We start from the raw sequence: 144,179 nt of genomic DNA on the forward strand, positions 1-144,179 counted from the left end.
TGAAATGAAAATAGAACGTTTCCAAAATCTTTAGGGCAGGAGCATTGTAACTCTTACAGCTCCTTTGTTGTCATTTCATTAGGGATTTTTTCCATTATGTGGTCCATATTTTGGAAACCCTAGCTCATTTCATTCATCACTTATTTCAATACACTGTAAAATCTTTCCAAAGCTAATTTTTATCAAGTCTGTGTCGTCTGCTTTCTTTGCTTTGGACATCTTCGGGTCTTAGTTCATATTCAAGTTTGTTGGAAAGAAAAAAAGAGATGATTGGAAAATGGAGTGAAGGAAGGAAAATTCATGGAGCAAATGTATGAAGCGTCCTTTCTCATAAGACTCCAGGAGAAGAGTAGCTTCTTCAATTAAAATTCATTCGATAAACTGAGAAAACAACAAAAGACTACAGGTTGAAAATTTCATATTATGTGGCGCAAACGTAAAAAATTAAAAAAATGTAGGAATAGTTTTTTTTTTTTGACCGAAGAGAAATACTTCAATTATCTACTGTATGCAATAGCAGATAATCCTAAATATATATATATATATATATATTTGTTTGTACTTTACGCAAAGCCACACACTCAGTTACGTCTGCCATAGATGTATGTAACATACAAACAGGTCACGGACTTTATTTACAATCCGCATTAACACACTTCACCCTTTTAACGTTCTCATGGTGTCCTCTACCACGTTCACGTTCCAACAACAACACACACAAGCAATACAAGTGTGAACGCTTAAAAAAAGAGAGGGTGTCAAAACGCGAACAGACGATGGACCCAAACGCCGTCATGTTTTCACATTAAGCTTTATTTTATGTAAACGGGGCAGTCATGCGCGGGAACACAAACGCCAGCGATTCGGCGATCGCTGGGGAGAAGAAGTGGGGCACAGAAGTCAGGCGCGGGAAAACAGGAAGCCAGTGGCATATGAGCAGGATACCGAACAGGACAGGACAGACGGGATCGATACCGGATACACAAGCAGATACCGGACAGGACAGATACAGGATGCACGAGCAAGATACCGGACAGGACGGGACAGATACCGGATGCACGAGTAAGATATCGGACAGAATAGGACAGACGGGATTGATACCGGATGCAGGATGCACGAGAAAAAATACCGGACAGGAAGGGACAGACGGGAGCGATACCGGATACTGGATACACGAGCAAGACATTCGACAGGTGGGACTGACGGGATCGATACCGGATACTGGATACACGAGCAAGATACCGGACAGGACAGGACAGACGGGATCGATACCGGATACTGGATACACAAGCGGGAAACCGGACAGAGTCAAAATTCTTGCCTTGCAAGTGCAGAGATTCGTTGACGGACTCACGAGTAATGGGCAATCGTGACAGCGGGAGCAAAACTGAATTTGGTGCTGCTTTATTTAAAAGTCCTGGCGTCATCTTCTGGCTTAAATCATAATTGCAGCCTCTCTCACGGCGGGCATGAGCATGAAATCACTATCCTGCCCCCTCCTCAATTATCCCCCCATTCCTTCTTCCTAATGTGTTGAGTGTCCCAAACAGCATTTCTAAAAGTAAGATAAAAGCAGATACGAATTATAAAGGCTCTTTGAACTCAGTTGGGCATTATTAAGACATACTTAATAGAGAAAACGTTGTGCTTTCAATTTTTTATGGACATCTCACATGGCAAACCCCAGGCTTAAGTATCGCTAAAAAAGTCCTAAAAATATAATCTGCAATCACTCATCAATCGGCAAGGCCATCGTGAAACACGCGGATAAAACAAGCACAAAAATAGAGCAGGAAAAAATCCTTTTCTTTTTATCGGTAATCGTTTGTTGTCCTGAACCATTTAAATGTTTCCCTCGACTTTTGGTGCACTGATCAGGGTGCTCGGCCCAGACCACAACGGCAAGGCCCTCTGGCTTGTTGGAACCAAAATGAAAATAGAACGTTTCCAAAAACTTTGGTGCAAGAGCGAGGATGACAAAAAAGCGAGAAAAAATATGAGCGAACGAAAAGAGGGCGAGGCCCCGTGACCTCACGCCACATGTGATGCCGATTCGGCCACTCACAGAGGGAGGAGAGCTCATGCCTTGGTTTGTGGAGGATGGCGAGGAGGATGCAGATGCATTGTGGCTTTCAGCTTTTTACAAGCGCCGACGCCTTTGTCAGGGCACACACGCAGAGACGCTGACCTCAAACTTTGGAGGGCCTCCCTTCGTTTCGAGTTCAGGTGAGCCTACATTCAATTCTTTCGCGTTGGTATTTTACACTACGGCTCGACTAACTTTCCTGCGGCTTCTAGATTCCCTTAAAATAACATTCTCACTTGCAGGCAAAGAGCTGGATGAAGCCGAGCACTGAGAAGCTCCCGGTCATGGCATCCAACAGCATCTTCGACTCCTTCTCTAACTACGCCGGAGGTCTGCTCAGAGGTGAGTGTTGTTCCGCCCCCTGCCTGCATGCCCACACCCCTAAATCTGCAAACCCCCTCCCCTGCAACACTTCCCTCCCTTTTTTTCAAAAATACTGCAAGATGAGAAACTGAATTCAAAAGTCGAATATGACTTTCCCTAGGTCTCTCCGTTTACTTTCCTTCTTGATGGAGTTTTCTCACCACAAACTATCAGTGTGAACGCAAGCTCTTTACCATTGGGCTCATTACTGGAACACAGCAATACAATAAAAGACAGAGTGGGGGAAAGAACAAATACACATCAATGCTTTACTTTTGGTCTGTGTGGTGAGGTGAGTGCACTATACTTGGCACTAACTTTAATGAACAAACCATTTGTTGTCATAGCAATGTACAGTAGCTTTCATTTTGAAACCAGATCGCTTCAGAATGGGAGTTGAAAACCAGTAGAAAAACAAATGTTGAAATATTCTTTATAATCAAAGTGATACAGTTTAAAAACCTTCATCTGTTCCGATTCAGTCAATGGGGAGGGGAAATGCAGGTACATATTTTCTTCTGAATGGCTTTCATGTTCCGCAGCACAAATGGTTCAGTCTAAAAACATATATTATGATTTTTTTTCTTATTATGTTTACCATTTGTCTCATCAGACAATTTTGCTTCTTTTGTTGTTTTGTATTTAACACATCCATAGCAACTGATAATAGAGAGCAAGCTTTATTTACAATGCCCACTGCTACACTTTACCCGTTAACATTTCTCATGGTGTCCTCTACTATATCCGCCCTTACAACAACAACACACACAATCATACAAGAGTGCATACGTAAAAACAGAGCGGGAGCAAAAATAAGTCGAGTTATTTTTAACGGAGCTGTACGGAATTTTGAACTTATTTACTCGCAGCTGCCATCTTCTGGCTCATGTCTTCATTCATGTTTCCGTCAAAAAAACTTCTTTTTTCCATCTTCCCTGGGGTTTGCGTGGGCATTTGGACTGTACTGTCAAGTCACTGTTGTTTAATTCAAGAGTAAAAAGGCGGATTGTCGGTGGTGAAGCTCTCCAATGGCGTCAGACATGAGATATGTGTACTTCTACGCCGGCAATATTTATATATTGTTTAATATTATGTAAGACTAGGACTTGATGAGGTGATACTTTTTCATACTTGTATTAACTGGATTGACAATGTTGGTTTTATTTATTTTGATTTCTCAATGCTTTTTTTTTTTTGTTTTTACCAGTGATTCGTATTCTTTTTGGTAAACAATTGAGTGGACAAAATGCGAAAATGTCCTACAAATCATGGTGACTCTAGCTTCTTATGATGCTGAAAGAAAGAAATCGTATTTCTTTCCGACACGTTTTACTTGGTTGTTGTAGAAATGAACCAAAAATATTTAAATATACATATATATATATATATATATATGGGCAGCACGGCGGCGCAGTGGTTAGCGCTTGTGCGGCACAGTTCATGTCACGGGAACCTGTCGTGGGTTTAAATCCAGCTACCGGACTTCCTGTGCGGAGTTTGTATGTTCTCCCCGTGCTTGCGTGGGTTTCCTCCGGGCACTCCGGTTTCCTCCCACATTCCAAAAACATGCATTTCAGGTGAATTGGCTGGTCCAAATTGTCCCTAGGTGTGAATGAGTGAATGAGTTGTCTGTCCCTGTGTGCCCTGCGATTGGCTGGCAACCAGTTCAGGGTGTCCCCTGCCCACTGCCCGGAGATGGCTGGGATGGGCTCCAGCCCCCCCGCGACCCTAATGAGGATAAGCGGTTAAAATATGTTGATATATATATATATATATATATATATATATATATATATATATATCAACATATTTTATTGTGAATTTGGTGGTTGAGATAGTCAGATAACAACATTGCAAAATGAGGTTTGTGAAATGATGTGATATTGCGGAAGGATTGAAAATATGTTATATTTAAAAAGCTCTACTGTAAAAAACAAGAGATTGTCACCGTTGGCCATTGCCCCCAATGGGCCCCGCCTGTTTGGCGCCAGCTGTGGCTGGTTGACTGATTGGCTTCCCTCCTCTTCAAGCTCAGTGCTCTCACTCGCCATTTGTCAGTCCGTCAATAAACTCTGCCCCCACAAGACGTGTGTTTTGACTCTGGCCGGTATCCTGTTTGTGTATCCTGTCCGGTATCGCTCCCTTCTATCTCGCCCTGTTTGATATCGGACTCCAGTCTCCAGTGTTTGGTATCGATCCCGTTTGTCTCGTCCTGTCTGATATCTTGCTACAATCTCCAATATCAGGTATCGTTCCCGTCTATCTCATCCTGTTTGATATCGAACTCCAGTCTCCAGAGTCTGGTATCGATCTGTCTCGTCCTGTCTGTTATCCATCTCCACTGTCCTGTATTTGACATCAATCCTGTCTGTCCCGTCCTGTCCGTTATCGACCCCGTCTGTCCGGTATCTGCTCGTGTAACTGGTATCAATCTCGTCGGCCTCTGGCTTCCTCTTGTTCCACGCCAGACTTCTGCCTTACTTCTTCTGCCCAGCAATTGCCGAATCCCTTGCGTTTGTGTTAACGTGCATGACTGCCCCCATTCCCGTAAATTAAAGCTTGCGGGAGAAACGTTACGCATCTGGGTTCTCCTCTTGTTCTGGTTCTGACAGAGATAGTGAAAAGATTTTTTTTTAATTGATTGATCGTATATTTTAATAAATTTTAATTAAAAGGTGTGTTTTTGTGCTTCTTATATGTACTTTCAATAATGGAATTTATTTATTTTTGAAAATTCAAACACAGGATTATTAAAACGAAAATCCTCGAAAAACAGGATCTGGGAAAAGTATAAACTTGTTTCAACTCCTACTCCATTGCATTTTCATAGATACAGATACATTACAAGTTTTATGGCAACAACAAAAAAAAAACAATAGACATTATAAATACACTTACACATTTCTAAACTTTTAACTTTCCCTTAATATCACAGTAATCACCCATCAGTTTTCTTTTCTTATTAAATGCAAACAATGACACATATTTGCTACATCATCAAGTGCACACATCTATATTTTATTCTTCGACTTACATGCTTTGAACATAGATAAAACCTTTGAATAATATTTTTCTTCTTAGTTTAAAACTTTCTGACAACCTCCGATTTTTTCGGCAATAAGCCGGCAGAGAAAGGAAAGAAAAGAAAAGCCTGTCACCTTCCCATTACGGCTGATGTTTTAATTACAGGCACCCACACAAGCTTCTTATTGTTTTCAGAGAGAAACTGACTTTTTGTGGAGCCTCACACAGTCTGTAAAACATTAACACTACATCTGAGTCCGATACTCGAATTTATCTGTGGAACTGCAGCGACAACGGATGATGTCCCGATGTGCGCTTAAGCTTTAACACAAACCTCTATCTGGCAAGCTCTTTTTATCTATAGATTTCTTACTTTCCAGACTGCATATGAGAAGTACATGTGGAGAAAGCAGGGGGCTCACATATAGTTGTAATCACCATTGGAAATCATTAGTTTGATTATGCAATATCCTTTTACAGTTCCGAATGTCAGTGAACAAAGGCAGAGAGGGGATTAAAATGTCAAGCTCAATCTGAACACAAGTTTTGGGTTGAAGAGCATGTAAGAAGAATACCCTGGCGGTTAACTTAACAATTTACACTACACTGGCAAGGGGTAATTTGGCAAAAGCTCTCGTTTTCAGGCATCCATTGAAAATCAAGAGGAATGCCAAGGCCTTTAAAAAGTGCAGCTCATGGAAATAAAGCCCTCATCCAATAAGGCAATCAGGAGATACCAGTGGCGCCTCATGGGAATCCGATGACCCTTGCACTAGCGCAGACAGAAGGGGAATATATATATATATATATATATATATATATATATATATATATATATATATATATATATATATATATATATATATATATATATATATATATATATATATATATATATATATGTATAAATTATTCTATTTTAATCTTTTAGGGGGGTTATAGGTTGGCATTTGGACTGTAATTGAAACAGTTCCCTTCTTACTTTCACCATTTTCATCCTAAAACCGCCTGTGGACTAATGCATTCCTTGGCCGGAACACTGAGGGTATAAGTAAGATAAAAGCAGATAGGCGTGGTGAAAAATATATATAAAGGCTCTTTAAACTCAGTTGGGCTTTGTTATCACATATTTGATAGAGAAAACATTTTACTTGACACTTTTTATGGACAAACTATGCTAAAACTATGCATCCCAACTTTAGGTGTATGCAGGACAAAAAAGAAACATCATTTTTATATGTTTTGTGTTTTTGGTGTAAGAGTTCACTGCTACATGTTAAAGCTCCCTTTACTGCAGTTTAAAAATGCAGAGACTATTGGGTGGGGAATGAGGGCAGACGTTTTTTCCTCCATGTGTTCGAATCAACTTCCAGGTCACAACACGAGAAGGGTCAAATCAAGCGCTTAAGTGAGCACTGTAAGGTTTTTACTATAATAAAACTGAATAAATAAATACATAAAACAGAATATTCTGGACTTGTGAGTACAGAACAAGGCTGTGCAATGGGTTCACAAGTTCCTCCAAAATAGCTGACAATTATTTATGTAAGAAAGTGGCGTAACACAGAAGTTAGTGAAAAATTCCAAGGCACCATCTTCTTACCAGTCCTTCGTCCAGAATGTATCGTGCAGGTGATTTGATCTAATTCAAAGTCACCCTCCCAACAGTACAGAACGCCACTTAGAACATTGTCGAGATTGTATAACTACAAAATAAATGGATATATTGTGGCGGCAAGCGAATGAAATAAGAAGTAAATAAGAACATTCAAAAATATGGATTATCATGTGGTACATCAATTACAAAATAAAGATTAAGAAGTTAAATAATTATGTGATTATTCAAATGAGTTAAAATAATATGACTGGAAAACTCACACACAACTTACATTGTGAGTTTATGGCGTGGCACATTTGAATACTCTAACAATCCCTCTTTTGGGCTCCAAAAGAGTCTAATGCTTAAAAATTTAGAAAATTGTTTGAGTTTGATACGTTAAAAGATTTTTTTTAATGTTTAACCTGATTAAAATATTATGATGGTAATTTAAAAGAATTAGAGCGATATAAATGGAAAACTCCCACAATTATGATTATATGCACTGGCACATTTCAATACTTTAAAAATCCCTCTTTGGGGCTCTAAGAATCCGATACTTTAAAAGAGAAAAAAGGGTAAGTCAGATAGCTTTAAAGTAAAATGTGTAATGACTAACTTGCTCAAAATCTTAATGTGATGATTTAAAAATATAAAATAGGATAGAACAGGAAAATTACACAATTATGACTTTCCAGGAGCACATTTTAATACTCCAACAGTGGGAATGGTTCTACACATTTGTCGTATAGAAGCAAAAATTCAAATGTGAGGAATGTACTGCTGTCAAGGCTATTTTTAGGGGCTTTTAAAAGGTTTGATTGCTGGAGTTTGAACCCGAATGTGACACATTATAAAATGAAAGAACATCTATCCTTCACAGAGTGGAAAAATTCCAAATAAAAATAACTCACTTATTGAATCTGCAGTGGAAAGAAGGGACACATTTTCAAGTGGATGGAGCCGGCAAAAAATATAATAACAATTTGATTAAGATTCTGTCTCTGACATAAATAAATGGGCTTGATTGGCGCCTGCTGAAAGTCTGGCCGAGTGCGAGGCCCCCGTGAGACGCCAAGCTGAGCGAGCTGAAATCCGTAACCAGATATTAACACATTCAATATTTGAAAGTGAAAGCAAATAATAAAAAACTCCTGTCAGCTCCAGAGTAGCAAAATTCTGTCTCCAATTTAGCCCGGTATAATACCTATTTATAAAAACTCTGAAGGCATATTGGATAGAAGAAACATTCTGGACTTGATTACGTCTGTAAACGTTTTGGAGGTACTTATTTACTTTCTGGTCTGTCTCGCCGTTTTCACTGTCTGTCAACACAACTTTATGGGGAGGACTTTTCGGATTTGGCCTCTACGTAGGATGGCTGCAGAGGGGCGCTCTGATTATGTGGTTGACTAATGTTGGAGCTGCCTCCGCCCTTGTGCACTTGGGGCGAGCCTCACGTGGGTCAAGGTTAGAGGCGTGCTAAGTGTAGTCGTAAATACAATTTTATGGTGGTCTGCGAGCAACCGCGGGGGCCGAATTCCTTGATGCCAATCGTATCGAGATTTACACTGTAAAGATTCTTCTGAGTGAGAAGAATGTGTTTTTGTCAAGTTGAGTCATAAGAATTTCCGCATCGGATGAAACTGAAGATCAGGTGGTCGCCACAAGCCACGGAAGGCTAAAATCCCTGCAACATTAACATGTTTACATATACAATTCACTCAACCCCAGGGCGTACAGTGTATTCAAAGAATTTGTTGTTGTGAATGAGTTGGTGGTGTAGCTATATGCAATATATCTTAAAGAGTCCAACAAAGATCGCTTTATAATCATCATCTCACATGATCATTATTATAATCATAATTCTCAACTTCAGAATTACCTTTATTATTATCATTATCAGTGATGTGCGGTGAGGTTCATATCAGATTAAGTCATTTAAGTGGCAGGGCAAGAAAGTGATAAATAAAATGTGCTATATATATATATATATATATATTTTTTTTTTTTTTTTTTTTATTATTGTCTTACCTTAACTTATAAATGAAGTCTATGCGCTGCTCCTTTTTAATAAAAGTATCAATTGAGATGAAATCTAATCATCCATTATGAAAAATGTCCATACAATGAGAAAAAAAATACTGAAATGGCTTAACTAATACTATGACTAATTACATTGTTTGTGCAGCAAATCAGAAGCCTTGGCCTCACTATCACCCTCTGACATGAGGCAAGAGAATTGCATGCCTCACTCTGCATACTCTGATGCTAAGCACAGTAATACTCTACTCAATAATTGTTTAAGTAATATATCGAATATAATGTGAATTTTCAGCTATTTTAAAAAGGAAAATCCAAAACTAGTGATACTAAATGAGAAAGGACACTGTAATGTTTTTAATTTTATCATTCCATGATGTCAGCGGAAACAATGCCTCGCCTACATCTTTTGACTGCACATCACTGAACTTTGTTATCATTAAAGTAATAATAACCATTAGTAATATAAATGTCATAATTGTTGTGATATAATTTTCATCATAATTACTTCCATCATTTTTAATATAGTTATAATCCTCATCATTATCATCATCGTCTCCACCATCATCATAATAGCAATCATATAATTAACCATTCATTTTCCATAATTATGAATAGCGTTGTAAAATTTGCAGTAAAAATCATGATCATAATCATTTTCAATAGTTATTATCAGGGTTATTACTATATTTGTCATTGTCATCATTACAGTAATAATAATAACCAGGATCCTCAATATCATCATCACATTAATAATCATCATCATCATCATCACCATCATATAATCTTTGTCGTCATCATTATACCCATATATCATTTTTCTTGTCAGCATTTTAGTGATAATAGCCTCTTTCGTTATTGTTACCATCATCTTACTACAAATGTTTTCATATTCAGCTTCATCATTATATTCATCGTCACCATAATTATCATTGTATTCATTGTTATATTGTCATAATTGAAAAGAACCATCCTAATCGTAAACAGAATCATTGTTTTCATCATCATCATGATTACGGTCATCAGAAGCAACGTCATAAACATCATCCTAAATAGGAATTTCTTTTTAATAACAGTCAATCTGATCATAATCATGATGATCAAAATCAGCATCATAATTTGACATCATTAACAATCTTTGCAAACCCCATCACTCCCACAATCATCATTATCACCTTGATTATCTTAATAATCATCGCCATCAATATTGATAATCACGCGTTTTCATCAAAAAAATTCCCACATAGCTGCAGATGCACTAGTTATTTTTAGTTCAAATTGTTATTAACATAATAAGTAGATGAACTATGTGTCTATAGTGCAGAGGTTAGCACATTCACCTGACATGCGAAACGTCCCCGGACACACTACAGGAAATGGTTAAGGGAACCAACCAACTAGAGGTGGGTAGAGTAGCCAAAATGTTACGCAAGTAAAAGTACTGTCACTAATAATATTACTGCATCAAAATAAATGTGCCTTAGCGGAGAGACAGACGCGTACTTACGTGGAGGGGATTTAATTAGTAACGAAGTAGCGACTTCAGTGTTACCTAATGTAGCGGAGTAAAAGTACTGTTTTTTCTTCGAAGATTTACTCAAGTAAAAGTATGGGGATTTAAAAATACTCCTAGAAGTACAAATGTTCCCAAAACGTAATCAAGTAAATGTAAGGGATTAAATGTACTATTACTACCCACCACTGCAACCAACTATTATCTATAACACCATTGTTATAGATTGTGGGGTATCCATACACAATGACACCAGCCTCACTTTAAAGTCCTCCGATACTCACAACAAATACCTAAAGCCTCTCTAGCATTATTTAACACTATACAATTGCAGTACAAAACACCTGAAGCCTCGTCAACAGCAGAAAAACTCTCTTTTCTGTCATAGTTTTGAATTGGCAACTTGCAAAAGAATGTAAGAATTAGCTTGTTACACAAACTTGAGATAAAGGCCAGAACAAAAAGCTGAGCGGTAAATTAAAAAAACGTATACATCATCCAAGGTGGGAATTTATTTTTGCCAAAGACAAAAAATTCACGTCCACACTTGATTAAAAATGTATCGTCACAAACTCTAATCATGCCTAAATCAGTCAGTCAAGGCAGTACTTCAGCCGCATACCGAGTTAAGAAAATATTATAATTACGATTGCAGAAAAATGCAGATAATTATAGTGTACGAATTTCAGCAGAGTGCAGACAGTGATTTAATTTCATATTTTTTTCTTCGGGTTTCCCCAGTCTTGTTTATACAATGATATTATTATACAATGCTATTCTGCAATGAAATGCCTCTGGGTTTCAGCGATAAAGAATTCAAATGATGTTTGGATACTCTTTGGAGCACTGTTTCTCAATCTTTTTTGAACTAAGGCAGTTTTTTAATTTAAAGAAATTTGGAGGCATACCGTCGATCGAAAATGTTTAATAGTTTCAGTTGTTTTTTTTAAGTTAAAATTATTATGTTGCCTCAAATGACAGTGTAACATTTTTTTTATCATTTAGAAAACATAATGAATTTAATGCTAAAGAATCTGTCTATCTATCTATCTATCCATCCATCCATCCATCCATCCATCTATCTATCTATCTATCTATTTATGGTAAATGGTAAATGGTCTGTATTTATATAGCGCTTTTCAAGTCAATGAAGACCTCCCATAGCGCTTTACCATGTGCTTCACACTTACCCATTCTCACACACACTCACATGCAGCCATGCAAGGCACCTAACTGCTTATTGGGGGCATTAGGGATTCAGTGTCTTGCCCAAGGACACTTTGACATATAACACAGAGGAGCCGGGAATCGAACCTGCAATCTCTTGATCCCAAGACGAGCGCTCTACCTCCTGAGCTAATGCCGCCCATCTATCTATCTATCTATCTATCTATCTATCTATCTATCTATCTATCTATCTATCTATCTATCTATCTATCTATCTATCTATCTATCTATCTATCTATATATCTATCTATCTCTCTATTTATCCATCTATCTATCTATCTATCTATCTATCTATCTATCTATCTATCTATCTATCTATCTATCTATCTATCTATCTATCTATTTGTCTGCCTGCCTGTCTGCCTGTCTGTCTGTCTGTCTGTCTGTCTGTCTGTCTGTCTGTCTGTCTGTCTGTCTGTCTGTCTGTCTGTCTGTCTGTCTGTCTGTCTGTCTGTCTGTCTGTCTGTCTGTCTATCTATCTATCTATCTATCTATCTATCTATCTATCTATCTATCTATCTATCTATCTATATATCTATCTATCTATCTATCTATTTATCTATCTATCTATCTATCTATCTATCTATCTATTTGTCTGCCTGCCTGTCTGCCTGTCTGTCTGTCTGTCTGTCTGTCTGTCTGTCTGTCTGTCTGTCTGTCTGTCTGTCTGTCTGTCTATCTATCTATCTATCTATCTATCTATCTATCTATCTATCTATCTTTCTATCTAGCGATCTATTTATCTAGCTATCTATCCATCCATTCAAACCTACCTACCTACCGCAGTTTGTTGGTTGGTTGGTTGGTTGGTTGGTTGGTTGGTTGGATGGATTGGTTGGTTGGATTGGTTGGTTGGTTGGTTGGTTGGTTGGTTGGTTGGATTGGTTGGTTGGTTGGTTGGTTGGTTGGTTGGTTGGTTGGTTGGTTGGTTGGTTGGTTGGTTGGTTGGTTGGTTGGTTCCCTTAACCACTAGTTACGTAGTGGCATCATTTCCTAGGGTGTATCTTTGGCAAACACAGCCTGTATCTGTATTTATGTATCTATCCTATATTGAATATTGTATGAAAATGCATAATTTCAACTCTGTTTTTGTTTTGTTTCATTAGTTGTGTTCGTCTGTGGAAAACTGGCACATTAGCAATATGTTTTAGATTGCTCCAAAACGTTTTAGCCTTATCTGTCATATTTGTACAAATTGACCAAAAGTAAAATGGTGCCATATTGCCTTTTCCCTCTTGTTTATTTATTGCCATCCAGTCAAAGAAACTGTAAAAGGGATTCCCCGTCATCAGGGCCACACGAGCATCTCTTCCTTATCTCGTCCAATGTTTCGTCCAATGTCTCATCCAATGTCTTGTCCAATGTCTGTCTGTCAAGCTGCCTTGTCTCCGGTCGCTGGTCTCGTGGCCCGAGCAGTCACAAGCACCTTGACGGTAAAGCATAAACAGCACATGTTGTCACACCCAGACTTGCGTGTATTTTCTTGCATCACGCTGAGTCAGAGAAACGCATGTCAACATGATGACTGTGGCGATTTTTGCCGCATTCTAAATACCGTCTGACCAAACCATGATGGACGGTCAAGACAAACATATGGTCTGCTCATATGTCCCTTTCAGGGACTTCCCTTCTAATGTTGTCTTCGTTTTAGATTGTTTTCTAAGCCAATTGTACTGTATGCAGTTGCCCATACACATACAGAAGTTTTTCAACAACTCAGAGCTTGTCCAAGAAGAATAGTTCATTGTTGATCATTTACACCTGGTAAGTAAGAAAATGATGAACACTTGCTTGTTTTATACTTTACTGAAGGTACAAAAACAAACAGGGTCACAGAAAATAAAGACTTTTTATAGTTTATGCAACTTGATTTAATATTACTTTACATGTTAACAAGCCCTTGACATTGATGCCCTATTTAAGATTTGTGACCAGCACAAAAAAGTACTTAAAAATACTGGATTTTGCACAACCTACAGTTATTCCTTATACTATTTCTAAAAGAACATCAACAAAAAAAAGAAAAATACTCACTTTTACCAGCTGAAAGAAGATTCTATTTCTCCAGGGTGTAGAAGTTTGTTCATATGTAATTTCGTTTTTTCAGTAACCACCTAAGGATCTTTTTTTCTTCATTTTCTAAAGACCAATAAATGTATTTAACAATTAAATTCCCACAAATACCATATGTAAATAGAATTTCAATTTTGATTCATTGCAGTTTTCCGAAGACTTACAGTATACTATGTATCAGGAAACAGCACATTTTCTTAATATTTTGAGGATTTTAATAGTGATTTTCTGTTTTCCTACTTGTTTACACAAGAAAGCTTGTAAATAACTCATCAAATTCGACAGACTGAATTCTTGAAAAATCTTGATTGGCATATGTAAGCCTTTCTGTAAGTGCCTTGATTTCCTGATAATACGGGTTACACATGACCCGAGTTTTCATTATTTTAATACAAGAGTTATAGACTCAAAATAAAAGTCAAATAGACCCCACTTCCGGCTTCTGTAGACTACAGCAAAAACGACACAGGCCGGCAGGCAAATATGCTGTTTTGTGGGAACGTTAACATAAAGTTCAGAAAATGAGAATTGACATTCCCTTTTCTCATGGGAACAAATGTAACCATACAAGCTGACAATCAATTCAAAAGGGACGACAAGTACTTTTTGTCTTATGTCTCAGAACAAGACAGCTTCTCGACCACTCTGCCAAACTGGTGGAAAGACGTTTGTGTAGGAATGACTGACAGACTCTTTAATCAGCATGATGACATAAGGGGTAGAGCAGGCCAGTCTCCCGTTCAGTGCAGGGTTTGATGGACCTTAATCACCAGGCAGCCAGGTTTGGCGCTGCTGATTGGATTTACAAACATTCCTTGTCGTCGTGGTGTCATTAGCTTGTCGTTAGCTGACGCGGAGCAGCAGGGAGCGAGTCCTAAACACTGCAATCAGGGGATTAGCGGGCAGTCACAGGCGAAGCCCCATGCAAACGCCTCGGGTTCCGAGACAGAGAGCGCAAGTCTTGCCGTAACTGTGTTGGCGCTCCATGTGGGAATGGGTGCTAAAATGGCATGCACGGAACGCCACGGCTGATTAGCGATGTGGATAGTGAGAGGAAACATTTAGTCATTCCGACCTCATGGGCGGTTTCCTGGAACCCAATCAAGTTGGGGTGCAGTTTTAGAAGGAGGTCTTCCGCTGGGTGGGTACAGTTCTGGGAATGGAGCCCAGAGTTGCGAGTTAAACTGGCGCATGCTGGGCTGTCGCTCTGCGCTCGCAGAGCAAAAGCAAAAAAATCAGTGACATGTGGAGATGGTTCGTTGTCCCTATTAGATTTCATTCGCAAGTCAATTGGAATAACCGACAATAAACATTTGCTGCCAAATATTCCTTTTTGAAAGGCACGGCAGTATCATGTGTTCAAGTAAACTCCGGAGGTTCTTGACACGAAGGTTTGGAGGCGCCACGTCGTTGTTTCCTTACATTTAAAAGCCCAGAGGGCTCGCCAAGTACTTTCCAAGAGTTGTCTTTCTCATTGTAGAAAAGTGGCATGGACGTTTGTTAGGAAACCTGCATGGGCTTTGCTGCTGGAATCTGCAGTGAGTCAGACGGCCCAAGTCCTCAGAAGAGGGAAATTCATGCAAAGTCAACTTTGGGATCCGGGGGCCTTTGAAGTGTTTTTGGACTTGAATAAGTGTGACAGAACCTGGAATGACCCGGTAACTGTAAAGGAAGTAGCTGTAAAATGCAAAATCAGGGAACAGCGCCCAATACTGCCTTGAAAATGTAAAAACAGCTATACCATCACACAAACAATTCAATTCAAAACAACTCATATTTTCATGAATGTGAGTGAATAGACCACTTCCTGAAATTAAATGTTCTTTTCTTAGTTCATTGGAACTGAGTCACACAGAATTCAACAATCTTGGCAAACTAGAATGGGAATAGAGTTAGACATCACCAGAGTTGGGTGCGTTACTGAAAAAAAAAGGTAATTAGTTACAATTACGAGTTACTGGTCATTGAAAAAATAATTCAGTTACATTCTGGATTACTGACACCCAAAAGTAACGTGTTTCCCAATAAATAGCTTCTAAGTTACAATTTACTGTATACAATCGCATTGAAGCCAACCATCTATAACTTCTTAATAATAGCTACATGATAAAAGAGATAGAACAAAGCATGTACATCAACCAGTGAGAGATTGCAAATGAACATTTAGCCTACGCCCTCAACATCAGTTTTGTCTATGGGCTTCAAACCACTCGAATATCTCCTCCTCAATTGCTAAGTACTGTCCAAGACGTTTTTTTTTTTGTTTGTTTGTTTTTTAGGCATGGTTTATTGCAAGTACATACGGTAGGGAGAATATCAATAGGGGGAAATTCGTGCACTTGAGAAAGTGCTACTGTAACTGTATTGAGTTGTACTTTTGTTGGGCCATATAAACATGAACTGCATGAACTCGGCTTCCCTGACATAAAGAATTACGTTCATGGGTGCAACTACATGGTTATTTTCAGTCTTGGGAGTAACGCTGTACATCACAGACATAGGATATTAAAACTGCAATCATATGTTTAACAAATGGGCCACATATACAAGAAAAATTCTGGTTAATTTCAGAATTATGGTTCCTCTACTCAATCACACGAGTAATTAGGAAGGTATATCCTCTCTTTTATGTCTGCTGTTAGGATTATTGTTAAAAGGAGCACTCATGGACACCGTCCTAATGAAAATAAAGGTCATTCACATTATGGAATTAGATGTCATTTCACAATTTAACCTGATCCATTGAATAATATACTTTTTATCCGATTAAATTGGAGTAGCTGTCTAATGCCGCACTCGCTCCAAAAGTATGTGGTCGTTCGTGTTTAATTCTGCTTGAGGGTATTTCTGATACAATCCTCCTCAGAGTACGGACTTACACAATGTAGATAGATAGATAGATAGATACTTATTCATCCCCGCAGGGAAATTCACATTTCCAGCAGCATCCCTGTGCTGAGAAACAATACAATAATAAAGCAAAAAGAATACAATATACAAATACCCAATGTGACGTGCTTATACCCACTGTAGCGTGTTCTATAGAGTATCTAGATAGTGCTACACAGAATACATATTGCAATAAAATTCGGTAATATGCAATGTAGGGGGTGTGGTTTAATGTGGGCCTTTACTCTGCCAGGTGGAGTTAAAGAGCCTCATGGCATGAGGAAGAAAAGATCTCTTCAGTCTGTCCGTGGTACGTGACAGCAGTCTGTCGCTGAAGCTGCTCTTCTGTCTGGATATAATGGACATAATGCATTATATCCATTCATACATTATATGTATGAATGAGTACAAGCCGTCTCATTTCCACCATAGAAAAAAGAAAATGTGATGAGAACCTGCCGAAATTAAAGTACTCAAATAAGGCAGTTGCAAAGAGTTTCAGCCAATCCTGACTACAAACACTAAGATCCCTTTAACAACAAAATTCATGGGAAAAAAGTGGAAGGATAAGCAATGACTAAGTTTAAAGGGGTGGCCTTTCACATGAACTAGAATTCTGGTTATGACGACAAATAATCAGCTGTCTTAATCAGGTAATCAAAAAAAACAGAATTTAAAACAATATACACTATTCTGCTTTCCCCTTGAGTTTAAATGACCTTAAAAAAGCAGAATACAAAAAAATGGGTTTCAAATAATATTTCGTCCGCATGTAACTTTTACGCTTAACCTGTAAAATGATATGGTGTTTTACGGAGAAGTGTTTCTTGTTCAGTTACCATCATGGCAGTACCAGGGTGCCAACAGCTTGGCATTAGTAATATCAATAAAACGTCCAAATTGTTCATTTCTAATCCTAAATGTCCAAAATATAGTTGTGTGTCTGGGACTACATATTTTTCAGATCCGTACCCAAATTTTCAGGGGTTTTCTAGTTAGATTCCACATATGAATAGCATGAGTAAATCTAAATACCATCTCTCTGCAAAAAAAGGAGAGCTATTTATAAAGAAATACCTTAAGTACAAACATAATACTGCTACTTCATATAACCACGATTAACTATACCTTTAATTTGAGGTTTCTGATTGTTAAATGACCACAAGAAAGCTGTTGATACTGGCAATAACGCAGGCTTCGGCACCAATACCGATACTGTACCAGGGATTGGCAGAATTTTGGTGTGAGCTCCACCCAAGGAATCTCAGGTCTTAATTATTTGCATATACAGGACTGTCTTTGAAAATGTAAATATTGTGACAATGTTCTGTATTTTTTTAAGGCAATTAAAAAAAAACCTCATACATTCTGGATTTAGTACAAATTAACTGAAACATTGGCAGTGTTTTATTGTTTATTAGTGTTGATTATGGCAAAAACTCAAATACATCGAAATAGTAGAATATGATGAAAAATATATATTGGTCGGCTGTCAGCCATAATCACAAATATTCAAACTATAAAAGGCTTACATTTCAATTGATTTGTAAGAAATACAGAATGTAAGACATTTTTTTTTTTTTTTGAAGAGCATTATAGAAAATGAAGATCTTTAACACAATACAGTGTTTTAATTTTGAGAGACAGTCCTATACTCTATGCGGTGAACATTTCATGTTGTCATTCTCTGATCGATCATACAATACATCAGTTCTTATTCTCTAGGACTTAAATGTCACTTTGCTTGTGTGTGTGTGTGTGTGTGTGTGTGTGTGTGTGTGTGTGTGTGTGTGTGTGTGTGTGTGTGTGTGTGTGTGTGTGTGTGTGTGTGTGTGTGTGTGTGTGTGTGTGTGTGTGTGTGTGTAAAGTTAGAGGCAAAGTATGGCAAGACCAAACAGAAAGTGTGACGTAATCATTCTCTATATTTTACTTACCAGGCAGAATTTCATGTCTCAAAAAGAAATGCAGTAAAAGATGGAATTGGCTCACATTAATCCCATTGACCAAGTATCAAATACCAACCCCTGTTTTCATTCATCCCTTATAATTTATCTTCCTTTCACTTCTGTGTTCATCTTCCTTCTCTTATCTCCCTTTTTAAAGCTTTTCCTCTAGCAAAAGGGGCAACAAGCACAAAGGGGCATTGTCAGCCATTCCAAATGTGGTTTACAGACTCCATTTTAATGGCTCGGTGGTTGCTGGAAGCCAAGCGCACTTCCTAATATTTGGCTCACATGCGACTTCATTCGAGGGAAGACTGAGCTGTGACGGCCTTGTCTTGGTACTTCCCCACCCCCTAAATTTCTCCCTTTTCTAGTGGCATAACTACATTTGCGTGGAATCTCCAGCGTTCGGAGCGCAGAGGCAGGCTGCATTGCCAGTCGAATGTGTTTGGGTTGTCAGACTGAATGGCTTCCAGCACTGCGATCTGTCTCCTCTCCTCGTCAGCAAGAGCTGTTTGATCTGACAGAAAGTCTCCATTAGAGACAGGAAAGTTGAACTGCTGGGAGCTTGGACGGGCGCAACAGCCGGGAGAGGAAAAGCTTTGCACACACAGTCTGGTTGCAATCTTGGTGTCTCTGACTTTGTGTCTATAAATGTCTTGGGACATTGCTGATCACTTTACTAGGTGTGCGTGTTTTGATTAAAGTTACAGTTTCTTTTCATACACAGTATGCTTTATTGAGAAATTGCCAAGTGGTTTCTTCTTAATTGATGAACAGTGACATTCTGGACAATTGCTCAAATGTGTTTTCAGTCTTAGTGGGAACAGTTATTTCGGCAAGCTTAGTCGCCGGCTACAAATGCGGTTGAATGAGTTGTGCATGGAAGAACTTGACAGCCATGTCGTAAACATGATCAAACATGCAGTTTTGCAATGAACGAAAATTGAAGCTTGAGGCAAGCAGCATCAGTTTCCCAACAAACCTGCTCCGTCAAAATTGTAAAACGTCCCAAAACAGTAGCAATCGTTCTAAGTTTAATTGGATTTGTACTTCCTGGTTATGTGCTGACGTCATTAGTCATTGTCAACAGCTGTATTAATTGGTGGTTTTGTTTTGTGGGAAAGGGTTATTTTCCGATGCTTGAAGTTTGGAGTGTATTTTGAAGGCTTAGCAGGATCCTCCCTGAAATGAAAATCGAACATGTTGACAAGGCAATGAAGGAAATATGTGTTTCATTGGTTGGAACTATTGAATAGCATGGCAACCACGAGTTATGTTCTTGTCCAAACAAAATGGCTTCAGCAGCTCACAGACCCATGACTCCGGATCTCATAGCAGACAAAGAATAAAAATCTTGTCAAGATCAACAAGCTTTGTAGCATTCCCATCACTGTCGGAGGTCGGTCAGTGATTTGCTTCAATATGAAAATCGCTGATACTTGCAGAAGTGGCTCGGAGGTAGGCGAAGGCTTGATGAATACATGCAACAATTTAGCCACAGACTCTCACTGCAGATGTCCCATTTCATGTGGCTTCAACTTCCACTAGTCATAAGGAACTTTGTCCAATATGACTCACATCTACTAGGAGAAAAACATTTTAAAAAATTAGTAATACATGCGTAAAACTTGTGTCTCTAAAATTGGGATTTAAAAACATTAAGCTAGTTGTTTACAATCTCATTGTGCACTGTTAAAAATGTAATAAAGTAGTACCAAAGCATTTACGTCATATGCATGTGATATAATAAAGCCAAGGAGTTACTTCACAACTAACTAACTTGTATGCCTACAAAAAATCTTTCTACTATGTTTGATACAACATTACAATTTCCAAGTCGTTTTAAATGGTTGCCACTAAACCTCCACATCTGGCTATTCAATGAGAGTACTGTGGAACAGATTTTACACTTGCAATGTGCATTTTGAGGGGATCAAGTTGAAATAACTACTGAATGTCAAACTGAATTTCAAAAAGCCAGCACTTCTGCATTTTGATCGGGGTCTTTCTTTTACAGACACACTCACCCCTGGATAACTGGCAAACTCTGCAGAAATTTGATAAATAAACTTGCTGTGATTCAACTTTTTAATGCGGGACACATCCAAAACATGCTGAGCTCTGGGCATGAAGGACTGGATTCTAAAATGTGTTGTATAAGTAATGATGCATGCATTTTGTGAGTATTTGGTCACAAATCTCATTGACTTACGAACATTTTCATTGTAATTCTGGTTATATAATGTCAACGACGCGAATCTGCTTTGACCAAGAATAAAAAGAGTGGGAAAAAGAAGAGCTATTTCATTTGTTTTAGAGTTGGCTTGATTCAATTTCTTAAGATTGCACAATATTCCCAAACATCCTACTCAATCTAGTCAATCAAATCTTTCTTTAACCTTAAATTTTGAATCAATCAAACGTAGGAGTCGTATTCTGAGATTGGTTTAAACCATACAAGATATGAATGCTCATGGAAGCAGTGCAGTCTCCGAATAAGTTGTCAAGCGAATCAGGTGGCTTCCAAAATGACATTCTAAATTTATCCCACTTTTGAAATGAAATGACTTTTTAAATCATCTTTGTTGTGCGCTCTCCCCATTCACAAATGCGGTCATCAAATTGTATCAAAACATACTCAACAGTGAGATTGATCGTCCTGGGCAGTAATTCAGAACTACTAAAAATTTTGGTTTTTAGAACCAGGCCTGGCGTTTATCAGTCGTTTCAAGTGTGAGTTGCCCTCAAAATATCTATGCCCAGATTTTAGTGTGGGGGGCAGACATCAAAGCTGTTGAACTGTCACTGCCAGGCACCAGGCAATTTTATTCAATTTTTTTAACCAAAAGGGACTACATAATAGCAGCACAGCAGGTGACTGCACGGCCTCCGGTCCCGGGATTGTCACAATAAAACTGTTATTCTTCTCTATGAATGTCTCTGGTTTGCATTCATCCCGAAAGAAAGACGTTCGAAATCTTTATTGGATGCATTTGCGGAGTCAGAGTGAGTCAGGATTCTGTGTGTCGTGAGTGTGTTTATGTGTAGGAGGGCTTTGGGGGGGCTGACACTTTGGCAACGCAACTGCACATATTGCAGTGATTACTACAGCGGAAAAATGTTTTTCTGCAACATGCAATTACTACAGATTACAGATTGCCGTCCTTGCATCAGAAGCTGTCGCCAGCTAAGGAGAAACCCTGCATGCGTTGTCACAGAAAATACACAGACAAAGAGACAAAGAAAGATGAGAAATGATTACAGCTTTGAAGGAAACCGCAGTCTAAAAAGCAGGGGACTTGATGTATTTATGGGAGTCACTTGGGTGTAAGCTAGATAGACTTAAAAACTCTCGTCGTGGCATTTAAAAAAATCCTCATCAAATCAAATGAATATTTGACTTACCATCATATATAATTAGCGCTAGCAACCTGGCGTTGATAGCTTCCATCACATGAAACAATATAGATGGAAACGCGGCAGCTGGAGTAGGGCGGGGCCTTATTTACAAAACCCACCAGATCAAAAGTCTGGCCAAAGTGTTCCTATAATAGCATGGGGGCCTTTTGGTGTGTTTCTCCTCCAGCGCTACTTTTAGTGGGTTTCCGAAGAATAAACAGGCCCAGCGACCACATCACAGACTGCCAACTGTCATCATTGGGAGAGTGCACCCAATGATGACGCGAAGGGTGGAGCCACCATGAGTGTGTACCGAGATGGGGGAAGCAGGTTTTTGTTAATGATGGCTACCGGATATCTCACTGTATGGATCCTGCTTGTTTATTCCACAACTTAATTGTGCATGAAGTGAGACTTCACCTGCACTGTGCCACTGAAGTTAACAGTGCATGCTTTGCGCTACCGTATTTATTACTGTACCGTGCATTTTTTAACCGTAAAAATAACTCAAAGTTTGGGTGTGCATTATACATGAGGTTTCAGGCTAGCAGATTACCTTATTCGACTGATCAGTCATAAAATATCGCTGACCATAAATCCCAAAACATTGGATGCAACAGGATCAATGTTGGGCACGTTACTTAAAAAAAAATAATTAGTTATAATTACTCACTACTTCTTTCAAATAGTAACTGAGTTACTCTATAGTAAAAGTAGATAGTAACCAGAGAAAGTAACTATATCTGTTACTTTAAAAACAAGTTTTATGACAAAGAATTGTCAATTGAATAGAGAAGAACAGACAGGTAGTTGTGTTATAGAACCTTGTAATATTTATTGCTCCTCACCAGCAACAGATTTATCATACGCTTGAAGTGCATCAAAAAGAAACAATATAATAAAACAACAGTCAGCAGTAAATTATATAAAGTGAGTTTAATAGATCAAATCTAACTCTAATGGTCCGTTGAAGAGATGGGAATTCCGAATCTTTTTAGTGAACAGGCTTTTTCAATTAGGCTCACTAAAAAGAGCCCTGCCCTTTCGGCTCCCAAAGGTCTCTTCAGGTTGTTTTTGTTGTTTAATCCATACATCAATAAACAATTTTAATCATGGCTGCTTGTTTTTAATGTTTGTCACTTACAATGCTAAGTGTGAGCTAAAAAAAAAAGTGAAGTAAAATCTTATACCGATTTTAAAAAATTAGAGGCGCATGTCATACACGAATTAATACAGTTTCAAAAATGTTGTAGCATATCCACATGTCTGTTACTGTAACTACTTTGAGAAGGATGATTTGGAAGATCCGAGTTTCGGCAATAAAATGCAGGCGAAAACAGAAACACATTTTAATGAAACACAGCAATGAAGTCATTGCTAAATGACTATTTAGAAATGAGGCACCGCCATCATGCCAGACAGCCTAAATCACTATTTGCCACTGTTCAATGTTGTCATCGCCGATGCAGTTCAAGCTATTATGCTACTGTTCTGCATTTTGTTTTTCTCTTGCAGGGACATTTTGTATTATTTAGCGCCTCCTAGTGGTAAAAAAAGGCTTCATTCTGGAAAAAAAAACAATACTGATACTTAGCCAAAATACATGAACTATCATGTAAGCGTGTATTTGTTTTCATACACATAGGTAAAGAAATTAGCATTTATTTGACTTAACATGAGGCTCACTTACAAGGAGCTGACATGATTGTCCACCGTCTTGCTGCTAAGGGGACCCAAAAAAAACAAACACGATGTGAAAGGCTGGGCAAAAAACTGAGGAGAAAAATTGTGCTTTTGGTCACTTTGAGTATCTGTAGCTTATCTATTTTTCTTGTGCATTGTAGCACTCATTTTTATTAGCAGTAAACATTACCACGACATCTAATATTACATATTTTCCCTCTAAGAAAAATAAAACATTTGGAATCAAACACCAGGGAATTCTCATTTCCTAGGGTTTGTAAACCTTGGACCAGTAATTCTTGATCTGTGACCATTTCGCGGAAGATGTAAAACGCTGTTATTTAAAAACAACAATTGGAGAATTTTATAAGTAAACATTCAATGCCATTCAACACATTTGCATATGTGGTCATCCCCCTTTTATCACAAGAGGTTAGGTTTCAAAATGAACCATTGATGGATGCAAAATGAGTGAAGTATAAATGCTTATTTTTGTACAATTTTGATACGTTTGAATAATTTGCAATGCATTGAAATCAAACAAACTTTTTTACAGGCCCAAGCATTCTTTAAAAAAAAGAAAAAGAAGTATTGTATACGGTATACATATATTTATTGACGATCAATAACTCATAGATCCGGGACTGGTTAGCCAACAAGAATGCGGAACACAATGCACGATGCAAATCCACGAGGTAGCGAGACCATCGAAAGTAAACCGCCTTGTACAGAAGGATGACCATACCATATATACTCACGTATAAGCCTACATTGCATATAAGCCCAACCCCCGAAATTGCTTTAAAATGCTCTCATACTAAAATTAATTAAATAAAACGTATACACAAAACGCTGAAAGCAGTTAACTCTTCATATTTATGGGCTTATGCAATCCTAAGAACTTGAAAACTAACACTTAGCTGACAAACTCCATATCAGTGTTTGTTCCTGGGCTTAAAACAACTAGAGGATCTCCTTCTCCGTTTTCAAATTTCCAGTGATGTATCCTTCTTTGAATGTACGACATTGTTAACATCTACACCGTATGTATATTTTTGCTGCTTGCAGCTATTTTTAGCAGCCTTCATCAGTTTTTGGTTGAATCCAGCAGTACCCGACAGGCGCTTTTTTTTTCTCCAGACATCGTAATTACAAAATTTATTTTATGAATAGAATTATCAAAATTCAGCACACTTTTATGTTCTGTAGTTGCGGGTTTACATTAGCACTATTGGTTTACCGTTTTTTTGTTGTTCCTTTATAAGCCACACCCCTTCCCAAGTGCTGCTTACGTATTGCTACTGTTGACACTCAATGAAATATCTGCTTATAAGTCAACCCTCTTATCAACAGTATTTTATTTGTTAATTCGGCTTTTATGTGTGTGCATATGGTATTCGTTGTTTATTTCTTTTAATCATAAGTGTGCATTATTTGAACAAAAGCACGTTTTACCCCTTCAGCGCACTTACCCCTCAGAAAATGTCTGCAATTAAGAATTTTAGAGAAATATCTCGTTCATGTATTCTATTTTTATCTTTCTTATTCAGTTAAGAATATAGTGCCAAAATTTTGTTTAAAATTAGTAAACCCATTTCGGTACTGCTCATTGTGTGTGTGCGTGTGTTCCAAGTCCATGTTCTAATGTTACGCATAATAAGCTAATGATACTGTATTCTCCCATTGACTGGCAAATAGCAGTCAAGCATCGACACAACACAACAACACGTTTGGCATGTTGGAAATGAAGCCCTTAAAAATCAATTTAGGTTGAAGACTGAAATATAAACATAGGTGGAGCTGTCCCCCAACAGCCATTATTTTTGCGCAATTGATTCAGAAGGCTTTAATAAGCCCTCGGCTCCACTCTGCACCTTTTATAGAACATAAGCAGAGTATTAAAGATGCATGAGGTCGATGCGCTCATTGTCTACTCCAGTGATTTTGGCCCAGTCCAAATTTGGACAAGCATCCAGTATGTTTGGCAAACATGTTTGGAGGCATGGGCAGAACTAGCTCATTTATAGGGGTGCTCAAGCATATGGATTATGTTGTGATTTAATATGCATACATACTCCAAACTGCTTGGATAATATTTTTTGAAAGACTCTGTTTTCTCCATTCACTAACATTTGTTGGTGAAGAAGTGGAGAGACTGTTTAACCTATCAGAATACACAATGCAAATCGGTGTTTCTGGCACCATGAGTAAAAATAGTGTGATAATGAGATAAGATCTAATGCCTTTTCATAAATTATGTCTTTAGTTACTATTTGTGATCTAGTGGTTAGGTGTTCTCACCACTATCTCGATTTGATTCCCTTTGAGTATAATGATCTTGGTCAGCAATGTTTATAGATTATTCGTTTAGCCCAAAAGCATTGAGATAATATAGTAGTATACCATAAAAGCTCATATGGTGATGCCAACCAATAAATACTGTATGGTATAACAATCCAATCTATTCTGTACCGCACAGGATAGTAAGGCTCACTTTCAAATTTTTAGCTAATTTGGTCCTTTAAGGTGCGCCTTATAGTCTAGAAAACAGGGTAGTTGCATTTAAAAATTCAGGCTCTTTCGGCTTTGCCAGTCTTTGGTGGAGCTTCTTTGTAGAAAATCTTTGACAATATCTGTGTTTCTACTTAAGCATCAAGACAGACAGAAGAGAAAATTTCACCCCAAGTTTTGTTAGTCTCTGCTTCGAGAATCCAGATCAGTTTCTCACAGGAATCTGAGTAGTCCCACCATGTGTTTACTTGAACATTCTGAGATAAAAACTGCTGTATCATAAGAATACCAAATTTCAGTGGGTACATTGTGATGGTGAAAGGCGGAGTCTCCTGAGGTTTGTCATTGTCCACAATTGAGGATCCAAAGAACACAGTAAACCTGACCTCAAACCGGGAGCATATTTGTGAAACCAGACATCCGTGCCAAAGTGACCAACTATTTGCCTGACCTGAGCCATTTATTGGTAAAGGAGTGGTGCGCAATCATGTGACTCAAATGCTGACCAGCCTGAAGCGGTGGAAAAAAAGGATAGTAAACTTTTCCTATAAATGTATACAATATAGTGAATAACAAGGCAGATTTAGCAAATATTTAAAAGCAGGGTTTATTCAAGTCTCCATATGAAGAGTATTAGAATCAGAATTGTCGTTTTTGTCATTGATTACGTTCAGTGAAAATTGTTTACAACAAGATTAGACGTGACACTCCAGTAAACATGTCATTATAAGGTAAAAAAATTGTTAGGATAAATGGGTAAAAATATTCTCGGGGCAGGGTTTAGAGACTGGGCTTAATCGTAAGTGCATTTAAACAATAGTGCAATGAGAAGAAGTGCAATGAAATTTAACAGCAAAAGAAATTAGAAAATAAGGTAAAAAATAAGATATGAGTCAAGATTTTACCATCCATCGATCCATTATCCATACCGCTTATCCTCAGTAGGGTCGCGTGGATGCTAGAGCCCATCCCAGCTATCTTCGGGCAGTGGGCAGGGGACACCCTGAATTGGTTGCCAACCAATCGCAGGGTACATAGAGACGGACAACTCACTTGCTCATTCACACCTATAGGCAATTTAGACCGGCGAATTAACCTGATGCATGATTTTGTAATGTGGGAGGAAATCGTAGAGCCCGGAGTGAACCCACGCAAGCATAGTGCAAACTCCACACAGGAAAGTTTGATCCCATGACCTCAAAACTGTGCCACGCACACGCTAACCACTGCGCCGCCATGCTGGCTAGATTTTACCATAATAAGCAAAATATATATTTTTCACAGCCTTCCGCTCTTGTTTAGGGTTGTTACTGCCTCGGGGAAGAAACTTTCTCTGAGCCAGTTAGTCCTTGTTTTAAGCGACCTTTAGCCTCTACCAGTACCAGTACCAGTATCAGTATGGAAAGAAAAAATAACAAATAAGTAAATAAATAGATGAATTTGTGAAATAAATGTAAGTTTTAGAAAAGGATATAAAGTTATAGATTAAAACAAATGTAGGTTGAACTATTTGAAACTAAATTCACACAAATTCTTGCAAACAACAACTTCCTTTCTTTTGTGTGCATGAGAAAGTCGTAAAAAACAAATAGTAAATAGTAGATTAACTAAATTACATGCCAAGACTGGTCTTTCATTTGAATAACAATTCTTGATGCATTTAATGCTAGGAGCATCTCTTTCATATTCTTTTTTGTATATACGTTGAAAACGAATCTTGTTCATTCATGTATCATTTTATATGTATTTTTTTCATTCATACTTGTATGAATGTATTAAATTATTGGCATTTCCGAGTACATTTTTGTTTCCCATTGAAAAGCAGCATTTTCTCTAATCTGAACATTCAAGTGGCGCAGGCCCGTCTTGTAATTCCACTTCTTAATCACATGACCTCTTAGTATGTCTCCTCTACTTGTCGTTGAAAGATTTATCATAATTTTGAAAACAAAAAAAAGGTGTCTCGACATAAAAGAGATGTGGCGAAACCAGTCAGAGGTGCATAGATTTACTCATAGTGACTGCTAGCCTGTGTTCCCACTGAGTTATAGTAAGCTGGACAGAAATAGATGTACAGTAGCGTTTATTTCTATTCTCTAATGGTGCCGTATATGAGTCTAGGATATTATTATTTTTATTAATCTACTGCATCGGTCTCTGTTGGACTCAAACAAATGTTGGACTTTTTTCCAAAGAACTCCACATGTTCAACATGTTCATGTTCATTCAAACCAACAGTAAATCACCAGGATCAAGGACAATTTCATCTTTCCTGTCTTAAATGTCAAAGTGTTTTTGACAGGCCCCGTGCAAATGTCTTGGGTGAATTCCATCATCTAATAACAGACCCTGCGCCCCGGTATATTGAGCAGAAAAAGTCCCGTCCTCAGCGTAGCGCCTCAAAACGAGGCCGGACGAGTAAACAAGCGCAACGTTCCAACGTGGCCGCAGAATTCATCATCGGTACCAAAAATGGGAAAAATAACAAAAAACACCCGTCGCCATGAAATGATCCGGCTTTAATCTGGCGGAATCGAACTCCATTTCAGTACCGCTCATTCGCAGCACTCGTATTTCCACAGCGCGAAAACCTCCGGATGAAATTTGAGCAGACACTTTTGGGAAGGAATGTATTCGGTGGGTTGAGGGCGAAAGCATGCCCTGTAATTTGTGAATGTACAGAAATTCGCAATGGCCGCAGCTACTCTAAAGATAGAATCTTTGTCTTAGGTCATCAGCAACCTCAAACTAGCTCTAATTGGATGCACAGCGCCCCCCTTTACAAATGAATGGCTACCCATCCAAAGGATTATGTCTCGCTTTGCTGAATATAGCCTGAACGTTACATAGGTGAATAGGTTTTCTGAAGTTTTGAAAAAAATGAAACTGGGAGAGGATTCCCGTAGCTGAGCTTTTATCAGGCTTCAAAGTGACTTTTAAGTGGCTCGGCGGCCAAGTGGGTGGCAAAAAAATGAATGATTCCAGTTCCTCTTATCAAGGTCAACTCACACAGTGCCATAGACTTATTTTCACGTCGTTTTGTGTTTTATTTTGTTTGTTTGTTTTTTTTTTAGAAAATGTTGCTTTTTTTCTGTTATGATGTATTATTACTTCAATTTATAGTTATATTGTACTTTATTCCAATTCACGGGTCACAGATCCCTTGACTGCTAGGGTTAAGCATTTACAGCCTGGTGGCGCTCATCCTTCTTCAGGACACTCACTCTCATTACAAAGATAATTAATAATTTTACACCATTGTCAGAAAATTTTACTTTTTTTTCTAATTCTAAGTCACAATTTTTATTATAGCCCTCAATCACAAGGAGTCTCAAAGGGCTGCACAGACCACAGATTATTGCAAACCACAGACTATTATTACACCATCCCCTGATCTAAAACCTGCACGAGGGAAAGGAAAAACTCAAAAACCTCAACTTGAGGAAAATGAAGAAACCTTGAAAAGTTTCCGCATATAGTTATACTATATACTATATATACTACATACTATATAGTATAACTATAGCCTTATCCTCCTTGTTTTATAACCTTATCTTCTCTGTTCCTTTATCTTATTGGCTTTTTACCTCACTGTGAATGTGTGAAACTGGAGTGTCATGCCCAATTTCGTTGTCACAATATGCTAACCCATTTTGTAACAATGACAATAAAGGTATATTCTATTCTATTCTATTCTATATGAGCTAATCCCCCTTATTGTCAACATGAAATATAGGTCATTCATAAGCTATAGAATAGAAATGTGTTTTAAGCCTAGATTTAAACAGTTCCATTGATGTTGCAGATCGAATCTCAGGGCGCAGAGCATTCCATAACATAACGTTTTCTTCTTACAATGTTTTTACTTCAATTTATTACACATTTACACTCACATTGCAAAAGATAATTAATATTCTTACCCCATTTACAGAAAATGTCACTTCTTTCACGTTTTTTTTTCATTTTTATGATATTTTTCCTAAAATTCATACCAAATACATACTGTCATTGCTAGAGAATATAATAATCCTACCCACAAAATGTTGCCTAGTTTAGTTTTTTTTCTAATGTTATATTTTTCTTAAATATATAACTGATTTATACTCATTTGGTAAAAAAATATCTTATTATTTTTTTATAATTTACGTTATTTTCAAGTAACATTCACAACTATACTTAAGGATGATTTTTTTCGGATATTTTTACTTCAATTTATGACTAAATTGTACTTCAAAAAAGGCAATTTGTTGATTCAAATATTCAATAAAAAGTTTTGAGTGTTGGCAGAAAAAATGTAAACGACGTGAAAATACGTTTATGGCACTGAATGAGTTAATAAGCTTTTTGGGTTTTTTTTTTTAATCTTGACTTTGGAAATTCTGTGGATCAAAAGGCATAGCAGTTATCTTTGGTTTTGTACGCCATCTGAAAATTTGTAGTGGAAAACCGCTTCTATTATTTGTTTAAAATGTCTAAAGCAGGGGTGTCAAACAGGCGGCCCGCGGGCCAGATCAGGCCTAAGGGATTGAATGCGGCTTGCGAGACAACGCTCAGAGAAGCGCAAGAGAAAAACGAGCTGCAGGTTGAAATATGTCCTCTTAATGTTGCCAAAGCCAGGTGCCTCTCACAAACGCTGCACTTGTATTTCTTTTTCTCTCTCCCTCTCTCACTTTCTCTCTCTTACTCTCTCTCTCTCTCGCTCGCTCTCTCTCTCTATATTTTTATCTATCTGTCTCTTCCTCCCTTTTTCTCTCCCTCTCTCTTTTACTTTCTCTGTCTCTCTTTTTCTCTTTCTTTGTTCCTCTTTGTTTATTTATCTCTGTGTCCTTTTACCTTCTTTTGCTCTCTCTTCCTTTCCTCTCTATTGTCTCTTTCTATGTTGCTTTCCCCTTCTCCCGTTCTCCCTCTTCTCGCTTTCTCTCCTTCTCTTTCTTTTTATATTTCTCTTTGGATTTCTTTCTTTCTCTCTCTTTCTTTCCCACTCTCTCACCATTTCTCTTTTATCTCTTTTGTTTATCACGCTCTCTTGTTCTCTCTCTTCTCTCTCTCTTTGTCCCTTTGTCTGTTTCACCCTCTCTACTTTTCTCTCCCTATCGTTCTCTTTTTCTTTCTCTCTAATCTACTAGTCTGGCCCCGAGAGAATGTTTGTTCTATCGTGTGGCCCCCGAGTTAAAATGAGACACCCCTGATCTAAAGCTATTTGGTTATTTTATTAATCGTGTTAATATCTATTATGTGACATTTGGTCTGTGAAGAATACATAGTGGGTTATTTGATTGTGGCTTTCTGGAGTTTTTTTTTTTTTAATTTAGGCACTCCTGCAATCGTCACACCTTTTCTGTTACAAACTGACCCCGACCTCTGATCAGAGAAGGGGAAAGTTATGTGGCCCTCACTGGAAAATGTTTGGGGACCTGTGGTTTATGGGTAAGGCTGGAAAACACACATACGCACACCGACATCCATAATACATATGCTGAGGTGAGTTTGAGGTTTTGCTCGTGAAGTCCTGCAGTTCCATTTAATCTTAAGGCCCGACTCATCCTAAATCACCAAAAAGTGTTCATGGCCTTGGTGAGCCTTATCCAAACCGACTGAAACCGTAGAAAGTGAAGTGTGATATACGCAGGCCGAAATTTGACATGGCACATTAAGGTCGTGGGACTAGAACGAGTAGTCACGCTTTAATAATGAACAATTTATCACAAGTTTTGTCATTGAGCTTCACCAAAAATAGAGGTTGTGTGTTGGCAATGTATTTTTTGGGGGGGGTTATTGAGCAAGCCTGGGGCAATGTTGGCAGGGCCTTCTGACTTCTCCTTGTATACCTACCTGCATGCTTGTGTGGTCTTCTTCTAAGTGTGGTCGGCAACTCAAATATAAAGCAGTGTGGAAATTGAATTTCCCCATGTGGGGTTTACATTACTATAACTGAAATTATATTCATACGTCATAAATAAACAGATGTGTTGACAGAGCACACCAAGGTCCATCGAGGTACAACTATCAACTACTTTTCAATTAACACACCGAGGTATACCCTTAAAGAAGATGTGTAGATGCTTAAAGGGACAATGTGTATTATGTGACCACGAGATGTTGCTGTTTTTTGTAGTGCAACTAAAAATGAATAGGAAAAAGCATAAGGGAGAATGAAAACTATGGAGACTTAAAATGATTGAAAGGGCATGGCCCTGTGCAGGGGTGTCAGACTAATTTTAGCTTAAGGACCCACATGGTAGAAAAAAAAACACTCTCATGGGTGCCGGACGAGTAAATGAATGGCTTAGATGAGGGGTGTCAAACAGGCGGCCCGCAGGCTGAATCAGGCCCGCTAAGGGATTAAATCCGGCCAGCTCGTAGAAGCGCAAGGGAAAAACGAGCTGCAGGTTTGAAATATGTCCACTTGATGTTGCCAAAGCCAGGTGCCTCACCCAAACACTGTACTTGTATCTCTCTCCCTCTCCCTCTCTCTCTCTTTCTCTCTCTATCTCTCTCTCTCTCTTTCACTATCTCTGTCTCTCTTTTTCTCTTTCTTTGTTCCTCTTTGTCTCTTCCTCTCTGTGTCTTTTTAACTTGTTTTGCTCTCTCTTCCTTTTTTCCTTCTCTCTCTCTCTCTCTCTCTCTCTCTCTCTCTCTCTGTCTCTCTTGCTTTCCCCTTATCTGTGTCTCCCTTTCTCTCTTTCTATACTTCTCTTTTCTTGCACTCTCTCTTTCTATTTCTCTTTGGATGTCTTTCTTTCACTCTCTTTCTTTCCCCCTCTTTCACTATTTCTCTTTTTATCTCTTTTGTTTCTCCTGCGCACTCTCTCTCTCTTTCTCCCTTTCTCTCTTTCTTTGTCCCACCCTCTACTTTTCTCTCCCTCTCTTTCTCTTATTTCTTTCTATCTTTCTTTCTTTCTCTCTAAATCTAATAGTCCTGCCCCGAGAGAATGTTTGTTGTATTGAGCGGAACCCGAGTTAAAATGAATTTGATACCCCTGGCTTAGCTAGCACCCAGATACTTTTTTATTATGTGTGTTCCCTCAATGTTCTCTGTTTGATAAATGATAAATGACACAGCTAAAGTGGGAGCTTCTCGAGTGGCTCCTGGCTTTGAGAGATCAAGTGGACATATTTAAAACCGTAAGCCATTTTTCTCTTGTGCTTCCCTCAGCATTGTCTTGCAGGCCACAAAAAAACGATGTGTTGGGCCACATCTGGCCCACAGGCCATGTGTTTGGCAGATATGGCTTAGGATATACTGGACTGTCTCAGAAAATTAGAATATTGTGATAAAGTTCTTTATTTTCTGTAATGCAATTAAAAAAACAAAAATGTCATACATTCTGGATTCATTACACATCAACTGAACTATTTCAAGCCTTTTATTATTTGAATATTGCTGATTTTGGCTTACAGCTGAAAAAAACTCAAAAATCCTATCTCAAAATATTAGAATACTTCCTCAGACCAAGTAAAAAAAATAATTTTATAACAGCAAAACTAAATCAAACATTTGAAAATGTCCATTGATGCACTCAGTACTTGGTTGGGAATCCTTTTGCACGGATTACTGCATCAATTCGGCGTGGCATGGAGGCAATCAGCCTGTGGCATTGCTGAGGTGTTATTGATGCCCAGGATGCTTCGATAGCGGCCTTCAGCTCATTTGCATTTGTAGGTCTGGTGTCTTTCATCTTCTTCTTAACTATACCCCACAAATTCTCGATGGGGTTCAGGTCAGGGGAATTAGCAGGCCAATCAAGGACAGTGATGCCATGGTCAGTGCACCAGTTACTGGTGGTTTTGGCACTGTGGGCAGGTGCCAGATCATGCTGGAAAATGAAATACTCATCTCCATAGAGCTTTTCAGCAGATGGAAGCATGTAGTGCTCTGAAATCTCTTGGTACACAGTTGCATTTACTCTGGACTTGATGAAACACAGTGGACCAACACCAGCAGCTGACATGGCTCCCCAAACCATTGCTGACTGTGGGAACTTCACACTGGATTTCAAGCAACTTGGATTTTGCTCTTCTCCAGCCTTTCTCCAGACTCTGGCGCCTTGACTTCCAAATTAAATGCAAAACTTGCTTTCGTCTGAAAAGAGGACTTTGGACCACTCTGCAACTGTCCAGTGCTTCTTCTCCATAGCCCAAGTCAGACGCTTCTTCCGTTGTCTTGAGTTCAGAATTGGCTTGACCATGGGAATACGGCTATTGTAGCCCATTTCCCGGACACGTCTGTGAACTGTGGCTTTTGATACCTGGACTCCAGCTTCAGCCCACTGTCTTTGAAGCTCCCTCAAATTCTGGAAGCGGCTCTTCTTCACAATTTTGTTAAGGCTGCGGTCATCTCTCTTGGTTGTGCAGCGTTTCCGGCCACATTTTTCCCTTCCAACAGACTTTTTGTGGATATGCTTTGAAACTGCACTCTGTGAACAGCCTGCTCTTTGAGAAATTTCTTTTTGTGTCCTACCCTCCTGATGGAGGGTAACAATGATGGTCCTCTGGACAGCAGTCAGATCAGCAGTGATTTAGTTTACTGAACCAAGCTGAGTGTTTTTAAGGCTCAGGAAACCCTCGCAAGGTGTTTCGAGTTAATTAGATGATTCAGGTGATTAGTTGAATAGCCTACTTGTATACTTTTTCATGATATTCTAATATTTTGAGATAGGATTTTTGAGTTTTCTTAAGCTGTAAGCCAAATTCAGCAATATTAAAATAATAAAAGGCTTGAAATAGTTCAGTTGATGTGTAATGAATCCAGAATGTATGACATTTTTGGTTTTTTAATTGCATTACAGAAAATAAAGAACTTTATCACAATATTCTAATTTTCTGAGACAGTCCAGTAAGCCTGGTTGTGGGAGCATGTGGTGTGAGTTGTGGCCCAGAGCAGCTCTATAAAAAGGTTTTTATGTTGGACTGTATTAGCTTTGTTGACTTTTTTCTATTTAATTAACAGCTGATACTTTAGCCGTTAGTATCTGTGTTTATATTGATTCTTTTTTTTTACTGTACTTTTTGCTTTTTAATTATAATGTTTTCATTTATTTATTGGGGTGTTTGTCAATGTTAAATTTGTTTCTATTTACTGGAGTACATACCGTAGTGATGTCGATGACAATACCATCCTTTTTAAAAGTATGTACACGTGACGGTAGACAACACTGGTTTCAATATTTGAACTGACACTGTGTAATATTTACCCACTAGATGTTGCTGTTTTGTGTAATTTACCCAAAAACAAGTGCTAAAATGGACAGGGAAGAATAAAAACTACAGAGACTGGAAGTGACAAGACCACACAAATTTTCCTCTATTTTCTTTTTTTTTTTTGCCCAAGTTTTTTAATTTTAAGGTACCCGTAGCAGCAAGATGGCTAACAAATATGCCAGCCCCCCTTTAGGGGTAGGATAAGTTATGTAAAATACAACCTACCAGTATGTTGAAAAAATGCACTTTTTATGATAGTTAATGTATCTTTAATTATTATTTAAATCAATATTGGTTTTTTTTTTAATAAATAAAGTTTTTTTAACACTATTAATAGCTAAATAATACAAACTGTCCCTTTAAAAATAGTTTAAACAGTTTATTTATATTTTGTGTATTACTTTTTATTTGTTTCCAGGTATTGTTTTTTGTCTGATTAGTCAACATGTATTTAGTCATTGTTGTATTATTCTGATTCCATTGATTCGGCTTGGGGTGTTGGTTATTGCCTATTATTTATGTACACCTTGTTTTTGTGTCCTTTAGTTATTGTATTGTTATTTTGAATCCTGTTTCTGAATAAGCAACATTATTTTGGAAGTCCGTTTTTTCCTCTCTTTCTCTGCTTCCCAGCACTTGGGGTTACCGCCTCAAAACGTGACATAATAATCCTTCTCAACCGTTTGCAGAACTGCGGATGATCTGAACTAAGTTTAAAAGAATGTGAATACATAAAATTAGAATTGCCTTTATTGTCACTGACAAAAACCAAGAGAAGATTGTTTTTACACTTGTCTCTCTGGGATAAAAACGTAATAATACCTTCAAGGAGAATAATACAATATAAAGAGTGCCAGGATATATAAATATTTACGAGGTAGAATTTGGAGACTGAGTTATTCGTAAGAACGGTGCAATGAAAAATAGGGCAATAACATAACATAATTTGATTACATATATTTCATTAGGTTTTGTCCATATTTGAGACTAATTAAATCAGTTAAAAGCGCAACTTTATTTGTTGCTTCGACACTGAAATTCAAGCAAAATTATTTTGATTTATAATACTTGAGGCTTACCTCCCTCGTCCCCCCCCCCCGTTAGAAAAAAACGGTCCTCTAATTTCATATTTAATAACCAATAAACCTCCAAGTACTGAAATATGCGATTTATCAATCAATTTATAAACTGGGTTAACGATCTCAAATAATAAAAGCCAATCAGAAGGAATTAAATGTGATACCAGAATCACGAATGCTGTTGTATTTCGTTACATTTTTGTTATCTAATTAAATTGCAGAAAAGGATGTTTGGTATTTGCCAAATCGAAGATTCTGTTGCTGAAATCATAGATTACTATTTTAAACATGATGCATTTAATTGTTATGCTTATGATAGATATACCACAAATATTATTTAAAATATGTATTCAACAAGTTTACCTTTAATATTATGAGTCTGTGAAGATGTGAACATAAACAAATAGGATCGAATTCAAGTTGGTTTTAAATCTCAATAAATTACGGATTTTTTTTTTTGATACAGTCACAATTCTATAAATTAATAATTGACACATAGGTTTACTGGGGTCCATGAGAAATAGCAGATATGAGTTTTCTTAATTTACGTTATCAATTCACCTTGTAACTTTTAATTTGGCTTTGAAATAAAGAAGTAATGGTTAATTTCATAATATTTTGCGAGATGTGCAACCCCGTTGTGACTTTTTGTGATTAAGGGCTGCGCGAATGAGTTTAACTTGACTTAATTTGATATATTTTAGACACGACATGAAAGTGTCTGCTCCACGCTTCTCCTTTTGAAATGAAAGGCAAATGCGCCAACTAGTGTTTGCAAGAGAACCTGCAGCCACCTTCCTGCATTTGGCTGCACTTTTCATTCTGTTTGCCTTCACTGTTTCAAGTATAATAGAGTATTATTACTCATGAAATAATACACGTATGTTTTTGTCACTTTTACAGATACGTATTTATCGATAATGGCTCCTTTCACTTGTTTAAGATCATGCACGTGTGAGGGAAGAGATTGTTTATAGTGTTCGATTGGTAATATTTATTCATTATGGAGTATGGATTTTTCTCTTCTTTTTTCACTTTTTTAGTCAGTGTTATCTTTATATCCATCCTGATTTCCAAGCATAAAAATATATAAGAGTGAGATGACTCCATAATTGAGTTTAAAGCGCTGCGGCGCTGCGTTATTTGATTGGTGCACGCCAAGCCCAACCCCGGCGCTTGATTGGCGGAGGCTGAGACGCACCAAAGACTAAAATGAGTCGCGTGTTCTCGTCTGTGGCACTCTTGAGCTCCTCGTCCAGCGTATGCGTGGATCTTATAAGAGTTAAACAAACTTTTGTCCGGGCAGTGTTTTGTTTTTTTGGGTTTGTGGGCGAGGACGCGGATCAAGTTTTACGCACGGGAGGACGCTTTTCCCGAGTGTGACTTAAAGTTGTTTAATGGAGATCTAAGCGACTTTTATCGACGATTGTTTGTCCTTTCTTGATTCATAAGCTCCCTGGACTTTCATTGACACTCTTGGTTTGGATCTATTGATTTTTTTTTTCAATCGGAAAGACTTTCTAGGTGAATCGACACCAGATGATCTGACTGACTCTCATCCTTGAGAAGACGCGTTCCACCTCCCCACCTCTCCATCTTGACCCTGATCGGAGCTGTTGTTGTGATGCATATTCCCGTAGAGCCGCCCACCACCAGACGGTTCACGCCGCCCTCCGCTTCCTTCACCTGCAGTAAGCTGGTCGACGGTAACGGGGCCATGGCGACCCCGGGCCCGCTCCGGGCTAGACCGGACACCAGGAACGTTGTGGATGTCCTGGCGGATCACGCTGGGGAACTGGTGCGCACTGACAGTCCGAATTTCCTCTGCTCGGTGCTTCCGTCTCACTGGAGGTGTAATAAAACCCTACCTGTGGCTTTTAAGGCAAGCAATTCAAAACGATTTATTTTGAATTATGTATTATTAGGGGGTAAGCAGTGGGCTGCAACATGCCTGCCAACACTACCATTTTACGCGTAAGACTACCCTTTTTTCGACCCTACCGCTTTTAAGATCTTGTTAATGTCAAATGCTTAGCATGTCTGTCGCAATATACGTTTATTTACTCACTATATTATGAATAAAAACAGAACATCATTGAAATAACACAAAAATATGATTTAATCTAAAGTAATAACAGTGATTATTTTCCCTAGAATAACATTAACGAATAAACACCGTTTTAAAGCCGCACCTCACAGGAATGTCCTTTTTTTTCCTCCTCATCCACGCATGTAGGTTGTGGCCCTTGGCGATGTCCCCGACGGCACCCTGGTGACCGTTATGGCCGGAAACGACGAAAACTATTCGGCAGAGCTTAGGAACGCTTCGGCCGTGATGAAGAACCAAGTGGCCCGCTTCAACGACCTGCGCTTCGTCGGGAGGAGCGGACGAGGTTAACACAACGCGCACATATAAAATGACCGAACTTATTTTATTGACAAACTGAGAAAATATATCGAATATATTAGTAATATATTTTTGCCTCTATTGCGTTTCTAAGGTTTTTGTTTTTAAGTCAGGGTCCTAACTGTCTACGTTTGCGTCACATTTTTGAGGTTGATTTATGTTGCATGCGATGCATAGTTCCTGCTCTTAATTGGCTCAAACAACCCCCAAAAATAGTGTTTTTAATTTTAAAATTAATTCAAAACTGATTAAATTGGGTTTCCCCCTACCAGTCCAAGTTGTTTGTGGCTTTCTATTTAGGCAAAGCACACACAAAAACAATACTTAATTGACGAACTCTGAGGAAATATAACAAATGGAAATATATTTCATATGCCTCTTGCCATTTCTAAGGATTAAAACACATATCAGGCAGGGTCTTCACTGTCAATCTCCATGAGGTTCATTTCTGTTTCGTGCGCGGCGTTGCTCCTGTCCTAAATGAGTTTGAAGCATCCCCCGAAAATTGTTTTCCACTTTGAATGTGGTTCTAAACGGACCCAACTGGGTTGTTCCACGTTTTCAACCCATATTAATTAGTCATTCTTCTATCGGAGTCTGAGGAGAAAAAACGCATATCACACAGTTTTCGCTCATTTACTACAAAATGTAAATGAAAAAAAATGTATATTTGTCTCGGGCTTTACACATGATTCTGTAGAGAGGGGGGCGGGGGGGTGGATGTAATAGAAGGAAAAAAAATGTAAATTATATAATGCGGTTCAAATAATGTGATAATTTCCGAATAGACTGGCAAATTAATGTTATAATGATGTAAAACTTGTTAATATAAGATTAAGCGTCTAAAGTTATTTTAGGGACAGGGCTCTTATAAATCCTTGGTTTCGACCTAGCATCCGTTTTTTCCTTTTAAGTGATTTGCTCATGTTGTAATTGGATGTTTGTTGCGACGATTAAGTACAAAATACAGAACATTTCGACCCGAATGGTTTCACAATTCTGCTACTCCATTTTCTTGCATGCACCACAATCTTCCTATCCGAAATGTGTGAATGTATTTATTTTTTCCGAAGCAAATGCTTAATGACAGTTTTTAAATCTTATACAAAAATATGTTTTAACCCCACCCTTTTTGCATCAGCCCGATAAAAGATTTATTGTTGGATTTCCCTGACAAGTTTTGCAGCTAATTTATTTTTAAATTATCTTTAGAAATACGTCTCTATTTGTTGGGGCCTTTTATTGTGTATTCAATTCCGATGCTCAGAAACAATACAAACATTCTTTTGTTTTTAGATTGTAAGGTGGCCCAGAGATGATTCAGGCAGTAAATTTACACCAATATAACACCGCACCCCCGCTCCCCAACACCGTCTCTTTTTAACACGAGATGTCTTTCTCATGTCTCCGTGCCAGATAACGCCCCCTCCTTCTTTTAACTCTAAGATCCCGCCTTTTTGAACAATACACCATCGCTTTGAGCATTTTCAGACAATCTGGAGCGCATTCTCAATCCAAATCATATAACTATTGACAGGCCCTCAACTGAGGTGGTCTCTTTCTTTTTTTTTTTTTTTAATTCCTCAGTCTCTGCGACATCCAAGCAGGCGCCGCCGAGAGGCTGCAGGAAACAATAAAGCGACAACAAAGACTTTCCATCAAATATTCTGACGTAGAAATGCACTTTTGCAGGGAAAAGCTTCACTCTGACCATCACTGTCTTCACCGGACCGCCCCAAGTGGCCACTTACCACCGCGCCATTAAGGTCACAGTGGATGGGCCTCGAGAACCGCGCAGTGAGTAAACAAGAACGCGCGCACACATAAACAAAGACACATGAAACGGGCAGGGTCTTTTTTGTCCCAAATTGCAACTCTTTTCGATTAAAAATGACCAGTTGACAATTTGTGATGGTCATAGATGAAATACAGTCATTGATAGGAGGGAAAAGTATGTTTGTGCTTACGTTTATCCAGGAACATATTTGTGCTTTGTGGTTCTAAAACGAGCACGGCAGCACAGTTCTGAGGTCATGAGATCGAAGCTTCTTGTGTGGAGTTTACATGTTCTCCCCGTGCTTGCGTGGGTTCCCTCCGGGCACTGCAGTTTCCTCCCACATTCTATAAACATGCATGTTAATTGGTCGGTCCAAATTGTCCTTAGGTTTGAATGAGCAAGTGAAGTTGTCTGTCCCTGTGATTGGCTGGCAACCAGTTGAGGCCCACTGCTCGAGGACAGCTGTGATGGGCTCCAGCACCCCCGTGACCCTACTGAGGATAAGCGGTGCAGATAATGGATGGGTGGGTTCTAAAACGAGAGTTTTTGCACAATGCAACCTCATTTACTGTTTAAAACTTCAAAAGTGTGCCTATTTTGAGGAAGACAATCCGCGTGGATGGGTTGGATTCAGATTCAGAATCAGAATGTTTATTTTCATTGTCAAAAAGACCAACAAAATTCGTTTGGAGCATCCATTCATCCAATAATTAAATTTGAAAATACCAATCCACAGAATAAATATCCAGAATATACATCCAGAAATAACACCAAACCCGTAAATGACCCAATTTAAACGTTAATAGTGTGGACAGGGTACCATAAAAACTTAACTGCGGTCAATAGATAAACCCAATCTGTCAAATCTTAATAATTGTTGACCCCAATTATGCTGTGTAGTAACCCAGTAGTGTAGCAAAATTAATGGATTTTTGTGAAAATCTTCAATTCAAGTGTAAAAGAAGAAAAATAGCAAAAATTACCCAGGTTGTCTATCCAATTTCTGTTACACAAAATAAGTTGTTCTTTCCCAATTGTTTGAGGACTCTAAGTGTGTGGGACGTCATTTTGTGTTTTATAATGTAAGATTTCGGAGCTCACCTAAAACAAGTTGGAGCGAAAAGTTTAATTTATAAAACTGACTACGTTTTAAATAAGCACACGTTCCCCAAAACAGCATGGATCCAATTAACCAACGTAGTGAAATAGTCGGTCCAATATTGTGTAAGACTTGAACGTTTGCTGGATGGGACAATATCTCGAGTCATAAAAAATAAAGAACGAATTATGATCTTAATGTTTCAATTGAAAATTCTTGTTTTTTTAGTTATCTTCTTTTTTTAAGAAAAAAGCATTATTAACTTTGAAAATTGTTCCTTTTTGTAACCCTTATTAATTCGTGTCAACGCATTTGAGGTCCTCCATTATGACTCAAGATTTTTTTATTTTTACATCCTTTCTTTATTCTTATGTTATTAATGTTTGCTTGTATTCAGAAGTTGCATTACTTCAAAATTAATTCGGGTTTTGCAAGAGTTTACCTCGTTGTCAGACCAAGAATCATATACATGACCAAGCATCCACTGCAAGCAAATAGTTGCTTTAACCCACAGCTTGACGCCCCCAGCCAATGCAACCCCACCCACCCCCTCTAGAGAGGGATGCTGCAACTTTGTAAAGCTCGCGATCGAATCTACCATGGGGCCGGAACCGTAGCGTGCCATTTTTTTTCATTAGCTCAATTCGGGCATAGACGGGATGGCTAGGATTTCACGACCATTCCGACGTAGGGATCCAGGTTTTAATGGACCTTCCGTGCCGGCTTTTTGAACGGTCCGAACCGGGTCGGATGGCTGAGCGCTTGCAGTCATATCTATGGGGAGGGGGGAAATATTTGGGACAGCGGGGGGATTTAGTTCAGTCAAAACACAGCGCTGCAGAGAGGTATCATGTGCAGCAATCGAGGGGGTTGTTTTGGGGGGTCTTAACGGCTGGCAGAGGGGGCGGATGGGACATTTAGAGTAGTGATGGGAATTCCAACTATTTTTAGAGAACCGGCCTTTACAGCCAGACTCACTGAAAGGAGTCGGTTTCTTCAGCTCCCAAACCGTTCCTCAGAATTTAATGTTTAGAAACACATTTTCCCAATAAAAATACCACATTATAAACCAAAATAATGTATTGTTTCCATATTCTTTGAACATTTACCCGAACATTTAAAATTTCAATATGCTTATACTATGCAAACAACAGATTTTGACCAATGATGCAAGTGAGTGAGAGAGTAAGAGAAAGAGAGAAAGAGAGAAAGACAGAATGAGAGAAATAGATGAATAGATAAAGAAAGTGAAAAAGAGAGAGAGGGAGAAAGAGAGAAAGAGAAAAGGGGAGATACAGATAGAGAGAGAGAGAAAGAAAAAGAGAAAGAGAAAAGGGGAGATATAGATAGAGAGAGAGAGAGAGAAGGAAAGAGAGAGAGAGGATAGAGCGAGAGAGAGAGAGAAGGAAAGAGAGAGAGTGGATGATAGAGAGAGAAAGCGATAGAGAGAGTTAGAAATAGAGGAAGATAGAGAGAAAATGATAGAAAGAGAAATAAAGATAAAAGATAAAATACAGAGAAATAGAGAAAGATAGATATAAATAGAGGTAGATAGAGCGTAAGAAACACAATGTGAGAGCGAGAGAGAAGAGAGAAAGACAAATCGAAAAAAGAGTGATAAAAAAGAGGGAATGTAAGAGAATGCGATAATGAGACAGAGTAGAATAACAGAGAGAGAGAGAGAGAGGGAGAGAGAGAGAGAGAGAGAGAGAGAGCGAGCGAGAGAGAGAGAGAGAGAGAGAGAGAGAGAGAGAGAGAGAGAGAGAGAGAGAGAGAGAGAGAGAGAGAGAGAGAGAGAGAGAGAGAGACACAAAAAGTTACAGAAAGGAAACGTCTCCTCATTGATGGAGAGCCGGCTCTCGTCGATCTCCCCTACGAGCCAGCTCATAGATCCTTTTCGGTCACGAACAACCCATAACCCATTTAGAGAGGACCCCTACCCCTGCAACGTTGGACGCTCTTTGCAATGGCGAGAGAAGAGGGAGTGCCAACACGCAAACAGGCAAACGAGCAAACAGGCCTGGCCCACGCCAGCCCGGATAATAATAAACAGCGAGCACGCTCTCGTGGAAGCTTTCAACCCGAGGGTGGACGCGCGTCTGCGAGCGCACCCAGGCTCCAAATAACTGCCTGTCCGTCAAAGTGCGAAGGTGCTTCTTTTACACTGGCCCATTTGGAAAAGGTGACACCTTTTAATATCAGACAGGACGGATTTAGGACCCCATCAAAGCAACACTATAGCTTGAGGAGTTCGCTTGTGAAGCCAAATTTGCTTTTATTCAAATCATAATCCCAAATGCAACAGTAAATTAGACGACTTTTTCAAACATTATCCATAAAGTCAATCTCAATCTTACTTTAGGGCAAATTGGAACTACTGCAATAATCACGTCGTTAAATTAAAACCTTCCTAATAGCATTAATTAAACATTTTGGTTCGAACAAATTTATTGACACTACTAACAGAAAACAATCATGACAATCTCAACAGCAATTAAGCACATTCACAATATTATATTCCAATAAACATACTCATTTGATTTAATTGAACATTGACATTGTGTGTATGTAATAAGGGTTTTAGTGAATTCATGTGTTATGGCTACATTCTAAACAAAGTTGGGTAAAAGATAACCCAATTTGGGTCAGGCGTGGATAAATACCTTATTTAATTCATTTTAATCCAACTTCCATTGTTATTACGGGAAAAAAACAGCCCCGAAAATTGTTTTTTTAACAATAGAACTAACTACCAATAAAAGCAGTGGATTAATTTGTTTAAAAACTCCCCCGCCCCCAAATTGGGTTGTTTTGTTAAAGAGACACTGTAATATTTGACCACCGAATGTCGATGTAACCAAAAACGAATGCTGAAAAGCACATAGCAGCATACAAACTAGGGAGACCCAAACAGTCCTTAAAGCACAATTTTTCTTGTCATTGTTTGCCCAGCCCAAGGTTTTTGGTTGTGGGGGTAGTCATAGCAGCAAGATGGCGGACAATCATGCGAGTTCCCTCTCTGTGGGCCTCATGTTATGTAATTAAATACACATTTCTTGACCTACGAGTATTTGAAAAAAATGCATGTTTGCGTGATTGTTTATGTAAATTTGCCTCTTTTTCACCGAATTAAGTTTTGTTTTTTACCACAAGGAGGCTATTAATAATACATAATGTGTCTTAAATCAAAAAACAACAAAGATACCAAAAACAATTAGATTTTAATAAAAAACGGTTGTTTGTATTTAAATAAAATTGTGCAAAATATTTGTTGCTTTCTCTGTGTAAAAGAACCCAAAAATTGAAAACTAAAATTCTGTGTCTTTTGTCAAGAAAAACCTAAAAGATTGGGTAATTTCTCCCATAACGACACAGAGAGTTGCATTATATTGATTGGATCAGTCCATTTTTTTCACCTTATTTTGGGGTATTTTTGACCCAACAGTGTGAATTCAATCATATTCACATTTTAATAATTTCAGACCCAGGAAAGGTGATATAATTGGGTCACATGGAAATGTAAATTGAGTTAAATTGGATTCATTTGGCCTGACCTCCTGGGTTGTTATGAAATGAAACAAGCCTGAAATAGGTAACTTTTTTTATTACCATTATATTTTACCATTATTACCATTTTCAAGCTAAACTAACAAAAAACGAGGGGATGAGCATTAAATCACTCTCCGCACACTCTAAACAACCCTCTATTGATTCCTAATGTATTGCGTGTCCCGAACGGCATTGTTAAAACCTGGTTCACTGCTTCACGGATTTTGTATTGATTTGGATCTTCTTTATTTTCATTTATGTCAACATATTGTGCAATGTGTCTTAGCAGCAGACAGCCGACAGCAAATGCTATCACGGGGACAGGTTAGAAGTGCTTTGTGTCTTGGGTAGACAAGACTGTCCGTGTGCGTTACTGTGATAGGCTGGTGTACGCTGTTAGTCAAACAGCGGAGCGGGGGCACAAGGCCACAAAAACAAACTGCAGAGCATGGGTACTGCTAGCGTTTAGCGGTTTATTCGATTGAAAGTGAGTCTAAAGAGTGCAAAAAAAAATGATGTTCTACAGCGGGTGCCCCATGAATTAATATCGGGTTCGGGAAGTGACAGAGAAGGTATCTGCAAGGATTTTCACTTTCGCGGGGGATTCTCGTCCCCATTAACCTTGATAACTGAAGGATTACGGTATTAAGGCTCTTTAAACTCAGTTTGGCATTGTTAACAAATACCTAGTAGAGAAAATAAGAATTTTTAACAGGAGAAAAGCAGTATTTTAATTCATAAAATGGTCGTGTTGATGAGTGTGCAGCATGTATTAATTAAGTGTGATGACTCAAAACTGCAGCAAAATATCCTCTTTTTTTAAAAAAATTGAGTCAAATCAACTTGTGAATTCACACTCTTGCAGAATAAGTGAAATGTTCAGAGTATTTTCGTCTCCCTCGCAGGCAATTTCCTCATCGCACATCCGGCATGCGTGCGTCATCCGCTGCATCTATCTGCCGTATGATTATCAAACTTCTGCTGAGTCCAAACTGGAAACACAACTCTCGCAACTGAAAGCTCCCTCTTCTTCCATTTTATGAGAAGTAGGAAAAAAATACAAGGCGCTCCGAAAAGTCGCTTGCTATCAGTTCCCTTCCAGTCCAATCCGCTAGCTATTTGTCCCCCCCTCACCCGCCCAAACAGCATTTTGCGGCTATATTTCGGGGGTGCTTCTCTCATGGCCGTCCTCCTGCATGAGATCAGCCTCTCACTATACACTCGCCAGACTGGTGGCGCTCTTTGTATTTCTGTATCGGATGAATCAGGACCTCTATGAAGTCATTTGACTTTGGTATTTTCAGCTCGTGACATCACTGGACAGTGAATGTAACATGGTTTGGAGGTTCCGTATCATGCGCAGATATTCAGTAGGTGATGCTAGAGCTCCTGCACACAAGTCCCTACTGAAAAAAAGAGTTTCTTGTGGTCAATGATGACTAACAGGGTCCTTTTAGAAGATTTGCACTACAAATTCGTATCCGATTGGCAGAGGACTTTGCTCTTTTTATCTCGTTTTGTGAAAAAAAAACTCAAAAAATCTGAAATATTTTGATTATTCTTTGCTAATATTAGGAAATATTTTCAACTGGGATTAGGAAAACTAAAAATATATGCTATGAGAGATCAGTGGTGTGCACTTGACGCTAGGTGGTGCTTGACCATCTGCCTTCTCTTAAAAAGTGCACATTTTTAGTTATTTCAACTTACTTTTCTCAAATCAATTTTGATTAAGATGATATTTTAGAAAATGTGCGTCTTATATTGTTATCCCACTGGGAAATCGATAGATCATTTTGCTCAATTTAGGAAATATTTTCAACCAGGATAGAAAAAACAAATAATTGAAATCGTCAAAAATATTGATGCATTAAAACGAAAGATCAGTGGTGTGCACAAGTGAACGCTAAGTGGTGCTGGACCATCTGCTCTCTCTTTAAAAAAGTGCATATTTTCATGTATTTTAGTTATTACAGTTTTCTCAGGTCAATGCTGACTTACATGATCTTTTAGAAAATACCCGCTGTAATCTGTTATCCCATTGGCAGAATTTGTTTTATAAAATCAGAAATAATTGGTGTTTTTTTTCTCATTTCATGAAATATTTCCTACCGGGATTGGAAAATAAATACTTTGATAGATTGAAATATTAATTACATATGATATGTAAAATCAGTGGTGTGCACTTGAGTATAGGTGTTGCTGGAGCACCTGCCCTCTTAAAAAGTGCACCTTTAAAAAAATAATCAGTTTTTTCAGGTCAATGTTGACCAACAAGATTTTTATAAAAATGTGTGCTGTAATTTCGTATCCCACTGGCAGAAAACATTGCTCATTCCATCTTGTTCACTGGAAAAAAAACATACATACAATTTTAAAAATTGTTTATTTTGCTCATTCCAGGAAATATTTTCTACAATGATTTGAAACAAATACCGAAAATGATTACGAGTATAAATAGATATATGGTGCGCATAGGTGGATGCTAGGTGGCGGTGCAGCTTCTATCCTCTCTTCAAAAAGCACCCATTTTAATTTATTTGAATAATTATAGTTTTCTCGGGTCATTTCTAAAAAAGGAAAAGAGAAAAAAATATCCAGCTTGGAGCATGGTTGGTTCAAGACAAAACATAGAAAACATCCAATCCTTTGTAGCACTCATCAAAATTTTACCTTTTGATCCTTTGTAAACATAAATGGAGTATTATTTTGAGAGTATTATTTAAATAGATGTCAAATAGCTTTTAATGGTTCTTGTATTTGGGCGTCACACTGGATGAGGAGTTAGCGCGCAGCCACCCGTTGCAGAGGTTCATGGGTTCAAGTCCAGCAATCACAGCCTCCCCGTGTGGGGTTTGCATGTTCTCCCTGTGCCTGCGTGTGTTTCCCCCGGGCACTCCAGTACCCTCCTTGTCAGGTTAATTGGCCGGTTCGACTTGTCCCTAGGTGTGAATGAGCGAGTGAGTTGTCTGTCTCTGTGTGCCCTGAGACTCGCTGGCGACCAGTTCAGGGTGTCCCCTGCCCACTGCCCGAAGAGAGCTGGGATGGGCTCCAGCAGCCCCGCGACCCTACTGAGGATAAGTGGTGCATATAAAGAATGGATGGGTTCTTTGTTTAATTTTAAATCAATATTGTTTATTTAATAATGATGGAGGTTTTATTTATACCACTGAAAAGTGCTAAATAATATACAATATCCCCTTTAACCGACAGGGTTGGGATAGATGAAATCAAACTGCTCAAACTAGCATCAGTTCAAATGACATTTGTTGGTGTCGATTATAAAGAGTGAGTTTCTTTAACATTTTAGAGTTTTAAATACCAGTGATGCTAAAAATGATAACAAAGCACATTTACCAAGTCGCCTTTATCCTGGAGTTGACGGTAGCCGCACACGCCCAGTCGAATAAATACAGCAACAAAACATGCCTTAGCGTGTGTGTGTGTGTGTGTTATGGGAGGGGGGAGCTTATTTGCATTTGGCACACATGCTGCATAAAGTATGCAAATAGCCACACAAAGACATTTGCTTCTTTTTCCTAAGATATTGCAGCGCTTCCATAAAGTCAACAAAAAGTTCAATGCCTGCTTCAGCCCACGTTTGTGAGTCTGTGCGCATGTGTTATGCACCTGCCAGGTGCTTCGCAGCTTGGTGGGCCACGCCCCTGCCCCACAAATCACATGAAAGGCCCGGCCCGGCTGCGAATTGCTCTGTCAAAGGCGACTTTGATGTTTGAAAATGGAGATGGGTGTCTTTGAAAGAAGGCCCTGCGGGCGTGACAGTGCCAAGGGAGGGCGTGTGCTGGGTGCTTTCCTGACTGCTAATGCTCGACTGCTTGATGTACTGTATAACCTGGAGACAAAGTGGCCTGCGCACACCCCCAACTAGCTTGTATCAATACAGGAGTAATTTAACAATTGTGCAGTTTTGTGAGAGAAAAGTTGTTCTTTCTTCTCTGGGCTTGTACTACATGCTCTTATTTCGAAACTTGTTGTAATGATGGGTGGCAATGATACTCATTTTGTATCCAAACTGAATATAACGCATGGAAGAATATACTGTATGAAAGAAAGGATAATTTGTTGCACTAAACACACTTTCTTCTCCTTCTTCTTCTTCTTCTTATTCTTCTTCTTCTTCGTCTTCTTCTTATTCTTCTTCTTCTTATTCTTCTTATTCTTATTTTCTTATTCTTCTTATTCTTCTTATACAGACACAACAAAATGTCCTTAAACTGTTGATCAGTGAGGAAGCACCCCTAATAAATACAAAATCGATAAACAACTGCTTTCATGTGGTCTGCGTTTGTGGTGTCTCTAACCGACCACCGACCACTCCAAGCAGCGGAATCTAATCTTCTATCGGCCCTTCTTTATACCGGTATATAAAATGAGCAAAGTGATCTGCAAATGCATTTGTTTTTATATCATTTGTCTAAAAAACAGAGGTAAAAATATTGTTATGCGAGATAAGAATCAAATACGATGTCAAAATAATATTTCTACCTATTTTTTGTGAAGATATCTAGGAAGTTTGTAAAAACGCTTTAAATAGTTTTTGGGGTTTACATTCGTATTTATTATTCAGCCACTTTTTGCATTATGTGTAACTCATATGCAAGCACTGTATAGGCATTACCACGTTATATTTTCAAAGCGGGATTTTTGTGTCTTTAAAAAGAGTGTCCTCTTCATCGACGAAGTAACCCATCTTTGACAAAGTGTAGAACCCCACAAACTAATCATTTCCCAACTGCAGACCCCCTTATTTTTCTATTAGCATCTCTTGCAAGTTGCACAAGCAAATTAGATAAAAAAAGAAGATTCCCAAAGAACTTAATGTACACTAGAAGCCAGTTGATGTCTGTGAAAGCCACAATAGCCTCAGGCTCAAATGACCTCTCTTTTTCCACTCATAAAATTTCCACCCTTTATTTGCTGACGCCAGATAGAACACCCAGACACACTATGAATTACCAAATTATTTACAGAGGCCCCAGACAACGCTGCAAATTCATCGGCGTGGTACAAGCCAAAGAATGAGCGAGACGTGCCGCCAAAGCCGGCGCTCGCTGAACGCTGCAGCCAAGCGTCCTTCCTGTTTACTTACCTACCAAGGGAAGTAAAACGCTCGCTCTGTGTGTCCTCGCTGTTTTGTATTTACTCGCACCCGCACGGGAGGGACCCATTACAAGCTTTCAGCCGTAATTCAATAAAGTTCCGATCTGAGTTTAGAAAAATAAATGGCCCGTGAGACGGGGAATATTTTCTCCTCGGCTGCATTATGACAATAAACCGATTTCTCTCAGCGAGGCATCGAGTAAAGTGCAGTGGGTGGTGGGGTTATCACCTGCTGCTGACTAGAAAATACCTTGTGTACTGCTACCTTGTGGATTGGGTGTTTTTTTCCGGGATTTCATTGGTTGGGGGACATTGTACAAAAAAATGAATAAAATGTTATTTTGGGGGGTTTTCTACACCCCAAAAAAAATCAATTCTTACCCAGTAAACCTTTCCCTCCATTTTTCAACTGCACTCCAAAAACAACATCTTACCCACATTGCCAGAGAATTTTGCCCTTGTAAGAGCAATTCCTCTTACTTTAAGTTATAACCATATATAACCAGATATAACCAATTTGCTTTTTTTGAGTATTCATTTACAAGAAGAAAATATATAAATATGTTTTAGAGTAAAAAAAAAATACTTTTCAAAAGTGTAATTCTGCACATAAACACAGAGGGAACCCCTGCATCCATCCATCCATTAGCTACACCGCTTATCATCATTAAGGTCGCGGGCGTGCTGGAGCCCATCCCAGCTATCTTTGGGCAGTGGGCAGGGGACACCCCGAACTCCCAGCCAGCCAGACAACTCATTCGCTTATTCACACCTAAGGACAATTTGGACCGGCCAATTAACCTGACATGCATGTTTTTAGAACGTGGGAGGAAACCCAAGCAAGCACGGGGAGAACATGCAAACTCCACACAGGAAGGTTTGATCCCTTGACCTCAGAACTGTGCTGCACACGCGCTAACCACTATGCTGGGAACCCCTTCATGTAAAACCAAATTGCAAATCAAATACCACTGAAGAAGACAAGGGTCCTTCTTTGCCCGCCTGGACTGCCAGTGTAAAAGTGACACATTATGTTTGCACGCCTGCATATTCACACGTTTTTCATTTCACACTAAACTTGAACTTGATTGCAACTAGCGCAGAGGGTCAAAAGCACCTGCTTATGAGATAGGAGTGACAGGCGAAAAGCGGTTTGACAGATCGAATGGTGCGATGGCGCCGGTATTTCTTTCCTTTACTACAATTCAACTGCAACACACATGTGCAAAAGAAATAATGTGTTCACAACCAAGCGAAAGAAAAAGCAGCATTGCTACAAGAGAAAATGACACCAATACCACTGGAGCCCCACGAGCGATGCAGTGGCTGTTTGAGGTGTCCTTAAAAAGCTGAAAGTAAAATATTTCCTCCATAAAGTAAATGTTAACAGTGCCCAACTGAGTTCAAAGGGCCTTTATAATGTTTTCTACCTCACCTGTTTGCTTCCATCTTACTTTTAGCAACGCTGTTCATGACGCGCAACACATTAGGTAGTGACTTTGTTCTTGTCATTGCAGTTTTTTGTTCGTGTAGCATGAAAATGGTAAAAAAAAAGAAGAAAAGGCCTGTTTCTATCACAGTCCAATTGCCAAACCAAACTCCAAATAAGAAGAAAGAAAAAGAGTTTATTGAAGCGTGTTTAAGAAATACACCTACTTGCAAACGCAACATAAGGTGCCTGACAGTGACTGCAATGATGATTTAAGCCAGAAGATGGCGTCAGCGAGTAGAAACGTTCTGAATTCCGTACAGCACCATTAATGGAAGATTGTGTATTATCTAGCACCTCTTAGTGGTTAGAAAAACGTAATTCATTAGAAAAACAATAATAATTTGGATAATAAGCAAAATTATTAACTATCATAAATTATGTTTTTCTTATACTCGTAGGTCGATAAATTTGTATTCATATCCAGAACATGTGCTGATATGATTGTCCACCATATAGCTGCTACGGGTACCCCCTAAAAAGGAAAATCTCTGTGAAAGGCTGGGGCAAAAACAGTTATCAGGAAAATGCTGCAGTTTAGTCTCACACAGTCTCCACAGTTTGTACTCTTCCTCATGCCTTGTAGCACTCTTGTTTGGTACATAGTATTAACATGATAACTTATTTTCAAAGTGCATACAAAACTATGAAATGAAATGAAATGATCTGCATTTATATAGCGCTTTTCAAGTCCATGACTTCCCAAAGCGCTTTACAATGTGCTCCACATTTCCCCAATAGCGGCCTTGCAGCCATGTAAGGCGCTAACCTGCTTATTGGGGGTATTAGGGGTTCAGTGTCTTACCCAAGGACACTTCGACATGAAACACGGACGAGCCGGGATTCGAACTGGGATCCCTTGATCCCAAGACGAGCGCTCTACCTCCTGAGCTACTGCCGCCCCAAACTAGTATCCCTTTGTGTGGTAAAAGGTAATAAAAAGTAGCTCTCAGCTTCAAAAAGGCTGGCAACCCCTGTTCTGAGTATTTAAGATATGCTTTTATAATATAGCGCTTTTTTTTATATATGAATATTCTGATTGCACGTATACTGTCCTATTTTCGTCATTGAAGCTACATCAATCAAATTTTCTACTGAACTGTGTGTTCCGCCAACCTTAATATTTTTGTTTTTAGTTGACAAAACTTAAAGCAGTGAGTGTAATTGCATCCTGAAACGCAAACCCTTCCCTTTCATTTGCTGGTCAAAGGCACAAGTTGTGCTATGGCATCACTCCCTTGAAACTCAAATTCAATTTAACTCTCCAATTACAATGTCCAATAAAAGAGCTTTCATTTTCTCTCTAGTTTAGTGAGTAGCTTTAGCATTAGCAATTTGGTGCATGTTATGAAAAAAAAAACCTTTGCCTACATACTGCAGCAGGGGTGGGCAGACTACAGCCTGTGGGCAACATACGGCCTTTTACCCTTTTTAATCTGGCTCTCCGAACCAAAACGTTATAAATGGATTACAAATAACTCTTGTCCTCAGTGTGCCTTTCTATCTGCCTCTTTCACAAAAAATATATCTTTCACGGAATACTTATGTGTACTGAGCCAATATTCCAATAATGTACATGGTATTTCAAATGTCATTTAAAAAAAATGCACATTATTACTTATTATTTTCATTTTTATTTCTTTTTTTCTATCAAGATATTTTTTTACTTTAATGTCAATTAAGTACTAAAAAAAGGGGCATGATTTTTGCTACTAGGTTTTATTTCAGAGGTTTTTAAAACCAAATTCATTAAATCTCTTTTTAAATATACAAATATACATCTAACATGCAAAGGTATCCCTCACTATAATGCGGTAGACAGTTTTGGTACTTCATATATTTGCATCATGCATTGCATTCTGCATTCTAATTGGCTTACCAAGCTCCCTGATCATTATGATTTGATGATGCAGTAATTATGTGTAAAAAACAAAACGTTTTACAATAGTGTTATTTGTTAAACAAATGCTTGAGACTTTAAAAAGGGGTTTGTTCTTTGTTTTCAGTGTATATAAGAGTATTAATCTGCATAATATTTGCGAAAAATAAAGGTTTCGATTTCACAGTTTTCACTTATGTTCTTAGGACATAACCATTGCGATAAACTATGGCTTGTGTCTGCATGTCAAATTTCTGCATGTGTATTTATTCATAAATGCATATGAGAAATGTTTTTTATATTTTCCTCAGGTATTGTCGAGGTATCGGATTAAGACCCCGTATCAGAAAATACAAAAACAATATTTTGTAACTTATTGTGGCCCGTGACTCCAAACGTTTGCCCACCTCTGTCCTACACACATAGAGCGGCATCACAAAAGGGAGCTGATTGCTGCAAAGCATGCTAGGGGCTCTATTGTGTTAGTGGGGAATCCGGGCACATTTTGCACCCCCGGGCTTTTGCTTGCCTGCCTCGACCTGCCTCCCTGCAAGCTTTGAAAGCGTGCACACACGCATGTACATACACAACGATTGCAAGCTATCTTATCTGAAAAGGAAGACTGTGCTCTCCGCTCAATCGGTCTCGTGTAGCAACTTCCGTTGACGAAAGGGGGATTTTCACACCACTGTGGCCCCCCACAGAGAACCTGAGGGGCCTGTGCATCTCAACAAGTAAAAAACGTAGAAGTTTGACAGTCTGATAATGCTTTTCTAAACGAGCTCCGCTATGGAGGGCTAATCCTACCAGATGTAGAAATGAAAGTATAGATTAATTAATACCTACAAATATATTCTATAGAAATAAATGAACTCATAAATACATTACGGGCGGCACGGTGGATGGGTGGTTAGCGCGCAGCCACACGGTGCAGTTTCAGGGTTCAAGTCCAGCTACGGCAACTTCCCAGTGTGGAGTTTGCATGTTCTCCCATTGTCTGCGCGGGTTTCCTCCGGGCACTTCGGTTTCCTCCCACATTCCCAAAAACCATGCATGTTAGGTTAAATGGCCGGTCCAAATTGTCCCTAGGTATGAATGAGTGAGTGAGTTCTGCGTCTCTGTGTGCCCTGAGACTGGCTGGCAACCATTTCAGGGTGTCCCCTGCCCACAGATAGCTGGGATGGGCTCCAGCACCGCCGCGACCCTACTGAGGATAAGCGGTGCAAATAAAGGATCAGAAGGATAAATATATTACGTCATACCTAAATATATGACGTAATATACAACCAAATACATGACAACAAAATAAGTGACGAAATACATGGCAAAATGCCTAAATAACTTAATAGATAGCATGTATATCATATATTTAGCTTTTACGTGATTTGTTTAGGTGTTTTGCTTGTGTAACACCAGCACGTGTCAAGCACGGGCTCATTCTGGCCCAGACGAGACAGCCACCATCACCTACCCTGAGTAAAAACCACATCCTTAAGGGTCAGCCTCAAAACAAGTACTTTGCTTCTCTTCGGCTGGTCTACCTCAACGTGTGATTGGTAGCTTCGGCAACACCATACTGCGGTAATCCGCTTCGAGCCGTGTTAGCGCAAAAAGAAAAAATGAAAAACCTAAAAAGCGAAAAGGGAAGTTGAAGCAAAAGAGGCAGAAAAGCGAGCTGGGTGCCAGCGAGGCTGTTAGTGGCTCAGGAGGAAGAGAAAGACAGGTGTGCATGACTTTACTCAACAGATGTTGAAAGTTTGTCAAAACGGAAGTTTGCTCACACGCTTCGACTCTTGCTACACTTTTAACAATTTTAAAACTCAGGATCGTGTTCCACCAGCTGAGCTCTCGATTCAAGCAAGACATTCCAGACATGATTTGCGTGTGAAATGCAATCACTCTGCTTATCTGGGCTTTAAACACTTATCTTACCAGACTTTTCTCAGGTAAATTAAGTGAAATGAAGATCAGGAGATGAGAAAAAAACTAAACTAAATGCTCAAGTTTTCTGCAATGATAGCAGCAAACATGCCTTGGAGATACATTGTATTTTATTTAGCACACCCTGGACGTAAAAAAGGATTTTCATTTGCAGGAATTTTTATATTACATTGAAAAAATATTTACAGAGGACAACTTCCGTCGCATTCTGCAATCAACTCACACATTCATACACCAGGGACACATAGAGAAACAAAAGCTCCAGTGACCAATTTTTCATTTATTTTCCCGTTTTTTTTTAAGTGTCACGTTTAACTATTTATGGAAAAGGAAGGTTAATAAATAAAGAAATAAAAAGCCTCTGCTGTTGACTGAAATTGACAAACAATTTCTGTTATAAAGATCGAAGTGGTTTTGATTGCAGGTTACAGAACGTCAACTCTAAATGTTAGTGACTCTTCTACTCGATATTCACTAAAATGGACATTTTGGGCCAAAACTCAAAATCAAAACATATTAAACACTTGACTTTAAGTTGAAAATGAAACACAGAAAATTAAATACATACGTACTGTCTACTTATTTTGCTGGCCTGGAGAGGCATGGGCGCCACCAGGCTGTACTTGCCCAAGACACACAACCCAGGTGGTAAAGGGATCCGCAAACCTAACCAAAGTAATAAAAAAACACAAAAAAAATTTGTTAAATAAACAATATGTCTTTGAATAATTGGCAAAAATACATAAATTATCATATAAACATACATTTTTAAATACTCATCGGTCCTAAAAAAATGTGTATGTATTTTACATAATATTAGCCTTATCTAGAGGATCTGCCATCTTGTTGCTACGGATACCCGAAAGAACCAAAACCCTATGCTTGCGTGCTGGGGAGGTCGCATAAGGCATTACACAGAAAATTTGAAGAAAAATAGTGTGGTTTGGTCACTTTGAGTATCTCTAGTTTGTATTCTTCCTTGCTTTGTAGCACTTGTTTAGGTTGCACTACACAATAAAGTTACATTCAGTGGTCAAATATTACACAACGTCCCTTTAAATAGTAACTTTGCACTTTAAAGCAACGAGTAACAGCAGCTTTCAACTGGCAACCGATTTCGAAGGCTTGTATCATACGCAAAATATGCCAGCATAGTTAACTATTGGTTTCTTATTATTCTAAATTTGGAAAGATGAACCATAAAAGAATGAAGTATTGTACGCTACAGTTCTAAAGTTCTAAATTTAAATACTGACCTACACTTTTGGTATGTTCTCTTATTTGTTTTCTATCACAAAAAAACAATGGAAAACTGCAAATTTTTATACTCATAATTTGTTTTTATATTTTGGTTTGTTGTTTATATCTATATCCATTTATTTATTTTTATATTTTTTTATCTTGTTCATTTTTTGTATTTTGGCTTTTATTATTAATATTAGCCTCTAACCTGTCAGCTGATATATAGTTTTGTTAAAATAACAAAGAGTAAACAGAGAATAACAAGATATTAACACTAGCATAATAATGAAAAAACTATAAATATAATGAAAGTAAAAACTGTTGCACTGATAGTCATATTAAATATTTGAATTGATTCATTGTAGTGTATTTTGGTATTTAATTTAAAATGTTTTGTTTTTAATGTTTTTATTTAGTATTTAAAATTATTATTTTCTATTTATAACTACTTAAGTACAGCGAACGCTCGTTCCAAAACAAACACGTGATTGCTGAAATCCGTGACGAAGAAACCTTTGTCTTGTTTTGAACAATTATTATACAATTAAAAATTCCATTATACATTGAAACCAGATCTTAACCTATTTTTACAGGCCCGAGCATTTCTGTGTACGGTACTAAATATGTATTTATTTATTGTTTCTGAAAACTTTACTCTGTTGGAGACTATTTAGCCAATCAGAACGCAGAACACAATACTTGATGAAAATCTGTTTTGCAGCGAGACCATGAAATGTGAACCATGTTATGGGATTACTTTATTTTTCTTGTAATACTTTTATGTGTAAACTCATAACTCTTGTTTCAATTGTCTTTTTTTCTTGTATTTATCTTGATCCACTTATCCATTTTTTTAAACTTGTCTATTGTTATTTTATTTAGGCTTTCCTCCCCCCTCATACTAGCCACGAGCTTGCCAGCTGACACATAGTTTTCATTTCAATGTATGATTCATACCGTCAACTTCAATTGTCGACTGTTATCTGCGGCCTATCAAGTCCATTTATAAAGCAAATACAAATATTTACACTTCAGATGTACACGGTGCTGACTTGGTTCGGTGCCAGAGCACGTATTGCCCTTTTGCTGTCCAGATAGAGTTTCAGTTTGCCACTGGAAAAAAACACAGCCCTGGACCAAGAAGAGTTTAATGTATCTCCCGCTTTAATGGGAACGCTTTTCCTCATCGAAATGGGGACAAACACATACAGTCGATCATTCTGTACTGAGAAAATAATATCTACAAGTGTCGAATCACATTTAAAAAAGTCTCAAAGGGATGCAGAGACCACCAATACAACAGCCACTGATCTGAAATCTAGAACAGGACAAGAAAAAAACCTAAAAAACCTTAACGTGAAGAAAATTGAGAAACTGTATTTTTTACTGTATATATACAGGGAGTGCAGAATTATTAGGCAAGTTGTATTTTTGAGGATTCATTTTATTATTGAACAACAACCATGTTCTTAATGAACCCAAAAGTCTCATTAATATCAAAGCTGAATATTTTGGAAGTTGGAGTGGGGCTTTTTTAGTTTTAGCTATTTTAGGAGGATATCTGTGTGTGCAGGTGACTATTACTGTGCATAATTATTAGGCAACTTAACAAAAAACAAATGTATACCCATTTCAATTATTTATTTTCATCAGGGAAACCAATATAACAGCTCAACATTCACAAATATACATTTCTGACATTCAAAAACAAAACAAAAACAAATCAGTGACCAATATAGCCACCTTTCTTTGCAAGGACACTCAAAAGCCTGCCATCCATGGATTCTGTCAGTGCTTTGATCTGTTCACAATCAACATTGCGTGCAGCAGCAACCACAGCCTCCAAGACACTGTTCAGAGAGGTGTACTGTTTTCCCTCCTTGTAAATCTCACATTTGATGAGGGACCACAGGTTCTCTATGGGGTTCAGATCAGGTGAACAAGGAGGCCATGTCATTAGTTTTTCTTCTTTTAGACCCTTTCTTGCCAGCCACGCTGTGGAGTACTTGGATGCGTGTGATGGAGCGTTGTCATGCATGAAAATCATGTTTTTCTTGAAGGATGCGGACTTCTTCCTGTACCACTGCTTGAAGAAGGTGTCTTCCAGAAACTGGCAGTAGGACTGGGAGTTGAGCTTGAGTCCATCCTCAACCCGAAAAGGCCCCACAAGCTCATCTTTGATGATACCAGCCCATACCAGTACCCCACCTCCACCTTGCTGGCGTCTGAGGCGGACTGGAGCTCTCTGCCCTTTACCGATCCAGCCACGGGCCCATCCATCTGGCCCATCAAGACTCACTCTCATTTCATCAGTCCATAAAACCTTAGAAAAATCCGTCTTGAGATTTTTCTTGGCCCAGTTTTGACGTTTCAGCTTGTGTGTCTTGTTCAGTGGTGGTCGTTTTTCAGCCTTTCTTACCTTGGCCATGTCTCTGAGTATTGCACACCTTGTGCTTTTGGGCACTCCAGTGATGTTGCAGCTCTGAAATATGGCAAAACTGGTGGCAAGTGGCATCTTGGCAGCTGTACGCTTGACTTTTCTCAGTTCACCGTCAGTTATTTTGCGCCTTGGTTTTTCTACACGCTTCTTGCGACCCTGTTGACTATTTTGAATGTAACGCTTGATTGTTCGATGATCACGCTTCAGAAGCTTGGCAATTTTAAGAGTGCTGCATCCCTCTGCAAGATATCTCACTATTTTTGACTTTTCAGAGCCTGTCAAGTCCCTCTTCTGACCCATTTTGCCAAAGGAAAGGAAGTTGCCTAATAATTATGCACACCTGATATAGGGTGTTGATGTCATTAGACCACACCCCTTCTCATTACAGAGATGCACATCACCTGTTATGCTTAATTGGTAGTAGGCTTTCGAGCCTATACAGCTTGGAGTAAGACAACATGCATAAAGAGGATGATGTGGTCAAAATACTCATTTGCCTAATAATTCTGCACTCCCTGTATATGTTTGATCAATATTTGAATGAGTTTTAGAAAAATGTGTTTCATAGCTATTTAGGTTTCACTTGGATGCCTTTGAAAGGCCGGGAATAAATTAAGTTGTTTTCAGTAATCTTGTATCAAGAAAATTTGCTCGAGATATAAGCAGTTCTAGATACACCGGAACAAATTACTCTCATATCTAGAGGTATAATTGTATAACAATATAAAATCTTTTGGACGTTTATGGGAGCATATATTTCTCCTATCCACTCATTGGAATTGATATGAAATACAGTGGCATCTCTGAACACGAGAATATCGGTGTATATGTTTTATTTGCAACAAACCTTTTGCTTGCTATACAAAGGAAAATCCAGGTCATGAGCAATCCTAGAGGCTACCACTATAGGACGCTTAAGATGCCTCACTGCGCGTGACCACTCACTGCTGTGATCAGCTGGTTCCAGTTTGCGCGTGCAAAGTACTTCTACAGGAAAAAAATGTGCAGTAAAATATTTTTATGAGTATGTTCATTTGAAGTTACACTAACTTTGATTTTACGTTTACAGTAGGTTTCATTAACAGTCTCTGGATCTCATACCTCTCAACCTCAGCTAACTGCTCCCCGTGTAAATGGTTGCAATTCCAGTTACTAAGCGATAATAAACCTTATAACCACAACAAGGCAACTATTTACTCACAGCAAGACAGATATTAGACAATATTAGAAATCTACTATAGCATTGTTGTCTGGTACCAGTGACTGATATGATCTGCATTAGAGGCAAAATGGGCAAGACGTGATCAGTAAGATGGGCTTTATAGCTTGTTATGGGTCACTTGGATGATTTTGAGAGGGCCATAACAGACCAATTAGTTTTTAATTATGTTACATCGGGGAAATGTCCTCCTTACATTAGCAATTCAAGCTATGTCCATGATTTTGGAACAAATTAATCTCATATAAAGAGGTACTGTCCTGGCGTTTGGTGGCGAAGAGATGTCACTGATATCATAGTCGAAAGGCATCTTTAGAAAAGTAGTTTTTGGTTAAAGAACTCTTTATACCTGTTTATTTTTATACGCTCGACCATTTAAGCTCCAGCGGGCCACATAACATGATATGGCAGCCACATTTGGCCATGCGTTTGACACGTGTGCCAAAGAGTTTTGAGCTGAATGGGTAGAGCCATCGAAGGCAGGCATGTCAAACATATGTGGGCCAGATACAGAACGATGGATAATTTAATCCGGCTCACCATAAATTTCTGAAAATTTCAAAAAAAGAGTCTCTCTGTCATTTTTTTATCAGAAGTTAGCATTTTTTAAATAAATGTAAAGGAAGTGCTCTCTGCAGCAGCTAGAGGACAGCGTTGGGTCTCTAAAGCGTGGTGAGTTGGTCCTTGTGTAAAACTGTAGTCACTGAACTGTTAAAATAAACCAGTTAACACTTTTGAGGCCAAACATGAACATATTTGTCTCTTTGTTTGTTATTATGTGCAGACAAGCCAACTTTTTGCAATAAAAAGCAGTAGATTTCATTCCGCACTCTGTTTTTACACCTGGAACACAATTCTGTCTACATTATATTAAAAAAGAAACAACAAACCTTTACCAAACCAGAAATCTAATGTGATCGTTTGAGAGGCTTATTCACGCACAAAGACTTGGCCTCACTTCCAAAAAAGCATTTGTAGACTAAAATTCTAGTCTTCTGTCAAGATTTCTTTAATCTAAAGCGTAAAGCGGTAGTGTTGACAGGTTTGAAAATGTGGTATGCTTAAAAACTATCCTTTGTCATTCGTAATCATAATATGAAGGATAGCTTATTAAAGTAGGCGGAATGATAAAGCATAATACTGTTAAAGTACAGTAACAAAAAATGTGGAGTTGACTTTCTTTTACTGATCCGGCCCACCTGAGAACAGTAAGTCTGGATCCAGCCCCAGAGTCAAACTTGGACATCCCTGAGCTAAGGTATCTCGCTGTCGTGTTAGAGCCACCACACTTTTTGAATCAAGTTTAAAGCGCTGTGTCTTCAAACACTCCAGCGACGCCATCTTGTTAAAAAGGGATTTTTTTTTTTACAGCTCCGTCGCGCAATGCACTGCACGCTTACAAGGGAAGTCATCTTGCAGTGGAGCTAAAACCCGATTAGGAAATATAACACTCAGAAAACAAAGCAAGTGTAATGACGACACACCCATTCCTTCTCAGTACATTATTAATACCAGACTTTTTATATCCAGCATTTTATTTGTTTTTCATAGAGCTCTATAATGCTTTCAGATGATTCCGAATGGAGGCTAGTAAATGCGCAGCGTCCATTTCTACTTGGCTGCATATTGAGCGCTGCTGTTTAGGCCTCAAGTGTGCGCCTGGCCCCTCATCTCCCAGCTCGATCTTGTGGTTATGATATCATAGCCAGAAAAACAGGGCATTCTCTCCTAAGTGCACCCTGACACATAAAATATTCATCCCACCGCAAAAACCCCTCTGAAATGGGGCTGCAGTGGATGTTCGGCACCCCTCTGGCACTGCAGAGTCGGAATCGAACCGTGACGGGCGCGCTGCCGCGATCCGGGTCGGCGGGCCAAAAACAGCGTATCCGCTTGAACGTAGAAGTGATTTCAAAAGTCTTACTCAGATCTGGAAAATTCACACATTATTTATGTTTATAGAAGCTATCGTATTTATTATTGTTTTCCTAATGGAGAATGTTTAAAGCAAAACTTGAAATAGAAATACTGTTCAGAAAACACAAAGCGAAAATGCGAAATGGCATTACAATAACTGTTTTGTTTTTTTTTTTTGCGAAAAGAGGGTAATAATATTTGTAAGCCTTACAATAGTAATAAAAAAATAATATTTTTTCAAACATTAAAGCAAAAAAAAGAGGTGAAAAAAATGAGGTGCTGTGCATTCCTTGAATGAGACCTTGCATAAGTACAGTATTCTGTGGCCTACTGTAATGTGCTGATACAGTAATTGTCAAAAAAGGGACATGTGTACTTTTTGACTATTATTGTGTCATGCAACTGAAAATGAGTGCTAAAAATCCCCAGGAAGGATACAAACTAAAAAGACTCAATGTGACCAAAAAGCACATGTTATCCTTTCATTTTATGCCTTGCCTTTTGCGAGGTTTCGGGTTCATTTTTAATGCACATCAATATAAAAGTTCATGTATTTTCACTTGCTTTTTAGATAATTATTGTTTTTTTATTAATAAATGATTATAATGAGCCTCTAAATCCACACTGTCCCCTTATGAGTCAGGATACACCACCAAAAAACCTGAAGTGGATAAGCGAATAGAAAATTGTTGAACTGTGCAGAAGGGCAAAAAGTCTCAAGGAGAAAAGAAAGGATGATGCAATTATTTGTGGGGAAATGGAGAGTGAAGCAAAGAAGCTGGGTGATAGGGTGGCAGAAAACATATGAGAAGGTGAGCAAGGCGCTTAACGTGCCCTCCCGCTTGATTAGAGGTGTTAACAGCATCGGTGGCCCCGTGTTAATGAGCTCCAGACGTCACTCTAAAGAAACTCTCCTCCACTCGCCCCAAGATAACCGTCTCACCCTACTATAACCTTACCCTGGAAGCAGGCCTCAAATGTGTGTGTACATATGCTTGTGGCCAGCTTGAATGATGCCTAAAGAGGCACACTATTTCTCTGCGGCCTTCCAAAAAACTGGCCAATTATCTTTTTTTCCCTTTCTGTCGGCCCCCCTATTTTTTTTGTCAGGCGGTGATCGGTGGGATGTATCATTTCCCTGACCTGATCCTTTTGAGGTGGTGTAAATCTCTTAATAACTACACAAGGACACATATAGGAGTTATATTTGGAGACTTTCCTCGCTGGGCAGCCCCCACACAAGACAGTAGCCTCAGTGTGGGTGACTGACTGCTTGTGCTTGTGTCATAATATGTGTGAGAGAGAGGAGAGGGGGTTTGCGGGGAATTGGACTTTCATTTCTTCCTTCCATTGTGGTTTCAAAAACAGGATTACTTAATTTAATCTGTTGATTCTTATTACACTCAATGAACAGCTGGGATGAGATTATCACAAATGGTAGGAGGTAAAATGAATAACCCTGAAAGTTGTGTCAACCAATTTTTCGACCTATTTAACCGTTAGGTAGACTTAATAGACTTACAGTGTACTCTGTGCTACCATTTATCCATGCATCCATCCATCCATCCTCACATCCATACATACATACATACATACATACTGAACATGCATATAATTCTTATTTTGTAAGGTAAAATACTGTTTTATTCAATGAAGATACCAATATACCTATCAAAAGTACAGCCCACACATTTTAATATGGTAAATGACTATATTAGCTGCAAATGTTTGTTTTAATGCAAAATCCGCAAAGGTGCATAGATGCCCCTTTTCAGCAACAATGGAATATTTTGTTTGCTAATTGTGTTAAAGAGCCACTTTATGATTGTACAATTATGTGAGCACAACTGAAAAGAGTTTAGCCTTTTAAATGTGTTCTTCTTTTGAGCTAGTGAAGAATCTGGGGCATCACATTTGTGAGTGTGATAAAACTTTCAGAACAGCCAGGAAAAGGTAACTTTCATGCCAAACTTAACAGACAATTCTTGTTCTAGGAAATGAAGGCTATTCAATGCCAGAAATTGTCTATAAACTGAAGATTTCCAACAATAGTGTTTTTTACTCTTTTCAGAGAACACAAACACGCTTTAACTAGAGTAAAAAAAGAAGTGGGAGGCACAACCAAGAAAGAATACACGTACTTTAGAGTCTCCATGTTGAGAAATGGACACCGTACCTGTACTCAACTAGCAACTTGGTTAAGTAGTACCCCCAAAAGACTAGGGTCCAAAGCTACATTGAAGAGGCAACTCAGACTTGCTGGCCTTTAAGGCAGAGTGGCAAAGTCAAGTCAAGTCAAGTCAAGTCATGTTTATTTGTATAGCCCTTAATCACAAAGAGTCTCAAAGGGCTGCACAGACCACAGATTATTGCAAACCACAGACTATTATGACATCATCCCCGGATCTAAAACTTACATGAGGGCAAGGAAAAACTCAAAAACCTCAACATGAGGAAAATGAAGAAACCTTGTGAAGGGACTGCACATTACTCATTGTCAACCTAAAATATAGGTTATTCATATGCTATAGAATGGAAGTGTGTTTAAAGCTTAGATTTAAAGATTTACACTGAGGTTGCAGATCGAATCTCAGGGGGAAGAGCATTCCACAGCACTGGGGCCCGAATGGAGAATGCTCTCGAACCTGCGGATCTCTTCTTGGCTCTTGGGATCACTAGTAGACCAGCATCTAAGGCTCCGGACCGGAACATAGGGCAAAGAAAAACTCATATCTGGGACTGGCCAACAGAAGGAAACGATTCATAAGGGGAATGAACACAGACATTTGACAACTCATTTGATAAAAAAGTTTGACTTTTTTATACAAAACACAAAGTTGTCTGGGTGACCCCAATTTTCTTAACAGTGGTTTACATCCATCCATTCATCCATACATCCATTAATCCTTTCAGTCATCCATTCATCCATCAATCCATCGTCCCTTCGCTCTAAATCCAAAAGGGACGCCCAAACTGACGCAGGCACGTTAACAATTAGCTCATCTTCAAATCATTGTGTAATCCAAATTTCCTCACACAAAACTATGAACAATGTTAGGGAATGCCCTTTTTACCGGCAGGATGACTGAACTGCATTTAAGAGCCGGTTGTCTCTTATGATTGTCCATGTAGTATATCAGTGTGTACGAATGTGTGTTCACAATGTGTTCCAAGGCAATGGCACAGCTTGGCCTGGTGGGCGGAATCACGTCCCCCAAAAAACAAACAGAACTGCTGTGTCTGCTCAGACAGATGAGTCATTAGCGAGTCTTTCATTTCACACACACTCACTCTTTGTTGTCGGGGTTGATATTCAAGAGGAGGCCTGCATGCAACACACATTCACCAGTGCATCTTGCGGTTCTTCTTATGTATGTGTTGACGGTGGATACAAAGGTTGATATTTCTATATTGTTGGTAAAGAAAGGGTGGAGGGGATGCGGTGGGCACTACCAAATGGACAGAGCGGTAAACGAGAGCAAACTTTACCCATGGGTCAGCCTCAGAGCGAAGATATATTGCCCATGGGTCAGGGAGAAGAAAGGACGGGCAAAATCCATATTGGTCCGTCTGCCTTGCCCCCTTTATATAGTGATAAAATATTCAAATCCAGCCATTACTTCACATTAGGGTAGTCTGCAGAGATGCCAATGAGAAAACCACAGAATGTATACATGCCGCTTCACACACAGTTTTGGTGCATTGATAGTTACATTAAAATCTCTTCCTCCCATTAGAGGGAATAAGCCTCATCCGGACTCAGACGTTTAAGGTGTGTCCAGATAAATGTAAAGTGTGTGCACATGTAAGCAGCATGTGAGTGTACACATAAAAGCCTTTGTGTTTTTTAATTGTTAGTCTTCTGGGGTGTACATAAAGATTTAAAAAAATACTGACGGCTGCATTCTTTGGAGTTTCCCAGTGACTAAGTGCTGTGTCTGTGCAAGCCTCAAACGAGCGTGCTCAATGTTTCTTTGTCTGACAATTCAAACTGGAAAAAAAACATTTGTCGGGATATCATTTGATGCACTTTTCCTGGTGTTATCTGCTGATGACACGGCAGCAGGTGCTGCTGGGGTAACACGAGTCTGGCACGCATTTCAAGGCCAAACAATATTGACGCATTCGGAGGTTGAAAACAGGGTGAAGTTGGCCTTTATTCTAAACTCATCCAGATTGACTGACTTACATTCCAAAACACGAGTCACACATTTATTGTTTACTTCATCATATTGTGTGGAGTTACATGCTCAGAATTTTTTTTTTCTCTTACAGGGCACAGAGTAAAAATGGAGGATTCCCAAAAGCAATTTTCCGACAGGCTGTCAGAGATTGAGCGCTACCAAAGAACAATGCGAATCGGCCCGGTCAACAACAATCCTCGGCCTCTGCCCCAAAGTCACCTCGGCACTGCACCAGGTGAGTCCTAATAAAAACAGGCGATGTGGTTTCTCATCAAGTGCTTTGGAAAAAAAAGGACAAAATCAGCCACCAGATAAATTTTTTTAATTATTAAATAAAAACTCTATCAGATCATCTACGTGCCCTAAAGGGACAGTGTGTTTTTTGACAACTAGATGTTGCTGTATTGTGAAGTGCAAACAAAAACGATGGCTAATAAGCACTGGTAAGATTGCAAACTACGGAGACTCAAAGTGACCAAACCACATTATTTTATTCCTCATTTTTTTGTTTTTTGAGGTTTGGGATTTTTGTGTACCCTTAGCAGCAGGATGGCCAACACTTATGTCAGTTCCCAAATTTTGGTGCCTATGAGCATTTTAAAATTGCACATGAATGTGAAGGTTGATGTGTTTTAGCTTATGTTTTTAATCAATATGTTTGTTTTAGCGGTAAATGATACATATGCCCTTTTAGTTATTGGAACGCTTAAAATAAATACCTACCTATTGGTTTGTGCAAGAAATTATTTTTTAGATTAAAAAAAATGTTGAAATGTAAAAAATATGTTGAATTCAAACTTCCCTTTGTAAGGAAAAATTAGGAGTTTTGTCTGCCATCTTGCTCCTACAGGTACCCCCAAAACCAAAAACATTGTGAAAGGCTGAGGCGAGGAAATGAGAATCTAAGATGGTGCTGTTTTGTCATTTTTGAGCATTCTTCCTTGTGTTTTGTGGCATTTGTTTTCGTTTGTACTTCACTATGCAACGACCCCTAGCGGTAAAATATTTCAAAGTATCTCTTTAACAAGAAGTAAATCCATAACTAGCTGTATTTAAGTGTTTTAAATTGAAACATTGTATTTGGGGGGGATAAGGCAGACAGTGATCTACTTCAAAATTCTTATTATCGGAATTTATAACTGGGTTCATCAATAATCAGTTTGTTACAAAGGCATACTTGTCAAGCTCCTGGGCTCCATGCCCTTACAAACTGTTGTATTTTCCCTTACAAAATACAACAATCTTACACCATATTTTTTTTCAAACGTGTTTATTTATGTAGTTTAACATGTTAAATTGTACTTATGTTTCTTTATATCATATACATTATTAATTAACATTTTGTTGTGAGATACTGAGTTGCTCGACATGAATGAGGTTTATTATAAAAACAGTTCAAAAATTAAGTAGCTTGGACGTTCACTGTAGAAGGAAAAAATACATGCAAATACATTTAATTATTTAATTAAGTAAAATGATACATTTTCTTATTCAAATTATTAATTCATTTTCTGTATTAGATTATTGTTGGTATTATACTGATTAAAGGGATAACCACAAACCTGTCTTTTTTCCTTTTATACTTCCTTTTTTTCTTAAATTCTTTATACAACATAATTCGTAATATAATGCATCATAGCTAGTGAGTTGTTTGAGAGGCGGCTCTGTTTAATGAGTTGAGCCGAAAAAGCCGGTTCTCTAAAGAGAGACGAACTTTCTTTCACTACACAACTACCACAGAATGATGCATGATGGGAAATCCCCGGGCGGCAGACGCATGCGCACAGTAGCATCAAACCGCTCGCTTCGTTTGCAACGAAAAAAAAACATACCGAGATAGAGGCTACCGCGGCGAACTTGTTTGACTTGATTGATTTGTCATTTCGTGATAGTCAGTGTATACCGGACGGTACCCATAATTGACAAATTTGTGTTTTACGTACAGATTTCCTTGTACGTGGTACACGTCTTAAAATGCATAATAAACGTACTTTGTACGGCAAAAACATACAGGTATGCAAAGGTGACATGTAGGTTTCCCATAAGGTTCTTTGTTTTATTTTAATAGGAAATGCCCACAATAAAAGCTCCACCTGTGAGCATTTGTAGAGAAAAGAGGTAAGTGGGGTACCCCATTTTTGCGAGACCCACACGGAAGGAAGAGCACGTCATTCATGACACCGTATGCCCTACTTGCGTCGGTGGGCTCAAGCCCCCGCAACTCGGTGGCCAGGTGGTGCAACGGTCGCTGCCAGCCCCGACTTGGCGTCGGTTCGAAATTGGCCCCCGCGCTGTGCAAACCACAGCCTCCGGAATGTAACAGATGCCCGCTACCTTGGCAATCACGTCACTCTCAGACTGGTCGGAGGGGACGGGGGGTTCGGTGGACTTGGACTAAGACTTAGGTGGTGCGATGTGTGCGTACACTGTGAACAGCTGCGTGGGTGAAGATGAGTGTTCACTCACTGTCATATGTCAGAGACTTTTTAACAAGATTCCATGTCTGGACTCTCACAGACTAAACACTCACCGTTTGCCCCCTCTGGTCCTCTTCCCGCCCACTCTTTAGTTCTCATGGTGGCTAATGAATCTCATTACTTTTCGTATCAGAGTGTTGACTTGCTCGGGGGCGCTTGTTTGCGAGTCCGGGATGGTGCGTGGGTGCTCTGGGTGGAGGATTATCAGTGTGTATCTCCAGTTTTCGGCGATGTTTGTCCTTGTGCTGGCTTGAGTCACCGGAATGGACCGACATTGCAGGTCTCTCTGATTATCTATCTGCTAGCTGACTAAGGATAACACGGAGACTTTAAAATATCCCCCACATGTCCCTAACTTGCTGTTGATGTTTATGCAGATCCTCTGCACAGCCTGTGCTGTACAGAAAACATGAAAAAGATCAAGCTACATCTTATTACACGACTGGACAAGACAGAATGTACATTTTACATTTCACTTACGTTTTTCAATTGTAGTTATCAGCAATCAGTACCAAAAAAAATCGCTAAAATAGATAAAGACACCATTAAAAAACAGCTGCAGTACCAGATTATAAGGTGTAACACAGAACAACAGTCTTTACCGTACATTTTTCATTTACACGGCATATGTAAAAATAATTAAACGCATAAAAAGCACGACGAGTGAAACAACTCTTCTGATAATGAATCAGACTTTGTATTTATTTATATCTCGCAAGACAACTTTGTGGTTCTCTATTCTCGAACATTCGTTTTTGGTACTGTGAATAAAAACAGTGTGATAACAAGGTAAAATCAAATGCCTTTTCATAAATTATCCGTATCACCAGTGGCCCAGTGGTTGGGTGTAAGCGCTGCACTGCCGCAAACAGTGTTGGATTCCTGTTGCATACAATATTATGCGATATTAGTCAGCGATGTTTTTTCGATTGAGCAAGCATTGCGTGAAAACAGTAGAATACCATAAATCTTCGTGTAGCAACGCACCCTGTACTGTATACATTTCCAATCTTATCCACCGTATTATGCGGTATAAAAGGCACACTGAGTAATAAGGTACACTTTCAAAATTTGGGCGGATTTATTGATTCTAGGTGTGCTTTTTAGTCGGGAAAGAACGATAATAAAATACATTTCACGGCCAGTTTTCCAAGATTCAATATTACTTTTGGGAGACGTATTCTAAATAAGGTTATTACCAATTACTTATACAGTTGAAATGAAAGCGTTCACTTTGAATTACCGCATTAAGCCGGATTTAACTATTTAAAGGGACAGATAATATAATTTAGTACTACCATGTGTTATATAAATGGTTTTAAATGCTAAGAACTTCCTTATAAACGTGTACTTTTTTTAAACAGTTGTAGGTTGAGAAATGTATATTTATTTGACGTGAGGCTAGAGGGAGCTGACATAATGGCCCTCCATCTTGCTGCCTCAGGTACCCAAAAGATAAAAGCTGTGCAGAGAGATGGACAAAAATAAAGAAATTTAAAAAAATGATGCAGATGGAGTCTTCGTAGTTTGCATTCTTTCTTGAGCATTGTAGTATTCATTTTCAGTTACTATACTCAATACAGCGACATCTTGTGGATGAATGATACAGAATTTCCCTTTAAAGTTTTCACCAGAGTTAAAGTGACAGTATGTAATATTTGACCACTACATTCCACTGTATTGTGTAGTACAACTGAAATCGAGTGCTACAAAGCACAAGCATAGCTACAAACTAGGAGACTGAAACTGACCATTCAGCACTATTTTTTTTGGCCCAACCTTTGACAGGGTTTTTGTTTATTTTAGCAGAAAGAAAGTCGACGATCATGTTAGCTCCCTCTAAGTGAGCGTTATTTAAAATAAATGTAAATTTTCCGATCCAACAGTATTCTAAAACTGAACGTTTATATGAAAGTTTATTGATATTTTTTGCTTGTTATTCATTTTAATATTGTTTTTATTTTAAATAATCATTTTTCTATCACTCGAAGGAGTAAAATATTACACAGTATCCCATAAAATCCACTTAAAAGCTCTACTTTTTAAGTAGAAATACAATTTTCTCAGTTCATTACAAAACTCTCCCACGACCGCTTATCCGAGATAACAACCAGCACTTTAAATCTACACGTTCAGTGGCAATTTGGGAAGCGCTCAAGGTCTATTTCAGTTCTTGTGACAGTAATGACAAACATATGTACCCAGTGAGCGAATGTACAATACAAGGGAAGTCGTCCTCTGCTCATTGTTAGCTTACATTTTTCTTCAAAAACTTCACACGAAATACCGTTCAAAGCTTTTGGCTCACTAATGAAATGTTCTGTAACCTCCTGTCCCAGGAACGAAAGTGTCACGTCAAGTCAAAAACGCACTGTACCTGGAGCAAACTTGACACATTATCATCATTAAACGCTAACAGGGTGGGTTGAGGCCTCGCGCTTGCCAATGGCCGCGGGCCTTTGACAAGAGGTGTGTGCGATTAAAACAGAGAAAGGGTTCGGCTGTAAAAGCCGCACACCTTAATACGCGGTATTAGCGTCACTGTGGCATACCACAGAGCGAACGCTGTAAAATAATTAAATAACAGACATGCGGCCTCCCACCTTGTATGTAAGCGCTTTTACACTGCGGTCGTGGTAAACTCGTGACGGATAGATTTGCTTGTCCCAGAACCGCACCGGTACTGCGGCCAGCCTCATTAGCGTATTTGAAATAATAAAATAAAATCCTCGGTTGAAACAGGCGTGGACAATAGGTCTAGGTGTCAAACTTCACACCTTTGGTTACGGTTACAAACCTGTCAACCTCAGCCAATTGCTCCCCTTATTAATTATTGCAATTCCCTTTATTAAGAGAGAATAAAATGTACAAACACAAGGCGGCACCTATTTACTCACAAGAAGTCAGACTACGTAGAATCACGGTTCTCTGAGCCCTTAAACCGGGGGTCGGGAAAATACAACATAACCGCCAAAACCGCTCTGTCAACAAAAGCTAATTTGATTTCATAAAATCAATAAAATAATAACAATGCCAAAGGCTGTGTCGCATATGAATATAAATACACCACTTCAAATTCACCTCCCTCCCACAGCTACTTAAGAGTGTTCAGGCTCATTTTGACTTATTTTTGTCCGAATAAATGGTTTTAAAACCAGGCGCGAGCAAAGTTCTTTTATAAAAATGTCACAAAATACTGCAAATGAGGATACCAACTTATTGACCTTCAGTTCCAATGGCGCTGGGCAAAGGAGAAAGAAGGCGCACGCGCCCTGTCCTTTGTACAGCTCTGCCCAGTCCTACAGTTTACCCAATCCAATTGCTCGAGGTGTTTTGCTAGAGCTCCTGGGTAAAACATATGTTTTGGGTTAAACTTTGTCCTGTGAGTTCTTTTTATAAAGTGTTTCAACAGTGAACCTAAATTGTTTAATGAGCTTCCATATAAATGATTATTTAGCAATTTAAGGCCAAAACGGGGTCTGCTGGTGTGACACCCCAAACTGCAATTTAAATTGTTTCCCATAAATACTGTACGTAACCCTTTCAAAGTCTCTGCTTCGTATGTTTAAACAATGGGAACAGCATGAAGCTATTAAATCAAAGCTGCAAAACCTCTATTTTATCTCAGAGCCATATGTACTGATGAAAAGACCCATGTATGGCTTGCAAGCCATAGGTTTCCAACCCATGCCTTAAACCCTTTATGTGGTATGTCTATGGCAAGTACAGCCAAGTGGCGCCATCACAGGCCAGTTTTTTTGGATACCATTTTGCTCCCCACATGGAAAAGATAGTATTGGTTTCCATGGTTAACACTAGCAGGAGAAGCATCCTGATCAGATACAGCACCTTCATCATCTGAAGGCAGTAGTTTTTTGGCGTAAGGCGTCTTGCCGCTCTTAAGAGATAAGCCAGACCTCGGCATTGACGGGCTGCGGCGTATACAGTAACTCTATCCCTGACCCTAATCACTGGCGATAAACTATTTTGTTCCGAAAACCTACAATACGTTTGGCTTGCTGCTTTCATAGCTTTGTTGAGAAATGATGTACGTCCTTTGATTTTGTGGCAGATGAAAAGGTTTAAAAGCTGTTTGTTCAGTAGAAATACTCTACATAAAAAAAGTATTTAGAAACAAAAATAACTTAATGCTCAGGTCTAATTCATAGCGCTGTATAAAAATATAAATAACAAAAAATTGAAATAACTGCCAGCGTAAAGCTAACTTAAAACAAAACGGCTTGGATGTGATCAGACCACAAAATTACAAAAATACCTAGTCTTAAATCAAGCCAAAATAAGTACAAGGTACCTTTGCTAAAAAAAGGCTCTACTTTCGTTTATTGAAAAAAAAAAATATTCTATAAATTCATAATTTTGTCCTCATTTATTCACTTTGTTGTTTTTATTTGTATTTTTTTGCTGTTCTATGTGCATATTTTTTCCTCAAATTATGTTAGATTGTTTATTTTTGTACTTTATTCTTTTAAATATTGTTTATTTATTTTGAAATCTATTCTAATATTTTCAATCCACTTTTGTTTTTAATTGTCTTTGTTCTGTTTTTCTTTCTTTGTTTTACTCTCTCTTTCTGTCTCTCTCTCTCTCTCTCTCTTTAATTCTTTCTTTGTTCCTTTCTTGTCTTCTTTCTCTCTCTCTAATTATTTTCCCTCTCTTTCTTTTTTCCTTCTTTCTTTTTTTTCTTTCTCTCTTTTGTTCTTTCTTCCTTTCTTTCTTTCTCTATTCATTTATTTATTTATTTATTTATTTATTTATTTATTCATTTATCTCTCTCTAAATATTTTCCCTTTCTTTCTTTCTTTCTTTCTTTTTTTGGAATTTTGGGACCTTCAATTGACTAAGAACTAAAAACTCTGCCGAGAAAAAATAACGCGCAGGCAGCAACTTTACAAGATCCAACAAACCTTTTCATGAAAGCCATTTTGGATGTAGCCTTTACACATAAACAATCATCAGGCCAGTCAGACACTGTTGTGATTTGCCCATACAGGGTTTTTCACTTCATTTGAATCATCACCGTCTGAAATTGTTTTTCGCTTTGACGTCGAAAAAAACCTTTTACTGTTGTCGCCGAAGCAATACACAACGCACGCAGAATTGCCCCGTAGGCCCGCTGGGAAAAATCCAAAACTAGAGACACATACACCATTTCACGCTAGTAATGCAAATTCTTCACAAGCGTTCCAGACAGACAGAGTAATTAAGAGCTCATTACGGTGCGTGCAGTAACAGGATTCCTGCGCTTTTGGCAGACGTGGCGTTCGCCACTTGTTTTTGTTCTTTTTTTGCGGTCGCAGGTAAGCCTGCTAGACATGTAGCTCGTTCCCAGCAAGCTGCGGAGGGCGTGTTTGTGTGCGTGCGGTTTAAGATTCAAGGTTTGACTCGTGCAGGCTAGCACATCTGACACTCCAGAGTTCTAAGTTGTAAGTCTAGATTGTGTGCGTGGGTGGCAATTTGTTGTCTCCCTGCGATATAGACTGCGTTAATCCTTAAAAAGCCGTCTGTGACCTTACTTTCTGATGTCGGTATTTCCGGCACAGTAGGTCGATGAAGTTTGAACTTGAAAACCTTTTGGGATTTTGAAGCGAGTGGTGCTAAGGGGTCCTATGAGAAAACCCTTTTTTTTCTTTTCATTTTACTCATTCATGATGCACGTGCAAGTACGGGCATTATTAAACACGCTCAAATAAACTCTTCTTTTTTTATCTTTCCTGGTGTTGGGTTGATGTACACTTGAAATAGGCCTCTTCTTACTTTCACCATTTTCATGCTATACTAACAAATAGAAAGAAAAAAAACGCAGGGATGAGCGTGTGTTCACTCTCCATCCCACCTCCCTCCTCCATCCCTCCTACTTAATGTGATCCTCTGCCTGAACAGCTTTACCAAAAGGAAGATAAAAGCAGATAGGTGCTGTGATAAGAAATCGTAAGGGCTCGTTGAGCTCATTTGGGCATTGTGAATACATACTTATCAGAGAAAATATCATATTTTCAACTTTTTAAGGACACCTCAAACAATGCACACTACCTTCAAGTAACATATTAAAAGAATATATATGTTGTGACGTTTAGTACTAAAAATTAAACAAAATCCATCCTTTTTAAGGTGGCCATTTTCTGAATGGCTGTTTAAAGACGTCACAATTTCTCAAGGCTGAGGTAACCAAACCCTTCACAGATTGAGATCGTCAAAATTTGGGTATATAGGAAATGTGATCGCTCCTTAAGTTAAAGCCTAAGGTAGTAGGATGTAATTTGCCATTGAAAGTAACTTACAAAATGGCCGTCCCTGAGATAAGGGTGGATACTTCTTCTTAGTTCAGATTGCACTAGCTCATTGGTACCATAATTTCCAGACTATGTTGCTCCATAGTGATATGCTAATTCTTTCAAATAGGACGACGCTAGCTTACCATAGAAGAAGCTAGTTTTCAACATAGGACAAGGCAACGCTAGTTTTGATAATGAGAAGCAGTGATGTGCGGTGAGGTTTGTATCTGGTGAGGCACAGTTCGATTTACAGACAATTTAACCTTATTCATTGTTTGATTAACAGAACAATAAAGCAATATGCAAACTGTCAAATAGTTTTATTGTCTTACCTCAACTAAAAAATTGAATTTATGCGCTGCTCCTTTTGAAGAAAAGTATCAATTTCTAGAGGAAAGAAATAATACTCGACAGCTTGTGATGCTAATACAATTACTAAATCACTTGTTTGTGGCTGAGGAGTGCGCCAAATCAGACACCTTAGTATCACTATCACCCTCTGCACCGAGGCAAGAGAATTGCATACCTAACTCCACATTTGCCGACACTCAGCACAGTAATCTATTAAATACTAATTGTATTCATAATATTCATAATATAATGTAAGAATTCAGCGATTTTGAAAGAGAAAATCCAAACATTGTGTAAATAAAGGAGAAAGAACTGTAACACTAAATTCATATAACATTTTGATATACTTTTACTTTAATATTTCCATGAAGAAATGTCTCAATTTTAGTCATGGTTTACTTAATGGTTAGGCTTACATTCTTTCTTTTTTCGATTTTTAAATGTTTATAGTTATTTTTATGTATTTATTTGTGGGTTACTGCAGAAAATACATTGTCAGGACAAAAATTGTATACGTATGTTATATTATATATATATTATGTATTAATATATTTATTTTTTGTCACTCACAATGATAATATTAAAGTTGTTAATAGTCATATACTGTACATAAAGTCTGGAAATACAGTAATTAAATTAAAATATTTAGACTGATGTGTTTTAGAATGTCTTGAAAGGGAAGCAAAGTTTGGGTTGACTTCCCCTTTTACTGACATATAAGTTTTAAAAAACACGCACTCACAGTATCACGTTTCAGATCCGTCTTTGACCACTGCGCTACGTATTTCTACCAACATAAACAAAATACATCTATTATGCTTTTAATCATAGTGGAAATGATTCCAGTTTTTGCGTTTCACGCTCCATCAAGGCAGTTCTCAACACGCCTTCAGCACAGTCTCTGTTGATCTGCCAAGAGTTTTGAAACGTATTTTCACAAGTAAAATCCAAACGAGTTCAACATCCCAAAAGAAAGTAGTATCACTTAACAGTTTTTTCTTCCGGCTCCTGCTCGTGTATGTGTGTGTTCCTCTCCTCAGCCGTCTATCAGATAAGTTCCGCCATCCTGTTGCTTAGATAAGAACTTGTGTTTTTGTCTGAGTGAGCACCCCCTGTTTGCAGATGTTGATTAAATCAGGCAGAAATTACCAACCGCAATTTGTTAATGTACTCAACCTTGACCTTTTGAATTCTTTCAAAACATCTTCATCACTGAGACTCCGGGGCTAGTTTGCTTACTTCCTCTTGTTTCTTAAAACTGAGCAATTACCTGTTTATCGGGCTGGGGAATATCCTTATGGAGGGCAGTGTTGGGCGCGTTATTGAAAAACAGTAATTAGTTACAGTTACTAGTTACTTTATCTAAAAGTATTTCCGTTACACCCCGGATTACTGACACCTCAAGGTAGTGTTACTCTGAAAGTAACTATGTAGTTACAAATTGCTGTAGATTGAAGCGGATATCCTAAAACTGTTTTAAAATAGCCAGATAATAAAAGAAACAAAAGGGAATTTGTACGCCAACTCTTGGTGAACCATCCATGTTTCTCGACTTTTTCAATCTTGAGAGCTTCCAAACGAACATTAAGCCGAGACACTCCATATTCATCTTGTCTCTGGGCTCAAACCGCATGAAGATTTCCTTCTACACTTATTGATACTGTCCAAGATGTTTGCTTTTTTTTCTCCCGGCAAAAATCATTCTACAAATAAAAAAACCAAAATGTTGCAAAAGATTCTGTGTTTATCTTTGCCCCATTGATTTTTCATTGGTTTGTTGTTCCTGTATAAGCTGAACTCACTCCTTAACATTTGCTACTGGTGACACTCAATCATATACGGACGTATAAAACTGAACCCCTCTTTTGAGTATTGTATTTGTTGGTTAACTTAGTAAATACGTTTTAGATGCGAGTATATAAGGAAGGGAGAATATCTCAGTGATCGATCCCCATCCTAACTGTGTTCAGTTATACTTTGTAGGTAAATAAAAACACGACACCTTTCATGTAAGTTGTGGACGATTGAGAGTTGTGTGTTACATTTTGAGAGAAAGCAGAACAATTAGTAAATAAGGGACATAGTAATTTAAGTTCTTCTTTCGATAAGTAGTGACGGTCGAGTTACAAAATTGTATTAATAATGTATTACAGTACTGGTTACAGAGGAAATTGAGTTCCAGGAACACTTTACAAAGGTAGGCGTTAGTCCTACACTGATAGAGGAGCAGCCTAGCATAAGTGAACCCTCCCGCCTCGTCCACAGCGACCACAGTGTTTACCTGGCATAAACAAGCTGACTCCCGGCCAGGTTGGAGTTGGCGCTAAGCTAGTATCAAGGCCAAGACCATTTTGAGTCATTCCCACATCCAGAGTGACATGATCAGCCAATTAGCCGCATGAGAGAGACAGGAAATTTGTGCCATCAGGTAGCAACGGCGCAAACTTTAAAGGCTAATGACCACTGGGGCCAAACCTCAGCAGGAAGTTGGGCCTCTAAGGCCTCACTAGTCCTTAAAACATGGCACTGTTTACATAATATGTCGATGACCGCCGTGAAGTTTATTTGTTATGGTGCCTTTACGTTTTTCTTGTGGTTACCCCATCGATCTGACCCTGAGTGTTTCAAGAAAAACAAGTTAGATGTGTGTTTGGGGAAAAAAGGAGAAGTGAGATAAAACCGTATTTTACGGGCTTCTATTGTTTGTGTAAGTTATAATTTCACATCAGAGTCAGACTATGTTTCTGCAATTATAGAAATAGCATGAACAGTCTCTATTGAGTCTGAGTGGGGGGTGTGGGGGTAAAGGAAGTGCAAGGGCGGGTGACAAGCCCTCTAAAAGAACTTCAAAATTTTCAGCTCATGTGTTTGTTTTCTCTCACGTTTTAAGTGAGGGCCGGAGAGACGTATCGAATGTCCGACATAGCTCAGCCAAGGCCGAGTTCCTCTTGTCGGCAGCGTTCCTCGGCCGCTCGCGCCCGTGCCTTCTCACGCCCGAGGGCCGGGTGAAACAGGAAGCCGGCACAAGGGCCCGCTTTGACGCTTTCTCAATGACACGTTTCATCACGGGCAGACAAGTTACATAGCGCAAATCACGAGGACGGACGCCATTTTGGCATTTTGGCTTAGAGGGCTTCCCAGTCACTCCTGTTTATTTATGTCCTTGATACTACGCCGGAGTCGACCCCCAAATCTAGCTATTAGCAATACATTCCCATTTACAGCCTCACCCACTCCCCTGACTCCACCTAGGAGTGGGCATTTTTATTAACAGGGGTAATCTGTGCTTCTGGTATTGATGCTGTCTGCTGGCCAATCAAAATATTTGAAGGAAATGTTTATTTTCTTGAGCAAATCACACCAGCTGCTCGCAGGCCTGCCTGAATAAGGCCATTTATATGTTAGAATTTTTCATTGTGAGTCGGTGTGCGGGTCCTCTCGGGGACCAAGTGCCGGTTCGGTCCTTTGCAGAGGAAGTGAACGGGAAGCTTCGATCTTAAGTACATTAAACCAAGTGCGGCCATCCACCGATATCTTGCTCCCTCCCCGCTTTGCTTTAGCACCACTTTATACCTATATGCATTAGTTCAACTCTATGAAGGAATCAATTCATTTAAGATGAGATATTCTAATATTTCAATTCTATGTGATACATTTTTTGATTTACTGACGTTTTTTCTTTTTTGTTTGTTTTGTTTTTATTGCAAAACCTCGCTCTTAGATTCATGTGCCTTATAGTCAGGTGTGCCATGTATATATAGAATCTTTAAAAATTTAATATTTTTGAAAATTAAGTTTATTTTATATATATATATATCTCAGCTCATCTCATCTCATTAGCTGCACCGCTTATCCTCAGTAGGGTTGCGTATATATATATATATATACAGGTATATATATATATATATATATATATATATATATATATATATATATATATATATATATATATATATATTTATATATATATATATATATATATATGTGTGTGTGTGTATATGTCTTAAAGAGGCCCAATATTACTCAACATTACACTTCGTGTTGAGATTTTCATCCTACTTCATGCAAGCTGGCTCATGGCAAGCAAGCGCATCATTTCAGACCAAGAGCAAACACAGCCTGTTTGTGTCAGAGCCTTTTTGCGGTGAGGCCCTTGAGTGCGAAGCAGGGTCCCACGCGCTGGGCCAGCGGCTCCCTTCCACCTTTTGCTGGCTTCTTGACAGCTTCGCTGGCCAGGGTCTCTGCAGCCTTTTGCAAGTCTTCGCTGCCCCCGCCATTGTCTCACCTGCAAGACCCCCTCAAAAACCTGCCAGTTACCCATCAGGCATGTTTTCTCCAAGACTGCTCTCACTCTGGTGAGAAAATCGCCCGTGGCTGCCCACTGCTCAGTCAGCAGAGGCCAACCTGTGACAGGAAGATACCTCTCCAAACCGCCACATGCCAAAACACTCGGTTTTATTTGGACCGGTGCTTTATTTAGATTGCTCAGGTGGTGACTTCCTCAACCTGCGTGTACACCGCCTACACATGCCATAAAATATTTTACCGTGTGTCATGTAATGTGTATGGGAAATGTGTTTATCAACTGTCCAACAGTGCAATTCTCTATTGAATACTAGATTAATTATTAGAAGTATGGTTAAATAGACACAGTAAACCTCTAAAAAAAACAATTCACTACAAAATCCCATTTAGCCAGCACTGGTGAGCTATGTTCAAATCAGATCCGACGGCACCTTGCCTGCCCATAAAGGGGACCATGGTTCCCGCGGGGACCATGTTGGTGACCCCTTTTATTGAGCCTACAAATCAAAGAGGTGCTGGCAGGGTGAAAGTAGTTTTTCATAATGTCGTTGGCTCCGTTGCAGTATCACAAGCCTGCAATGCCATCCAGACTGGGCAGAAATCAGCCAATGATTTTCTTGGCTGGATTTATTAAGCCCAGAAAATTTGGGACAAGCGTGTCGTTTTGACATGGACAGGGGAGACGTGTCCCCACCAATATCGAGCGGTCATTGTCTTGTCCCTACCAGTGTTCGGTGCGTTACTAAAAAAAAGTAATTAGTTACTGTTAGCAGTTATGTCATTTAAAAAGTAATTCTGTTACCCCCCCCCCCAGATTACTGCCACACAAAGTAGCGTGTTACTCAAATTACTGTTTGTAATCGCATTGAAGCCGAGCCCCTCAAACTGCTTGAAAATAGCCACATAATAGAAAATGGAAGAAAATGTGTAATTCTGCGAGCTTGCAAATGAACACTAAGCCCAGACACTCCATATCCATTTTGTCTATAGGCATTGATCCACTCAAAGATTCCCTCCTACATTTCCATTTCAAGCTGTTTTTCTTTTTCTAGGCATGGTGTATTGCAAAAATAATCTTACAAACAAAAACACCAAAATTCAGAACACGCTTACTGTAAATTCTGCATTTACGTTTGCCACATTGATTTCCCGTTGGTTTGTTTTTCCTGTATAAGCCACACCCCCTCCCCATGCACTGTCTACCACACGCTACTGGGAGTCGTGACACACAACCAAACTTATGCATTAAAACATTTTATAGTTGGAAATCCCGCTTAGATGTATTTATAGTTGGGAGAATATAAGTTGAGGGTCATTCTTGTACTCTGTGCTTGAGATCAAACATACTTTGATAATTTGGGCCAATCATGCTATAAATACACCACCGTGTGTCATGTAATGTTGATGCAAAATGTGTTTTTTAACAGCCCTGTGGCAAGATCAGATGGACACACCCTCTCTGAAGACATGCAAGGTGGAAGAGGACCTCAGACCGTGGACAGGTGAGACATTTGCTTTGGATTTATACAGAACTCCATTGCATTCGAATTTAAAGTAGTTCAGATAACAAATCTGTTTACGAAACATCAACTACCAAAGCAGAGAATTTAAAATAAATTTTAATTTGCTTGACTTTTGAAAATAATATGAATCAATTAGAAGAGAGACATTGCAAAGGCGGGCATAACTCAGGGTGTGCCATTCTGACAATTTTGAAGACTGCTTCATTTTGCCCGTAGGGCGCTCAAACAACCCGGAACATTCCTAGGACGCCACCACCCTGCTTGACTTTCTTCATCTTATCCCGCCCACTCCTTCTTTCTTTCATTTGTTTCTTGGCATGTTTGGTCGTCTCTGTTGTCAAACAGCCCTTTTATTCTGCTATCCGTCCCCTCGACCCACCGCAAACTGCCAAGCCACACAACAAGAACTGAGTCATCTGCACACGCTAAGGAGAGGACTGGGATTTGTTTTGCATGGCTTTGTCTTTAATCCTTTACAAACTCATGCACATAATGAGGTTTTCCCGATACCTTCAAAACAGTGGTCATTGATAACAACGTAGTGAACATTACTTGCAAGAGATGAGTCGTGGCACTACATTATGAACACTTAAAAAAGACTTAAAAGAGAAAAATATTGATAAACTGGCAAAATATAAACAAAGTAGTGGCTGGAGACTGACCTCAGTTGTAAGTGCATCATAATGATAATGCAATTTAAAATTGTGCAATAAAATTTAGCTGCAACAAACTGAAGGTTCAAAACGTGGTGGCCGGAGTCCTGGGTAGAGAGTAGCCAATAATTTTCTGGGCTGAGTTGAGTTTGGGGTTGAGTTTGGGGCGGCAGTAGCTCAGGAGGTAGATCAAGGGATCCCAGTTCGAATCCCGGCTTGTCCGTGTTACATGTCGAAGTGCCCTTGGGTAAGACACTGAACCCCTAATACCCCCAATAAGCAGGTTAGCGTCTTACATGGCAGCAATACGAGGCCGCTATTGGGAAATGTGAAGCACACTGTAAAGCGCTTTGGGAAGTCATTGACTTGAAAAGCGCTATATAAATGCAGATCATTTCATTTCATCAATAAGCCCAGGAAATTTGAGCCAATCATCAGTACTATCATTTTTTTTTCTCAATGTCAGAAATAGTAGATTGAATTGTATACTTGGTCTGAACCTTTGGCAATTGATAACAAAGCAAAAAGTACAATTAGACTCCGCAACCTCAGTGGAAATGTTTATATTTAAGTTTAAAACACACTTCTATTCTATAGCATATGAATAACCTATAGTTTATGGTGACAATATCTGTGTATTATTTGTGAATGCAACATCCATTGCAGCCTGGTCATCCTGGAAGGGCGATTACCTCATATGCAGTCCCTTCTCAAGGTTTCTTCATTTTCCTCATGTTGAGGTTTTTGAGTTTTTCCTTGCCCTCATGTAGGTTTTAGATCAGGGGATGGTGTAATAATAGTCTATGGTTTGCAATAATCTGTGGTCTGTGCAGCCCTTTAAGACTCTTTGTGATTAAGGGCTGTACAAATAAACATGACTTGACTTGACTAGACCTTAAAAAGTTATCAACATTAGACAAGAGATCAAAAGTATCGTTTTTTTTTTTTTGCTGTTGGCGGATATTTTTTCTCAAAATTACCTTCATTTGTCCTGGGATCTCGGCCCCACTGTTTATTTTAGCAGACAGCTTCAACAAGCAGAGTAAAATAGCTATAAAACATGCCCCCAAAAATAAGTTATTATACAATTTCTCATTTATTGATAACCTTTTTAGGCATTCTCATCCAAATAATTTTTAGATTTAGGGTCCGAGACTTCTTTTTTAGGTTAAAAATACATTTTGTCAAAAAGGAGGTTCCTTAGAAATTCAATAAACTTTTAAAAATTAAAACAGGTCAGTGACGACCCTAACACAAATCTAATGTTAAAGGGACATTAAGTATTATTTAGTGCCTCCCAGTGGTAAAAAAAAAACCTGATTTAAATCATATGTAAGAATACATAAATGTATGTAAACATGTATGTACGGGGGAGACGTGTGCCCACCAATATCGACCATTTATTGTTTTGTCCCCACCAGTGTTGGGCGCTTTACTAAAAAGCTTCACCTAGAGGAAGCTGATATAATTGTCCGCATCTTTCTCTTAAGGGTACCCCAAAAAACAAAAACCTTGTTAAACGCGGAGCAAAATAAATGGGGAGTAAAATGGTGCTCAGTGGTTTGTATTCTACATTGCACTACACAATACAGTAACATCTAGTAGTCACGTAACACACACCGTCCCTTTAAGAAAAAATAGTATCAAATCCCTTTGCCGTATACAGTAACAGTTTTTATTCTAGTTCATTTTTTTTTCGGGAAAATAAAAGTATCAAATAAAATGGTATATGCAAATGTGAGGCAAGTCACAACATCAGGCACAATTTTTCTGGTGATAACACACAGAGCTCAGAGAAGAGACAATTATTTGCATTCAATGTGATGTGTTTCCTTCCAAGCATCGCAACCTAAATAAACTACCGGAGTTCAAATAAGTTCACTCGGGCCACCTATCCTGTGCCGATCAGGGGTGTCCACACCCTCTTATCAGCATTAATTGCATGTATCATAGCCTACCAGTTTGTACTTTGCCCAACCAGTTATTCAGCGTGAACCTGTTAACCTCAAACGGAAGCCGCGTCGACTTTACGAAAACTCGAGTGCAGAAGAAGAAGTTTCTCATTGTCGACTGAAAATGGTATGAGGAAAAAAAGATCTGAAAATCATTAATGGTCCGGCCCTTTTTTTTCCCGTCCCTGATTTGCCTGAGGTAACATGCCTGTGTGTTGGCCGTCACAGTTTGCATCGAACCTGTGTAAACATTTCACAGGTGAGCACCTGGATTTGCATAGTTGCACCCTTATATGGTCGCAGGTAACTTGCACTTGTGTTAACAAGCAAAATCGGTTTTCCCTCATATGCAAATGAGTCAAACCACCTTTCCAATCTGGTTGCACGCTTCAAGTCAACTTTATTGCAGCAGGGCACAATAACAAAATCCCCTGATCAGAAACCTGCATGTGAGCAAGAAAAAACTCAAAAACCTCAACATGGAAAAAATAAGAAACCTTTAGAAGAGGCGAAACAAGGAGTTATCACCCTCAGGAGGATCAGGCTGCAATAAATGTTGCATTTGCTAACAACTCTCGAAACGTATTCAACATCAAGAATATATATATATATATATATATATATATATATATATATATATATATATATATATATATATATATATATATATATATATATATATATATATATACCACAGCCATATCCCCTAGTGGGAGGTGGCTAGAGTCATTTCTGGCTCTTTTTGGGAGATTGATTCAAAGGAGGGGATTCCCAGCCCCCTCGCTCCACCCAACTGAGGTGTTGGGAGTCATTAGGTGACCAAACCCCCCAATTCCAACCCCTCATGCTGAGCGCCAAGCAAGGGAGGCAACGGGTAACAAGGCCACCGAGCTGAAAATAAACTTCGGTAATAAGATAGATTGTTCAAGAAGTCCAAGAAACTGACGACGCAGCTTCCCATCTCAGCTAGCTTGTCAATGCAGATGATGACATGCTTCTCCCTTATTCTGTCACCAGTCGAGCAGCCGGACAGAAAAGAAAAGTATTAAATCGGCATCAATCATCAGCTACAGAATGTAAATGTGTCTTAAGTCTAGATATAAACACTTCCACTGAGGTTGCGGGCAGAGCATTCCATGGCTCCGGGGCCCAAATGGATATCGCTCTCGACTCTGTAGATTTCTTCTTGGCTCTTGGAGTCATAAGTAGACCAGCATTTTCCGAGCGGAGGCTCCGAGCATGAACATAAGGGGGAAATGTTTTCGAAAGATAAGAGGGAGCAACTCAATGCAAACTTTTGCATGTTAGTAACAGAACCTTAAAGGGACATTGTGTATTATTTAGCACCTCCTAGTGGTAAATATAGCATATTTTGAAAAAACAAAAGCAACATTGATTTAAATAATAAGCAAAAATATATGAATTATCAGTAAAACATTTATTTAATCCTCACCTTGAGGGAGCCAACACCAAGCTGTTTTTGCTACCCTCAAACCCTTTTTTTCTTTCTCTCTCTTTGGCACATAATTTCAGTCATTTCGTTTTTCTTTTTTCACATAAAAACAAAAAACATTTGGTTTAGTTTTATTTTTACTACATTCTCTTTTCTTTTTCCATTTTCCTTTTTTCTTTCTTTTCTTTTCATTATTATTCCTTTTTGGTTTTCTTTTTATTTATTTATTTTTTACAGCTTTTTTTCTATTTTCTTCTTTATTTTTTTCATATGTGTCTTTATTTTCACCCTTTTCCTTTTTTATTTTATTTTTTCTATTTTCCTTTAACATTCTTTCTTTTTTCATTTCTTTGCTTGGTCAAAAGGTTAGTGAAAATAATGTTGTTTTTTGGTCACTTTGAGTCTAGGTTTTGATTCTTCCCTGTGCATTTTAATGCTCATTTTAGTTGCACTACGCCATATAGTGAATAATACAAACTGTCCCTTTAAAAAATATATTGTTTCTCTTTACGGGTATGAAATATCAATTTTGCTTCGAGTTAGAACTCGTTTTTGGTTGTACAACACTATACAGAGACATCTTGTGGTCAAATATTACACACTTTACATCTAAAATCACATCTTTAACGGACAAGAAGCCAGTGCTAGTTAGCTAAAATCGAGGGAGATTTGACAAAACCTTCTTGTCCTCCTAGTCAAAGGTCTCACTGTCGCATTTTGAACTTCTTCACTGTGGGCTAGTAGTCTTTTTTTTGAGCTAAGTAAAAAAAGGAGGCGAAAGACTCCACCCTAGAATAAAAGAAGTGCCGCTATGCTTCAGAGAGAGAGCAATGGAACACTGCGTTCTTCGGCTTCTCGGCTACTCGCTTTGTAGCCTGTGAACATCACAGACTTTGGAGCACGCCAAGAGGGCCCTCTGGGGTCCATCTCCTCTCCTGTCCTTGCAAACACATTTCATATGAGCCTAATGTAGATCATGTGCGGTGCAGGGATGCAGAGGTTACAAGCAGCTACTACTAGTCTCAGGTTTTCTCTGCCAACCGTACACCGCAGTCACCACAGCCACAACACTGAAGCCTGTACTTAGGACGGGCGGGGGCAGGAAAGTATGTGGCGTGGTTGGGAGAGAGAGAAAAAAAGCAGACTGCTAAAGTTCACTTCTCTGTGACAAAACAGTTTATGTAGCCCTTTCCTCTAGAGCAGCGGTTCTCAACCGGTGTGGCATGAAACCTTGTCTGGTGTGCCGCAAGAAATTGACCTATTTTATTTAATCCTTACAAGAAAAAAAGCCCACCCTTGGTGAGTAGATAGATAGATAGATAGATAGATAGATAGATAGATAGATAGATAGATAGATAGATAGATAGATAGATAGATAGATAGATAGATAGATAGATAGATAGATAGATAGATAGATAGATAGATAGATAGATAGATAGATAGATAGATAGATAGATAGATAGATAGATAGATAGATAGATAGATAGATAGATAGATAGATAGATAGATAGATAGATAGATAGATAGATAGATAGATAGATAGATAGATAGATAGATAGATAGATAGATGGTATCAGTGCTAAATTCCAGTGATCAGAAGTATAACTATAAAATTCTTCTGTATCATTAGGTGGCAGTAGAATACTGTTTTTATGTCATTATTTTAATCAGTATGGAAAAATATTTTTTGTGAAAATAAGGATAAAGATGTTGCATATAATTTTGTCTGATTTAGGTGTTATTTTTGTTTTTCCACCAAAAAATAAAGCTTAAATGTTTTGTCGCACCACTAATACGATTCACAAATCTTTCACTTAATCTTGTCAGTTTCTAATCACTAATTCGTCAATATCTTTGCTATTTATGTTCACAGTTTTTATATCTTTTTCCTTTTTCTCTTTAAGTGTTTTTTTACATGTTTACCCTCGAGTGACATGTCTAATCTCGTTGCATACAATGTTTCACATAGTTGATATCAATTACCATTCAATTCAATTAAAACAAATATTTTTCTCCCATTGACAGACAATGTTATGGATTTAGTATGAGTTTTTTTACCCTAGAAAATCAAATTTAAAAAAAGGCTGGGCTTGAAAAACAAGTTTAAAAAAGTAAAATTCAAAATTACCTGTAAATGTAAATGTTCTGCATTTATATAGTGCTTTTCAAGTCAATGAAGACCTCCCAAAGAGCTTTACAATGTGCTCCGCACTGCAAAAACTATTTCAAACCCACAAAAAAAGTTTTGATTGCGTCTAAACAAAAAGGTCCAGGTAGTTCTACATATTGTATGTATCATGTTTATTATCTGTTCCAAAATTATATATATTTGAGGTATCATTTTCATACTATTTTTTAAAAAATATACACCAGTTGATATTTTTTTTAATTATTTGTCCAGAAAAAAGTAATTTTTGTTCTACTGGCAGACCAATTTGCCTGTTTTAGGTATAATTTTAATAATTTTCTTGGGGAAAAAACGAGTTAAAAATACTGATACTTGGAAAAACAAGATATTTTCATGTGTTTAATGTATCATAAAATTACATTACCATTACTAAAAACTCTTGGCACATTGTACTTTTTTTCCCCACTGGCAGAATAACTTCTAATTTATAATAACCGTATTTATTATTTTAAAAAACAGATAATGAAAAAATACAGCAAGACTTGGAAAAAAAAGGTTAAGATATTGTGTGTGTATATATATATATATATATATATATATATATATATATATATATATATATATATATATATATATATATATATATATATATATCTCATCTCATCTCATCTCATCAGCTGCACCGCTTATCCTCAGTAGGGTCTAATTAACTTTAACTTTCAACTACTTATATTAAACTGCAGTTTTGTTAACATTTTCGACGGGCGGGTGTGCCTCGGGATTTCGTAAATTTAAAAAAGTTACTTGGCCCTAACAAGGTTTAAAAAAACATTGCTGTAGAGAGGAAAACAAAACATTGCTCTAGAGGGGGCTACTCAAACTGCCAGGACTTTTGGCTGGTAGCAGTCACCTCTTGGAGCTTTGAGACTCCGCAAGCCGTTCCGATGTTGTGATACATGTCCGGTCCAGTTTCCCCTGAAAGGACGCAGGTGGCGATCCCCAACCGCAGTTTAGCCGACACGTTTCCACCAACTCCGATCAACGGGGGTTCGAACGTGAAAACATCTCTTTCCCTCCACTCTCTGCTGTGGTGTACACTGAGACCTAAAAATAGCATAAGGAGATGAAGAGAGGCAGACGTGGAGAAAGAGACAGACCGAGTCCTTTTGGGAGTCCGGTAGAATTAGAGCGCTGACTCGGCTTGGGCCGTATCAACAGCAGCTGAAGGTTCGGATTTTCCTTGCGTGAAATCAGATATGAACTCCAGCGCCTGGTAGACTCTGGAAAAAGAAACAGCCCCCACCAAGTGCTACGAGACTCCGTCAACCCCCCCCCAAATAAGACTAGAAAAATAGCACAGCAGGACCAATGGAAAGTGCAAAGGAATATTTCTTTTCCTTTTTTCAAGTTGAAAATGGACCCCAGACATAGGGAAAAGACATCTGAACAAGACTGTGGCACGCCAGTTTGGCGTTTTCCCGCCTCGGGGCCTGTTAGCATGCAACTGCTTGCTTCACTGATACAAGATCCTTTTTTTTGTGCCATCCAAATTCATATTTTACACTTGCAGTCATGTGGCCCAGTCTGACGCAAGAGGGCCACATGCAGCTAAACCAGGAGTGGGAAACCTACGGCCCACAGGCCACATGCAGCCCGCCATACAAAAATGTTAAAAGAAAAGTGTTTATCATTTGAACAATAAATGGTAGTGTAGGGGTCTCCAACCTTTTCAAGCTGAGAGCGTAAAGGGCACCCAGATTTGTATGTGTTTCTAAAATAACAACATACGTTATTACTATGTTGTTACTATGTTATTACCATGAGTGAACATGGGGTTAAATAGACTCAGTCAACTACTAAAAAAATCATTCTACTGGAGATCACGATGACCCAGTACTGGTGAATTATTTTCATAAGAGTACCTCGGGCACCTTAGCTGTCCTCAGGGGGCACCTTGCTGAATAGGGGCATCCCGTTAGAGACCCATGGTTTAGTTCAACATAAAAGAAATGCTAAAAAGTTATGATTTTTTTCTAATAAATTAAAACCAAATGCTCTTTCCAGGCACTAGAAGGCAGTGTTGAGTTTGTATCAGCTGTTCAGTTATAAAACTGCATTCACTCAACTGTTATACAATAGTTATTTTATATAAAGAACTAGTTAACACATTAAATGCCAAAGATGAAAATATATTTCCCTCTTTTCGTATGAATTTGTTTTGTTTAGAAAATAATGGAATGTGCATAAAGTAGACAAAGAACAGAGATTCATATTTTTCAAATGGCAGCGACGCTATGAGAAAAATTGGATAGGCCTTCTTTGTCCTTTTCCTTCATGTATTGCTGAGGTATCGGATTTAAGACTACTGATACAAGGAATGCCATCATTATTTTTGTACTCCTTCTAATCCTTGAGACAAACGAATGCTCTGCAATGTGTTTTTGCGCGTTATTGTGTGTATGTAAGCAACAGGTGTCACCAGGTATGAGGAACTCTCAATTATCACTGAATTGAGGGCGTTTACGGTTATGGCTTATGGCCATATTGCCTCCGTCCAAAATATTTTGGGCAGCGAGACAACTGAACACACTCAACAAGTCAGGCAAAGCCATCAGCTGCGTTTAAGATGCCAGGCTGATGTCGTTTTACAGTACAAAAGCTGAACTGGGACAAGAAGCCAAAACAATCCCCTAGGCCAGTCTTGGTTTTTATGCTTACGGTTGGATAAATATTAGCGTGTGTTAAGTCTGTGAGGTTAACACGAGACACCTCTGACAGGTCGTCGACTGCGACTCTCATAAATTCTAGCCTTAATCTCCATAAAAGCCGTCTTTGTTCTGAGCTTTTGGATTTTCCTTGGTCTTTGTTGTCTTCATGTTCGCCTTTCGAGAACGATTTATGACGAGTTACACAACAGTCCGACGAGTCATCTGCGTCGAAACAAAGCCCTAGCCAGGATTTTGTCAGACAAAGGTTTTGTTTTTATCTTTTTTGAACAGACAACAAACAAAAGACATACAATACATTTCAGTGTTTGGGAATATCTGTCCATGTTCAAGTCATTTTCAAAGTCCAGTCTTCATTTTTTGGGAGTGGTGTCCTTTGTTTTTCTATAGTCCATCCATTTTTCCCATTTGTCCTTGAATTAAGTCTCCTGTATTGTAATTACAAATGTCGTATTCTCCATTACATATAATACCTCCACAGTGCACACCAACGACTCCTTGGTAGGGAGCTGCTGTTTACACCATAGTCATGTTATTATTTTTTTACTTTTAACAGGCACTCATCCCTTTTTGCAATATTTATCCTGTTAAATTTCCAGAATAGAGCACCTTGAATGTTTTTGGTATCTCATATCCAACAATTTTCTTTAAAGCATATCACAATTTCACCCAGTAGTCTTGTATTCTTGGAAAAAGCTAACATATATGCATGTGGTCAATGTCTACTTCTGCACATGCTCTCCAGCATGGTTGCTGAACCCTCAAAAATCCCCCCCTGACTTTGGGGGTGATGAAGAATCTGACCATGTTCTTCCAATTAAATTCTCTCCAAATCTTTGAGCTTGTGGATGTGCACTGCATTTCACAAATATTCCACCGCTTGTCTTCTGTTAACTTTAAATCCAACACTTTTTCATATTTTCCTATTATATATAGTAATGAAACCCCACTGCATGCCATAAGGCATGTATACATTTTCAAAATTGCTTTATTTATTCTATTTTTTATAGGGCCTTTCAAAGATTAATGACCTTCATGCCGGATCGCTGGTTTTACACTGTTTTATAACGACAAAGGTTCTTTTCATCGCTCCGACAAAGACGGAGTCCCGTGTTTTTACAAGAACGATAGGTGGGCGTGTTGAGGTGGGGGTCTCTGATGACGATAGCCATCTTCATGTGGCTCTAGGAAGTTGAAAACTGTTGCTAAGAAAACATTTGGAATCTAAGGCAGGGGTGGACAAAGTTTTTGATTTGCGAACTACATTTGGTTTTAAAAAAAAAAAGCAGAAAGGCCAAGAAGAAGGACATTGTGGATTTGGGTTTTTTTTGCATTTGCCAATTAATACATGACAACATTTTGACATTAAAAAGTTGTACATGTTATCACACTCTATATTTTTACGCGCAAAACATAATCTGCATTCAGCTTGTTATCTCAAGCTTGACTCTACTTGAAGCAGGCCTCTTCTTACTTTCACCATTTTCATTCTGCACCAACAAACAGAAACCAAATAAAACCCTAGAGATGAGAACTCTCTAGCAGTCCATCCTAATGTGCCCGCCCCCTGAACAGCTTTGTATTAACATAAAAGCTCAAAGATGCGGTAGAAAATAAAGCATAAAGGCTCTTTGAACACAGTTGAGCATTGTTAACACGTACTGAACTTAATAAAGTAAATATTTAACTTTCAACTATCAAGACAATTTAAATGATGCACCCCACCCTCAAACCTGAATAAGCATAGAGAAAAACTACAAATTTAAATTATTTCATGTACTGTAGTCCTAAAAGCTCAACTATTTGTTTCTGCCAACAGGAACTACAGATCTATTCCAGCAGAGGACCACCTTTCCATCCCCGCTGACCGACCCACGCTTCTCAGACCCCCGCATTCATTACCCGGGGGCCTTCCCATACTCCACCAACACCTCCAGCACCGGAATCAGCGGCCTCAGCATGTCGGCCCCATCCCGATACCACACTTACCTGCCGCCACCTTACTCAAACAACCAAAGCCAGAACTTCCAATCCAACTCTTACCTGTACTACGGAACAGGATCTGGATCCTACCAGTTCTCCATGGTGGCGAACGCCGGGGGTGAGCGCTCCCCCACCCGCCTCCTTTCCTGCTCGGGGGCTTCGGGCACCGCCGGGGCCAACAGCCTGATGAACCCAGGGTTAAACGCTCAGAGCGATGGCGTGGAGGCTGACGGAAGCCACAGCAACTCGCCCACGGCTATGAGCGCCTCGGGCCGTCTGGATGAATCCGTCTGGAGGCCCTACTGATGGGCTGGAAAAACAAACAGAACAAGTAACAAAATCCAAATCTGGGGAGAAAAAGGCCACACCCCCAAAAATGATACAAGATGCATGTATGTATTTTATTTCTGTAGCTTTTTGCATTTGTAAACTGCCTGAATTCTTTTGCACTGTGCTAAAATATGTACCTTTTAAGCCAATAGAACCCTTTCCGTGTTTATAAAAAGCGTGAGATAGCCAAGGTGCGCACGCATTGTTGAGGCAGACAGCAGAATACATGTCAGTTTATAGCAGACCATTGACAGAAAAAGATCGTCGATCTCGAATAAGAATTAAGTATGTTCAAGCTGCATAGTAGCTACTTTATTTTCGTGATCAAAGTAAAAAAAAAATGTTTTTTTTCCCCGTACACAACACACAATCGAGTAAGTAACGGGTAAAATACCTTTTTATTCCAGCGAGTTACATGGACCAGTTCATATTTACAGTAGCGTTCACACATAAGTTAAATTTTAGGAGAACTTACCAGGTATGAAATGGACACCGCAAACACGGACATTCCAAATTATGTCCTCGGTCCAGTCAGTTATTTTAATGGCTTGCAGAACAGGCTCCTACGGTGCTTTTGAGAAGGCCAGCTTCCTCTAGGAATTTCAAAAAGAAACATGTTCCATAAAATTGTGATTCGTGCACCCGTACCCACAACAATTGGGGATGTTATTTCTGTAAATATTGACTCTAATAACTCAACATAACATTCTTCTCTCGCTCTATTCGAACTCCTACTGCTTCCCCGCTGTTTTGGATCAGCAATGCGCACGCATCCTGTGCTGATCCTGTAATGACGTAGACTGGAAAAGGGTCTATAAAAAGCCATATGAGCTGAGAGAAGCTTAACAGCAGACGGTGGATGGACTTTACAGACTGAGTCAGCCCTCGTAAGGGTAGAAGAGACCAGACTGAACATGGAGTGACTCAAACATCCCTGCAAGGCTTGGCAACACTGCTGTAGCAATCAGTCCTCCGAAGCTTCCTTTTGGAATGAAGCAAAAATATGATGTCAATTATATCTATTTAAAGAAAAAAGACCTCCCAACGCCTCCTGGTTGCATCCTGAACATCATCACAGTCTCAACTTGTCGAAATGTATTACTCAAATGGTCGCCTGCAGGATGCCGGACAATATATGGAGGAATGTACAGAGGAGATTTTGCAGGAATCAGCTCCTAACTCTGCCTATTGTGCTGGCGTTTTTGTTTTTTTTCGTGAAAGAAAGAAAAAATCTGGTGTTTTAAAACTGGATGATACGGTTTACTGTTTTATATTTATTTGAGCCAAAAACTTGTGTGTGCCCCTGCATCCTTCAAGCATTTATCTTTGTCCTTCTTCTTTTTATAAACAAGTATTTTTTACCGTGTATACATATCATGTTTTGTTGTTAAGTATACATTTGGAATTCATGTAATATATTGCGACTAAATTATGAGAAAGAAAACGAAGCTTTAACGTTATTATTTTTGTCTTCCGATGTAGCTTTAATGCACTAAAAATCTTTATGAACCACGCCTGACAGACTTTGTCCCCGTACCTTTCTTGCGCTTAATTTTTGCACTATTTCAACACAATTCCCTACTATTCAGCATATTTACAGATCTACCATTTTTTATATGGAGTGCATTTTACATATTTGCTAATACAGATATGTGTGAATGTGTTCCAATTCCCCTGTAGTTACCCTTTTGATACTTCAATGGCTAAAGGAAGAAGAAGTATAGCTTTGGGGCAAGAAGGGGGTAAGGGGGTTCACAGCGGTATCTTCTTACCGACACCAAAGGCAATTACGGCAAAGAAAAAAGCTGTTAACTGGTCACAGGTCCTTTGTTGTGGATAATCTGTCGGAACTTTGAGGGCTTCAATGTTACTTTGGGACTAATTTACTGGCCGCTGGTGCCAGGGGCTCACGACTTGGGCACTATTTCATACGCCCACACGGGATCATCTTCTAGGGATCAGGTATCTAGTAAAGAGAAGCTGTTCCAAAACATGAGTCATGACTCCTTGGAAAGTTTGCTTGTGAAGTGGCAGCATTGCGCGTCAAATAAGAAAGAATTGGTAAGTTATGCAATCAAACATGAGGTGGGGATACTGGACTGGTCACTAAGAGCGTTATTCCTTTCACTGTGTCTCATTCCTATCTCCTCGTGCTACAGAGAAAAACAAGCACCTTCCTGGCTCATATTTTCAATGTGGTGGAATATTCTTATTTAAAAGAAAGTCATCCAAAAAATGATCACTTTTTTACAAAAGCAAAGAACGGTGAAGGATAGCTAAGACATGGTAAAATGGTCTCATTCTTATCCTAACGTAATAGCAGGAAGCTAAATTGTACAAGCGAATTGTTTTTTTTAATGTATATCAGATTTGATGCCTTAACATGTTTGTTTTAATTGCAAAGAATTCCTTTACTTAATGTACCAAAGACCTTAACTTGCTTTCTCTGTTTTTATGCTCAAAGCATGTACATCTAATGTTAATTTAAAGAATCCCTGTATGTATTAATGCGTTATCATTCATGGTTCCGTAAGAGTGCTTGTAAAGTTTGCAGACATTGTAGTTTTTAATAATTGTGATTAAAAACAAATGTGTTGTAATTTCTGTGGAGATCATTGTAATTCAATTCACACACTTGTTGATAACAGACAGATGTAAGGATGGATGGATGGATGGAGTGTGAGCAAATTTACACATGACAAAAAAATAGTGTTATATCATGTGCGGTGTTTTTTTTTAGGGGCGGGCAAATATCTATATCATTGATACTAAGCAAGTACTGGGATCAAATTGATACTATTGTCCTGGGATCAATACTTCACTACTCCACCAATTTCCTAAAAGCGCAGCTTCTCTATGAGATTGCGCAGCATTTCCCTATCTCACCCAGTTCCCTCAGCTCCTCTTAAAGTCTAAACCACGGGCAGTAGCTCAGGAGGTAGAGCGCTCGTCTCGGGATCAAGGGATCCCAGTTCGAATCCCGGCTTGTCCGTGTTACATGTCGAAGTGTCCTTGGGTAAGACACTGAACCCCTAATACCCCCAATAAGCAGGTTAGCACCTTACATGGCTGCAAGGCCGCTATTGGGAAATGTGGAGCACATTGTAAAGCGCTTTGGGAAGTCATTGACTTGAAAAGCGCTATATAAATGCAGATCATTTCATTTCATTTAAGCCTGAGTCGTGATTGACGGGCACAATTTTAGCACCGCTTCCGACCAGGCCTCCATGCGCACACCCCTACCAGAAGCTAAAATTGACAGAGGATAAGGGATAGTGGCGGACGCTGTGGGCTTTTATTTAAACCACAGTGGCAGGTGTACAGTGGATTCCACTTGTGGCAACCCCACTAATTTACGGAAACACAAAAAATTTAACCCTGCAGAAAACAAGGTGCAGCCAAAAATGTAAACATGTACTGTTGTCAAGTCAAGTCAAGTCATGCTTATTTGTTTTGCCCTTAATCACAAAGAGTCTCAAAGGGCTGCACAGACCACAGATTATTTCAAACCACAGACTATTAAGACACCATCCCCTGATCTAAAACCTACAATAATACACAGATATTGTCAACATAAAATATAGGTTATTCATATGCTATAGAATAAAAGTGTGTTTTAAGCTTAGATTTAAACATTTCCACTAAGGTTGCAGATCGAAACTCAGGGGGAAGAGCATTCCACAGCACCGGGGCCCGAATGGAGAACGTTTTTGAACCTGCGGATCTCTTCTTGGCTCTTCGGATCACAAGTAGACCAGCATGATCAGAGCGAAGGCTCCGGACTGCAACATAGGGGGAAATTAAATCTGAAACATATGAGGAAGCAAGTCCATCCTTGATTTTGTATACTACCAACAGAACCTTAAAATCACATCTTAAGCTAACTGTTCCTGAACAAAAAATTGTAAAACTGTTGTCACTATGCCAACAGAGCCAGTGAGAGGTAATTTACACTTTATTTGTGTTACTGACTTAATTTCCAAATTATTGTACAAAGGCAAGTATTTTAGTTTCCAGTTTGACATTGTTATTAGTTAGTATTTAGGAGTTGTTAGTATTTGTATTTTTGGTTACCTTTCTGCTCTTTTGGTTTGACTCTGTTGGCTTTTACTGTGAAATAGTTGTAATAGATTATATAATAGAATATATTTTCATATTTTTCTTTTTATACTGTTAAAGTTTGATATGTGCTCATTTCATTTTAAAAAAGAAACATTTTAGTGGCCAAAATATGTGTGCTGTGTTTATTGTAATTAATTACAAACTAACTCAAGGAGATGGGATGTAGATTATTTAACGATCATGACTTTTCAAAGCAAATATCAGATTAGTATCAATCAATACAATCAGGTCATTACTTGGATCAGATTGATACCAAAATTCCCAGTATTTGCCCACTGTTAGAGCATACAGTAAGTGCTATCAAATACGAATACAAAATGAAAAAAAAACAACATAGTATTATGACAAGTGATCATAGCCAACCGCCTAGTTGGAGGAAAATCCCACCCAGGTTTGATGTTTTTTTTAAGCTCGTTCCTTCAGTACACATTCTTCACTATTATTTTCTTTGCTCTTAAAACAATACCATCCAGCAAAAGCTCAAATATTTGAAATCCAATGCCATCATCCATGCCTGGATTGCAAGGCCTCCTCAAATTGGATGCAGGAAAGTTTTTAAAGGAAAAATGTTTACCAGGATGAAAGCGGGTAGAATTTTTGAGCAGCTGAATACAGGCCAACACATAACTAAGGTTCAAGTTAACAAAAAACCCTTTTTAATGCCAGTGTATTCTAAGTCCAAGTGACAAGCAAAGTATTTACTTACACACCAATACTGTAGTTGCATGCCTGTGGACTCCTTTAAATCGTGTCGAACAATTCCCATCAAACCTCTTTAATTACCGGCCTCGTCTTTACCGTCAGTGAGGAGGGCAATTAAACACAATTTCAAAGGCATTCAGAAAGTCCTATATTGTCTACACATTGGCAATGAAAGCATAAATAAAGGCAAAGCCTCAAATTCTAATTCCACCTCAGTGGGTTGGAAGAAAGCGGGTAAATCATCGCAAGTACAAGCGACATAAGTCTTTAAAAGCTTTAAAATCATTTGATTACTATGCACAAGGTATTTTTATGATGACTTAAATGTTATTGCTCAAGAAACCGGTTAACTTTTGGGCTCTATATTACGGCAGTGATGTCAAGTCAAGTCACATTTATTTATATAGCCCTTAATCACAAAAATGTCTCGAAGGACTGCACAGGATTACAATTGCAAAATTGCACAATTACCTGATCTTAAACCAGCATGCGGGCAAGGAACAACTCAAAAACCTCAGTGTGAGGAAAAAAGAGAAACCTTGAGAAAGGACCTCACATGTGCCAATCCCCCATTCCAGGATTGACCTGTGATGTTTTGACGTTTGTGTCTGGTCAGGATTACAAAAAAATAAACCTACATCTTATTCATAATTTTGTCATGATTTACCCATTGCCCTCACCTGTGCCCACTCATTCAGCCCCAGCTGCTCCTCGTCTCCTGATTTGTTCCCCTCCTATTTAAAAACATCCCTCTCATTCACTCCTGGTCAGTCCGTCAGGGAACCTCCGCACATGCAAGGCAGGCACTCCTTGACTCTGGCTCCCGTCTGTTCCATCCTGTCCTGTTTCCTGTTCGTCCGTCCCTGGCTTACCGATCGTCTCCGGTTACCTGACGCATGCTGGTTTAAGATCAGGTAATTGTGTGATTTTGTAATTGTAATCCTGTGCAGTCCTTTGAAAATTTTTTGTGATTAAGGGCTATATAAATAAATGTGACTTGACTTGACTTGATTCCGTCCTCCGACCACGCTCCGATCTTCCGTCCCGGCTGCCCGACTTGTTCTGTCCTCCGACCACATTCCGATCTCCCGTCCCGGCTGTTTGACTTGTTTCCGGCCTCCGACCACGCTCTAATCTCGAGGGCTTCCTGCTTCCCCTGCCCAGCAAGAACCGCAAGCTGCCGTTTGCTTACCCACGCCTGATTTCCCCGAGTCCTCCATAAAGCTTTGTGTGAAACGTTATGCGTTTGGGTCTACTGTCGGTTCTGGTTCTCTCACATTTGTTAGTTGAGCAAGCAATATATAAAGTATAGCATTGGGAAAAAATGTTTTATTGTCTTATCCTTACTTATAATTTAAGCTTATGTGCTGCTCCTTTTAAATAGACGCAGCATTAGATAAGTAATCGACCATTATGAAAAAAGTCCTTGCAACGAGAAAACAATTATTGGGTAGCTTGACTTGTAGTTAGCTTGCTAATACTCGTTAATTATATTGTTTGGGACTGAGGTGTGTGCCAAATCCGAATCTTTTGTCTCACTATCGCCCTCTGTCATGAAGCAAGGGAAGTGCATGCCTCACCTTGCATATGTGGATGCTCATAATATATTCAGAAAATTCTGATATTTTAAAAAGGAGCCAAAAATGTGTTAAGATAAATAAGGAGGAGAAGAACTTTAACACTGAATATAACACTTTCTAATATTTTCTATTGGGTGAGAGATCCAGGGTTCAATTACAGCTACCGGAGCCTCCCTGAGCGGAGTTTGCATGTTCTCCGCATGCCTGCTTGGGTTTCCTTCTGGTTTCCTCCCACATTCTATGATATTCTATGGGTTGTGAAGCCCTTTGAGACTCCTTGTGATTAAGGGCAATACAAATAAACATGATTTGACTTGACTTGACATTCCAAAAACATGCATGGCAGGTTGATTGTATGTCTCTTTGTTCCCCGCGACTGGCTTGCAACTAGTTCAGGGTGTCCCCTGCCCACTGCCTAAAGATGGCTGGGATGGGCTCCAGAACCACCGTTACCCTACTGATGATAAGCGGTGCAGATAATGCAGGGGTCGGGAAGCTTTTTGACCCAAAGAGCCATAAAAGCAAAAAAATGTTTCAAAAAGAAATTGAGAGAGCCACATCATATATTTTCAGACAAAATTGAAAAAACTGCCAAACACACTCTCTAGAGAAAAGCTAATTCTTCAGCCCATTTTATTTTACTGTGTGTCATTTGATGATTTAATCAAATGTATCAAATGATAATAATGCCAAATCCTGTGTCCCAAATCAATGTAAATATACCATTTACAATTTGTCTTTCACCTTTAGTTAAGAGTGTTGAGGCAATTTTTTCCATGAAATTTGTCCTTAATAACGGTTTCAAAACAATGTGTATGCAAAGTTCTTTTGTGAAAATGTCACAAATTACTGCAAACGATAAGCATATCGTCATATTCACTTTCGGTGTAGACTGCACTGAGCGAGAGAGAGAGAAGGAGGTGCCTTGCGCTTTGTGCAGGGATCCGCCCACCTGTACTGCTCACCCAATCAAAGTCGTTTGCCAGCGTTTTTATTTATAGTTTAAAGGGTTTCCTATCGAACTTCTGCATTACTGCATTAAGTTGCTTCGGCTTTATATGGACCAAAATCAGGATGAAATCACTTGACTTTTGAACGCCACAGAGAGATGTGCAATTATTACATTTTATTTCGGAGCCATATGTACTCATGAAAAGAGCCTTATATGGCCCCCTACCCCTGAGATAATGGATGGATATTTCCATGATTGCCGGTGAGGTACTGCCTCATTTGCCGCGCCACTGTATTACAAATATAGTGTACAAGGTTTAAGACTATACAACTGGGTAAAAAAATACTCAAGCAAATGGCTATTTTCCTGCCTTATGATATCGATTTTAATTTCATTCAGTAATTAAAGAGGTTTGTCGGGAATTGTTCGATACGATTTGGAGGCAATCTGACATCCTTGATTAACAGATGTGTGGTGTTCCCTCACTACTTCCCGGTCCTCTTGCAAAATACACATTAATTAATCAAATAAATGTTTGACTGGATGCAATATTCTTCTATTAATTTAATATGAAAACAAATAATTCAAAAAAAATAATACATCATTAAGATGTATTATTTTTTTTGAGATGTTTACTTATTTGATTAAATCAGCTAATTTGGGGAACATTAGGCTTAAGTAAGCAACGGCGACCTCACAAAGGTCTGGTACCATAACTCCAATTAGAGGTTAGAGAACGAAAAAAAGTCTGAAAAACGTCCAAAATATGAAAAAATATACATAATGAAAGCAGTTCAGGGAGTCAGCTTCAATGTAAGTATTTACAGTAATTAATTTCAGGGTATTGCGTTACTTTTGGGTCTCATTTATAAAGTTATTCCGCAAAGTTCGAACAGTCACTCATTGAGTACATCTCCATTTTACATTTATTATTTATTTTTTGGGATCGCTGTAGTATTTTTTGGATAGTTGCTCTTGTCCTAGGATTGATACTTCACTCCTCTACCAATTTCCTCAAAGCAAAGCTTCTACATGCAAATGGTGCAGCCTTTGTCTCTCTCACTTAGCACTCTTGGACGCTCTTCAAGTCCATGCCTGAGTGTGTGACTGAAAAGCACACTTTTGCACATACTCTTACCTGGCCTGCAGCTGCATCCAACCTGCCAGGCAGAAGAGAAATTCAAATTTACGCACACACCCCTACAGGAAGCGCAGCACGTAATAAACAATTTTCTCAGCTAAAAAAAAGGACAATGCCAGGTGTAATTTGTGCGGTTAAGTGGTCTGCTACAGTGGCAACACCACTAATTTACATCGAATCATGAAAAAAGCTCAACCGAAAGAAAGCAACGAGCTGCAACCACAGATATAAACAGATTATGGTTTCTGAACAAAACGTATAAATCCGTTGTCACAATAGCAACTGAGCCAATGAGGGAAAATTGACACTTGCATTTGTTTTCAAAATTTTGTGCAATAGAAGGTATTTTAGTTCTGTAATTGAAATTGTTATACAGTATTTCTGTTTTTGTTACATTGCTGCATTTTTGGTTTAATTCTCTTAGCTTTTTCATTTATTGTACTGTTAAAATTTGCAATGTCGGTATTCAATAAAAACTGAAACAATTTCAGAGCCTAAAATCCTTGTGCAGTGTTTGTTGCAACAATAAACTAAGTCAAGAGGGTTTATTCTTCAAAAAGTATCAGTATCGACTAGGTATCGATAAATACTACCATGCATTTACTTGGATCGATCTATACCAAACTTCCCAGTGTCGCCCGCCCCTAGTGTGGATGTTATCCCCGCTTCTTCCTCACCAACCACTGGCCACGCCCACTCCCCTAACCCAAACGCCACACGCCAAGCACAAAGGGGAGATGATAAGCTTTCAATTAGACGGAGCTCAGGGGGATTTTCCAGCTGTCTTTGGATGTACTGTGAGAGCCGTCTCTCTCGTCCACATGTGGAGAGCAGAGAGCTCTCATCTGGAGGTAGACGAGACTGCATATGGGATTCTTTTATTAGCCTTTCTCTTTTCCTGCTTTTGCTGCTCTTCCGAATATTGTAACTGCCCAGGAAGCACGGAAACAATCACCTGGTTTGAAGGACTTTTGTCTGAATGGGGTGCTTGACAGAGAAAATGTTTGTTCTTTTGTACATATTTTACAGTGCACCAAGTCACCTGGCCAATTAAAGTCCTTTAGGAAAAAGCTTTGAATGTAAGAGTCCTTACATTTCTTAAACAAACATCAATCACAGGGTTAAAAGTGTTCTACCTGTTCCCTTAATCAAATCAAGTCATGTTTATTTGTATAGCCCTTGATCACAAGGAGTCTCAAAGGGCTGCAATGACCAAAGACCATTGCAAACTTCATAGTATTATTACACAATCCCTTGATCTAAAACCTAGATGAGGGCAAGAAAAAACTCAAAAACCTCAGAAGGAGGAAAATTAAAAAACCTTTAAAACGGACCACACATGAGGTAATCCCCCTTCCAGGATGATCAGGCTGCAATGGATGTAGCATTAACACACAATACATAGATATTGTCATCATAAAGTATTGGTCATTCATAAGCTATAGAATATACGATTGTTTTAAACCTAGATTTAAACAGTTCCACTGAGGTTTCAGATTGCATCTCAGAGGGCGGAGCATTCCACATTATCGGGGCCGAATGAAGAACGCTCTCGAACCAGCAGATCTCTTCTTGGCTCTTGGGATCACTAGTAGACCAGCATTTTCAGAGCGAAGGCTCCAGACCGGAACATAGGGGGAAATTAAATCTCAAAGATATGAACGAGCAAGTCCATGCATGATTTTTAAATACCAACAGAACCTTAAAATCACATCTTAAGCTGACAGGGAGCCAATGCAGGTTAGCTAAAATCTGGGTAACATGCTCAATCTTTCTTGTCGCAGTTAAAAGCCTCGCTGCAGCATTTTGTTGTGTTCATTACATATTAAAAACAGAATGGGGAGGAGAAAAGAACCCTTTTGACACTCTTGCATCTCTTATTAGACAGCTCCGATGTAAGGACACAAGCAGATATACTGTTATCCCTCGCTACTTCCCGATTCGTGCTTCGCCGCCCCAGTAGATCTCGCCTGGATTTTTCTTTTTTCTATAATTGCTGCGCAAATTGCCTTTGTGCCATAGAAAGATGGCTGACTCCAGAGAAATGTGCTCACGCATTGGCTTAAGGTAGGACACAGGAAACACATCCTAGAATTCGTAGAACTCCCAAAATCCACATCTCTGATTGGTTGATAGTTACAATTCTCTTACGGAGTGTGCCGAGCGAGGACAACTCAAAATACTTTAGACAGTTATGATTGGTTATCTTTTCCACAGTTGTCATTTTCATAAATAGTGCTTGTGACATCCTTGAAGAAAGTTGACTATGTCAGGACCAGAACGGACACAGGACCCACTTGCGTGCGTTTCTCTTAGTTTTATTGGGAAGAAGGGAAAGGATAGTACACACAATCTGTAGATCGCTGGTCGCGGGGAGCGGGATGCTCAGAGCGGAAGTTGTAACTCCGTAGCGGGCGATGGCGGTGTTGAGAGCGGAAAAAACAGGTCAGTAGCCGGGACGGGGGAGCAAAAATTGTGGTCGAGATCAGAAAAAGAGTCGGGAAACAGCCGGGAATTAGAACAGGAGAGGGTCAGGGTCGAAAAACTTGCCTAGCGTAAGCTGAGGTTTGCAGACGGACTGACAACCGGTGACAGAAAGACAAGGGTTTGAAAAGTGACAGGGAGCCAATCAGCGTCCGAGGCAGTTGGCGTCAAAGGAGCAGGCACAGGTGCCTCGCATCAGTAATCATGACAGACTATATAAATGAGATAAAGCGAACATTTGTAAAACAACAGCAATATGGTTTTCAAAAGGAGTGAATCGTATTACATTGTCGGTACGGGGTTTGGACTGTCGCAAGGAAATTTCACTACCAACATGATTCGGGCAAAGCAAAATTGTTGTATGAACGAAGAACATGTGTATTTCATTTACCTATTTATCGTGAAAGTTTGTATTATTAGTACTGTACAATATTTTCTTTACTGTGCTATATTTAGAGTCTACATCAACCTTTTAACACACTACCCGAGGGGTTTGGACCCCCATAAACTGCAAAAAAGGAGGGATCACAGTATATACTGTACTTTGAACTATCAAGTTGCTGCACAGTTTGAATTACCTCAGTTGGAGAAGAGACACCTCCAAAACATGCAGGACATGTGGCCTTTCGAGGATGACTCACTCACTCACTCACCCACACACTTAATTACCCATTGCCTACAGAATCATTTATCTAGTGCTACCTTTAGCATATAATCCATTATAAAGTACCTTAATTTAATCGAATAATTGTGTTAATTTTTGGATTTTATTAGTGCCAGGTTAACTGCAATGTGTCAAGTATATGTTTCTAAACCAAATTGATGTGACATGTATTGTCACATTATATAATCCTGTCAATAAATACAAAATGTTCCATTAAGTTCTTGATTTCTTCAGTATTTTTAACAATAAAGTTTTATGAAATAATGTTACATTTCAGTTTTCCTAAATTTTGAAGTAAGCAGGCCTCTGATATGAAAAAGAAATCGGATTACATAGAAAGCCATGTCTAAATGTCCATTACGTTAATGACCTCTCCTACCCCAAATGGACCCATGAGAAGAAGTAACCCACAACCGTCTGGGTTTGCATGGTACACCACCAGGAGTCTATTTTCTAACCAGAGTGGTGGTGGGAACCCAAGCCGTTGTCCAAAAGCAGGATTCCCACAGATTGATCTTGAAACACAGAGGCCAGGGGCTGAGAAACCGCCAAAGCCGTGATGCAAACGTTCTCACACTGCCGCCTGCCGCCTTTCCGAAGTCCGCGGGTGGGAAATGGAAGGGTAGAAAGAAGCACGCTTCTCCAAGAGGGGATCCCAAGCCAAGGTAGTTTCTCATCAATTTTGGGTCTACTGAGACCCCTCACTCACCATAGAGCGGGAGAAGCGTGGTTCCCACAGTGGGACTCCTCTCCATGGATTTTGGACTCATTGGACCCAGAGGATCACTGAAAAGGGGCATTTGCAATAACATAGAATCGCACCGTGGGCAATGCAGAAACTAAGATTATCATGTATACTCGCACATAAGACTAGATCATATTCAAATTGACCTGCAAAAACTGCTTTAAAATATCCACAAATTTAAAGAAATACGTACCAAAACGATTAATGAAACATGTAATTATTTAAATGTATGGATTAAATAATGTATATACCATTAAGCAAGATAGAAATTAAGCATTTTGAAATCATATTCTTCACCTTTAAGAAGCGCTTCATTGGCAGACACTCATACAACATTTTCATATTGTGCAATCATTTCCTTCTTCTCGATCGTTGTTGTCACAGTTTACCACTTTTCCTTCCCCTTATCACAAACTTTCAGAGGTCCCATTATGGGCAAAAATGGCAGTAAAACATAATATCGCAATAATGTTAGATGGGGTCCCTTTCAACAACGTTTAGGACATCGCAAATTGAAAAGATCAGTCAAAGGAGGGCATGAGGACATACGCGGCTGTGGGCCATTGGATGGCTTGTGTGGCTATGCCGGTCTTTCGCGCTCTTGTGATCATTTAGTTTTATGTGCGTCCAAGCTGACCCCCGGATTTCAGTGTTACGTTCAGCTTACATGCAAGTTTTCACTGTAGTTAAAATCCAACTGAAACACAATCATTCGCACTCATATTAAGACCTATACACAGCCCTTAGCTAACCTCTGCAAAGTAAAACCCATAATCTCAAATGTAACACAGAAATATAAACCACTATTCATCGTACTACCTGCTTCAAGAAAGTAATCGGTATTTTATGTAAAAGTGAACGGTGGTTGAAATGGTAACAACACGCTTTTACTGTATGTTTCAGTTCCCTTTGTGAACAGGTGCTCTTCCATTGTTTTCAGTTTTGCGCAAAAGCAAATTGTTAATTGAAATAAAGATGTTTAGAAAGATCTTTGAAAAACGTTTTCACACTCTCATTTGGTAATTTTCAAGACGTTATCAAAAGTTTCTTTCCTGAATTGCAATAGAAACACTGTCTTTGCATTTTCAACTGTCATGTGACCAAATGTGACATAAGGACTCTATTGAACATCATTAGACGTAATGGAAAATGAATAAATAATCGATCTGTTGAAGTTCACTCTAGTTTGGCTTTTTCTTGTGCTTTCTGAGTGCTGAAAAGTAGCGTTATTTTTTTTCCTACCGTTAAAAACAAGCATTATATTCTTTTACACCGGAACGACACATTTTAATTGTTAGCTGTTTCTTTATGTAAGGTGTAAAATACACAACTTAAACTACAGTGTGACCTATTTACAGTATGATTTTTTTCTATTTAATGACGCCCCTTTGACATATACGGTAAATATATAATGCCATTGTCAACTATAGAGTCAAACCTCTGTTTTCCATCTAAGTGGATGACTTGATATAGTAAATGTGTCTAACAATGGTCATTGACCCTAGTAAAAACATCTTAAATGAAGCCTGTTAGAGATTAAAAAAATAAAAATAATATTCAGATCCGGACTTAAAACCCACCTCTTCAGATTTGCCTTTTCATGATCATCTGCCTCACATACCGCCCCCTCTTAACTCCACCGTGTTTTATTTGCTATTTATTACTTGCTTGTTTTATTCTTGTTGTATTGTCGTTTGGTACTCTCTGTACAGCGACCTTGGGTGCCCTGAAAGGCGCTTTGAAGTCAAATGTATTGTTATTATCAGTAGTAGTAGTAGTAGTAGTAGTAGTAGTAGTAGTAGTAGTAGTAGTAGTAGAAGTAGAAGTAGTAGAAGAAGTAGAAGAAGTAGAAGTAGTAGAAGAAGTAGAAGAAGTAGAAGTAAGATTAAGGAAGGAGAAGAAGTAGAAGTAGAAGTAAGTAGAAATAGTAGAAGGTGTAGAAGTAAGTAGAAATAGTAGAAGGTGTAGAAGTAGTTGAAGAGGAAGAAGTAGTAAAGAAATAGAAGTAGTTGAAGAGGTAGAAGTAGTAAAGGAATAGAAGTAGTTGAAGAGGTAGAAGTAGTAAAGGAATAGAAGTAAAAGAAGAAGTAGACGTGGTAGAAGAAGTAGAAGGAAGTAGAAGGAAGTAGAAGGAAGTAGAAGTAGTAGAGGTATAAGTAAGTAGAAGTAGTAAAAGTTATAGAAGTGGAAGTAGTAAAAGAAGTAGAAGAAGTAGTAGTAGAAGTAGTAGAAGTAGAAGTAAGTAGAAGTAGTTGTAGTGTTTAAAAAACAATATTGATTAGAATAATAATCCAAAATAGATTAACTATCACACAACAATGCATATTTTTTAAATACTCACATTTTTAGAATTTGTATTTATTTTACATAGTACAAGACTCACACAAAAGGACCCGATATCATCTGCCATCTTTCTGCTACAGGTAACCTAAAAAAGAATAACCTAGTGGAAGACTGCAAAAAAAATTAGAAGAAGAATGAATTGTTTCAGGCACTTTTAGTCTCAGTTTGTGTTATTCGTGGTCCTTTTCAGCATTTGTTTTTGGTTGTACTACACGATAAAACAACATCTAGTGGTGAAATATTACACAGTGTCCCTTTAAAAGGATCGAATAAACTGTTCTAAGAAAATATAGACATCAATGTTTAAGAAGCCTGTTACTCTATTAATGGTGTAGTATTATATATTTGTCCACAGTGCATTTGAATTATTTTTATTCATATTCACTCAAATAAAGTACATCAGCAAATGTATTAAAAAAATAGATAAAACAGCCACTTTAGAGTTTCACTTAAAGGGACCTTGTGTATTATTTAGCACCCCCTAGTGGTAATATTCTTGAACAATTTAAAAACACATCAAAATTATCAAACCTATCCATCCATCCACTATCTTCCGCGGGGGCAGCAGCCTTAACAGGGAAGCCCAGACGTCGCTATCCCCAGCCACTTCCTCCAGCTCATCCGACGGGATCCTGAGGTGTTCCCAGGCCAGCCTAGAAACATAGTCTCTCTGGCGCACAGGTGTCAAACAGGCGGCCCGCAGGCCATATCAGGCCCGCTAAGGGATTAAATCCGGCCCCCGAGACAACTCTCAAAGAAGCGCAAGAGAAAAACAAGCTGCAGGTTGAAATTTGTCAACTTGATGTTGCCAAAGCCAGGTGCCTCGAACAAAGACACTGTACTTATATTTCTTTCTCTCTCTCTCTCTCTCTCTCTCTCTCTCTCTCTCTCTCTCTCTCTCTCTCTCTCTCTCTCTCTCTCTCTCTCTCTCTCTCTCTCTCTCTCTCTCTTTTCCACCCTTTTTATCCCACTCTCTGTCTCTGTCTCTTTCACTCTCTGTGTCTCTCTTTTGCTCTTCCTTTGTTGCTCTTTGTCTCTTTCTCTCTATATATCTTTTTAATTTATTTTGCTGGAACTTCCTTTTTTCCTTTTCTCTCTTTTCTCTTTCTCTCTTCCTACCCTTCGTGCTTTCTTTTCTCTTTTGGGGCGGCAGTAGCTCAGGAGATCAAGGGATCCCAGTTCGAATCCCGGCTCGTCCGTGTTACATGTCGAAGTGTCCTTGGGTAAGACACTGAACCCCTAATACCCCCAATAAGCAGGTTAGCGCCTTACATGGCTGCAAGGCCGCTATTGGGAAATGTGGAGCACATTGTAAAGCACTTTGGGAAGTCATTGACTTTAAAAGCGCTATATAAATGCAGATCATTTCATTTCTTTTCTCTCCTTCTGTTTGTCTATTTCTCTTTGGATTTCTTTCTCCCTCTCCCTTTCTTTCCCCCTCTCTCACAACTTCTCTTTTTATCTCTTTTTTCTCCCACTCTCTCCTTCTCTCCCTTTTTTTCTTTCTTTGTCCCGCCCTCTCTCCTTTTCCCTCCCTCTTTCTCTTATTTTTTTATTGCTCTTTTTCTTTCTCTTTAATCTACAAGTCCAGCCCCCGGCAGAATGTTTGTTCTATCGTGTGGCCCCCGAGTTAAAATGAGTTTGACACCCCTGCTCTAGTGTGTCCTGGGTCGTCCCCGGCGCCTCCTGCCGGTGCGACATGCCCGGAACACCTCCCGAGGGAGGAGTCCAGGAGGCATCCTTATCAGATGCCCGAGCCACCTCAACTGACTCCTCTCAATTCTCACCTCGTCTTTAAGAGAGAGCATCAAAACTATCAAATATCGAAAATACATATATGAGATCAACCAATTTCCCTGAGCTGTGTTCAACTAAGGGAAGTTGAATTTCATTGCGGCTTAAGTGTGACAGTATCATGCTGCATGGTCACAGAAAATATTCAAGTTGACTCATTTAACCGCTTATTGTTTTCTAGGAAACCAAAAAGTCGAAACCAAAAGTGCCCTAAGAGCCACACTTTGGTGGACCAGTGAGCGAGTGAAGGGAAACACAGATTCAAATCACAAGAAGGGCAAAAAGACCACAAGTGTCTTCGCCCAATTAGCCTTACATTCAATAAATGACTCGGGATAAGCGAAAAAGCTTTAAAGAGAAACAACTTTCCTGTCTAAAGACTTGCAATACTGCGAAATATGGTTTTACTAAAAACGTGAGTCAGTTTCCCAGAAACAACATTGACCCGTTTCCCATGCACGCTCATGAGAAATGACACTCTATTTTTTCTTTTACCCCCCTCCTCCATTTGCTTGTTTCTCACACAGAAAATCACAAAAACGATCTGTACATGCACACGCTGCTTCCTCTTTGACACATTGCGCAGAGCACAACGCCACACGCTGCCGTTCGATGCCAGGCGCTTTTTTAGCTTAAATGGCCGCAATCTATTCTCTCTTGCTCCCAGTGAAGCATAAGTGAAAATATAAAATAGTAGTTCACATCGACAATCAATCCGTCTATCTATTAAGCGCGCAACAAAAAGAAGATGGCGGAAAAGCTCTGTATTAATGTGGGAACGTGAGCGGCAGCACGGCGGCGCAGTGGTTAGAGCATGTGCGGCACAGTTCTGAGGTCATGAGGTCGAACCTTCCTGTGTGGCGTTTGCATGTTCTCCCTGTGCCTGTGTGGGTTTTCTCCGGGCACTCCGGTTTACTCCCACATTCCAAAAACATGCATGTCAGGTTAATTGGCTGGTCAAAATTGTCCCTAGGTGTGAATGAGCAAGCCAATTGTCTGTCCTTGTGTGCCCTGCGACTGGCTGGCAACCAGTTCAGGGTGTCCCCTATCCGCTGCCTGATGATAGCTGGGATGGGCTCCAGCAACCCTGCGACCCTACTGTGGATAAGGGGTGCAGATAATTGATGGATGTATGGATGGGAACGTGAGCACCCATCGCCATCTAATGTTGTTTTGGTTCTAACCGACTGCTTTACAGAATTGTGTTGCCAGTATTAAAGTCATTTGCTTGCTTAAATGTACTTCAATACAACCTACAGAAAGACAAAGTGACTAAACTGCACCATTTTTCAGCCTTTCACCAGGTTTTTGGTTATACGGGAGTACCCTTGGCACAGGGGTGTCAAACTCATTTCAACTCGGGGGCCACACGATAGAACAAACATTTTCTCGGGGGCCGGACTAGTAGATTAGAGAAAAAGAAAAGGAGCGAGAAAGAAATAAGAGAAAGAGAGGGAGAGAAAAAGAGAGGGTGGGAGAAAGAAATAGAGAAAGAGAGAGAGGGAAGAGAGAGAGAGAGAAAGAGAGAATGTGAAAAACACAAGAGATAAAAAGAGAAATAGTGAGAGAGGGGGAAAGAAAGAGAAAGAGAGTGAAAGAAATCCAAAGAGAAATAGAAAGACAAAGAGACAAAAGAGAAGGAGAGAAAGGGAGAAGGGGAGAAGGAGAGAAGGGGAAAGCAAGAATGGTTGTAATCAATGTGTCAGAACCCGAACAGACAGAGGACCCAGACGCGTAACATTTGCACACAAGCTTTATTTTACGGGAATGGGGCAGTCGTGCGTGTGAACACAAATGCCAGTGATTCAGCGATCGCTGGGCGGAAGAAGTGAGGCGCAGGAAAACAGGAAGCCAGAGGCAGACGAGAGCGAGACCGGACCGGACAGACGCAATCGATACCGGATATTGAAACAAGATACCGAACAGGACGGGACCGATACCGGACAGGACGGGATGGACGGGATTGATACCGGATACTGGGTACTGGAGCAAGATACCGGACAGAGCAGGACAGATGGAATCATTTGTAGTAGTAGTAGTAGTAGTAGTAGTAGTAGTAGAAAGTAGAAGGTCGAAAGTAGAAAATAGAAAGTAGAAAGTAGTAAGTAGAAGTAGTAAGTAGAAGTAGAAGGAAGTAGAAGTAGTAGAAGAAGTAGAAGTAAGTTTAAGGAAGGAGAAGAAGTAGAGGTAGATAGTGGATACACGAGCAAGATACCGGACATGACGGGACAAATGGGATTGATACCGGATACTGGAGACTGGAGTAAGATACCGGAAAAGACAGGCCAGACGGAATCGATACCGGATCCTGAAGACTGAAGCAAGATACCGAACAGGACGGGACAGACGGGATCATACCGGATACCGGAGACTGGAGAAAGATACCAGACAGGACGAGACAGGCGGGATCCATACCAGATACTGGATACACGAACAGGATACCCGACAGAGTCAAAATACAAGTTTTGCAAGTGCAGAGGTTTGTTGACGGACTGACAAGGAGTGAATGAGAGGATTGAGTTTAAATAAGAGGGAAGCCAATCAGGCAACGAGCAGCAGCTGGCGCCAAACGGGCGGGCCCAAGTGAGGGCAATGGGCAACTGTGTTCCTAGAGAATAACTCTCAAAAACGCCGCCCATAGAAAAAATAAAAATATGTGAATTCTGCTTCTTCAAATATAATATACATAATATTTATTTATTTATCGTCGCGTGCGCGTGTGTCAGCATCCCTCCCATGGTAGGCCACAGGCTGCCGCATGCAGTTCCCATGCCTGCATGATCCCACCATATTGGCTACCTCAGGGGACACCTCCCACTCACTGGTTTGTTTCTGTGTTTAATGGAAGCTCATCTTTCGTTCTTTACGGTGCGTCTGCGTGTGTGAGACATAAACAGACATGTCATTTTTTCATGTGTGTATTGTGCATGCACCTGCGCAAAGTATTGAAGTGCATGTATGTGGGTTTAAGGTAGGGGGCCGTGGGGCAGTTGCCTGTGTGTCATAATCAGTGCTGAGTCTAACGCATTACAAAGGAGCACAATCCTGGAAAGCAATTACTTTTCTCAGTGTCGGGTACTGTAACATGTTTTTGAGAACATTTTGTATTTCTACTGTCGTTTTTCATAACAGCTCATGACTTACTACATATACCCTCAATCGGCCACCAATGTCAACAAAGGGTGGTCATGTTCATATTTACCAAAGTACAACTGAATGCAGTTGCAGTGGTATTGTCTAAAGCACGAGGGACGTCAATTTCTCCTCGTGGAGATTTTCTCCCTACCGTATACACTCGCATCTAAGGCGCATTTACAACTATAAAATAAAAATACTAAAATCATGGGATGAATTCAAATGCGCATGTTTGGTTGTGTGACACCAGTAGTGAATGGTACTGAGCACGTAGGAGTGGGCGCGACTTATACAGGAAGAACAAAATCAAACGTGAGCACAGAATTTGCGGTAAACATGTATTGAATTTTGGTCTTTTTATTTGTAAAATGATTTTTGTAATTCGCCATGCCTAGATAAAACAAGAAAACATCTTGGACAGTACCTAGAAATGGAGAAGGATATGTTCGGGTCAGCCAGTCACAGGGCATACAGAGACAGACAACTCACTTGCTCATTCATACAATTTGAAAACCCTGGACTTGAACCCTGAACCTCCGCACCATGGGGCTGCGCGCTAACCACCCACCGCCGTGCCACACCCAATTTTCAATAGTATGAAAATTATCCTGACCCGAGTCGTAACCATCCATCCATCTATCCATTTTCTGCACCGCTTGTCCTCAGTAGGGTCGCGGGGGTTCTGGAGCCCATCCCAGCTATTATCAGTGGGCAGGGGACACCCTGAACTGCCAGCCAGTTGTTGGGCACACAGGGACAGACAATTCGCTCGCTCATTCACACTTAGGGACAATTTGGACCGGCGAATTAAAATACATGCGTACTATAGGAATGTGGGAGGAAACCGGAGTGTCCGGAGGAAAGCCACACAAGCACAGGGAGAACATGCAAACTCCACACAGGAAGGTTCGATCTCATGACCTCAGAACTGTGACGCACACGCGCTAACCACTGCGCAGCCGTGCCGCCCGAGTTCTAACCATTTCATCATTTATTACGGCATAAATTGCAACATTGTATTTACATAATTAACCAATGTTTAAAGTTTTCCCAAAGTGTCCTGTGAAACTTTGTTTGGTGTTCCACAGGAAATGGTCCTAAGATAAGAAGATCTTCCCCAAAATTTGCAAAATTAAAGAAATGATCACACATTTACCAAAAGTGTACTCATTATCTTTTGAATTATCATGCTGGGAAATGATCTGCTCAAAGGCACTAAAATTTTAATGATTTTGGTAGCTAATTTTGTTTGAGGTTGACGTCTGAGTTTAAGCCACATAAAAATAAACATAATGATCCGCCAGTCAAATGATCCGGCTCATTTTTAGTGTATTTTTTTCTTATTTTACAAGAAAAAAGGTAAAGAAATATAAGTATTTTTATCGTCCTTTTTTGAACATACAATAAATATTCTATTTTAAAATTCAGGCCATGTGATTGTCTTGGCAGTTTTAATCTTAAAAAATGAATCAATTCATACATTCTAAAACGTCTATGTGTAAGTCAAGACCCGCGGGCTATTTTAGGCCCTCAAGAAGGTTTTCTTCGGCCCTCGAGATGTTCTTAATTCTCTATTGAGTCCTATTTAAGGAAATGTTCTGTATTCTTTTTTACTGTAAATTAGTTCTTATTGTTTTAGGTGATTTTTTTGTGCTCGGTTATATTGTATTTCAATCATATTATATTTGAAAAATATTTCAGTTGATTGAATAATGGAAATTTTTTATTATTATTATTTTCCCCTTTTTGTTTTTTATCTTAAAATGTAAGCTACTGACATAGCCTGAGTAATACCATCTTCTTTCATTTATTGTTTGTCATGATTACCGATGTGAATCACCTGTGCCTGCTCCTTTGGCGCCAACTTCCTCGGACTCTGATTGGCTCCCTGTCCCTATTTAAATCCACTCCTATCTGTCCCCTTTTGTCAGTCTGTCTGCGAACCTCAGTTAACACTAGGCAAGCCCTTTTCGACCCTTACTCCCACCTGTTTTTTGGTCCTGTCTGTCCCCCGGCTTCAACCCGTTTTTGATCCTGACCACGTCTACTCTCCCGTCCCGGCTTTTGACCTCTTTTGTCCCCTACCATGTCTACTCTCCTTTCTTGTCTTATGACTCACTTCCGACCCGACCACGTTTTTGCTCTCCTGTCCCGTATCGTGAACTGTTTACATTCCCGACACCGCCATCGCTCGCCACAGAAGATTCACTTCCGCGTTCAGAGCGACCTGCTTCCTGTGTCCAGCAATCACTGGATCGTGGGCGCAACCCTTTCTCTTTTTCCGATAAAATTTGTGGGAAACGCAACGCAAGTGGGTCCTGTCTCTGTTCTGGTCCTGACAATGTTAATGTCATAAGGATTTTTATATAAAGGAAATTTATCTTTTTACGCCTGTTGAAAATTAAAGATTAATGATGGAGCCATAACAAAATATTGCTCTATTTATCTGATCAAACTGGAAAATATTGGTTAGGTTTTCATTAGGTTTAATTATGTTTATTAGACTGTGTGTGTCATTTTTCAACATTTGATCTACCCGGCCTTCGTCATGTTGTTGTTATTTGGTCCTCTGAATTCAATGATTTTAATTTAATTTATCAAAATAGTTTTCAAACCCTTTCTACAGGCAGTGTGCAGGGCGATTAACAAAAGTCAATAAATGAAATTGAGAAACACTGACTTTATTCATACGAAAAGCTTGTAACTATTTTTAGTGCTCCTGCCACTTCTGCTCTCATATTAATTAACAAAGAAACAAATCATAGATTTACGATAAAAACACAAAGGTTTTTTTAACGTGCATTTGTGGTAACTGCTGCCTTTACATTGTTAGCACAGATGTCATTGGCGGACCAAAGTGATGCATCTATTTAATTGATACAAATATTAACATAAATTACCTTTAACGGGAAAATCCTCAGATGAAAGTGAAGAGTACAAATATGTGTGCGTGGGTGAGACGACACATCTATTGAAAGGCGTCAGGATTCTTGGCCTGCAGACACCAGACACCTTCACTTGTTTGCTTTTATTTCTGCCCAAAAGGCACAGACGAAGAGGAGGAAGGAAGAATATTTATCTGGAGATGTCCTACAGGGAACATTCATATTTTGGAGTAATTGCTTTTAAATGCTGAGATCTTAGAGGCAGATCAGCGGCGGAACAAAGAGGGCTTGTGGGGAGACGGAAAATGAAGAAGCTACATTCAAGGCCTGGTTATGAAGGGGTTTTCCTAAGACATGACAGCAAGGAGGCGTGACATGGCAGAGGTAAACTGGGGAGAGGATATCAGATCTGAGGGGTGGAAAAAAAGCCCTTTTTATGATGAAGGATGACCTTAGCTTGTCTCATGATGGGCCAACATTGGACTTTTTTTCATTAGACGGCTTTTCAATTAGTTTCTCGCCTATATATATATATATATATATATATATATATATATATATATATATATATATATATATATATATATATATATATATATATATATATATCACACCAAGGGACAATTCGAACCTGCCAATTAACCTGACATACATGTTTTTGGAATGTGGGAGGAAACCCATGCAAGCACGGGGAGAACATGCAAACTCCCCACAGGAAGGCCGTGCTGCCCCATATCTATATACAGTATATATACAGTATATATACAATATATATATATATATATATATATATATATATATATATATATATATATATATATATATATATACAATATATATATGTATGTGTGTGTGTATTTATTTATTTATTTTGATTTATATCAGTAACGTACAGTGATGTTCTGATGAGGCACAGTAAAATTTAAAAATAAATGGACTAATTTTAAATCGTGTTCATCATTTGATTGACAGAACAAGAAAGCAATATATAAACTAAAGCATGAAAAAATGTTTAATTGTCTTATCTTAACCTATGAATTAAGAGGATGCACTGCTCCCTCTTGAACATAGCATTAATATATATCCTACTTATCTACTTACTTACTTACTTACTTAAAAACGTATTTACTTACTTACTCACTCACTCACTCACTCACTCACTCACTCACTCACTCACTCACTCACTCACTCACTCACTCACTCACTCACTTACTTACTTACTTGCTTGCTTGCTTGCTTGCTTGCTTACTTGCTTGCTTGCATGCTTCCATTCTTCCTTCCCTTCTTCTTTCCTTCCTCCTTTCCTTCCTTCCTTCCTTACTTCCTTCCTTTCTTCCTTTTCATCCTCATGCTTGCTTTCTTGCTTGTTTACCTACTTACTTTCTTTCTTCCTTCCTTCCTTCATCCATCCGTAACCTATGAATTAAGAGGATGCACTGCTCCCTCTTGAACATAGCATTAATATATATCCTACTTATCTACTTACTTACTTACTTACTTAAAAACGTATTTACTTACTTACTCACTCACTCACTCACTCACTCACTCACTCACTCACTCACTCACTCACTCACTCACTCACTCACTCACTCACTCACTTACTTACTTACTTGCTTGCTTGCTTGCTTGCTTGCTTACTTGCTTGCTTGCATGCTTCCATTCTTCCTTCCCTTCTTCTTTCCTTCCTCCTTTCCTTCCTTCCTTCCTTACTTCCTTCCTTTCTTCCTTTTCATCCTCATGCTTGCTTTCTTGCTTGTTTACCTACTTACTTTCTTTCTTCCTTCCTTCCTTCATCCATCCGTAACCTATGAATTAAGAGGATGCACTGCTCCCTCTTGAACATAGCATTAATATATATCCTACTTATCTACTTACTTACTTACTTACTTAAAAACGTATTTACTTACTTACTCACTCACTCACTCACTCACTCACTCACTCACTCACTCACTCACTCACTCACTCACTCACTCACTCACTCACTCACTTACTTACTTACTTGCTTGCTTGCTTGCTTGCTTGCTTACTTGCTTGCTTGCATGCTTCCATTCTTCCTTCCCTTCTTCTTTCCTTCCTCCTTTCCTTCCTTCCTTCCTTACTTCCTTCCTTTCTTCCTTTTCATCCTCATGCTTGCTTTCTTGCTTGTTTACCTACTTACTTTCTTTCTTCCTTCCTTCCTTCCTTCATCCATCCCTTTCTTCCTTTCTTATAAATTATTTTATTGGTAGATATATTATGATCATCTTTCCATAAAACTACACTAATCTTAACTTTGGAAATGTCCGCTTCTTGAAAATAATGTACTCTAAGACACTAGATTGGGTATCTTTGAATCTAATTATATTTTCATACTTTTATAATAGTGGTCCAAATAAAACAACAATTGCACCAATTTTCTTTCATTGCATGTGCCAAAGGGTAATAGTGTCATCACAATATTATAGTAGTTTTTTAAATAATAAACACTACCTTGTAAATATTTTGCCTATTTATCTTTACATTCTTTTATTTTATTTTTCTCTTTTTAGCCCTTATTAAGTATTTATCCTGCAGTCCCACGTCTAATCTCGTTGAGATGAATTTTCACTACGTTGTTTTCAATTACAATGACGACGATTCAATTCAATTAATTGTTTATAAAATCAACGATTTCTCATCAATACCACGGGGATTAATTAAAATAATAAGAGCTACAGGCCCGATATATGTATTATTCTGGTAAAAGTTACTTTACTGTAAATTGTCAAACAATGTTTGTCTGAGAAGTGCCATCCCACTCTACTTCAGTCATCCAGTGTTATGCCAAACAGTGGCCCTGCAGTTTTTTTTTTGCGGTTTCTGGAAATGCCCCCACTTTTCCGGCCTTGCTCCAATTTTCTTTAAATACAACAGTAATTGGTTTGATTTCCTACCTCCGGCCTGATGGCGCGGAGGGGGGTTACGAGGAGTAGTGGGAGTTAGCGAAAAGGGGACCGCAGCAGGCGGCCGGCACGCTTGGGTGGTAATATCATTTAGAATTGACTGCCAGCTCCACTCTTGCTCCCTTAGATGCTGTTTATGGGCAAATCCTGGAAAACCATCAATGGAAACGTTCATAAATCAGCAGTGGAAAGCCAGCCAAAGTACTCAAACGCACAATACTGTGTCTAGGGTGTAATAGAAAAAGAAAAAAGAAACGTTTGGCATGTGATTAACATGTTGTGCCTTGAGAAAACAAAGTATTTTGGGATCCAATTCTTTGAAAAAGAAATAACATATTTTACAGAATATATGGCGCACATAAAACCTTCAAGTTGGCTAGTAATTTGAAAGTGCAACCAGTTATCTAGTGTGCCTTAACCACCACAAAACACAGTGGATAAGATTTAGAATGCAACCAATAACTAAAGGTATGCGTAACCATACAAAGTATTACTGTATGTCACCACATTCGAGCAATGATTGTGCAACAATTGATCAAATCTATAAATATTGTTCACCTCAAATGCTAAACATTGTCTGCAACAGGAATCGAACTCTGGCAGTGAGAGCATCGACATTTTCCACTAGACCATTAGTGGTTCAGGTGACATAACACAAGCCATTATATCATTATTATAACTAGGGGGCAATGACATTCCATAGGACGATGACAAACAAACTAATGCCAGCCGCTGTTAATCCTGAAGGAAGAAGAAATGCAATGGCAAAGAGGAGCCGCCCGAGAGCAGTGCCGGGGTCTTCTTCAAGCAGAGATGTGAGAAAACATGGCAAAAATTTCCAGCATTTACAGGCACTTCACCCAAAATTCAAGCACTTTGTAAGCCTCGAAAACACGACATTAAAATTCAAGCAGTATTTTTAGGCAGACTTGAGAAACAGGGCAACAATTGTAAGCATTTACAAGCACTTCACCCAAAATTCGAGCACTTTGCAATCCTTGAAAACACAATGTTAAAATTCAGGCATAATTTTTAGGCAGACTTGTGAAACATGGCAAAAATTTCAAGCGTGGATTTCAAGCACCCATACAAACCCTGTCCGAAACTGTCTTACACATCTGTTTTCTTTTGTGATATTGATGACAAACATATTTCTGCTAACTATTGAATACATCTACCTAATTTAGGGTATAATTTTTGGGGGTCATTATGTTTCTTTAAAATTGAAACAACCTCCACCATTAGACCAACCCTGGATTAGTCCTGAAGGGAGGTCGTTGCCGCTGTTGAACTGAGTCTTATTGGATGCACCGTGCACGGTAGTTATAATGAGTTTTTGTCTTTGACCCAAGTGTGATTACTGTTTAAGTGCTTAGTGTAACAGTGGTATGTAGTCTGTGCAGCCCTTTGAGACTTCTTGTGATTAAGGGCTATACAAATAATTATGACTTGGCATGACTAGAGCTTATCTGGTCATCACTCAGGGTGCCAGAAACAATGATTTGCATAGTGCATTCTGATACATTAAACCGTCTTTCCACTTACTCAACAACGAATCCAAGAAAACGGATAAAGCGGAAAATATTTCGACAAAAAAGATACAGGCTCTTTTTTTATGTAGTACATATTGAAGCAAGAAGTTATTGACGCGGAGGTGAAGAAGTTGAGAGACTGTTTAACGCGGGCATGTCAAACATGCAGCCTGCGTCTTTATTGCGGCCCATTGGATAATATAATCCAGCCCGCCATATATTCCTGAGTATGATAAAAAAAGCGAGTCTGTAGGCCATTCATATCCAAATGTATGATTTTTTTTTTTAAATATATGCAAAACAAATTCTTTCTCCATCCGGTAGAGGGCAGTGTTGAGTTTGTATAGCGTGGTGAGTTGGTTCACGTGCAAAACTGCATAAACTCAACTGTTAAGATAAACCAGGATACCAATGCCAAACAATAAATTGTAGTTTCCTCATTGTCCGTAAATGTGTTCTGTTTAGAAAAAAACATGATTACATTATGCAGCAGGGTAGGTTTTTTATTTGGGTTGAGTGATAAAGCAGAATATTGAAGAACGAATGGAACAATTTGGAGTTGACATATTTTTACTAATCCGGCTCACCTCAAAACAAAATATCTGGATCTGGCTGTCAGGACCAGGAAGCAAACCCACTCGTGTAACGTTACTCACAGTTTATTGGGGAGAAGAGGAATTAGAGCACACTCCATCCGGGGATCGTTGGTCGCGGAAGTAGATTGATCGGAACGAGGAAGTGGTCAAAATTAAACAGATCAGGGCGAGAACAAAACAGGAGCAAAACAGGCAAAAATGGAGATTCTCAGGGCTTGGCAATGCAAGAGCAAAAACACGGGCAAAAACGGGAATTCACAGGGCTTGACGTATCACAACAGAGTTTAGCAGGAGTTTTGCAGACGCTCCAACACCAGGCGATTCACAAGACAGCGTTTAAGTAGTCAGGGAGCAATCTGTCAACGCGTTTCAGCTAGTGTCCATGGGCGGAGCAAATTGGGCGCCATGGCAACCGTGACACTGGCCCCAGAACCAAACTGAGTTTGCACTATGCTGGCACTGTGAGTGAAAACAGTGTGAGAATGGGATAAGCTCTAATACCTTTTCATATGTCATACATACAACTGGGGGTCTAGTAGTAAGGTATCGGCTTTCTTACTGCCAATATTTGGGTTTGATTCCCATTGAATACACTGTTATGTCGTTTACATAGAGTTCAATGAAAGTACATGACAACCAGTTCAGGGTTGCCCACTGCCTGAAGATAGCTGGTATAGGACCCAGCACCCTGCGACCCTACTGAGAAGAATAAGCGGTTGAGATAATGGATGGCTGGATAGATATACAGGAATACTCACTGTAGTCTCAAATTAATGCGCCTTGTTAGTTTGGTGCGCCTTATGAAAAATATGATAAAATATTATTTTTTGAGGGTGCGTCTCATAGTGCAGAAAATACGGTACTTGGCTTTGTTGCAGCCCTGTTGATCGGAGAACAAAAAATGTTTCAAACCCAAATATCAAAAGCAGCCATCATCAAAAGAGCCTTTCTGAGGGATTTAAGACAAAGGGGGAGTGTGCAGGCATGAGTAATCAAAAAGTAAATATTAGATCGTGTCCAAGCTCATTGTTCCGTCCTCAAAGTATTTCCTGCTCTGTTGTCAGACGAGAGTGACCGTCTAAAAGAGGCCGCTTAAGATATGGACAGTATTTGTCCCGGATTGCTGCTGATACATGTCCAGATGGCAGAGGTGGTGAAGCAAGCGTACTGGAAAATCTCAGCAGGCGCACACACACCAGACTAAAGGAATTGCCACTGGACTGCATAGCGACTCGTAAGCTTGCCAGGGGATTCATGGCTTTCAAACTGAACTCAGTCGTCATTTTAACACTGTATATGCCTCTCCTGATGATTTAGCAACACGATCCACCCACTGAAAACAGTAATCCCTCATTTTCTGCGGGGTTGTGTTCCAAAAGGGACACATGAGAGCCAAAACCCACAAGGTAGATACCTTTATTTATCCATCCATCCATTACCTGCACCGCTTATCCTCAGTAGGGTCGCGGGGGTGCTATCTCCGAAAGGTGGGCAAGGGACACCCTGAACTCGTTGCCTATCGTAGGGCACACAGACAACCACTAACTCATTCACACCTAGGAACAATATGGATCGGCCAATTAACATGACATATTTTTGGAATGTGGGAAGAAACTGGAGTGCCCGAAGAAGACCTACACAAGCATTGGGAGAACATGCAAACTCCGCACAGGAAGGCTGGTAGCTGGATTTGATCCCATGACCTCAGAACTGTGCCGTGGATGTGCTAACCACTCACCCGCCATGCCACTATTACATATATTTATTAACTAAATATTCAACATATACAAGGAAACATACAACTTTATATGTGTTTTTGTTTTAAAAATGACTTCTGTATGGTCAAATTATAATTTTAAAAATATTGTGAGTGCTACATTGCCCTATTAATTCAGGACACAACCACTTTGTTACTTGATATTTAGTCGCCATCATGGGGACATTGTAGGGGCGACAATGTGGCATAAAAATGATTTTACCTTTCGAGAAGTCCAACTTTGTCGGCCTTTAGGGCCTGACCGCTGGTGCTTTTGTTGTTAAAGTGTTTCGTAGACATGATGGCCTTTGGAGAACCTCGAAATTGAAAAAGATTTGCATGTTCGTAAAATAAGTTTGTAAAGCTGTTTTACGGAATAGTACAACTTAGAACACAACGTTATTGACACACAGGCAGGCACAGGCAGAAAAGGGGTGAGGTAAAAGTTTAGCCCAGGCATGTCAAACATACAATTGCATCATTGGTTCGTCGGTTGGTTGGTCGGTCGGTCGGTCGGTTGGTTGGTTGGTTTGTCGGATCCCTTAACCACTAGGGTCGTAGGGGCACCATTTCATGTTGTGTGTCTCAGGCTAGTACAGCCTGGCGGCGCCCATCCCTCTCCAGTACCTTTCCCTTTGATTATTTGACTGTTTTTAGGGACGTAATTCATGATGGAAAATCATTGAAGCAGCAAGACTGTGAAAGTTGAACTGCATCATCGCGAGGGATTACTGTTTCGTTTTTTACAAATTGTCTATTTTATCTACCAACAGGACCCTGCTAAATAATACGCACTGACCCTTTAAACTTTCGTATTAAGGAGGATCCTCAAACTTTTTATCCCTTGGCCTCGAGTTTGAGAAGACTGTTATGAGGGATCAGGACAATCTTTCAGCGTCCACTCTGTAGGCAGTGGAGGACTGACTGCTTACCATGTCTGGAAAATAAAACAGACACGTTTCCAAGCAAAGCACAATTCTGAGGTATGTGGTCCAACCTCAGAAGAAAACCTTCTGAAATGGACCCAGGAGGCTTCCGTAAGGTTCGTGTGCCCTAGCAACTTTTCTAAAAATGGCACGAGTGCACAAAAGATGTGCGGCTTTCCCGGCAAGCGACAGTCCTCCGCTGGAAAAATATGGTAAGCAATACATTTAAGTGCAGAACAGTGATGGATTGCAGAGGCTCTGCAGCATTTAAGACAACAGAGACTTGGAAAACAGAATCAAACTATCTGGGGAGAAATCTTTATTGGGTAAATTCAGCCGACGCTATCGGCATTACAGTCATGGAGAGGATTTTCATGTTTGAGATTAACACCTGGTTCTGCAATCTGTAGAAATAAATGTATGGATAAATAAACACTTCAAATATATGTCGAATAAATAAATGAAGACATACATGAATCACATAATGCCAAAAAATATTCATGTTTTTATGCATTTTGTCATTTTTTTTTGTTGTGCATTTTTGTCATGATGACTGATTAGTTTCACCTGTGCCCGCTCGTTTGGGGCTAGCCGCTGCAGGCTTCCTGATTGGTTCCCTGGTCTACTTAAGCTCAGTCCTTTCTCTCGCCTGTTGTCAGTCCGTCAGCGAACCTCTGTTCCTACAAGGCAAGCACTTTGACTCTGACTCCCGTCGGTCCCGCTTTTTGCACCCGTTTTCCATCTGTCCGTTCCTGATTTCCCCGTTTGTCTCCAGCTACGACCTGTTTTTTGACCCTGACCACATTTTGCTCTTCCACCCCGGCTTACGACACGTTTTTGATCCCGACCACGTTTTGCTCTCCTGTCCCAGCTATCGACCTGTTTTTCTATCTTCGACACCACGATCTCCCGCTCCGAAAGATCCACTTCCGCATTCGGAACACGATCCGTTTCTGTGAGCGGCTTGCTTCCAACGTCCAGCGAGCACTGGATCGCGGGCACTGCCCTTCCTCTTTCTCTCAATGTGGTTAACGTTACCCATTTGGGTCATAAATCTTTTCTGGTCGTGACAATTTTGTATTGTATTTTGTTGGTTATTTTGTCATGCATCCATATACTTTATATTTATTATATATTTTCATTTATTTTGTCATTTATTTAGTACTGTATTGTGTGGTCTATTTTGTCGTGTATTTGGTCATGTGATTTGGCATGTATTTTGTCATGTGACGGCACAGTTGAGTGATGAACGCGTCTGCGGCACAGTTCTGAGGTCATGGGATCAGATCCTCCTGTGCGGAGTTTGCATGTTCTCCCACATTCCAAAAACCTGCATGTCAGGTTAATTGCCCGTTCCAAATTGTACCTAGGTGTGAATGAGCGAGTAAATTTTCTGTCCCTGTGTGCCCTGCGACTGGTTGGCAACCAGTTCAGGGTGTCCCTTGCCCACTGCCCGAAGATAGCTGGAATGGGCACCAGCACCCCCGCGACCCTGCTGAGGATAAGCAGTGCAGATAAAGGATGGATGGATTTTGTCATGCATTGTCTAGTCTATTTTGTGGTGTGTTTTGTCATATACTTTGTCATTTAGTTTGTGGAGTATTTTGTCAAGTATTTAATTGTGTATTTTGTAGCAAATTTTGTCATTAATTTGGTCATGTATTTTGTGATGTATTTTGTCGACAAATTGTATTCAAATGTTTTGTTATTCAAATGGTATGAATGCAACTTATTTATTTATTAATCTATTTGGTGATTTATTTATTTTGTAATATATGTTGCCTTTCCTTATATTTTGTCGTGTATTTTGTCGTTTATGTTGTCATGTATTATGTTGTCTGTTTTGTGGTGTATTTTGTCATATACTTTGTCATTTAGTTTATGGTGTATTTTGTCAAGTATTTAATGGTGTATTTTGTTGTGTATTTTGTTGCCTATTTTGTCATTAATCTGGTCATGATTTTTGTTGTGTATTCGTTGGGGGTATTTTGTCACAACATAATTGTGTTAAAATGATGTAAAAGCAACTTTTTTTATGCATTTTTTCATCACTTTTGTTATCCATTTTATCTTTGTCATGTATTCCGCCATGAGATATGTTATTCAAAAGGTATATATGCAACTTATTCATGTATTAAATCATTTTTTCGTCTATTGTTTTGTTGTTTATTTTGTCTTGTATTTTGTTATTCATTTGGTCATGTATTTCGCAGTGTATTTTGTCATGTGTTTTGTAGTTTATTTTGTCGTTATTTTGTCAACACAATGTGAAGAAATGAGGGGGCGGGTCAAACTGGCTGAGCTATTCACCTATTGGTTAATGGACGAGTGCACTGATCAACTGCAACGCTTTTCTTTACCGATCAACCAATAGGTGAAAAGTGCAGCCAGTTTGACCCACCCCTCAAATGAAGAACATTTCATTATGACAAAACAAAAGACAAAATACATGACAATATAAAACACGCTTGTGTTGCTCTATTCTCTATGTGTTTAGCATTTCATGGTGGGTGGAGAAAGGGGAAGGGACCACGGAATGGTGTTTTACAGGGGTCAGTGCAGAGCAAAAAGTGCTACATTGCCCTATTAATCAGCTAGAAAAAGAAAGTCTTCCATTTTTAAATAAGCATAAATGTGTATACTGTATGCGACCACACGCTGTTGTGCTAACCCACTCACATATCGCTGATTCAAGTGGCCATTGTGAATATTGTATGCCAGCATGCGCACGCCGAGAAAGACAGCCCAACCCAATAATTACAGTGATCTGAAACAGTGAAAACCACAGTGCCTTTGCATGCAAAAAAAGAGGCACAACCTTTATAAAAACAAGATGGTTTCTCAAGTAGAACCAGGCGTCAGCTCCAAAACAAAACGACTCCCGAGTTGAATAACAGTCAACTGCCTGTCCTCCTTAAACCAGGCTGCCGTTTTGCACACCCAAAACAGAAACATTTTGTCTTTGTATCACACAAGAATTTTGAAAGTGATATTGTTTGCATGCCAGGCCAGTAGATGGCGATGTCCCGTGAAGACTATTTTAGAAAGAAACAATGACTTAAACATTGTATTTATTATAACATACATGGCATTTTCTCTTTCTCTTTCGTATCATTCGTTATCATTCCCAGTCAAGGATTGAGTGACGTTCCGTGACTATTGAAACTTGAGAGTGACAAATTGAAAATTGTGTTTATTCAGTAGTTGATTGAGACGGGCCAGTAGGTGTCGTAGCCTCCCCACAAAAATGTCCCGTATCCATTATATGCTCCTTTAAAACAACACGAATGATATAAAAACCCTTTTGGTGGTGTTAGAGCTTAATAAACGACTTATTTCCTTCCACCTAGCCACCAGAGGTACAAATTTCTTCCCCAGGGCCATCATCACCCTAAACAAGTGCACAAAACAGTGGAAAATATTTATCTTGACAGTTGCATTAAAAAATTGGTACTGATGTCTAATGTATGGTCTTATTCGTGAATTTCTGTTGAAATATAGGTTATAACGGAATGTGCAGTTGACAACTTCCTGTCCCAAAATCTTGACCGATGCAGCAGGTTCTAGAATCAGGTCCAAATGCCGGTACGATGGCTCAAAAGGCATGCACTGTGCAACAACCAGGCTTAACAAATAGTCTAAGGACAAATAGACAAGAGTATGAGGTTAATATCACTGATAGGGTATTGATGATAGCTGTGTCTTGAGCCTAGCTTTAAATACGTCTATTGAGGTTGCATATTGTATCCCAGAGGGCAGAGTACCTAGACCTGAATTGAGAACACTTTGAAAAGGTGGATTTCTTCTTGGCTATTGGAATCGCTAGAACAGCATTTTCCAAACGAAGGCTCAGAGCAGGAAAATAGGGGGCAATTAAATCAGAATGATAAAAGGGTGCAAGTCCTTGCAATATTTTGTATAATACCACCAGAACCTTAGGGGAACCAGTGCTAGTCAGCTAAAAGTAAAGTGTATTGTTTTGAAAGGTTCAGAATTAATTTTTTATTAATTTTACTTTTTGGAACACCGCCCCGACAAAAAATGAGGGATTACTGTACAGAAATGTAGCCAGCTGTTTGAATTTTGGCCATGAGTCCAATGAGAGAAAAGGTTTTTGGAGGTACAAGAAGGGACAAAAATTTGAGAAAAGGCACCAAAACCATACTTTTTTGTTTTTTAGCACTCATTTTTCAGTTGAACTGTACCATACAGGGACATCTAGGACTACTTATTTTTAGCATTATATGTTTACCTCTTTTGTTTTGAGGGCCAGATTAACATGCTTGATGAGTCTTATGTGGCCCCACTCCTGTTCTAAAATGTGCTTTCGAGTATACCAGGTAAAATATTGTCATTGAAACAGCTCATGTGAAAGCAATGTGTTGTCGTCTCACCATTTGGGTAGGAGTCAAGCGGGGAGTTTCTGCTAGGCTGGAAATGGCCTTGGCAGGGGCTGGCAAAAAAAAGCCACGGACTTCAAGACAGATGGCAAAGGCACAACTTCAAAGTCTTACTCTCATCATAAACCTTCATTGCAGCTCCAAAAGAGAACCTGCTAGTTCACTTAAGTACAAACTACCAACTGAAGAGTCACGACACACGCTGACTGATTTTTGGATAATGGACATGAAAATTCACATTTTACAAACTCACATCCGTCTTAACATACCAGACAGGTATTCACCGCAGGCCTGACACACTGAAGAAACATGAGTTGCCAGGTAAAGCTGAAGAGGGCGTGGCTGCTGACACAACCCGGTCTTTTATGTCAAACAGTTTTTCCCGTTACAGACAAAATAAAACAGGCGGCTATTGTATGCACATCAACAGACTAAACATCATCACAAAAGGGGCCCTCAGAAGCCTGACAAACCTGATGTTACACGGTGTCTTACCAGACCTCAGTTGACACAGAACTTGAAAAGATAGCCTTTTTTGTGAGACTTTGAAGCCTTACCACCCACATATCTATTTTATCCAAACACACCCTCCTTTTGCACACAAACATCCCAGTGCTTGCTTACCTAAGAATAAATTTGAAAAAAAAAAAACGCTGAAATGGAGCCAAAACCTGCAGGAGGATTATGCGGTTTATTGTGGCCTCTAGTGGTAAGAATATTGAACTTCAACGTCTTCAAACTTAACATTCTCTACCAGGAATTTCAGCTCTTTTCACTCATTTAAAACAGCTGGGTCTTTCGGCTCCCGAATACTTCTTCAGATTGTTTTGTTTTTAATGATATATTATCCAATATTAGTGGAACATTATGAACCAAATGTATTTACTTTGATAGTGTTATGCCGCCCTGCAACTGGCTAGCAACCAGTCTCGGTTGTCTCCTGCCCACTGCCCAAAGATAGCTGGGGTGGGCTCCAGCACCCCCTGAAGATAAGCAGTGCAGATAATGAATGGATGGATGTGTTATGACACTTTGTTATAATAGCCTGTATTGTCTGTTAATCCAACACAGGGATGACGCTGCTCATTCTGACCCGTCACAAGCACTATCGAGAGAGAGACAGAGAGAGAAGGAAAGAGAGGGACAGAAAAAAAATGAATGAAAAACAGAAAGAGGAAGAGAGATGAAGAAAAAGAGGGGGGGGGAGAGAGAGAGGGAGACAGAGACAGAGACAGAGAGATAGAAAGAGAGAGTCACAGAGAGAGACAGAGACCGAGAGAGACAGACAGATGGACAGACAGACAGACATAGAGAGAGAGAGAGACAGAGAAAGAGAGAGACATAGACAGAGACAGACACACAAAGACAGACAGACAGATGCAGAGAGAGAGAGAGACAGAGACAGACAGACAGACAGAGTGACAGAGAGCGAGAGAGAGTAGGGGGGCTCAAAGAAAGAGTGTGCATGTTTTTAGGGGAGCCCAGTCCGGTCACTCACTTCAAAGAGCCTGCTCATAGAGGCGTTGTGTTTATGATTGACATCACTTTAGTAAACCGCATTGTTGCCACAAAGTGTAAGTGCAGGACCCACATGGGGTGAGTGGCCAGTCAGGAATAGGGGGCACAGCAGCTTTTGTAAGCAACCCATGGGGGTCTAACATACCACAGAACCCTATCTCCCCACCACAGTAGCCACTGAGCCCCAGAGAGAAAAAGACACCCGGCCACATTTTAAAGGGGGGTAAAATAAACAATGTGAGCCCACAAAAGCCACCCTGACTGGTTGACTGGAGGCATTTGCGCAGGGCAGATAAGCGGAGCTTTTACTCAGTGGGTTTGGAGTCAATGCACCAAAATGACGTCATAAATGTTTAAGTTCTGACATGATAATTTTTTAGAATTGTAAAATAACAGTGTTAATAGGCATGTTTGTACAATTGGTGGTTAAACTACAAAGAAATGGGCAGTGAAGATTGTACATTGTAGTCATAATACAGAAAAAATCAAACAAATGCTTTAAAAGGACTTTGTGTGTCATTTAGTAACTCCTAATGGCAAAAACTTCATTTATTAAAAATACAATTGATTTAAATAATAAGTAAAAACACATGAACTATCATATAGATATATATTTTTCAAATACTCATAGATCAAGACATTTGTATTTATTCGACATAAGATGAGGCTCCCTTAGAGAGAGTCGACAAGATTTTTAACCATCTTTATGCTAAAGGTACCCCCCAAAAAACTTGTGAAAGGCTGGGAAAAAATGAGAAGCAAAACAAGAGGTACTCTTGGACACAATACAGCAACATGCTTGGCATTGAATGTGTTAACAGGTTTACTTTATCAGTTTTACACCCAAAACAACTCAGCAAGCCATACAAACTCAACACTGCCCTCTAGTGGCTTGAGAGTGCATTTGGTTTAAATTTTTTTTTTAATCCTAACTTTTGGTAGAAATAACCTCGAGACCTTCTTTTTAACATATTCAGAAACGTATGGTGGTCCGGTTTGTATCATCCAGCAGGCCTGCTCTGACCCGAGGACTACAATAGAAGGAACTAAATCTGTAATACACACTGTCCCTTTAAATATGTACGCAAGCAAGCGTAATTTTAAAGGACAGATTTATGTCCGATATTTCATTTTGTTTTGTTTTTACAAAACATATGCACAAAACTAAAGCTATGAAGCAAAAGAGCTATTTGTTATTCTAGTCTCGACACCAGTCTCTCAAAAAACTGACCCTAACAGCATTTGAAACCACTACAAAAGCTAAATCTTCTCTGAATATGTTCATGTTTTCCACCAGTGTGCCACTCTGCATTACTCTAAGCATGCTGATGTGCTATTGAGAGCTATCAAATACTTATGTATGACGTATAGTGTATATACCCACCAGACAAAACCACTCTGTTGCAGTCCAAAATGATATTAAGATTGATGGCTTAATGACAGCTAAAATGATTTGAAAGAATTTGGAAAGAAAAATACACCTTTGCCGGAGGTTCAACATGGTCGGAACACCCCACTAACCAGCTGCAGATGAAGATTTTAAACACTGATGCCAATGTAACCTCCGTCTGATGGACAAATAAAGGAAAGTTGCAAAATTGTTTGTTTTTTTTATCCGCTCAGTTTTACTTTGGCGTTTTTATTTTATTTCACTTCCTGACTAAAAACACAGTCAACATGGTGTTTTGCTCCAATCACAATCTGACAATTACAGTGCCTTCTTCTTCTCCAAACGGCATCCATTTTCATCTCATCAAAATATGAACACCCGTGTGCAACTGGGTACAGCATTGGAATCCTAAATTTGCTGTAAAGTTAGCATACCTATAAACCCTGAGTGACTGTCAGAGCCAGAACAAATGGTAGACCCAATCGCGTAACGTTTAATCACATGTTTATTGAGATATTGAGGAAATACAAACGCCAGCGATCCGGTGCTCGCTGAATGAGGGAAGCAAGCCGCTCAAGGGATCAGAGCGTATTCGGAATGCAGAAGTGGATCTTCCGGAGCAGGGGATCAGAGCGTGGTTGGTAGTCAAAAACGGGTCGTTAGCCGGGACGTGAGATCAGAACGTGGTCAAAAACGTGTCATAGCCGGAGACAAACGGGGAATCAGGAACAGACGATTGGGATACGGGTGAAAAAAAACGGGACCGGGAGTCAAAGTCAAGTCAAAGAGGTTCGCTGACGGACTGACAACAGATGAGTGAGAGCACTAAACTTAAATAGGAGGGGGAGCCAATCAGGTAACCGGCAGCAGCTTGCGCCAAATGAGCGGGCACAGGTGAGTGTAATGAGTAATTACGACCACTAAAATGTGTACAGGTCAAGAATAATATTCACATTCTTCCCCTAGGTCTAAATTAGTACCCTGAGTAAGTAAAATGTGAACATATCAATCTAATAAAAATGATTTTAGCCCAATAAAGGTCCTTTCACCTGACTTGAAACCTTGCAGGGAAATGCTCCACACACACACACACACACACACACACACGCAGGAGATTTCAAATGACGTATTTCTTCGACTACGCCATCATGTGGACAGAAAAATGTATAACACACTTGGTGCATGCTATAGAACTCATCTCATCTCATCTCATTAGCCGTGCCGCTTATCCTCATTAGGGTCGCGGGGGGGGGGCTGGAGCCCATCCCAGCCATCTCCGGGCAGTGGGCAGGGGACACCATGAACTGGTTGCCAGCCAATCGCAGGGCACACAGGGACAGACAACTCATTCGCTCATTCACACCTAGGGACAATTTGGACCGGCCAATTCACCTGAAATGCATGTTTTTGGAATGTGGGAGGAAACCGGAGTGCCCGGAGGAAACCCACGCAAGCACAGGGAGAACATACAAACTCCGCACAGGAAGTCTGGAGCTGGATTTGAACCCACGACAGGTTCCCATGACATGAACTGTGCCGCACAAGCGCTAACCACTGCTCCGCCGTGCTGCCCTGCTATAGAACTGTGGGGTGTAAAACATGTTTGAAACCAGCACTTAAACGACTATGATTATTTAAATGTGTAGATGATAAGGATTGATATACAGAACCAGTAATAAAGATACAAATAAAATCGTTTTAGATTATGTATTGTACTTTTAAGCAGCCCTTCAATTGTAGACACTGGTACAACATTTTTGTATTTTGCAATAATATCCTTTTTCCACTCTGTCATTGTTGTCATTATTTTCTTATTTTCTTATACCTAACAATAACTGTATTGGGTTCAATTATTATGGGCAAAAAAGGCAATAAAATGCACTAAATCACAATAAAATGAGATATGGTCACTCTCAAACACAATCCAGGTGGCACAGATTGATTGAACAGGAAGAAGCGATGGGGAAAAAAGAAAAGCATAAGCACACAACACAGCAGTGGGCAGTGGTTGGCGATACCTGTTTTTTTCCGTCTACTGTATTTTATAGCTTGAAATTTGGCTTGTATGCGAATACATCTGGTATGTCAAATATTCTTACCAGGACGGCAGGAAGCTTGTCACACTTCGCGTCATTTTGATTTCTTGATTATACATTTGTACTTATTGCTCACTTTCTCCGTATACTGAATGGTTAGCTAAATCTATATACTAGTTACCTTTTGCTTCCACTTGTAACTTTATACCCCTAAGTGTCAAAAACTGATCACGGAATCAATCTAACGTGCACGCACATGCAATGTCATGCGTGATTAACGAGATTTTGTAAGCAATACACAATGAAAATTATGTTTAGGTAAATAGTCTTCACTTATAAGGCCAATCTGCATGCTAAAAAAAACCTTCACTCACTAAGAATTAATTTGAAAAAAAAATATGAAATACTTTGACTATTATATAAACATGGATTATTTAACACACACCGAGGTAGAATGTGCCATTTATTTTTACACGAGCATCACTTAAAGGACCAGCTCGGTGGCCTTGGGGGTATGGCGCCCGCCCCGAGACTGGGAGGTTGTGGTTCAAGTCTCGGCCGAGTCATAACTAAGACTTAAACATTGGTACCCGTTGCCTCCCTGCTTGGCGTTCAGCATTAGGGGTTGGAATTGGGGGGATTGGTCACCTAATGACTCCCAACACCTCAGTTGGGTTGAGCGAGGGGGCTGGGAATCCCCTCCTCTGAATCAATCTCCCAAAAAGAGTCAGAAATTACTCCAGTCACCTCCCACTAGGGGGATATGGCTGTGGTATATATATATATATATATATATATATATATATATATAAATCACTTAAAGGAAGCTGACATAAGTTACACCATTTTGCTGCTATCGGTACCCAAAAAAAGTAAAAAAGATTGGTCCTTTTGCGTCTCGGTAGTTTGTATTCTTCCTTGTGCTTTTCAGCACTCGTTTTCATTTGTAGCACACAATACGAGGACACGTTGTGGTGAAATAAAGGACATAAAATTTGACTTCAAATGAAAATCGCATTATTTTGTGAATATGATCGGATTGAAATGTTTGTGAAAAATTGGATGGTTTGAGACTGGTATAGGTTAATTAAGGTGAGCGAGTGCTATTAGCATTTAGAAAGTAAAAACAAACTATAAAGGAGTACTTAAACATAATATTTCTGCAATATAACTGAAAACACAACCAAGTTTATGAATGTATCACAAGTTGGTCGCTTAGCCTTGGAAAAGGCGTGGTTTTCGTCAACAGTGTCCGGAACCAGAACAGGATCAGGACCCAAATGCGTGACGTTTCTCACACAAGCCTTTTATTTTACGGGAAATGGGGAGTCATGCAGATTAGGCAGCAGTCTGGCGTAGAATGATTGGAAGCCAGAGGCCGACAAGATCGATCCCAAATGCCCGAGCAGATATCGGACAGATGGGGTCGGTACCGGACAGGAAGGGACAGACAGGATTGATATCAAAACGGGATATCAAAATTAAACAGGAAAAACTAGACGGGAACAAAACTGGAAACCAAAATTAAACAGGACAAAATAAACGGGAACAATACCGGACAGGGAATACCAACAGGAAACAGGACAGAGTCGAAACCCACGTCTTGTGGGGCAGAGGTTCGCTGAAGGACTGACAAAAGGGGTGTGACAGGACTGGGTTTAAATAGCAGGGAAGCAAATCCGTCAATGAGCCGCAGCTGGCGCCACACGGGCGGGGCCAATTGGGTGCCATGGCAACCGTGACAAACAGTAGTTCTTACTTCTAGGTGTAACTTAACCTTTTTTATTACAGATAAAAGTACATTGCGTCAAGGGTATTATATACTGTTCCTGTATACTTGTTTGTAATTAAGTGTGAGCAGTTTTAAAATCAAACGGTAAAGGGTATACGTTTATATAGAGCTTTTCAAGTCACTGAAGACCTCCCAAAGCGCTTTACAATGTGCTTCACACTTACCCATTCTCATACTCACACACCGATAGCGGCAACAGCAACCTGCTTAAGGAGGGCATTAAGGGTTCAATGTCACTTAAAGTTGTGACACTTCATAAGCTACAGAAGTGTCTCTTTACACTTCATACTAGCAACATCCCCATCCATTTTTAATAATACTACGGGGCGGTTCCGTCTTCATTTAATGTAGTATAGGTTTGTAATGTAAAAGGAAATGAAAACACAGGAAACCATACAATGTTTGCGAAACATGTTCGTAAATGGTCAAAGTAGAAGAGTCCTGACCTGTAAGAGTATTACTGTCCCTCTTCCTCTTCCCTATCTGCTTCTGAACTCGCTCTATGATTTTGCTCTCGGGGCACACAGTTGGAAATTGGTTACCTTTCTGTCTTGGTTTTGACGTTCTGGGTAAATTTGTAGTCTTTTCCTGGGATTTTCTTTCTGTTCTCTCCTTGTGGTTGTGTGGCTTATGTTCTCTCGTTCCCAAAACAAGCATGTGACTTGTAAATCAATATAATTCAGAACCCACACGAATGGCTGACTTGACACTAAGTGGGTTTCTTAATATCAAACCAGTGCACGTCATTGCATATTACTGTATTTCATTTTTCTCAAAACAGTTCTCAGTGGATGCATAAAATGGTAATTGTTTAGTATGACATAATTAGGGACATCTAGCGGTGAACTAAGTTAATGCATTTTTTGAGACAGCTGCAAAATCCTCTGGATATCATCCATGCTTGCGAAATCTCTCAGATATCCGTATCAGAAAAATACATATATAAGGCAGCATTATTCAAAAATAGTCTGGACCGAAGTACTCTAAATTGTTATCACTCATATAGTCATGTCAAAAAGGATTTTAAGAAATATAAACAATTGAGACAATACATTCTAAATAATATAAGTATAACTTAGGCCATTTTTTCTCAGCACTATGTAGTAAATTATTATTAGTTCTGGGCCTATTCTAGTCTTTAATATATTCTATGTTTAAAGTTTCCATATTACATGTTTTAACCTGGAGTACCGCGTGTAATCTCGTTGCATGCAGTTTTACAATGTTGGTATCAATGACAATAAAGACGATTCTAGTTCTAATGTACTATACAACACAGGTAATTTTTTTTTTTATTTACAGAGAATTTCAGCTGCTTTTGGAAAAAAAATAGCTTACATGGTACAGATAAAGCAGGGATGCGTGGAAATGAGTAAGTCTGTATAGAACTGAGGTATTATAATTAAGAAGACCGAATAGTAAAAGCATCCAGAAAAGAAAGTGTGAATTATACGTGTATATAGCATTCATTAAGTTTTTTAAAATGTAGCTAGCCTACCAAGAGTAATGTTATTTTCATATTATTAAATCACTAGTTAGTTCTTAAAATTGTTTAACACAAGATATTGCTACATTATCCAACCATCCATCCATTATCTGCGCCCCTTATCCTAAGTAGGGTTGCGGGGGTGCTGGAGCCCATCCCAGCTGTCTTCGGGCAGTGGGCAGGGGACACCCCGAACTGGTTGCCAGCCAGTCACAGGGCACTCAGAGACGGTCAACTACCCCTCTCATTCACACCTAAGGACGATTCAGACCGGCCAATTAGCCTGAGATGCAGGTTTTTGGAATGTGGGAGGAAACCGGAGTGCCCGGAGGAAACCCATCCAAGCACGGGGAGAACATGCAAACTCCACACAGGAAGGTTCAATTTTATGACCTGAGAACTGTGCCGCACACATGCTAAACATTGATAATATTACTTGTAATTTAGTTCAATGTGTGAAATTCCAAATGACGTGAGCTGCCCATACAGCTGACGTTCATTTCTTAAGAAAAATATGTGAGATGGGTTCCAGCACCCCCGCGACCCTACTGAGGATAAGCTGTGCAGATAAGGGATGGATATTACCACATTGAAAGTCAAAAGTTCAGAGCCCATAAGCAAAGAATATATTTGACAAATTATAGGCCTAAAAACTAGCTAGGTTTACAATGTAGACCTTTGGAGGAAATACATCGCCAATGTAAAATATCTAACCAGCTGAATCAACAGGTATAACATCCTGCAAGTGAGAAAACCAGGTTTAACAGTTAGAACCCAGAGAATAAAACCTGAATCAAGAAATTTTTTTGTCATAATTCTCACTTTAAAGTCAGGATTTTTCAATGACCATGAGAATCCTGGCCTTTTTCCCCAGAACCAAAGTCCAACTGTTAACGAAATACAATTGATTTCCTGAGGCAAATGTTGAGCGTTGTGAGCAAGGTTTCCCTAAGGATGACGAGGCAATCATCACTTGAACAGTGCTCTGTACGATTGTGGGACCCCTACAATGTTTAACTTTAGAATAGATTAAAAGGTAGGGTGGTGATTTGAAAACTTAAGGCTGCAATCATTTACTCATCATTTACGTGCAAGTACATGTCATTTCTTAGACAAGACCGAATAGACGTTTCTTTTTTCATATTTTTAGGGGATTGTTCCGCCCCGAACAAGCCTGATAAAAGATAAAAGCACCTTGGCACAATGGGAGGGACCACAGGGGCTCTTTCATATCAGCTGGGCATTCAAAAAAAATGAACTTTCAACTTCTAACACCTCAAACTAAGCAACCCACCTTTAAAACCACTTTTTGGACTGCCGTTTTTGTACAAGAATAATGGTAAAGCACCGCAAGTCTTTGTGAATTTCTACAGCCATTTCCTGTAGCTCATTTATGTTCAGAATATTCTGCAATAAAACATTAAGTACTTCCTCATATCCAATTCTTATTTTGACCAAACTTTTGTATCATAACCCAGAAATAAAAGCAAACACACATAGCAAGAACAGCTATTCCTCAACAGAATACAGCACATTGCACACAAACACTGCCAATAACTCATTTATTTGAATTTGGAGTTTGGAAAATAAAACAGATCACTGGTATCATCATAGTGAAATGTTGAATATCTAAAATAATGTTCTGGCAAAGACAAGTAAGGCAAAAAGATGAAAGCTCATCTAAAAGTTTGATCTGAGAGGGTATGAAAAGGTCCGTTTCTTCAGACGCTGTTTTGCTTTGTATAAAAATTTACACTATGAAATCAAAGCAAACAAATATTTACAATTCCGTCAAACAAAAATGTATCCTAACATATATGAAAATGTTGAAAAATGTTTTGCATTTTTGCACTATGGAGCTACTGAAATCATCAATACATTCACTACTTTTTGAATTAACACACTGAGCGACGATCCAAGAAGATAGCCGCAGGTCAGTGTCTTTACATCCGTTTTGCTTGTTGGCGGGAGTTCACATCCAGAGACGGTGCCCCTTCGCCATTGACTGCAGAAAACAAACACTGCCTTAAAAAACCTGTTGTCATTTTTGGTGGTTGCTGTTTCCGTGGACATTTTCTCTCGGCGACAATGTGGTGACTCATAAAAGGCATTAGAGAGCATCGATGTGCGGGCTACACAGATAAAACTACCATGTTGTTACAGTTACTGAGAGGACTTGCCTGCAGAGCTACAAAATGTTTTCATCTATTTGGCTACCAGATGGCTTTACAAGACCTGATTTACCAGATTAGTTTTGGTCGAAAACACTGAAAGATAAAACACTGTTCACATGCTTGAAGACTCAATTTTTGCTACTATACAGACAATCATGGTTGTTGTAGAGAAGGTCACTTATTGTATGAAGAGGATCCTAATCTTGCCTCGCAATTCATCACCAAAACAAAAGTTCATGTTTAATGAAACCATTCAATAAATGAACTACAATGTGTCAAGATGACTTTCTCATGAGTTAGCACTCCAGTTCCATGTGCTGTGTGGGCGTGTAGCGGTGTAAAGAGCGGAAGGATAAAGAAGGGTGAGCTTATTTGACAAGCCTCTTGGCTACATCTGCGTATGCGATCTCTATCTCCTTTTCACTCGGGCAAGTGTTGGTGAACTCCTCTCTTGTGTAAGCGTTGTTCAGGTACTTCCATATGGCCGTCATCTCCTTGGGGATGTCAAAACCTCGGTATTTTTTGGCCACCACCTGAAGGAACGACAGAACAGTAAATGAAATAAAAGTCAGTAGGATGTTGCAGGGCTTTTCTTTCAATATTAAAATATTTTTACCTCCTGAATTACAGTATTTTCCAGAATATAAGGCGCGCTCAAAACCTAAATTGGAAAAATTGTGTGCCTAAAAATCCCGTGCGCCTTATGGAAATCCTTTACTGTGTGAGTGCAGTTATTGATCAGTCAATAAATTGCTGGCCACAATTACATAGCAATAGTGGCAACAGGGATCAAACCAGATAGAAATGGTGAGAGCACCAAATCCTAACCAGCAGGGAGCCAATTGATTTTTTAAGGGTTAAAGGTCCAAGCCTTAAAGCCTTGCTGCAATCATTGCGAATGCACCGTTCCCGGCGGTACTGCAATACCGGGCCGATGCGTGGAGTGGACAGAGCAAGCTCTTATTCCATCTCAACCAACACGTGCCGACGCTCTTAGAATCTTACGGATGACAAAGCTTCATATCCTATTCACTAGACCTTTTGGGATACAAAAACACATGAAAAGGCATTAGGTCTCATCTCATTTATTAACGTATTTAAGTCACAGTGCCAGATTTGTTCGAGAAATGAGAAAACAGTTTGTTCCACTGCTTATCAACTCAAACTAAGCATTGTGAGTGGCAAACATTTTGAAACCGTGTCATATATATATATATATATATATATATATATAAAACATAATTACTTCCAACGATGCATATCTCTTCATTCAGTTTAGAACGACAGAAGTACTTCCTGCGATGCATTTCTCATCAATCAGTTCATACTTTCGTGCGCATTGTAAAAGGCCTTGCAATAATGTATTGCAGTGGTCCCCAACCTTTTCTGTGCCACTGACTGGTTTAATGTCTGACAATATTCTCCAGCACCCCCGCGGCCCTACTGAGGATAAGCGGTGCAGATAATGGATGGATGGAAACAAAACAGTGATTTTAAGAAAACCTAATGCCTTTTCATGTGTCTTATCACTATTGGTCTAGTGCAGGGGTCGGGAACCTTTTTGACTCAAAGAGCCATAAAAGCAAAAAATATTAATTTTATTTTGGGAAAGAGCCACGCCATATATTATGAGACAAATTTACTAAATTGCTAAACCCGCGCCCCAGACAAAAGCTTAGTCTTCAGCACATTTATTTTTGATGATTTGATAAAAATTATGAAAAGAGAATAATGCCAGAGCCCCTGTCCCAAAATCAACAAACATACCACTTTAAACTTGTCTCTTTCTTGCAATTACTCAAGATCGGTTAAACTCCTTTTGACCCTTTTTTTCATATATATTGGTTTCAAAACCAGATGCAAGCAGTTATTGTGTAAAAACGTCACGACATTCTGCAAATGGGGAGCCTGATGAGCTCACTTTTGGCGCAGACAGCGTAGGGCGAGAGATGGGAGGGAGTGCTTGCACTTTTTGCATAGCTCCACCCATCCTTCCCACTCACCCAATCAAATGACTAAGTTCTCTTCCGGTGTTTTGGCGTATTTACAGTTCTGTGGATTCATCAGAAGGTATCTGAACACTGAACACAGATTATATAGTGAACTTTTATATAAAGGATTCTTTAGCGTTGTACAACCAAAACGAGTTTTTTTTCCCCCTATTTTTGTGTGACACCTTGACTGTAAATTGTAGTGAAAAACGTGCCCTATATATACTGCAAAGTAATATCATGTTATTTAGCTTTGTTTGGCTTTGCGTGTATCAGAATAGGATAGACAACTCAAGTTTTAAGCAAGATGGAGAAATTTTGCATGCAATCAAATTTGTCTCTTAGCCACAGATACTCATAGAAAGAGCCATATATGGCTCGCGAGCCATAGGTTCCCGACCCCTGGTCTAGTGGATAGGAACCGGCGCGCTCCTTGCAGTGATGCGGAATGGATTCCTGTAGCATCGAAAGTAATGCAATTGGGATTAGTGATATATTCGGACTGATCAATCAATGCACAATACGGTTCTTTATTTTCAGTGCAACCCTAGCCCTTACTTAATTCCATGCGTCTTATGTTTCCGAAATGCCTAATATGAAAAACAAAAATCATAGAAGATCATTTGAGGGGTACGCCTTATATTCCTGTGCGCCTTACAGTGCAGAAATTTGGTAGCTATTTAGCACAGGTGGTACCTTGACAATGTGCAGCTTTGGCAGCAAATTGCAGTCAGCCAGGGTCATTTCTTCGCCGTCCAAGAATTTGCGGGTGGAAACCTTGATGTCTTCAATGCTGTTATGATCAATCTCATCAGGCAAAGGTGAGCGAAGGTATTCATCCAACTTCTGCAATGTTTTTAGCAGCCCGCGCTCGAGAGCTGCAAAGGAGCATAAGGAATTTAAATGACTCAATACGTTCTCCATGAAGCACTCTCCACCAGCCACGCGGGGGCAGCATTTCATTGACATTCAAACACGTTCCATATGTTGGTTGCCCTTTATGCTTTAGTTAGTGTTGAAATGATAGTAAAATATTTTAGAATCCAGATGAAATCTTGCGTATGGACAAACATCAAATCAAATTCACAGTACATGTTGCAACCTGAATTTTTGGGACTAAATCAAGTACAAATACAAAACGCTGCTCAAAAAGACTAGATTAACTCAACAACTAACAACTAAGTGAGTATATTTTCTAAATAAGGACTGTTGGCAGAGCATTAAATTATGCCCAAACTCAACTGTTACATTTCAGACTTTAAAACCACGCTGACCACTAAATGTCACAGTATGGTGGAGTAAAACCTGAAAAGGAGTACCGTAAAATTCGGACTATAAACTGCTAATTTTTTCGCCAACTTTAAACCCTGCGGCTTATGCATTTTTTCTAACGGCCACTAAGGGTGCCCAGGCAGTAAGGGGAAGAGTGAGACATGTGGTGGGTTCACCGGTTTTATAGTTTTTGGGTATCTTGTTTCAGACTAAATGTCATGTTTCTTTGATGAGCGTGACTGGTGACAGGGTACAGACACAAATTTGTTTATCAAAAATCCAGCCGCCCACTGGCGGGCTGTCGGAACATTAAGGGGTTAAGGTACAGAATATTACTCTTTCGGTGCACCGTCTTTCTTTGTAAGTATCTCATGTTTCAATGTGGGCACTTTCGGCTTATAGTTAGGTGCGGCTTATGTGTGTACAAAATTTGGTTGTTTTTTAATGTACTGTGTGCGGCTTAAAATCAGGTGCGCCTTATAGTCTGATTTTTACAGTACTAAAAAGAACAATGAGATTACAAAACACGAATGGTTAGTTACTAAAACATATCATTTACATCTCATTTTATTGCCCAGCCTTGTTGAGGTTTATGGGTATCCGTACATCAAGATGCCGGACAATTCGGCCAGGTCCCTTTCTGTGATGCTAATATTATGTAAAATAAATTGTAATTTCTCATCCTTTGTGTTTTTAAAAAAATGAACGTTCAAGACCCGGTGCAAACATATGTTGGCCTGGATATAAAAATGGTGCCCCTACCATCCTAGTGGTTAAGGGATCCAACCAACCATCTATATGATAGTTCATGTATGTCTGCTTATTTATCGTTTTTTTTTTTTTTTAAATTAATTGAGATTTTCTTACCACCAGGAGGCACTAAATAATACACAGTCACTTTAAAAGATGCATAAGAGATAAATTAATATCAGACCCCGATGCCATTTAATAGTCTGAGGTCCGTGGGAAGAACTGTATCATTTTGTGGAACCTACCTTTTTTCTATTACTGGTCAAAAAATCAAAGAGATCTGTTAGGATTGGTTGTACAGTAGTGCATTCTTTGGTATATCCTGCTCATATGTTATTGGTGTATATAATATTATGTAGGGCTCAAAATTGGTCATTTTTTCCTGAAATGTCCTCCAGTGAATGAGTTAAAGGTCAGTTATAAATGAAAGATATGATTTAGAACTCAACTGTTTGCACAAGCTTTCAGTTTATGGCTCAATATGTTCCCAGGGCGGAGAACATGCCAAACAAACGGGGCCTGATAATGGCATTTGTAACAATAGTCAACATTCCAATAATATGATAGAGAATATTTCAGTCAAAACATTACGTATTAAATATACACATGGCTACGTAACCATTTTAAGATGGTTTCAGTGTGGCTGAATTGGTGAAAAATGAGTTCAGCTAATTCTTTCATCAAGCTCTACCAGGTTAGGAACATGAGAGAAAAAAAAGAACAAGGGCTCAGGTGTCGTTTTTGGTCATGCCGGTAAGCCTCCAATAAGAGTAAGTGGTTGCTCAGCAACCATAAGAGCCTCTGAAACTGAACGCTTTTTGACTGCATTGTGTGTGCATTCATGTATACTGTTGGCTCTGCAATATGAAGAAAAAGAAAATTGGGTTTAGATTCACTAAAGGACTCCATTTACTGTACGTTGATTGTTGCGAACTAGACTAAAGAAGCAGAACACACACTGTTATAAATGTCACTCTCACATATGTATGTGTGAAAGGTGATTCTTACCTTCATTTGCATCTGGTTTTGAGTTTTTAATGAAGGCTGAAAACTTTGCAAAGATATCCATGCCAGCTGTGTTTGACTCAGGGTGCCTTGCACCAAGTTTAAGGTACCTGCATATGAAACACAGACAATAAAATAAGCCCTTTCCCTGTAAAGTGACACAAGGGCACACAGCAGCCATAAACAAAATCATGTGAACTGAAACCATAAAGGAAAGACTGCTCACTTGGGTGGGCAGAGGACATCTTCAAGAAACTCTTCAATCTTGTTGACGTCTGTTTTGACTTCCCCATTGAAGGTGACAAAGGGAGGATGCGTACCCGGGGCAAGATTCTGCAGATCTGCAGGCTTCCTGCAGGACATGGAATTTTTTTTTAAATGGAAATACTGGACCAAGTTACATAATTCACCGTTCGAGTCCTAATCCTTGCATTCAGCAATAAAAAAACTGAGGTACAATAGATACATTCTCACAAATTTTACAAAGAGGTTCATTAGAGTGACAAAATTAAGACTAAAAACAGAGTTTGTGTCTGCTCTGATCGGGAATGTTTGGGTCTATGTGTTCCCTACTCTCAGTCTGTGGCCTTCAAACCGGTATTTGCATTTCAAGCCAGATGTCCCTGTTGGCAGGTGGCAATGACATGCAAAAAAAACACCTGTTAGACGGTTATTGTGTACACAGATGACTTTGTGGTCATCAGCATTCAATAACGCATTTCATATACAATAAACTACATATTAAATGAAAAGGTATGACGGATTATGGATGAAAGCTTTTCATTTCGTCATCTTTGTGTGGGCATACTCATTCACATTTCATCACTAGCAAGAGTCTTCGATGCTCATAGACAACAAGTAATTCCTATTGCCAAGGTTCAGAAGTTTTAAAAAAGTCACAGGTTAGACCCACTTAACACTAAACTTTAATGGCATGACATTTCTAGTGTAACATAATGACACCTGGGCATCTTCTTAAGGTAAAATTGCAGCTTCCAATAGGTGTCACGGTTGA

At 39.2% G+C, this 144,179-nt stretch overlaps 2 protein-coding genes across 2 annotated transcripts in view; one reads left to right on the top strand and one right to left on the bottom strand.

Annotated features, from left to right (window-relative positions):
• The first annotated feature begins 37,890 nt into the window (after window positions 1–37,890).
• On the top strand, window positions 37,891–95,676 carry runx3 (RUNX family transcription factor 3). The gene is made up of 6 exons (XM_088354232.1): window positions 37,891–38,516; window positions 38,871–39,027; window positions 40,734–40,838; window positions 66,990–67,133; window positions 81,752–81,826; window positions 92,579–95,676. The coding sequence occupies exons 1-6, from the start codon at window positions 38,259–38,261 to the stop codon at window positions 93,046–93,048; spliced, it is 1,209 nt and encodes a 402-aa protein (XP_088210358.1). The 5' UTR covers window positions 37,891–38,258; the 3' UTR covers window positions 93,049–95,676.
• Window positions 95,677–137,520: 41,844 nt separating this feature from the next.
• clic4 (CLIC family member 4) overlaps window positions 137,521–144,179 on the bottom strand; it is a 21,696-nt gene continuing 15,037 nt past the window's right edge. The window contains exons 3-6 of the mRNA XM_088354543.1: window positions 143,391–143,516; window positions 143,168–143,274; window positions 140,834–141,015; window positions 137,521–138,679 (exon numbers count right to left, since the gene is read on the bottom strand). Of these exons, the coding sequence (XP_088210669.1) occupies window positions 138,515–138,679; window positions 140,834–141,015; window positions 143,168–143,274; window positions 143,391–143,516 (580 nt within the window). The 3' untranslated portion in view covers window positions 137,521–138,514. The remainder of the gene's footprint in view (window positions 138,680–140,833; window positions 141,016–143,167; window positions 143,275–143,390; window positions 143,517–144,179) is intronic.

Source organism: Urocampus carinirostris, chromosome 15 (genome assembly GCF_059441175.1).
Source record: "Urocampus carinirostris isolate Australia breed hairy pipefish chromosome 15, RoL_Ucar_1.0, whole genome shotgun sequence".
In the NCBI taxonomy this organism is placed as follows: domain Eukaryota; kingdom Metazoa; phylum Chordata; class Actinopteri; order Syngnathiformes; family Syngnathidae; genus Urocampus; species Urocampus carinirostris.

Excerpts from the sequence above, each read along its gene's own strand:
- runx3 (XM_088354232.1), top strand. The coding sequence starts at position 38,259 with ATGCATATTCCCGTAGAGCCGCCCACCACCAGACGGTTCACGCCGCCC. Across the intron at positions 39,028-40,733 it reads CGTCGGGAGGAGCGGACGAG|GGAAAAGCTTCACTCTGACC; the intron begins GTTAACACAACG and ends GCACTTTTGCAG. Across the intron at positions 67,134-81,751 it reads TCACCTCGGCACTGCACCAG|CCCTGTGGCAAGATCAGATG; the intron begins GTGAGTCCTAAT and ends GTTTTTTAACAG.